The sequence below is a fragment of the Esox lucius genome, chromosome 6 (genome assembly GCF_011004845.1).
Source record: "Esox lucius isolate fEsoLuc1 chromosome 6, fEsoLuc1.pri, whole genome shotgun sequence".
Taxonomy (NCBI): Eukaryota; Metazoa; Chordata; class Actinopteri; order Esociformes; family Esocidae; genus Esox; species Esox lucius.
Window position 1 is genome coordinate 14,057,421 of NC_047574.1, and position 122,228 is coordinate 14,179,648.

The 122,228-nt window shown below is 42.6% G+C and overlaps 2 protein-coding genes across 6 annotated transcripts; both read left to right on the top strand.

Moving 5' to 3' along the window:
- Nucleotides 1-22,611: 22,611 nt before the first annotated feature.
- Nucleotides 22,612-44,276, top strand: LOC105010441 (acylphosphatase-2). Of its 4 annotated transcripts, none has more exons than XM_010869768.5 (4): nt 22,612-22,756; nt 23,380-23,396; nt 23,620-23,729; nt 43,662-44,276. In XM_010869768.5, exons 1-4 carry the CDS (start codon nt 22,690-22,692, stop codon nt 43,774-43,776), a joined length of 309 nt encoding a protein of 102 aa, XP_010868070.3. In that variant the 5' UTR covers nt 22,612-22,689; the 3' UTR covers nt 43,777-44,276. The 4 variants fall into 4 exon arrangements, with proteins under 4 accessions (XP_010868070.3, XP_028976395.1, XP_028976394.1 ...); XM_029120562.2 differs by lacking the exon at nt 22,612-22,756 and adding an exon at nt 22,849-22,922; XM_029120561.2 differs by lacking the exon at nt 22,612-22,756 and adding an exon at nt 23,097-23,135.
- A 6,140-nt stretch (nt 44,277-50,416) lies between these two features.
- LOC105010452 (spectrin beta chain, non-erythrocytic 1) lies at nt 50,417-120,421 on the top strand. Of its 2 annotated transcripts, XM_010869783.4 has the most exons (35): nt 50,417-50,550; nt 73,067-73,275; nt 92,353-92,504; nt 94,911-95,084; nt 95,459-95,550; nt 96,128-96,324; nt 97,848-97,960; nt 98,120-98,307; nt 99,135-99,252; nt 100,231-100,389; nt 100,678-100,980; nt 101,677-101,830; nt 102,135-103,005; nt 103,716-103,853; nt 103,953-104,709; nt 105,196-105,398; nt 105,624-105,714; nt 106,004-106,150; nt 107,300-107,563; nt 107,922-108,146; nt 109,154-109,243; nt 109,392-109,676; nt 109,868-109,998; nt 110,304-110,508; nt 110,610-110,984; nt 111,148-111,392; nt 112,477-112,615; nt 112,789-112,873; nt 113,014-113,210; nt 113,424-113,518; nt 113,864-113,918; nt 118,226-118,428; nt 118,562-118,735; nt 118,856-118,898; nt 119,054-120,421. In XM_010869783.4, the coding sequence occupies exons 2-35, from the start codon at nt 73,119-73,121 to the stop codon at nt 119,255-119,257; spliced, it is 7,029 nt and encodes a 2,342-aa protein (XP_010868085.2). In that variant the 5' UTR covers nt 50,417-50,550; nt 73,067-73,118; the 3' UTR covers nt 119,258-120,421. The 2 variants fall into 2 exon arrangements, with proteins under 2 accessions (XP_010868085.2, XP_010868079.2); XM_010869777.4 differs by lacking the exons at nt 50,417-50,550; nt 73,067-73,275 and adding an exon at nt 79,159-79,715.
- Nucleotides 120,422-122,228: the final 1,807 nt, after the last annotated feature.

A 122,228-nucleotide genomic window follows, 5' to 3' on the forward strand; every position in this document is an offset into this window, starting at 1 on the left:
TCAAAGAAAACCTTTAGTAACACACTACGCCGTCATAGATTAAAATCCTGCAGCGCACGCAAGGTCCCCCTGCTCAAGCCAGCGCATGTCCAGGCACGTCTGAAGTTTGCCAATGACCATCTGGATGATCCAGAGGAGGAATGGGAGAAGGTCATGTGGTCTGATGAAACAAAAATAGAGCTTTTTAGTCTAAACTCCACTCGCCGTGTTTGGAGGAAGAAGAAGGATGAGTACAACCCCAAGATCACCATCCCAACCATGAAGCTTGGAGGTGGAAACATAATTCTTTAGGGATGCTTTTCTGCAAAGGGGACAGGATGACTGCACCGTATTGAGGAGAGAATGGATGGGGCCATGTATTGCGATGTCTTGGCCAACAACCTCCTTCCCTCAGTAGGAGCATTGAAGATGGGTCGTGGCTGGGTCTTCCAGCATGACAACGACCCAAAACGCGCAGCCAGGGCAACTAAGGAGTGGCTCCGTAAGAAGCATCTCAAGGTCCTGGAGTGGCCTAGCCAGTCTCCAGACCTGAACCCAAAAGAAAATCTTAGGAGGGAGCTGAAAGTCTGTATTGCCCAGCGACAGCCCCGAAACCTGAAAGATCTGGAGAAGGTCTGTATGGACAAGTGGGCCAACATCACTGCTGCAGTGTGTGCAAACATATGATCTCTGTAATTGCAAACAAAGGTTTCTGTACCGAATATTAAGTTCTGCCTTGTAAAAGCACTTTTTATTGCGATCACAACTTCAAGTATTCTGGGGTATCACTCTGCCAGCTTTGCATACCATGATTTGGACCGTTTCTCCAATTCTTTTTTGCGTATCTTTTCCCTCATACTCTCAGAGCCCTTCTGGCAGCATATCATATGCCTTTTAGTTAGGAGTGGCTTCCATCTAACCACTTTACTGGTTGTCCCCAGTCTCTGCAGAGGACCTCTAAAGCTTTGTTAGAGTGTCCAATGGGTCCTTGTGCACCTCCTTCACCAAAGCCCTTGTTGCCCAGTAACTTTGTTTCTTTGGACAGCCAGCTCTAGTACAGTTGTAAGTTTGTGTAACTTGGCAAAAAATATCACATTTTGGCATTTAATTTGAATATGACTGATCATTCCAAACTGTCTTTTATTTAAGGATAGTGATCATGTACTGTATTATCACATAGTTGTTTTGCTCCTTTTTAAATCATAATGATAACAGAAATCACCAAAATGGCCCTGATCAAAAGTGTATGCCACAAACAATCCCAGTTACAATATGCCTGCCAACACCTTGACACGGCTCACAGCTTCTGACACACTGTAATTTGGTGTGACAAGACCAAAATAGGGCTTTATGAACACAACCATAAGCGCTATGTTTGGAGAGGGGTCAACAAGGCCTATTGTGAACAGAATACCATCCTCACTGTGAAGCATGGTGGTGGCTCACTGATGTTTTGGGATGTGTGAGCTCTAAAGGCATGGGGAAACTTGCGAAAATGTATGGCAAGAGGAATGCAGCATGTTATCAGAAAATACTGGTCGACAATTTGCATTCTTCTGCACAAAAGCTGCATTTTGTCAAGTTGAATGGGCAGCTATACCACCTGCAAGAATTTGGGGCCTCATAGACAACTATTACAGAAGACTGCACACTGTCATTGATGCTGCTTGGAGGCAATACACAGTATTAAGAACTAAGGGTATGCAGACTTTTGAACAGGGTTCAGTTAATTTTATTCTTTGTTGCCATGTTTTGTTTTATGATTGTGCCATCCTGTTATGACCTTCAGTTGAATGTGAATCCCGTAAGAAATAAAAGATGTGTTTTACCTGCTCAATCATGTTTTCTTTACAAATGGTACGTATATTGTCAACTCTCCAAGGTAATGCAAACTTTTGAGCAGAACTGTAAATGTCTTGGTGGTTCCAAACTTCTTACATTTCACAATGATGGATCCCAATCTGCCCCGGGAAATATTCAATGGTTTAGTAATTTTTATAAGCTTTCCCAGATCTATACCTTGACCCAATTCTGTTTGGGTCTATACAGAGAGTTCCTTGGATTTCATGGCTTGGCTTTTGTTTTGACATGCATTATGAAGTGTGGGACCTTATATAGACATAACACAACAACATGTAGATTAAGTGAAGATGTCTGAATGCTTTCCCACTGCACTCTATATATACAGCCAGGGAGGGAAACATTTTGCAGTAATTCATTTAGCAATTTGGCGGTAGCTTGGTATTGTGAATGTAGTGTTATTCAACGACTGTATGAGAAAGTGAACTCTTGAGGCGGAAGTATTTTTTGTTCATGATGGACCTGTACTGCTGTGTGCATTTCATCTGCAAAACAGTGGGGGGCATGGGTGGGAGTGATCAGCGATGATCTTACCTTCGCTCTTCATGTCGGAATTTGATGGAGGCTGGGTAGCCACTGACCAGCTTTGTGGAACATACACATTTGCTTGTAATTAGCAATGTATCTGGCACATTGAAACTGACTAACAAGGCCCAGCTCTGCATAGCTTTCTTTTGAAAAGAAGGATACTTTAAAACAGGCACTGTCAAGCCGACAGAAAATGTTGGTTTTAATCTGTAAAAAGGCAAAAATCCCCCTTTTGAACATTGAGCCTCTCTGAGTAACCTGCCTGAGAACCCGTTTGGATTTAGATATCATTTCAGTATAATGGAGGCTTTAAGTGAGAGCTTCAAGGCTTTAATAGTCAAGTGTTTTTACCCTGCATAGTCATGTTATTTATATGAATAAGCCTTTTTAACTTTATGTGGTTTACCATTTCAGACTAAGTGACATTTCCTATATATCCTCTGCCAATTGGTACTTTTTTACACCTCAGTCCATAATAAAGTACACACATCATAAATGGGTTTTTATTCCAGAAACCTGAAAAATTATCTAAGTCACTGATAAGGCACCTCAAGGTTAAAGAATTATGACTCAATATAATTTTTGATCATCAGTGTACAATGATACCGTTTTTTCTAAACCATGTTTTTTTCTCCCTTAAAGAATGTCATTAGAACTTTTTGCAGCACTGAAAATTTTATCCAGTCCTGTTTGGTTTGCTCCACTTTGATTTTCACTCCTTTTCTAAGACTGTGGGTGGGTTTTTGTCTGGAAAATTGAATTGGCATCCATGCTGAGTATGTTTCAGTACGCATTCAGAAGTTGCAAGCAAAATTTCACTGGCTTTCAGAACCCGTTTTTATAACCCTAACTCTTTTACTTTTCATTGTTAAAGTTACTTCAAAGTTACTTGTTAGTAACCATTTTGTTCAAGTGAAGGCATTTTGGGTTGTTCAATAGAGAAATTTTGCCCTTTTTTTGCCCGTTAACATATGGAATACTACTTGTCTACCTTGGGAACCTCATTGCTGCTATCCCTACATTTCAGTTGCACATGCCACCTTGCACCTTCAGTTTGCCTGTACTGCACATTTAGAATGCCATTGTTCATGCTTTTCTTTTTTGTGGATGTTATATGCACGTCTACCTCAGAACCTAATTGCTGCTATCCCTGCATTTCAGTTGTACAGACTACCTTACACCTCCAACTTGCTCGACTGCACAGTCAGAACTGCCTTGCATTTGCCTCCTTGTACATCATTCATTCCCACTTTTCTGGTTAGATGCTAATTGTAGTGTACACATACTGTTCAATGACAATGAAGTTGAATCTAATGTAATCCAATCGAATTGATTTCAAATGAGGATTAAAAAATCTTTTGAAATTCCAATAATTTGAAATCAAAATATGCTAAACATTTGCAAACATATTGTACGTTTGTTTTGCAGTTCATATCAAATAAATATATGGGTGTCATAAAGAGTTTTAAGCTCCAAAATGTATCATGTGTTCGTTTTGTTAAACATAGTGAACATTGAATGCAATCCAATGCATCAATACCTTATTTTAGTAGTATCACAAGTGTCCAACAAAAAAAACATGTTTCTATGGCAAAGAAATATTGATAAATGATGTAATGATGAAAATGTAAAAATGTAATGATGTAAAAATATAATGATGTTATGACCATTAGCTCCTGAATCGGTCATCTTGAAGGAGTTTACATTCAAAGAAAACATTATTTAACATACGCGTATATTGACATGTTTCAACACGTTTCAAAATAAGAGACTGAATAAGAGACTGGATAAGTTGTGTAATACAAAAAAAACTGGTAGAACATCTCACAGTTAATTAGGTAAATAGGAAACAGGTCAGTAACATGATCGGGTATAAAAAGAGCTTCCCAGAGAGGATGAGTCTTTCAGAAGTAAAGATGGGGAGGGTTTCAACACTCTGAAAGACTGCCCAGGCAAATAGTGCAACAATTTAAGGATAATGTTTCTCAATGTAAAATTGCAAAGAATTGGGGATCTCATCATCTACGGTACATAATATCATTAAAAGAATCAGAGAACCAGGAGAAATCTCTGTACGCAAGGGACAAGGCCGATAACTAATATTGGATGGCTGTGACTTTGGGCCCTCAGGCGGCACTACATTAAAAACAGACACGATTGTGTAGTGGAAATTATTGCATGGGCTCAGGAACACTTCCGAAAACTACTGTCTGTGAATACAGTATATCGCTGCATCCACAAATGTGAATTAAAACTCTACCATGCAAAGAAGAAACCAGGTGTAAACAAGATCCAGAAATGCTGCTGCCTTTTCTGGGCCCAAGCTCATTTAAGATGGATTGAGGTAAAATGGAAAACTGTCCTGTGGTCCGACAAATCAAAATTAGAAATTATTTTTGGGAATCACAGATGCCTCGTCCTCCAGACAAAAGAGAAGAGGAACTATCTGGTTTATCAGCGCACAGTTCAGCCAGCATCCGTTATGTTATGGGGGTGTGTTAGTGCACATGGCATGGATGACTTGCACATCTGTGAAAGCGTCATTAATGCTGAACAATATAACCAGGTTTTGGAGCAACATATGCTGCCATCAAAATGACGTCTTTTTCAGGGAAGGCCTTGCTTAGACAATGACAATACACATTCTGCAGATATTATAACAGTATGGCTCTGCAGTAAAAGAGTCCGGGTGCTAAACTGGCCTGCCTGCAGTCCAGACCTGTCAACCACTGAATATATTTAGTGCATTATGAAATGAAAAGTACAATAAAGGAGACCCAGAACTGTTGAGTAGCTGCAATCCTATATCAAGCAAGACTGGGAGTTTTTTTTAAAAGAAGAGGTGATGCATCACAGTGGTAAACATACCACAGTCCCAACTTTTTTGAAACATGTTGCTGGCATCAAATTCAAAATGGGCGTGTATTTTTCCAAAACAATAACATTTCTCACTTTTAACATTTGATATGTTGTCTTTGTATTATTTTCTATTAAATACAGGGACAGATGTTTTGCACGTCATTGCATTCTGTTTTTGTGTGCATTTTCCGCAGCATCCCAAACTTTTTCAAACAGCGTTGTACTTGCTTTGCAGACCTAAGGAATAATAGCTGCCATATAGTCAACTAGGTAAAATTTTTACATAACTTAGGGCCTTGAGCTAGCTAATGATTTTCTTTGCCGAGGTTACACGACAAACATTGGATCTTTTAGACACATATAGAGCCCTACTGGAATAATCCCCAAAATGAACTGATAAAACTGAATATTTCACCTTGGATAACAAGATGTAAACCTAATTTTGTGTAGGTCTTTTGACATTCTTACATGAAATAAAAATATAAAAATGTCTACCAAGTGGCAGTAACATAAGCCTGTGCCCACATTGATCTTTGTGTATGTACAGTAATTGACAATCCCTGTTATGAATACTACTTCCATGATGATCAATACATTTTAATTATTTTAGGGGAGATTATTTAAAGCAAAGTTTATGCAATGAGTGTTTGTACATAGTTAACATTTCTTAAATTAATTTAAAGGAATCCAGAGGTTGACGATTTTACATTCAGTTCCCATAAAGTAATGTTTTTTTACATATTTTGTCAAATGTTTGGTGTCTCTCATAAATATGGTTTAGGTAAACTGACATATCTGATCGAAATCTCTACAAAAGTATATCTGTGTTAATTAGGAATGTCTATACTTAGCTTTTTGTGGACCTACTAGGCACATTGACAATGCTCTGTTGCTGAGGATTATATTGCAATTAGGAATGGAGATATGTAGTAATAATCTGTCTTTAGTTAGTGAAGACTTAGTACTGTATGACAGCTCAGGAAACCCTCTGTTTAAAAAATCGCGAACACAGGCCCAACAAATCTAATCTAAAGTGACGAGAATCTGAAAGGAGCCCTTGTGAAGGCCTGTCAGTCATCAGCAGCTGTGGTGTGGCTCCATATGCCTGGCATGTAGAAGGACTGTTATCAAACAGAAATACGGAAGGTAGTAATACATACACATTCACTCCATGTTAGTCATTAAGGTACTGTTTTACTGTGCTCTTTTTTCACATGTCGGCTATGAATAATTCCCTGTTGAGCACACTTATTCCCAGTTGAGCATTTGTTCTGGTTTTTTATGTTTGCTTTATTCATTAATGAAAAAGGATTATGGTATTGCTTTTCTAGTATTGCAGTGTTTCCCTCCAACTCATTTCCATTAAGCAGTTCATTTCAACTGGCAGATTGAAGCACTGAGGGAAAGCGATGGAAAATCTGGTCCTTGTCCTGCCTTTCCTAAAATGGTCTACACATGCAAGTTATGGACACCAATGTCAGACTTCCACTCCAAGGCCTGGGTGGGAAGGAGGAGGGGTAATTCGAATCTATTTGCCCAGGAACTAGCACTGGTGATTTCTTTACAGTGGTTTTAATGAGAATAAAGGTTATTTTAGAAATGTTTAATTTTACGACTTTTACCTCAGTCTCAGTCAATGTATAACATTGCCGTTACTCCACAGTAGGGAAACAACATGTTTAACTGCAATATCTCTACTATTCACTTTACATCAGTGTGTTACCAGAGACTGTTGACAGATGTTCGCTTTTTTGCTCTAAAACCAGCCCTAGATAATAGTATATTTTCATTTCCCCCAGCAATCCATTGTTGCTGCACAGCTGTAGCACAGCTTAAAGAGGAACTATTTAAGACCAAGTTTCAAGTGCAAGATTATGATTGTTTTGTGTCATTAAACATGAACTTGGTTGACACCCCTCTCCACTTGAAATCATGTGTTCACATGGGATGGAGTAAAGACTTTGGAATATAGTCATATAAAACAGTCATTTAAGAGATGTTTTCTTTTCTTCCAGCTTAATGTTTCATACTCCAATAGCCTAGATTATAGTTTGTTCTGGCCAGTGTCCCCTTTTCAAATCCTGGGAGGTCTTCCTTCTGTGTAGAAGAACAATTCTGGTAACAGGGTTTTACTGCATTTTGATTGTTTTGAGTGAATAAAAAGTACGGCATTCTCTTCTAACTTTGAACTAATAATGGCAATGTCCGATAAAAAAAAGTTGCGTTCACTACCTAGAAAAAGATTCTGACGGTATCTGTGGAAAAGGTCAAAGTTCAAATGTAACTTCACTAAGGTAGAATAATATTCTTAATGGATGATAAACTGTCAGAACATTAGTGTGGCCCATAAAACAGGCCATCAGAGTGCCAGATCCTGTTAGTATTCTAACAGGATCTACTATACACTTACTCATAAATACTCTTAAAGCCAAACCTTACACACCACCAGCAAACTAAATCAGACAGAATCACCAGCAGCATCTGGGTCATTCCAATATACTGTTATTTATAGAGTGGAGGTAGGGAGCCCCTTTGAGGTCTACAATGGTAACGCCCCCACACAATGTCCATGGACACAGACTGATTACTTCAGCTCCATCAAGGCTTGAAGAAGCAGTCCACAACAAACCTGGATGTTCCCACAGGGAAATTATAGCTACCCTACACAAAACATCCTGCTGTGGGCTTTCGAATGCTCTAAATCTGGTCTGCATGGTCAGATTTAATATAACATTTAAGTATTTTACCAGATGCTCTTACCTAGGAAACTTACAGGAGCGGGTGCATGCATTTTTTAACTGCTCCCTTTGGGAATCAAACCCACATCCTTGGTATTACAAGCTCCACGTTCTTAGTCGGATGCGTTAAATCCAATCATATGTAATTTGTCACAAACAGTTGTAGACTAACAGTGATATGCTTAGAAAACAAAAGAATGTAACTCAGGAATAGTATTAATGGAATTGACCATCCGGACACACTAAGTTAACTGCAGCACACCATCAATCAGGCCTTTATGGTAGTGGCTAGATGGAAAGATACTTCTGAGTGAAAGACATTTGACATGCTGCCTGAAGGACTCTGACAGCATGAGGAAAATCATTTTCTGGTGTGACCAAAATCTAAATATTAGGCATGAATACCAGTGGATATATGTCTAACAAAAACAATGTACTCTTAATGACCTGGCTAATTCAGTGCCTACAGTGAAGCATGGTGGTGTGAGCATCATGCAGTGGGGATGCTTTTCATTTTCAGGTACTGGGAGACTGGTCAGGAGTGATGGAAAGATGAACAAAACAAAATACAGAGAGGTCCTTTAAGAAAACCTGATACAATGCAAAGAGGACCTCGGACTGGGGCAAAGATTCATCTTTCAGCACGACAATGACCCGAAGCACACAGCCAAAACAACACTGGAGTGGCTTCAGGACAAGTCTGAGAACACCCTAGAGTGGCCCAGCAAAAGGCTAGACTTGAACCATATTAAACATCTGTGAAATGCTAGACAAGGCCTACCCAAGAAGACTTGGACATGTGATCCCTGCCCAAGGTGCTTCTGCATTTGGCTGTACTCAATAAAGGGTCTAAATACTTAAAATATTTCTCTTTGCCACCACTAAGTAAAGTAACAGTAAATTGCCAGAACTACCTAAAAACCTGTTCTTTCTTTGTCATTGTGCAATTCTGTGTGTAGATTAATGCAAAGCAAATCCATATGTCATGATCTGAGGAGGTGGTAAGACACAGGGGCAGAGGTGGTGGAACAAACAGGTCCTTAGTTGCAAAAACTGGACATGAAATGACGACCGTAACTTGCGACAATGACTGACAAAACACACTAGGGCAGGATAAACCAATTACAATGATGGGACTAAACTGGAATATAAAACAAATAGAACATGTAAATGTAATGACCAGCACAGGCCGTGACAATTATCAGTTCAGTTAATAACACAACAAAATGTGGAGAAAGTGAAGGGGTTTGGATACTTTCCAAAGACACTCTATAAAATTACATAATTAGTAATAACAAGGAATAAATAGAAATATATGAATAAAGTATTAATGACCATTGTGTACTTTGATTTAGATAGTTACAGTATGAATGTGCATTTGTGTTGTGTTTGTGGAGACATTTTATTCTCAGTAACACCTAAAAAATATATGTGCATAATATATGTGTTCATACATTTACTGTATATGCACATGACCCGTACACACTCACACACACATATACACACACACGCACACACACCCACACACATTTACAAACACAGAACACTTCCAATGGAGCATACGATTATCTGCCAAGTTAGGTTGAAAATAATATTTTTTTAACTACTGGAAGTCGGTTTTAGGGTTGCCATTGCACTAGGTAATTTATCCATTTTAATTTAAGATGTGCGGTGCAGCTGAGTAGATAAAAATAAGCAATAAATAAATGCTTATATAAAAAATACTTTACCAGCACCAAGAAGGATGTTTACAAGGTAATTTAGGTTTTGGTAAATATAGGTAGGGGTAGCAAATGTTACATAATAAATCGTAGAACTAACAAATTTTTGTGTCTGTGTGTATGCGCGTGTCTGTTTGTGTGTGCGGAATCAGTGTACATGTTCATATTATCTATGAATGTGTGAGTTTGTTTGTGCTTGTGTGTGTTAAAATGTACAGTAAGTATGTATGAGTCTGTGTGTGGCTAGTCTAGTGTGTGCAGTCAAAACCAATAATAATGATAGTTTGGAATTGTTGTTTAACAGTCTTATGTATTCAGGGTAGAAGCTGTGCAGGGTCCTGTTGGTTACATACTTGTAGGTTTTAAGGGGCTACTAAGTATAACAACTAGTCTTTATAAATAATTTAACATTACATTTCATATGTTCCTCCCTTTACAGCATAAAGCAACATATTTCTATTTTTATTACAACACTGAAATATAATTGGGAGGTGTAATACATTTTACATATTTTGTAAATTTCATTAATACATTTGATACACACAATCTATTTGATATAAATGTAATGTTTACAGCGGTTCAGAGAGAAAATACCACGTTTTAATTTAACAATTTATTGGAGAACGTATGTCCAGCAATGTACATGCAATGTCTTGGCATTGGGTTCTGCTCCTCTGGATTAACTTATTGCCATCACATGATTGTGTACATGATACTAATACAATAACATCACCGTAATATTATTAATAGCAAACCCCACAGGCAATGTGCAAGCTACGCAGTATCTATTCCCCCCACAAAGGAAACCCAGAAGCAAACAGATGGAGGCAGGGGTGGTGGGTGGATTTGACTGGCATCCTAGTACGACCATCAGCATATCAGACAGTGTAACCTCATGCCTAAATAGACAGGTATGAATCAGACATTGTGATAGGAGCACTCTGACATCTCCTGATGCGTCGCTGACCAATTACCACTCAACTTTCCTGGTCGAACTGGCTAGGCTGATTTTATGTACCAACCAGAAAAGGAACCAGACAAGCCTAGTTTAGCAGGCCTGCAATTAAAAGTGATACATATTGTTGCCCTCACTGGGTTTGTACCCAGGTCTCCCATGTGAGGGGCTGTGTTTTTAACCACTACGCCACTATACTATACTGTAGGCTGGTGTCGGTTAACATCAGATTAACATAACATCATTACCATCATGCCGTTCAAATATTTTGCTAGACACCATTAAGCACTGTGAGACTGAATATAAACTTTACACAGCCAAAGCTGTGTATTTCATGGCACAAAACGTTAGTTTTTCTTTCAAGTGTGAATGACATTGATACATTAACTATCAATATAGCTGATGATATAGGTGACTTTTTCTTCAAGTGAAAAGACGATAGAATTTTGGAAACCCCTACTCTTTTACTGACCAAGGGGTTTTGATCTTGCCTACATTACCCCAAAAATCATGCACGGATGCGTACTTCGAAAATCCACCAGACATAATCGCAATATAAACAGTTTTATTTTAGGCTTACTATAACGTAGTTACTGAAGGTTATAGCCAGCAAAGTTTTTGTCTATCCTGACCCAAAAAGCATGCACGGACGCATACTTCGAAAATCGTCCAGAAGTAGTCGCAATCTCATACTGCACAACTTGCATGGACTGCGAGGTGATTCAAACACAGGACCTAAAGGTTGCCGGGCCACATCTCTTACTACTACGTTACTTAACAACAGGCATCCTGTCAGTCACTCACCCACACAGTCAGTAAGATACATTTGCTCTTCTTGGCTGGCTCTGCTTATGTGGTCTGGCAAAAATATAAACAATTTATAAATTATGTGACATGCAATTTTTGCGCCTGAAGTTATTATATACTGTATATATTTTTTTATCCAAATATTCCTCCCACACTTTTATAAAATATTGAAAATATTGCTTAAATACTTTTTAGGAATAAATAATTTATTTGTAAAATGTTTGTCCCCACACTGAAGATGAGCACTATTATAATCATATGCAACCGAAATGAAAATGAAATGTTTTACTACGTCACAGTTTTTTCTCTATCTGTCCTGAGATGACATCAAAGCCTACAGTCTTTTGGACCATTCAACCCACACATCTTTGTCAATGTCATTTGGGACAACCACTACAAAATCTATTCATTTCAAAAGTGTATATTTTATTTACCTTTATTTATACAGAGAAATCCCCTGAGACCAAGGTCTCTTTTACTGCTATGCCCTGTATTACAACAACAACAAAAACACATACCAAATGGAAACAAAACATATAATATGAAAATCAATTACAAATGACAATAAAAAGGTAATTTCTAAGAAATTAAAAATGTCTTATTGGCATTCAAAAATGTAACTTAAGATCACTCTGAATGGCATTCAATGAGCGTGAGGCTAAATATTAAAAAGCTGTTATGCGCTGTTCTGAATATCCAGCACTATCCTGTCTTGAGAGCATATTTGTCTTGAGAGCTGTTCTTCCATCTATTTATTTTGTTGGGTGTTTTTGCATGACTGCCTTGTCAAAACTTTAACCAATGTCTGGCCCTTCTAGAGGTCAGTGACTCCCATCCAACTGAAGTATATTACAGACAGTGATGAGTGTGAAAGTCTGGACCAGTGATAAAACACAAGGCCAAATGATTGACAGCATCCAGAAATTTGAGTACAGATGCTGATGCATGCATATGTAGTACAACCCTGTTTCCAAAAAAGCTGGGACGCTGTGTAAAATGCAAAAAAAAAACTGAATGCAATGATGTGCAAATCATGTATCCCTTTATTTAATTTAAAATAGTACAAAGACAACATATAAAATTTTGAAATTGAGAAATGTTATTGTTTTTGAAAAAATACATTTCCATTTTGAATTTGATGCCAGCAACACGTTTCAAAAAAGTTGGGAGAGGGGCATGTTTACCACTGTGTGATAACAATCCTCTGTATGTGTTTGGGAACTGAGAAACCCAACTGCTGTACTTTTGAAATTGAAATGTTTTCTTGATATAGGATTGTAGCTGCTCAACAGTACAGCGTCTTCTTTGCTATATGTTTCATTTCACAATGCGCCAAATGTCTGGACAGCAGGCAGGTCAGGTTAGCACCCAGACTCTTTTACTATGGAGCCATGCTGTTATGTGCAACATAATACATGTAGAATGTGGTTTGGCATTGTCTTGCTGAAATAAGCAAGGCCTTCCCTGAAAAGGACATAATCTGGATATGTTGCCCCAAATTCTGTATATATTGATCAAAATTAATGGTGCCTTCACAGATGCGCAAGTTACTCAGCTCCTGTGGTTTTCGTAGTGTTTATAATTGAAAATCATGGAAATTAATATCATCAGCAATTGCATGTTGATCATTTATCAGTACAGAGTCCAACACTATCTCTTGTAACACTGTTCTTCAGGGTTTTTACTGTATTTGGAAGGACAACCATAAGAGGTATACAGCATATTTACATAGTAGTCTGCTTTTAGTATTCTTAATCATTTTATACATAGCTTTTTCAATGTCTAAAATTTGCCAGTCCAAGCTAGTAGATGTTTTTCTTGCATTTGCCCATGAATAGCATCAAATATTTCAGAATTAAACCAGGGATTGGATCTGTTCTTGACTCTAATCCTCAAATAAGCAGCATGTTTATTTACTATAGAGGTAAAAACACGGGCAATCGTCGTTGAAACATAGCGGAAATACATTGCTTGCCATATAGTTTCCTGGAACATTAGTCAATATATATTCTATCTAAATGTAGACTTTATAGTGTCCTTTATATTTGGCCTAGTTGGCTTGGTGATTAGCTGGGTTAAGTTTATGTGTACATAGAACTCCTTTTACTATCTACTTTCGTGTGATTCCCAGTTTAGGTTAAAGTCACCAATGATAATCACTTAATTTGATAATAATGTGGCCAACTGGTCCATTTCATGATTTAGCATACCTTTCCTGGCAGATGGTGGACTCCAAGGATCCAAGAATATAATACACTCCAAGAATTGTAATATTACCATTGTTGCCTAATTTAATACTTATGCCTGGTCAAAGACTAAGGTGCTTTTTAAGGAAAAAACTAAAACTTAGCTTGAGGACATCCTTTGAAAGTAGAGTTAAAAGTCATTGTGTCAATTCTGCCTGGTAAATTCTGTTTTTTGTCACTAAACTGATGATGTCATCTCATTTCCATAGCCAGGTAAACAGAAGAGGGGACAAAATAACTTGCTGTGACAGCCTTACTGAGGCTGTTTAGTAGAATTTAGACAACAATTTATCCATTTTGATTGCTGGGTCTATTAGCTATAAAATTACATGGTTTTATTATTATTATTTATTTCCTTGCTATTGTTATAAAAAAAGTTTGCTATAGCTAGTTGTGTCATCTGCTGAGTAGAGTTGTTGTTGGTGGTCAGATATGTCAAGTATTCAACAGTCTGTTTGCTTGAAAATACAGTCTCAATGCTTTGGTACTGTCCCCAGCTGACCCACAGCAGTGCTGTAGTACAATTCATGGGCAATCAGATGCTGTTTGTTGACACTCCACGCTGCTAGATTCCATATGCTAGTCACTAGTGTAATGTAATTAATTCTAATGCTAATATGGAATGTGGGTTTGTCTTTAAATATCTGCTTCATGACATCAATATAACTTTCAAAGACTACCCTCTGGTATTAAATGGGCATTCTGTAATTGTTACAATATTTTTTTCATTTTGATCTAATGAATGATCAGTCATTTCATTCATAGCTTGGTCTATGAATTTGAGTGGTTAAACTTCTGCATAGCTGTTGACCAGAAAAGGTGCTGCTTTGCTTAAAAAAAAAATATATATAATCCCTGTAGTATTACTGACCAAACTGTATAAATAATTTGTATTCCCAAATGCTTCTAGTTACATAAATCTAGTCCAGGATTGAGAAATGTAGACACAAAATGCATAAATCTTGTTAAAACATATAATTACATTAAAAGTACCAATGTACCCTCACTAACATTTTTTATTCTTGACAACCATATTTGTCGTTAACTCTTATAAATCATATTTTTTTATTCATAAAGCTTACGATACATAACGTGTAACAATTCACATATGACCTCTTTTAACCTATATACTTCATGTTTACATACAAATCTAGCTTATCTAATTGTGCCTGTTCTGTTTGTTGATGGAAAGTTAGCTTAGATGTATTACCAGACAAAATGTTCCTCTTGTCATATTGATTATGCAGACACATTTAGCTGGGACTGGTGTGGCTAGGAAAAGTGCCTCTGTAGCCAGCCGTATACTCTCACGCAGCCTGGGGGACTATGGGAGCAGGGACAGCTTCCAACTCAATTGTCTGCCATGCAGTCAGCAAATGGCTACATGAAGTCCTTACGCATTTTGTAAAACAGTAAAATAAAAATGATTATGATTAATTGTGCAACTACATTAGGCCAAAAGCACATTTACATAATTATTGTGAAGGATTTAAGTTAATGTCTTTTCACTAATATTTTTTAATATTGAGAAATTTGACCCAACATGTTGAACCTGTGTTTCTCTTTACAGTTATGTCTGAATTTGTTCAGTCCAAATGCATTACTCTTAAGTGCATCAACAGTTATTGTTTTAACCCAGACTTATTGTTTGGATTTAGGGTATCAGATAAAATAATTTGTATTTTATCAGTGAGGAAATACAAACTATCCTCAATTTTCAGATTTCAGGTTTGGATTCAATTGGATACACACACATACATACATACATACATACATATATATACCTATCTCTTCTAGGCTTTATGTAGTCTCTTAGTAGAGGTCCATTACATCACATTACACCAGACTTTCTTTCCTTCATTACGGAGAGAATCAAAAGACAAATTATAATATGGATGGGTGACTTTGCAACGTGTGAGTGTGTTTGAAACGTTGTCACGTTTTACTGGTGCTCTGAACATACACAGTATGACAAAATCTATCATAACATATTACTGTACAATTTATATTTCATCATGTTTGATTTCATCATTTGGCCCTGAGCCATGCACAATGGATTTTGGGTGTGCGGTAGATTCTGCCTAATATTTCATCATGTGGAAACGTAGACGTGGCAGAAAAAGCAGACATGCAGTGGAATTCAATCAGTATGATTTAAATTATGAAGTGTTCATAGAAAAACCTGGGAGTATTGAGAGTTGCATGAATAATATATTATCTTTATATTTAGTTCCTATCTTAGTGGTTTTATCTTTGAACATTTTAATAATAAAGTGGTTTACTAATCAACAGTGTCTATGATTTGAGCCCTCATAATCCACCCACAAATCCATCCAGCCCAAACCCTGCAAAACTGTGAAAACAAACAGGCTTTTTGAAAACTGACGCACGCTGACACTTAGCCTTTGTCCCTTCTAGCATTAACACTGCTGACAGCGACTTGATTAAGGAAACATTTACTGTGAAAGTTAAATGACTGTCCCACCTACAGTATCTTAAGATGAAATCTGAGTCGCTCTGGATTACAGTGTCTGCTAGATGACTAAAATGTAAATCTAGCGCCGCATAACGTCCTAGTCTGAACAGTCAGTACCATTGAAAGACTGTGAACTGCTGCCGGTGTCTTTTAACAAAATCTGCGTTGCTATTCATGGATGTGCCCTAATTCTTCTCTCCCCTTTGGGTTTGTGTACACCCGCGCCTAGTGTTCCTGTGTCTTTTACAAAGGTCAGTTTGGCTGCTTTGGTTGGCTACACAACGCCTCTCTAACCAGCCTCAACCCCAGCCTGAGCCCTACACTCATCATGACATACGGCAGGGAGCAGGCGCCAGGCCAGGGCCAACAGCCTATACTGGATTTAATGGAGCGCTACTTGCTGCCATTTTGTTTAGTAAAGTCATTGATGTGTGTGTGGGTGTGTGTGTGTGTGCGTGCGTGTGTGCATTCGTGCATGCGTGCATTTAAGCGTCGGTGTGAATTTTTTTGTTTGTGTATTTGTGTGCGTCTGTGTTTTGAGGGTGCAAAAGGAGGGGAAAAAAAAATCTCTGGCCATGGGTGCATTCTGCTGGATGATATTACTAAAAAGAGCCGACATGTTACACAGCAGACATGGCGTAGCTTTGCCTTTCAGCTCAGCTCTCTGCCCCGGTGCCTGACAAGGCCTAAGGGATCACCCCAGTCCACAGCGAGGCGCAGAATAGCACTCAACATCTTTCACAGACGCTGCAAAGAACACTGCGACCTAAAAACTCGGCTCACAGAAGACCCTGCATTCCAAACAGAAGAGTCACCCATGTGTGAACACACAGGGAAATTAGATTATATCACCACTCTCCAATAATTCCCAATTTAACGAGTTTGTAAAAATTGTTCACTGTCGCCCTCCAATGAGATTAGGTGGAGGGCCGAGGGCAATGGGGGGAGGGATGCTTGTTATGGTACAGTAGAACAAATATTTCCATAGGAGTGATCATTGTTGTTTTATGTGATGAACCCTGGCTGTCAGCTCTGCTCCTCTTCTCTGTCTCATTCGCTCTCTTTGTCTGTGGGTGTTTGGGATGTCTGTGTCTGTATGCATGTGCAGTGGTGTGTGTGTGTTTGTGTGTGTCTCCCTGTTTATGCGCGTGTGCGTGCGTGTGTGCGTGCGTGGGTGCGGGTGTGTGTATGGCTGTGTTTACACAGGCAGCCCAATGCTGATTTCATTTCACTCATTGTTCTTTTGACCAATCAGATCAACAGTGGAAAACGATGTGAGGTGAGAAAATCCGATGCGATTGTTCTCCCTGTCTAAAAACAAGTGCACATGCACACATGCAATTTAAAATGTGTGTGTCAATGTTCGCCTGCCGATGTGCATGTTCAGGCCTGTTTGTGATCAGGCCTTTTTACAGGCTAATTAGATGAATGTCGCATCCCATTCAAACTTCAACCGTGAAGTTGTTTTCATGCAGACCTGCAGCTACTGTAAATCTAGCAATTGTCTGTGACTACCTGACATTGCTGCTACCCATCTGAGCTACCTATGGGAACTATAGTTGTGTTGACATGGGGGTTGAGTGCGCTGCTCGCGCTCACGGCCAACCTGGGGCTCCTCGGCAATGACCTGCAGCTACCTGCTGACTAAGAAACATGAGCTGCATGGGACCCCTGACTGAACTCTGCCTGCAGCATCAACACCACACTGACTTTGAGGGCAAAAGTATAAATAGCACAAATGTGCCATTCTAACCCTTGGAATGACTTTCCACTCCAGATCCCAGCAAAGAAATACTCTCCAGCCACATTTCCTCAGCTATCCAAACCCAGGCAACACTCATGTTACTTATTAAAGGGAATATGTATTTACATGCGTTGAAATACTCTATATTCATAATTGCTACTGCTGTTAAATTAAAATGCAGCCTATAAAACTGTACCTCAGAAAAAATAGTTTGCATGAATATTAACTACATTTGTATTTTTACTAGAATTGGTATTTTCCAGTTTAGAAAAGTGTGCCTTTACACTCAAACACAGAACATCCATTTGCTTTTCCCTACAGCGAATCTCATCCTTAGGTTCACAGCCCACAATGGTCTATTTTATTTAGTACTGCATTTGCTAACGGCTACAGTAGCCTACTTGCTCTTACTGTAGTCTGCGTTAATGTGTTTACATTTCTCCAGTCACTTTGTATCACACAGGCACTGCGCCAAACATGTGCTGGACAAAAGGACAAAAAACTGGGGCACTTTATCTGAGGATTTGATAAAGCCCTCTATCTAAATTACGTTATTTTTTCTCCCACATAAAAAATATACCATGATTCTGGGAAGAAAATACAATAGGAATCGTTATTGTATCACTGGAATAGGACATGCTGACAGATCCAGAATGTGTCTGGCTAATTGCCACCATTCTGGGCTGAGTGTGAGTGTGTGTATGTGTGTGTGTGTGTGTGTGTGTGCGTGCATGTGTGTGGGTGTGTGTGCTGGGGGGTAGGTCTGGTGACCTGCCAGCTGTGTGTGTGTATGTGTGTGTGCACGTGTGTGTGTTGATAGAATGAGCTCTCTGTGGATTACTGTGTTCTGGCCTGGCATTAGAAGCTTAGGGGACATCATCTACTGATCGCCTGGTATTTTCCTAAATTGTCTGTACACATTGGCTCACTGAAACACATCTTGGACCCTGTCACTCTGAATTCACTAAAGTCTGCCCTGTCGAAATCCCACGGCTTAACATTTTCTGTGGACCAAATGATGCAAAAGTAAACAAGCTTGGATGCAGAGTAGCTGGGCGACTGATGGAGCTGTCTGGGTTTAAGTGATTCCATCTTATTGATGACACAACGGGTGTATTCCTCCAGCATGTACAGAAGTGCTTATTAGAACATTTGGTCGTATACTCTTCAATGCTGTTTTAAATGGAACTGTGTTAAATGAACACAAAAAAAGTGTTGTAAAATCTTTGCGATTTTTTTACAGTAATAAATCAACAATATTATTAAAAATGCAAATGATCCACCTATTGCCATCCCAATTTGTGGCGACCATGAGGGAAAAACATACACTCATGTACAGTCTCTGTCAGTCGACCCTCCTGTCCGAAGAAGTGCTCAGGTTGCAACTTTTCACTGTTCTCTGATCGTATCCTTTTCTTTCTCCCTTTTGGACAACCTGGGGAGCTATGGCAGGAATAGCGGCTTGTGCAGTTCCCGTGGACTACAGACATTTCTGGTACCCAAAGATCTTGGGAGAGGGACAGGTAACAATGGCTTGACCGTGGCCTGACCAGACTTCCCATGAAAAAAGCTTGTGCAGTTTAAAGAGCCAACCGGAGTGGGCGAAGTCCAATACCTCAACAGTACCATTAAATTGGAAAGCAAGGGGCTCCATGCACTACTAGGGCATGCCCAAACTGTGCCGGACCTTTGGCCCTGTGGCCATCTGGCCGCAGCCTCTACAGCCATCAAATGCTAAATCCGCAAATGGGACGCTCCCACCTCAGACTGTATGTCCACGTGACCATGCGCTCCCGTGCGGGGAAGGGGGCCACTTCTTTTGAACCTGTCAGTTCTGTTACGCCGGCAGGGCAAGGGTAAACATAACCCCACCAACCCCCCGACAGACAACGACAAAAACCCAGACCGAGGACAAAACCCAAAACCAGCCCCAGAACCCCCCACAGGCAACACCCAAGCCACCACCCAAGACGCCCCAGAAATGACCCCAACCCCCACCCAACCCCGCAACCCACAATCACCCATGACGCCCAAGAAATGGCCCCCACCCTTTCCCCTATCCAAGACAAACCCAACCCCCACCATCCTCAAAGATATCCCAAAGACGACAATAGCCCCTACTGGTCCTTCTACCTGCACTCCCTTCCTGGCCACCTCTTTAGACGTGGTCCTGTAGGAATGCTGGTCACCAAGCCCACCCATCCACAAAAATAACATCTTCCCTCATCTTGCAATTCTTGTATCCCTCAGACATTCAAAACTCAAGAACCGCACCGGGTAAAGTACACAGAACAATAAACAAAGAAGAGGAACAGAAATGGAAAACAGAACAATAAACCAGCAAGAGGGAAACAACAAACCAGCATCTGAGAATGAAAACCTCAAAGCCAATATGCAGAACCGCCAAAGTCTCCTGCCGTAAAACCCCAAAAGTGACTCCTCCCCCAAAATCCTTCCCGATGCCAACTCACCCCCCACCCACCCCCTGGACCTTACCAGCCCTAATCCCCGCCTCAACCTTGTTGACCTTCCAAACCTAGACCCCCCCCAAATACTCCACCACTAACTGCCTCTAAAGCCCCACTACTACCATCTATGGCCCCTAAACCCCCACAACAATCAGTCCAGACCCCCAGACCCTCCAAACATCCAACCCCTAATTCCACCACTCATTTCAACACCCAATCACTACGGGGGGCCACCAGACTGTCAATGGGGAGGCAGGCCAAGGCCAGTGAACAGCCACCAGCCAACCAATGGCCCGCTGGAGGCCTTCGTCAAACTTTGCAATGAAATGCCCCTCACCAGAACACACTAATAACCCCACCATGACCTGGACAGTACAATCAGAACAGGGAAACAACATCCAGATGGCTGTTCACGGGTGGCTTCCCACTAGGGAATCTATCAATAGACGGCACAAGGTACCTATTTAGAACCGCCCCCACTGGAGCATTAACAAACTCTACCAACTGTCTTTGAGTGCCCCGTGGCCAGTTGAGTCAATGCACTGCTCTCCTCTGTCCTCCAACCACCAACATCCAGCCTGGCCGCCACATCGCTAACCCACCAAAATTCAGACCACCTGGAGAATTCAAACCACAGGGAGGTCATCCTTGTGTGTCTTTCCTTACCTCTAAAGACCATGTTCCTGATGAGGCATCTATCTGGGAAGAAAACAAACAAATAAATTGACATGCCTGTTGACCATCTTAAGGTTTTGGATCATTTTAACCCTGTATGTTATCATAATGTACAAATGTTTCATGATTACTAAAATCAAATTCCCATGTTTTCTATTCAAAATGTCAATACATAAGCCCAAAACACAGACTGTTGCAGCTTACTTTTGCCATTCAAGTCAATATGCAACAGATCAATGAAATCAGGCTGGTTTAGACACAAATTAAATAGCTTGCTAGTTAGTAGGCTAATGGTAAATCTCATAAGCTTTACAAGCTTACAATAAAACATATAGGACAGTTATGAACACAAGTGTGTAAATGTACAGACCGTAGCTGATGTTAGTGTTATGTTATCCATAATAACATTTCCACAAATTCTTTGCCACAAATTTCTAATTTTGATTGAAGAGGTTTTAATAAGGGCACAATAAAATAAATAAATTGTGCATATTGAGGTAAAAAAGGGAAAGACTTGTTTATTGATGATCATCATAATTCAAATTAATTAATTAATTAAATACATTTTTGGGAATAGTATCTCTATTTTTACATAAATAAAATAAAACTTTAAAAGTCCATAACATATAAAAAATACATGTTTATATATAGAAATGTATTATATTTTACATATATATTATATTTATATCACAGCAATACACTATTTGAAAAGTCAAAATGTCACCTTGTGAAGTGTTTCTCTTGCCATCACACATATTGTTTAACATTCAAGTTATATATACCCAAATGTGCCTGTCCAGTTAAACATTCTTACAAATGTATATTCATCAGGTAGAAAGTCCCCACTTCCATATCAAAGATTGTAAAACAATAAACACTTGTAAATATTATAGCAATATCCAGAGAAACACAACAATAATTAGAAAAGACTTGGTATTTATACTTTATAGTGAACTTACTATATGTATGCTACAACATGTCCTCACAAATATTTTCACACTACAAATAATTCACCATTAATATTACAATGAATAAGATATTATTATAATACTACATACATTACTAAAACTACTATGCTGTACATCATGCACAAATACAACAGGCAAAAATAATTAATTGGATTCTATATAAATGTAGTAATACGCCAGTATTTAGTGCATGGTATACATTCATTTTTTTTCATGTGCATGTGTGCGTGAATCTGATATACACACATATTTGTTTGTGTGTATATATCCGCTTTGCACTGTGTTTAACAGGTTAAGTAGGTTATGTTTGTTTGTATGCCATTTCAAACCCTGGGGAGATCTAGCAAATCAACTCCCGTTTCCATCTGATGGAGCCAGTCATTTGCTGAACTTTAACCTGAATGCTATTTTTCAACACTAAATCATTCACCAACAGAGACTACGCTAATATTTTGTTTTGCCTGTGTGCTTTCTTCCGATGGCTGACATTTAGTACTTATATTCCAGATTGTTTTTAGGAAATACGTATAAAAACAGCTTTAGGGCTATAGGCGCAGTTAGACAGGATGGCCTGTCTGACATCTAGTGGACAGAGGACCACATGACCAAAGCTTTTCTGTTGTCAGTTCTTGCTTACGTTATTCTGGAAAACTGTTTAGTACAACATGTCCAAGGACACAGCTGGTGCCAAACTGTGCTCTGTAGACTTTGAGATATTTGGACACGTCCAAGGTTGGTGTCTTCCCGTTGCTTGTAGTTCTTATCTGCACAGTATTCCCGTTGTGAGTGACCATATTGTAAAATGATCTGAGTTTCTTAATTTAGGTTCTTGTGCTGTGGCTCTGTTTGTTTTGGAGCATTGCTCTTCACTTAAAAATCAAAGTTCCACCAGCTTGCTGTGAGTCTCTGATTTTCACTTGACTTTAATGTCACATAGCCTACAGGTTCGAACAACAGCCGAGTTTCCTGCTGCATAATTACACCCACCTCCTGCCCCGCAGGTGGGGTCTTGTTTATATGCCTGCAACTCGATCATTGGTTACATAGACACAAATCCAAGTGCAGTCAATGGAACCGATCATCACCATGCTAAGTTAACACTAAGTCAATGGTATGAGCTTATTGGAATAGCATAGATGGTTATACGTTACTGTAGATGGGCCTTGTTTAATTGGAAGAGAAGGGTACTTAAAATGCCAGGTTTGTAGGTTTGATTCGAAAGGGGTTCCGGTAGGAAAATATATACACTCACTATTATAAGTTGCTCTGGATAAAAGCATTTACTAAATGTTGATACGGCATATGTATATCCAATTACATTTGTGATTAATCATGTTATTTTGTTTTTCCTGTAGGGGTGTGTTTCAGAATGGTAAGTATATTCGACAAAACCCTACTACTCAGTCAAATCAAACAAGAAAATAAGAAAGAGGGGTGCAGCAAGTCAAATTAATAAATAAAAATCTCCATTTAAAACATGTTCCCACAACACCTCTTTCATTAAGGAGATGCCAATGAAATATGAAGTGCCTAGTGAAATTATTGATGTGTGTATGCTTCAGGGTAATTTGTGTCTTTCTCCATCTTCCCCCCAGTACACAGAGAAGGAGGGTTTGAGGCTGGGTCTCTGTGGCTGGGTGAAAAACACTAACAAGGGCACTGTGGTTGGCCAGGTTCAGGGGCCTGTAGACATGATCCGAGAAATGTAAGTCTTACGCCACGAATCATAATTAGCACGTGATATTTGCCGTATATTTTATGTGTACAGGACCTAAGCCTGGCTACATGGTCTGTAACCTGATTTGATGTGTGAATAAATGTTTGCAGCCAGGTGTTAAACGTATGTTCTCAGGAGACACCAGGAGGTATATAGGAATGAAGTTCCGCCGCATTAGTTGCACACCACTGTAACAAAGTGTCTGCCGGTTTCTGTTGCGCACGTTGCGCACGTTGCATTTTCACACGATCCCAGCTGTGTCAGCTGGCACACGCTCTGAATGACGAAGTAACAACAGGAGCTAGAGTCCAGAAAGCACAGGTGTGGTGATACACATGCTTCTATGGCACAGGTTACCAGCACAGTACGATCAGTGATTTAGTAACTTAGTAGTAGTCACAATCTGATTACCAATCATTCCAAAAATAGAATGTGCTTTTGGATTTTGAAAACTGTATTTTCTTTGGAACTGTCCAGAATGCCCAATTGTCAATTGTCATAAAGAGGGTCGGCTCTGTTATCAAGTTCTAGTATGTTAGTAAATCAGCTAACATACTAGAACAGGCACCCCAATGCCTTTTGCTGCCTCAAGATTGTTGCCTCTGGGGGCCACTCAAGTTCCCTCATTTGATTTGTCTATGGATCACTATATCAACAGACTCTGAAGCTCTATCTAGTAGAAAGTGCTAATGTTAGATAACACAATTAAAGAGTATTTAGCTAGCTGTAGATACTCTACATCCAAAAAGCATTGCCCTCTCAGCTCATTTAAACAGTTTGACCTTCTCTGACGAGAATGGTCTTCAATATTGCAGGATAAAATAACAATAAATCGACCATGCTGTACCATAATAAGCACAACATATTCTGAATAAGCCATTTTTGTGTGGATATGAATGCTTTGCATAATTGTTTTTTTGGTGGATTTTGCTGTACAGTCTACTTAACATAATGCCATGTATTCCACTAAGGTTCCCAGGCATTTAGGAGCAAAACAGCTAACTCCACTATGTGTGTTTGGTCTGCGTTTGGGCATGCACATGTGCATTTGATATTCATGTGTCTGTTTTCAATTGTTTGTATGCTGGTATATCAATCAAAATTCAATCAATCAAATGTATTTATAAAGCCCTTTTTACATCATCAGATGTCACAAAGTGCTTTTACAAAACACCTGGCCTTAAACCCCAAGGATCAAACAACAGTAGTGTTGAATTTCAGTGGCTAGGAAAAACACCTTATGCCAAAATTTAGGAGGAAACCTAGAGAGGACCCAGGCTCAGAGGGGTGGCCAGTCCTCTTCTGGCAGTGCCAGGTGAACATATTAAGATTACAATTGTAATAATTAATAAATGCGTGTGGGCTTAGTCTAGAGTCTATTTAAACTTAGTCCAGGTCAGAAGCATGACCTGATTGAAAAGGACAGGGACAACATGGGGGAGGTTGAGGTGTCAGCACACTGGCAGCTGAAATGGTCAGGTATCATCTTGATCTGAAACACAACCAGGAAGACTCTGGACAGGGACAGAGTCAGGTACTCTGCAGATGTGGGCCAGGACCTCAAGCCCTCCTAAGTTCAAAATGGGAGGAGACTGGGAAAATTCAGAAAATGCATTCCACATATCAACAAGGATTTATAGTGAATAAGGAGAAGTTAGTGGAGAAGGAGAACTGACCCTATTCCGCTCTGCACTGTGTTTAACAGTGTTTGTTTGTGTTCCATTAAAACACTGGGAAGATCTACAGCAAAGCCTCTAGAGTCAATTATTTGAATTTCTATCTAAATGTTTTTTTTAGCACTTTCACTAATAGCCAATTGACTGTGTGTAGCCTGTGTGCTTTCTTTTGATGGATATATGGTATTTATTAAAGCTATCCATTATATAATTACTTTAGGAAATACATTCCATATGTAAACATACTTCTGCTGAACTGCAGAATAACTGCAGTTATTTTTTGCAGTGTACTTTCAGCAACACTGCACTTATTCTGAAAAACGCCACAGGACACTACAGTTATGAGAGCAGGTTTCTTTATAACATAGAGCATCTGACCAGTAACCAAATGTTTCCAGATCAAATCGCAGAACCAGCAAACTAATAGTTTTAATGGAGTTTAAATATCCAGTAAGGGGGTACACAACCTGCAATGGGCAAAATCTGACAGGATAGTTTGTCTGACATCTAGTGGACAAAGTGGTGAATGACCAAAGCTTTTCTGTGGGTTCCTGACAAAGGAAAAGGGATTATACCAGATGTGCTTCTCAGGTGAAATAGTTTTCAGTAAAAATCCCTTCATTAAAAGTGTTACTATTTATAATTTTCTTTATTACTCAATGTATTATATTATAATTATGATAGTTACTGTTTTTCATTTTACAAATTTATTATAGCTTTGTTAAAGAAACCCTCCATATAACATAGGCTAGGTCTTAGCTCACTGAAAGTCACCGTCCTCGGATATCAGATATAAAGTGGTTGGAGGAGATCTAAACTGCGTATTGGACCTGCTCCTACCTTGAAGAGATTCTCTAACCCCACTCACCAAAAATACTCCTTCCACTCTCCTCATAATGTTTATACACAAATGTACTACAACAGTATGTCTATAGTTACAGTCAATCCAATAAAATATCACTTTCATTTTTGTGAGACTTGGAGGCTCAAACCTCTGCTCCTCATGGATCCAGTGTTTTGTGAATAATAATTATTATATTTATAATAATAATAATAATTAACAATCAAGGCTTATCTGAAAGTCCCTCCCTGAACCAAGATGACTGTGACTTGTTTGAGGCAGAGCTGTCTCTGGTGGACATAAAAGAGACCATTCAGTCCAAATGGAATGGAAAGACCTCAGTTCAGATATATTCTACTGGGAATCTTAATAGATATTTGGAGAATTTCTCATTCTTATGATGTTAATACAGAAATCATAATAAGGGGAGGGACCCAGAGAAGGTTTGGTCTTACAAGCCAATCTTGCCCCACACAGCTCCGATCAGTGACAACACAGAGCAGAAAATCCTTGCTAAAGCGCTAGCCGACGGCCTCGGTTCTTTGATGCCAAACTGATACCATCTTAGACGTCTCTTCAATATAATGTAGTCCCCAAGACTGTGGACATTGCTGTTACATCTTTAGATGTGGAAAGGATTTTTGATCAAGGGGAATGCCTATTGGTGGACATGCAGGAATTCAACTCGGAAGATCTTTTTAGAATGTATTTGCTAGAATCAGGGCCGTTGCCAGGAATCCTGCCCCCCTGAGTATATATAAATGGGCTCTGTCACTTCTAGACATTGATAATATTACGATCAGTGGGCCCTGCCAAGCCAGGGCCCTGTGAATTATACCCCGCCTTACCCCGCGTGGGCTACGCCCTTGGCTCGAATACTCACGAATCAATCCCTCTCACCACAATTAAACGTCTACAGAGGGTCATAGAGTTCTCCACTGCTTTTCACTCTGGCATCAAATCCCAGCTCAAACCGCACGGTCTCATGCAGCAATACCTGGCATCACGCGGGTGAGCCTGCCAAGTTGTCAGTGTTGCGCCCCAGTCTCAGAAGATCAGGCCGAAGAGGGATGGTCAGGATAGCGAGCCTTGGGCAGCGCCAGCCAGGAGAAAGGCACTGCAGAATGCAGTCCAGGTTGTCAACACCACACAGCTGCAAGCGATTAGGCCCGGATAGGCCTGGGTAAAATGAGCGCCAGAAGTAAGGAAGAATGCCACCAACACTGATCTCCTGTGTCTCTTGCCCCCAGACAATGACTCCTAAGCAACGCCACCACCCAACGGAGAGCCACCTGCTCCAGACATGGAGAATAGAGAGGGAAGAAAGTCGTAACAGCCAGCCAGGTTGATTCGTTTTTTTCTTCGGTGCAATAAAGCCTTTGGGCACCTCTCTCAGCACCGTGTCTGTGCCCTGTGTCCTTCCCAGCCGTTACAATGGCAACAACATTAAGGATACTCTAATTAGAGTGTATCTGAATGCTAATGACATTCTCATCTATGTAACACAACCCCAGGTCAATTATCCCAACCCTATTTTATTTAAGCAACATGTTTAGGGACTTTGTCTGGATATAGAATTAAACATGAATGAGAGTGAACAGAGGTTGGAAGATCTCCCATTTAAGATCTCCCAAGAGATGTTTATCTACAGAAACATTACTTCTACATTTTTCTAGACAAACTCAGGGTAAAAATACAGTTCTGGATAACAATATCCTTCATTGGACTTCAAGGACTAATGCCTTCAAAATGATTTTCCTCCCACAACTACATTCCCTTTTCCAGGATATTCTTTTGTCCAGATATCTACAGATTAGAGACAATGTTAGAAAACATCTGACCAAGTATTACTTTGTCATTCACTACATGAACATCTTCCAAAATCATTGGCATCAGTATACATTTTGATGCTATAGCAGCCTCTACCTTTCTACAAAGGCTTTCTGTTGGAACATTGTGGCTAGGATTTCCTTACATTCAGCCACAAGAGCATTAGGGAGGTCCGGCACAGATTTTAGGCGATTAGGGTTGGCTTCAGTCGACGTTCCAACCCATCCCAAAGGTGTTTGAAGGCGTTAATGACTCCCCTCACTGGAACTCAGGGGCTTTGGCCAAACCATGAAAAACAGCCCCAAACTTGTAGTCCTCCTCCACTAAACATAACAGCTGACAACATGCATTCTGACCATTATTCCTCCTCCACCAAACTTTACACTTGGCACTATGCATTCAGACAGGTAGCGCTTCCTGGCATCCACCAATCCCTTATTTGTATGTTGGCCTATCAGCTGGTAAAGCTAGATTCATCACTTCACATTTCCACAGCTCTAGAGTGAGGTGGTGTGCAACCTTAACACTAATCCAGCCAATGCTTAGCACAGTGCAGATCTTTGGCTTGTGAGCGGTGGCTCAACCATGGAAAACCATTCCATGAAGCTCCAGACCAACAGTTGCTTCCAGAGGCAGTTTAGAAATCGGCAGTGAGTGTTTAAAGGACAGAAGAGTTTAAAGCGCTACGCCCATTCATTGAGCCTTTGTGTGGCCTACCACTTAATGGCTGAGCTGTTTCTAGACATTTCTGCTTCATAATAACAGCACTTAAAGTTGACTGGGACGGCTCTAGTAGGGCAGACATTTTATGAACTGACTTCCTGCAAGTATTCTTCTACTTCCACTGCCAATTTTTGCCTATTGAGGTTGCATGGCTGTATGCTTGATTATATTCACCTATCAGCAATGGGTGTGGCTGAAATAACCAAATCCATTAGTTTCCACATTCTTTAGGCCATTTAGTTTTCATTATGTTAATATGACAAAATACCTTTGGTATACAAAATACTGAGTCTATGTACAGTACACATGAGCTGTAATTTCTATTTGGTTAATCCATGAAATACCAAACATTTTAAATTGCACTTTAACCCATAGTGATTGGATTATATTATTCCAATGGGTTGGAATACAGAGAATGTGTCACTGTCCAAATTCCTTCGCTATTCATTGTATTTCATTAGCAATAACTATAATGAAAACAATAAATAAATAAACTCATGGGACCAAGCAGGCAGTAGTAATAGTGTAGTAGTTGTAGCAGCAGGAATCAAACAGGCAGTAGTAATAGTGTAGTAGTTGTAGCAGCAGGGACCAAGCAGGCAGTAGTAATAGTGTAGTAGTTGTAGCAACAGGAACCAAGCAGGCAGTAGTAATAGTGTAGTAGTTGTAGCAGCAGGGACCAAGCAGGCAGTAGTAATAGTGCAGTAGTTGTAGCAGCAGGAATCAAACAGGCAGTAGTAATAGTGTAGTAGTTGTAGCAGCAGGAATCAAACAGGCAGTAGTAATAGTGTAGTAGTTGTAGCAGCAGGAATCAAACAGGCAGTAGTAATAGTGTAGTAGTTGTAGCAGCAGGAATCAAACAGGCAGTAGTAATAGTGTAGTAGTTGTAGCAGCAGGAATCAAGCAGGCAGTAGTAATAGTGTAGTAGTTGTAGCAACAGGAATCAAACAGGCAGTAGTAATAGTGTAGTAGTTGTAGCAACAGGAACCAAGCAGGCAGTAGTAATAGTGTAGTAGTTGTAGCAGCAGGAATCAAACAGGCAGTAGTAATAGTGTAGTAGTTGTAGCAACAGGAATCAAGCAGGCAGTAGTAATAGTGTAGTAGTTGTAGCAGCAGCAGGAATCAAACAGGCAGTAGTAATAGTGTAGTAGTTGTAGCAACAGGAACCAAGCAGGCAGTAGTAATAGTGTAGTAGTTGTAGCAACAGGAATCAAACAGGCAGTAGTAATAGTGTAGTAGTTGTAGCAGTAGGAAACAAACAGGCAGTAGTAATAGTGTAGTAGTTGTAGCAGCAGGAATCAAACAGGCAGTAGTAATAGTGTAGTAGTTGTAGCAACAGGAACCAAGCAGGCAGTAGTAATAGTGTAGTAGTTGTAGCAGCAGGAATCAAACAGGCAGTAGTAATAGTGTAGTAGTTGTAGCAGCAGGAATCAAACAGGCAGTAGTAATAGTGTAGTAGTTGTAGCAACAGGAATCAAACAGGCAGTAGTAATAGTGTAGTAGTTGTAGCAGCAGCAGGAATCAAACAGGCAGTAGTAATAGTGTAGTAGTTGTAGCAACAGGAACCAAGCAGGCAGTAGTAATAGTGTAGTAGTTGTAGCAGCAGCAGGAATCAAACAGGCAGTAGTAATAGTGTAGTAGTTGTAGCAACAGGAACCAAGCAGGCAGTAGTAATAGTGTAGTAGTTGTAGCAACAGGAATCAAGCAGGCAGTAGTAATAGTGTAGTAGTTGTAGCAACAGGAATCAAGCAGGCAGTAGTAATAGTTTAGTAGGTGTAGCAACAGGAACCAAGCAGGCAGTAGTAATAGTGTAGTAGTTGTAGCAACAGGAACCAAGCAGGCAGTAGTAATAGTGTAGTAGTTATGGCAGCAGGGACCAAGCAGGCAGTAGTAATAGTGTAGTAGTTGTAGCAGTAGGAATCAAGCAGGCAGTAGTAATAGTGTAGTAGTTGTAGCAGCAGGGACCAAGCAGGTAGTAGTAATAGTGTAGTAGTTGTAGCAGCAGGGACCAAGCAGGCAGTAGTAATAGTGTAGTAGTTGTAGCAGTAGAAATCAAGCAGGCAGTAGTAATAGTGTAGTAGTTGTAGCAGCAGGGACCAAGCAGGCAGTAGTAATAGTGTAGTAGTTGTAGCAGTAGGAATCAAGCAGGCAGTAGTAATAGTGTAGTAGTTATAGCAGCAGGAACCAAGCAGGCAGTAGTAATAGTGTAGTAGTTGTAGCAGCAAGGACCACGTCCTGTGTCCTTCTAATCAACCTCCCCTGCACCTACTATAAATGGTACTGGGTAGCTGCAGGCACAACACACTCAAAAAAAGGTTAAGTGGACACACATTTCAATACAAACTTCATAAGTATAATCAAATCACATGCTCCAGGTAAAGTCCAGTTACATAAAAAAAAAAATGTCAAAAAATGCTGTCTTAACTTCTTAATGCTCTCCTTGCGACAGCAGATGGCACTCTGTACCTATATTGACATGTTCCAGAATTCCACAGTTCTCAGCTGGTTCATCATTCAAATGTTGTGTGGATATACAACCCCGTTTCCAATATAGTTGGGACGCTGTGTAAACTGTAAAGAAAAACAGTGTGCAAATAATTTAAACCCTACATTCAATAGAAACTGTACAAAGACAACATATCAAATGTTGAAACTGAGAAATGTTATTGTTGCTTGAAAAATATATGCCCACTTGCCAGGAACACGTTTCAAAAAAGCAGGGACTGGGGCAACAAGTGACTGGAACAACTGGTAATGCTCACAGAAACCTTGTTGGAACATCTCCCAACTAATTAGGTTAATTGGCAACAGGTCAGTAACTTGATAGGGTATGAAAAGAGAGGATGATCTTTCAGAAGTAAATATGTGCAGGGTTTTACCACTCTGTGAAAGACTGCAAAAAAAGTAAGAATAACGTTTCTCAACGTAAAATTGCATAGAGTTTGGGGATAAACTGGCCTGCCTGCAGTCCAGACCCGTCACCCATTGAAAACATTTGGCCCATTATGAAATGAAAATTACAACAAAGGAGACCCCGAACTGTTGAGCAGCTGAAATCCTGTATCAGGCAAGAATGGGAATACATTTCACTTTCAAAACTACAGCAATTTGTCTCCTCAGTTCCCTAATGCTTACAGATTATTGTTAAAAGAAGAATTGATTCAACACAGTGGTAAACTTTCCCCTGTCCCAACTTTTTTGAAATGTGTTGCACTACCAGTTCATTAGTTTGGACACACCCTTTCACTTGAGTCAGTGTCCACATGTATGTGTGTGCGACTGTATATAGTGTATCCTTACACACACACACGCACACACACACACAGGGTTAAATTGGTATTTGGGAAGTAGGGGAGCCCTACTTTCCACTTTCCAGTTGTTTTCTAAATTGTTATACTTCTGGCCAGTGGAAGTACACAAGCTCATGTCCCCATTGGTGCCATTTCAACCAGGAGCTCTGCTCACCTTATATATTAGGGTCTTGAATATTGCATCCATGTACTTTTTCAACAATAAATTATTGTCTATTCAAATGCTCAGAGACGAACGCCAGATCAATGACAAATCTGATTAAATAAAATAATGTGATCGGTGTGAGCAAAACTAACTCTATTAGTCATGCATAAATTATTACAAATGTTTTAAATAAACAAGGGCTTTTCTATCTTGTGTGGTAATCATCTAAGGATTTACAACTTTGTGTACACCAGACATAACTGTGAAATTAAAAATATAGGTCAAAGACACAGCAATAACTGAGTCAGAGTCTTGAAGTAAGAAAGGCTCAAAGCTGTTATATGTTCATTTGTTCACGATTTCGATTCTTTCTCATTATCAGAGTTTGTGAGAAATTCTCCCTGTGCAGAATGAACAGAATCCCTTCCACCCTGTCTCTTTCTTATCGCTCACTCCCCACCTTTCTCTCTCTTAGAGATCATCTCCCTTCTACTTGCTCCTCTACTGTTCATACAGAATGGCAGGGAGTGAGTGTCTTTTGGGATGATCTCACCAGCAGGGCTAAGGTCCAGAGTCGGGTCTCTCATCCAGATGTTATTCTGATGTCACCAGGGTGGAGGCGGCTCATAAAACTGACATCACAGTCTCAAGGGTGTTCTACAGAGAACTAGGACAGGCTGCCTCGCACACCCAATCTGATTGTTACAGCATCTTAATGCTATTCACAGACATACTTTTTAATTTGAAACGTGTGATGTTGTGAAGCGAGCGTAAACTTCGACAATCGCTCATGCCAATTAATGCTGTCCGTTTTTTCACATAATAAGTAGAGCACTTGTGACTGTAAATAAAGGGGGAAAGTGAAAAATGAGGTAGATTTATGAAAACCAACCAAAGACAAGAATGTCCACTCCTCATAGCAGCAATGGAACAGCCCCTCATTCACCCCACACAACCATCCGGTCTGTCCACACCCCCAGCCTCCTGTCACCCCTCCTCCTTTCCCCCGAGCATCCCTGCTTGCCCCCGCCCAGTCCTCCCAAAGTATCTAGTCCCCCATGCCATTTTTACTCCTGTCCCTCTCTTATTACTCCTCTACTCACCACACCTTCACTCCCCCAGCTGCCCTCACTTCCCCAATCCCTCTAGTCCCTGACTGCTCAAGTGATGAAACTAAAGATGGGAAACACATGTATTCTATTTAATTTGGCATCTAGTCTTAGAGTAGTCTGGCTGAAACCTTAGAATTTCACAAAGTCTGGAGTTTACTGAGCAGGTATGGGTGTATTCCAAGGTATCCTTCCAATCTGCTACATGTATATTGCTGTCCAGTTCTCCCTCCTATTAGACGTTGATTATGTCTGTGGAAGGTGGATTGGAATGTGTCATTCATATGGCGATTTGGAAGCAGTGAGTTGTTTTCGTTCATATTCCCTAGGAATGTTCTACTTAACCCTCAGTTCGAAGGAGGCAAAGGGCATTAGACCTATAGCTCTCCTATAATGTGGATTCCCACTTCTCCTAAGTGATCATCGAATCATGTACACATTCATTTGTACAGTATAAATATACAAGCATACAAACATACATTATGGTATCCATGGCCCTTGTTTTCAAGTACATAAAAAAATATGTTATATTTGAGAAAGAAGAGACATTATGTGAATGTTGAAAACTAAAATACATAGGCATTCTAACCCTACGTACTCAGAGATTCACGTAAACAGACCAAATAAAACCATCCCAGTTTGCGCTGATGTCTGGTCGGCGCATGGAAAATATTTTGGCAATGATCAGTCCGTTGTTATTTTCTTTGACAGGATGTGATATCCATCCTAAGCGTTATTTTAGGACACAGCCATTCTTGGTAGATGGATGACCCTTTCCTGTTATTAGGGCCTGATTATATCTGCAAAGTTGCCGCATCCATCCATGCTGAGATAATTAAATCAACAATACGGCTACAATGATTCAATTCTGGTCAATAACGAGGTTATTGTTTAAGCAAATAGGTTGACAAATAATAGTGTCTAAACATTATGAGGCTGAGCTGTACACAGCAAAGCCACCACAAAAATCAAGTTATAGGTCCCACACTTCAATCAGTTTCCAGCCTGATTGGTTGAAGCTAATAAGTTATATCACACAGGGAGTGGTAGATTTCACACAATATGTGTTGTCATCCCGAAAATCTATGGAGATCTTCACAAAACGTGTTCCTGGGTGTTTGTAAAAGGAAGGAAAGTAGTGTCCTAATGTAGAAAAATAGTGGAGTAATGTTGAAAGTAATGTACTAATGTAGAACGTAGTGTACTGATGTAGAGCGTGTGGTAGTAATATTGAATGTGGAGTACTAATGTAGAACGTGGTGTATTAATGTAGAACGTGGTGTATTAATGTAGAACTTGGTGTACTAATGTAGAACGAGGTGTGGTAATGTAGATCATGATGTAGTAGTGTAGAATGTGGTGTACTAAGTTAGAAAGTTGTGTAGTAATGTAGAATGTGTTGTAGTAATTTCAAACATGGTGTAGTAATGTAGAACATTACGTACAGAGATGTAAAAGTACTTGGTTGTGTTCACCGGTTTTGGAACGTTTCTAATTAAGACCAGGTAAAAATAATTTAGATTGTGGTGTAGTAATGTAGAACGAGGTGTGGTAATGTAAAACGTGGTATAGTAATGTAGAATGGGGTGTAGTAACATGTATGCAGCACTTGTATGCAGAATGAACTGCTCCCTGCCTTAACTAGTCATGTGACCCAAATCAGAACCATTCCTGTCTAGGAAGAGACCTACAAACCACCACCAGGAAGGGGGGGAGGGAGACAGCAACAGAGAGACCATCAAATCGATCAAACCAGAGGGAGGGAGGACAGAGGAAGAGGGAATTGGAGAAAGCAAAAGGGATTTTAGGACAAATTCATTATATTCCAATTCAATGTCCAATGGGTCCTCACACTGACAGTAGTCCATAGGCCAAGATGAACCCTCATCCACGATTCAGGTTTCTTCAACCCTTTACACTGATGGAAATTAGCCTATATGGACCGCGCTTGAACTAAATATTTCTTACAGAAGAAATATAAAAAATGTACTGTATGCCTTGTTTACAGTTTATTCTAGATGGAACTGACTCAGAACATTACACTGTTGATTTTATTTTGCATTTCACATTTACTATAATTTGAAGAATAATCACCAATTTGAATACCTTAGATGTATTCAGTAACATGATCAGAGTAGTCCTGGGGAATGTGGATTAGGTCCAATATTGGATGAAAAAACGAAAGGTTTGAGTGAGAGTAGTAACTTGTTTTTCCAGAGGGCCCTTAACATTTCCAAAGTGGCTAAAGTAATTTCACTGCACTTTTCCTCTCTCGACCTGGACTACCTCACAACAACATGTAGACTCTATTACACCCGCTGGGAATTTTCATCAAATGTTCTTTCAGCCGTGTATACATCTCTCTAAGCTAATACCAAACAGGTACTGGAGGAATTACACATAACTCTGAACAAACCAGAAACCATTCCCTGAAGCCACTTTTGTTGTGGCTGGAAATTATAACGAAAGGTAATTTGAGAAAGGTTATTAACATTTCCACTGTACTAAAAAGAGAGTGAATACACCTCACCGCTGTCATACTCCCTTTCAAAACTGCTACATAGCCCTCCCCAGCCCCCCGTTCTACAAGTCAGACCCAACAACCCAAACGAGAACCGTAAGGACCAGTGTTAAGGACTTTCCAGCACAAGTCTGAGAAAATCTGAATCCAGGCTACAGGACTGACCAGGCTGATTGGTGAACCTTCAATCTATTGGGGAGAACATCTATGATATATCAGAACCTGTCACTGGGTTCATCAAGGCATGTATTGACAATGTTGTCCCTACAATGACAATTAAAACATCCAAATTAGGAACTGCGGACTAAAGCTTTCATGCCATCTTATACATTTAATTTAACAAAAAAATAATTAATCATTCTATAGCTGTTATGAAGGAATCAAAGAAAGGTCGGAACAGGGACAGATCACAACTCAATGGGTCTGGCATGACAAGAATGTGGCAGGGACTTCAGACGATCATAAATCCTGAGTGGAAAACCAGCTACGTGACACAGATTCTCATTCCCAGTTGTCCCACCTGCTTGAAAATGTCCACCATTATCCCAAAACTTTCCAAGGGGACCAAGCTCATAAATATGAACAGCCATTTAAGCAATTGTTTAATAAATTCAAACAAGCAGATTGAAAAATGTAAGTTACATTTACACACCGGCTAGATTCCTTTGTCTTCTTAAAGTCATCCGAATCACAGTTGATTAAGCCACGACAAACTCTCACAGACACCCATTATGTGGATACATTTGAACTAACGGTGGATAAAGTTAGGTGATGTTATAATCTCGGGTTAAAAAAAGAAACAGCGTGAGCTTGGTGGTCCGGCATTTTACGCCTCTGCCTTCAGTCGACATGTACTGCTACAACATGTTTTCTAATCTGGCCTACAGCTTTTTCACAAAGTCTCTTTCCTACACCAATGTTTTATTACATGTAAATATATATATTATTCTCAGGTGAGTAACAATCTTAATGTTCTTTTGTGTTTTCTCATTTAAGGGAGAGAGAGAGGGTTTTTATGTTGTTTTCTTATTATATCGTCTATTAGCATTTGGAAATGCAGCAGCTGCTCTCCCTGGGAGCCAGACCGAACATGAAACACGACATAATACGGAAGATTAGTAAAGTGTGAGTGATTAGGGAGCATAATAAAGTAGCTACTGCACACGAATAAACAAGGTAGTGGAGGCCTATGGTTTTAATATCCACCAGTCTCCCAGATCTCTGTCAATTTCCGCCAAGACCACTAGTCAGTGAGTGGCGCGGCGGGGAGACAGATTGTCTGGAGTCTGGCCCTTGTAATCCCTCTTAGCTCGTTTCTGATGGAGTCCAAACTAAAGCCATGGTCCTCTAGAGCCCACACGATAGAAATGCTACAACATCCATCATCTCTTTACTGCAGCTCTGTCTAATGCACTGAATGCAGCTGTCGGGCTGAGCTGAATTACGTTTGGAGACAGGTTTTTTTTAACCTATTATGAAGCTCAGAATGTCCCAGAGATTTAATTTTGACTCGCTTCTGATCAACTGGTGAGATTTCCTCTGGAAGGGTCTTGTATAACACTGCTGTTTGGAAATGGTTTATCTCTAATTTGGACAAACACCTCCCATCAGTTAGGAGGCAAAGTTGGTACCGTCCTAGAAGTGGCTCTGCTCATCGCATACCGCCTTCACATACCTCATTCAGACAACACCACCTCCCTCAGAAAACACATTCACATAAATTCACACATGCACCCACACACCAACCCACTCACACACATACACATACAGGCAGAAACACACACACACACACACACTTCTTACTATCATAATCCCCACTAAAAGTCCCATTTTCCATAAACCGAATTAGGGTTGACTCTAACCATATCCCAAAATGCGTGTCTTAAACCTAAACCTAATCTAAACTTCTAAACCTAACCCTAATTTTACACTTCATTTGAGGGGCTTCAGTGTTGGGGCTTCAGAGTTGGTCCCCCTATTAAGTCAACCAATCACATGTATTTATTTTGGTGCTCCCAGTCGGTCTCCAATATGTGTTAGTGTATGTAAAATACTCAACTCGCAACAAATGGGTCAATCCCTGGTGACTGAGGCCCCTCAGATCACTCATGTCACTGCACGGGCGATTATTATGGGATGTGTTATTTTCTACTCTGTGTAGATTAGTAGAGAGAGATTGTAGCGGATCAGTCCTCTACATGTGGTTATCCTAAGTCACGGCACGATGCCATTGCAGTTCAGTATGATCTTGGGAGACAATGCCGTAGGGGCTTGCCACAGCGTGCCAGAGGGTTGATGGACAGCTGCCACAGAGAAAAATTTAGAGGAAACGAGAGGTAGGAAGCTACATCACTATCTAATGCCTCCTCTGCTTTACTGTTGCCTACAACCTACAGACTGCAGATTCAACAGCAAGGGCTTAGATGTTTGCTTTAAGTCACTCACAGCTTCAGGGATGTGCTAATCCCCTGCAAAAAATAATGTTGAGTACTGAACCCAAAAGAGTGAGAGCAAGGAGATTCATCACTCCACTGTTGTGTGATGTGTCGGGGTCTTTTTTCTGTGTTCAGAGCATGTGTTGCCCTTGTAATCGAGGGACTTTTATGTGTTTCACTCTTATTAGGTTGATCCTCTCAAGCCCCCATACCCAACCTTTACAAAGCAAATTACCCCAATTTAGAAAACCATGACTGTGTGAAATAACCTAATAAGGACAAAAGAAAAAACGTCTGGTATGTGTCAGAGCGATTCTAGAGAAAGACAGAGGAAGTATGACAAGAGAGCAAGACCTGACGTCAAACATGGGGGTACAGATAGATACAGTTTCAACATGGACCAACAACATCAAAAGCAGCTGATGTTTAGTTGATAATATTGGTCTGGTTTATGAGACCACCACCCTGCAGTTTTACAGACTAACTAGGCCTGTATAACAATAATATTTCAAATATGTATTTTCCCCCACACAGCCGAGAAAATGGGATGAACCAGTGCAGATACATGTAGAGGAACTGTATGTGCTCTTCTGTAGAAACAACAATGGCTCAAACTAATGATCCTGGAGAAAAATCTAACCAGGGCCTGGCCTTCTATTGACTACTGGCTAAAACATTTTCTATTTTAAAAATTCTGTGGAAATTTAGTAAAAAGAAAAACATGGGGTTGTTTTAATATACAGCAAAACTAAGAGACCACAGCAACTTTTTTCCAAAAAAGTTGCAAAGGAAAGTTTTGAGTGAGGAACAGAAGCGTTCAATTTGCAGTAGTCTCTTCATTTCTCTTAATTAATGGTGGATAAAGTTAGCTGATGTTATAATCTCGGATTAAAAAAATAAACCATGTGAGCTTGGTGGTCCGGCCGTTTACACCTCTGCCTTCAGTCTACAAGTACTGCTACAACATGTTTTCTAATCTGGCCTACAGCTTTTTCACAAAGTATCTTTCCTACACCAATAACTGTTTTATTATATGTATACAGTGGGGCAAAAAAGTATTTAGTCAGGCACCAATTGTGCAAGTTCTCCCACTTAAAAAGATGAGAGAAGCCTGTAATTTTCATCATAGGTACACTTCAATTATGAGAGAATTTATTTTCCAGAAAATCACATTGTAGGATTTCTTATGAATTTATTGGTAAATTATTGTTCATCTCATAATTAAGTTCATCTCAATACTTTGTTATACACCCTTTGTTGGCAATGACAGGTCAAACGTTTTCTGTAAGTCTTCACAAGGTTTTCACACACTGTTGCTGGTATTTTGGCCCATTCCTCCATGCAGATCTCCTCTAGAGCAGTGATGTTTTGGGGCTGTCACTGGGCAACACGGACTTTCAACTCCCTCCAAAGATTTTCTTTGGGGTTGAGATCTGGTGTCTGGCTAGGCCACTCCAGGACCTTGAAATGCTTCTTATGAAGCCACTCTTTCGTTGCCCGGGGCGGTGTGTTTGGGATCATTGTCATGCTGAAAGACCCAGTCATGTTTCATTTTCAATGCCCTTGCTGATGGAAGGAGGTTTTCACTCAAAATCTCACAATACATGGCCCCATTCATTCTTTCCTTTACATGGATCGGTCGTCCTGGTCCCTTTTCAGAAAAACAGCCCCAAAGCAGGATGTTTCCACCCCATGCTTCACAGTAGGTATGGTGTTCTTTGGATGCAACTCAGCATTCTTTCTCCTCCAAACACGACAAGTTGAGTTTTTACCAAAAAGTTATATTTTGGTTTCATCTGACCATGTGACATTCTCCAAATCCTCTACTGGACCATCCAAATGCTCTCTAGCAAACCTCAGACGGGCCTATACATGGGTTAAGCAGGGGGACACGTCTTGCACTGCAGGATTTGAATCCCTGGCGGCGTAGTGTGTTACTGATGGTAGACTTTGTTATTTTGGTCCCAGCTCTCTGCAGGTCATTCACTAGGTCCCCCTGTGTGGTTCTGTGATTTTTGCTCACCGCTCTTGTGATCATTTTGACCCCACGGGGTGAGATCTTTCATGGAGCCCTGGATCGAGGGAGATTGTCAGTGCTCCCACAGTTGATTTCTTCACACCAAGCTGCTTACCTATTGTAGATTCAGTCTTCCCAGCCTGGTGCAGGTCTACAATTTTGTTTCTGGTGTCCTTTGACAGCTCTTTGGTCTTGGCCATGGAGTGTGACTGTTTGAGGTTGTGGACAGGTGTCTTTTAAACTGAACAAGTTCAAACAGGTGCCATTAATACAGGTAACGAGTAGAGGACAGAGGAACCTCTTAAAGAAGAAGTTACAGGTTTGTGAGAGCCAGAAATCTTGCTTGTTTGTAGGTGACCAAATACTTATTTTACAGAGGAATTTACCAATAAATTCATTACAAATCCTACAATGTGATTTTCAGGATTTTTTTTCTCTTAATTTTGTCTCTCATAGTTGAAGTGTACATATATATTTGGCCTCTCTCATCTTTTTAAGTGGGAGAACTTGCACAATTGGTGGTTGACCCACTGTATATTATTTTCAGGTGAGTAACAATCTTAATGTTTCATTATTATGGAAGAGGCTAAATATCTCCACATGGATAGTTCAGCCAGGGACATCTGATCTTGTGACAACATTTCGCCAACCGCACGATAAAAAAGTTCAGTTCAATTCGATTTATGTTTTTGTTATGCTTTTCCCAAAGTCATTTTTCATAGTGACGGTGCCAAGGAAAACTGCGTCCTAGGCGTTGTTAGCAGCCTGGCTCAGACTTGGACTCAGGTTATAGCTGAATCATTTGTCTTAGCTGACAGAGGTTAGGATCGTGTTGCTGAACCATTTACTTTACAAAAGTCATTGTTAAGGGCTGTGGGAATTTAATGTAGTGGAGACAGTTTTCTAGTGTCACCCCCATAGATTTGACACCTGTCTTAGAAAGTCTGCCTTCACTTCACTTCCCCTTCTGACATATTATAAGCCTCAAATTAAACCATTAGAAACATCCCAAACTCCACATTTTTAAAGTAGAGGTACAAAAGGATGATGCAAGTACCCTAACCTCAACAACAATTTCAGTACTTTAAATTTTATTTTTACTTGCTGTAACTGCTGCATGTGCTTATTTTCACAAACAGTATGTCACGATGGATACTAAATGGCCAAAATTCCAACGTAAATTTAAATAAATGCAAGGATGCTAAACATTATTACTTTTGGAAAGAATTTAAAAAATACAAACTACATCATTCTAAAGTACATTCATACAAATACGTTGGATTGAAACGTATGAAGTCCAATTCACTGTTGTGGAGGTATTTTTAGATTAAATTGTATGGTTCCAAAAGTATTTAGAAAATTGTCAGGGAAGCTATGCGAGCTACAAGGGAAAACTGGTTCCTAGGTTAGGGTGCCAGGATGAAGAAGAGCTTTAAACGGGCTGAGTGGGAGCTGTTCTTCTGTAAGGGTGGGATGGCCAAGAGACTAAAGGTAGTAGAGAAAAGAGCTTGGGTGGAAATGTAAGGTTTTAGCATAGCCTGGAAGGAACCGTTCAGGTTGCCGTTCTGTAGAAAATTATTTTGTTCTTCAGATTGGGGAATTGTCTATGCCAGTCTAGAACTTTTCACTTTTTTGCCATGAAGAACTCATTGGTATCTACGGCAATGTGTTTAGGTTCCTGTTGTGTGATGAAATACTGTCCAATGAGTTTATAGACATGTGGTTGTCTCAGTATCAGAGCAGATATAATGTTTTTGTGGACCACGTAATTCATCCTGCTGCTGCCATCAGCAGTTACATACATCAATTCAAACAGATTTCTCCAGACTTTCCTATTTCCATTAGTCTGTTACATGTTAATCTTTGTCTTATCTGTCCCCGTGCCTTTTTCCAGATGTCTGCAGGCTCTTTTAGGTAGTTTTCGGGCCATCCTGTTATTGAGGCTAGAGAACTAGTGTTTTTGCATGTTGCAGTGTGACCTCTCTAGTTTGTCAGGTGATACTTTCTGGGGTTGGTAGTGGATGATACATGATACATTTCTGGAGACAAAAGGCTGAAATTTGACAAATTGCTCCATGATGTCTGGAGAGTGTTCCTGGTCTGTCAGTTTTTTTTATTACTGTTGTGACCATTGATCATCCACTGCAGATAGGGGCAGCACTAGGGGGTGGCTTGCGATTGCTCAAGCAAAGCAACACCAGTAAAGCAACCCCATAGCAACCCCAGAAAAATATAACAATTATTTTGGTTTCTTTTTTTTTATTGGCCATGCACCTGCATGGTTTTGTTAAGCAACCCCATAGCAGGCGCCGCCCTTGACTATAGAGGTCTTCCTGTCACACCGTAATTCCATTCAGCTGTGTGGTCTTGTGTCCCACCCCACCAGGTGTTTCCCATCTCCCCATCATCCCTGGTGAATTTAACCTGCATTCTATGTTTGCTCTGATGCCCTTTCCACTTTCACAAGGTGTACCTTCATTTTTTGTTTCACTGATCTCAGTTGGTGTTTTAGATTTCCAGTGTACTGAATCCCTACCTTTAGATTATTTATATGAACTTTGGCTGAGCTTGTTGAGTCTGCTTCTGGGTGTTTGTCTGAGCCTTGACACTGCCTTGGTTTACCAGGTTGTTCAACTTACCAGTGCTTCCTTTCTTCTTCTAAATCTACCGAACCATTGATTTTGGCTTTCCAAATTGTTTGGACTATATTTCTGATTGATGTATTTAGATTTATCTGCATCAATGACCAGCTTGACTCAGACACCAGCAACAGACTCCAAATACAAATGCAAAACCTGGAATGAAGGCTAGACATTGACAGCTGTCTTGTGTATGCACTAACAATGCAAACAAACAGTTCTGTAGAGTAAGAAACAGTGGTAAATCCAATTGTAGAAATACTTTTGGCGCCCTAAAATTCTGTGATAATGTCAGTGTGAAGTAAAATGACATGTCCTTTATTATTTGGATTGAGTAGGCAGAGGGAAGCAGAGACCAATTCTAATTGAAATTCATTTATTTAATAAGGCATGGTCCCGAGCCCACATGAACAACAAAATACTCTACATCTTCTTTCAATCGTTAAAACTACAAGCTGGTACATGTAGCACTCTTTTACATCGATCATGCAAATTAAAGCCCACACATATACAAACCAAAAGAAACCCAAAAGGAAGCGACTCAGTCCAAGAGACAGGCATCACACCTGAGACAATATGGGAAATAAAAGTTACTAAAAAGTTTCAAAACGTACATAAGGCTAATAATGTCTTGCTTTTTCATCTCCCTTTTTCTCTCTGCCTTTCTTCACAGGAAAGTTTGGCTGAGTAAGGAGGGGAGTCCCACCTCTCGTATCACCCGAGCCTCATTCTCCAATGAGAGATCCATCGACAAGGTGGAGTTCAGTGGCTTCAAGACACGCTTCTGAGGAATTCTTTCACAACACTACTCAAAACACATCCTCTCCAGCACTGCCACCACAGAACTGTTTACCTACTGTGTCTATCGGGACTGTCCATCCCCATGCCACCTGTAGCGTTATGTTTCTGCATTGACTGCTTCCCTCCCAACAGTTCTGAAAGATTAATAGAGAAATACAGAGCTTTAAAACGATTGGATTTTTCATACTTTACCAATCTCCACATTTTCTATGAAATATTTAGGCTGTGATTTTTCAGCATTTGCCTCATTCGGTGCATTCAGTTCTTTTTAGAATTAAACCATTTAAGTTTTCTGTTATTATTGTTATAAATTCAAACAGACTTTTGAAAATGTTGTTGTGTCTTGTGGAGTGCTTCTGAATGTGTTTCTTCACTCTTGGCCTTCTCTAGGCTTGAATAATGATAATTACGGTCATGTTGCTTTGTAACTAATTTCCCTTGATCCAATTAAACAAAGAAAACTAGCTATAAGCAGATTGCACCGTCATGCTGAGTCACCAAGTCATTTTGTGTGGGTTTTTTCCTCATTTTACTATACTTGTTCCAAAAGTCCCTAGTAAAACTATATACCCTGTCCCCATGAGGAAACAGGCTTTTTCACGGTTAGGTTTAGGGTAGTCTGACAAGGCCATACCTCCATATCTAATCATGTCTGGTTCTTTACATCCTCTAAAGCTAGTGTGATGATCTGTGAAACAACATTTGCATCAACATATTTAATTCTGGTTATAATCTGGGATTTCCCAGCCATCCTCACGCTAATTAAGACAATAATCCAGTGAACACCTTTTCAAGCTCTGCTGAAGCAAAGCATGTTATTGGGTTCAAGTTACCCTTTCAGTCATTTTAGCTTATGCCCATATCCAGAGTGACTTACATTAGTGAGTATATACATTTTTGTGTTGAAGCATCTCACTGATTATCACTGGCGTCAACCAAGTGTGTGATTACTGGGGAATGCTTTTGTGTGTGTCCACAATGGTGATGAGATTCCTAAGAAGACATCTGTCTGTCTGTCTTTGCATTCAGTTCAATATTAAAGCTGTTGGGTTTCATATACCCAGACAATTGTGATCCATGCTCACATTTCCTATGATAGTTTGTCAGGATTCAGTTGTCTTTTCAAGAGTCTGTGAGCAACAAACAGTAATAAGCCCATTGCTTTTGGAAACCTGCAACCCTTGCTTGTAGGAAAATGAATTATTAACACCTTAACATAAAGGCACGTCCCAAAATAATGGGATTGTTTCTGCAGTACATGGCTTTTTTTTAATCCATCCAATTCTGGCAGTGTGCTTATTTTGCCAGACCAACTCAGCTCCTCAAATGAACCGTTGAAACCTACTTGCCAATCTGATCTGTTAGGCTGTGGAGTGTGTTTATCGCCATCCTTCTCCCCAGTAACCACTCCTCTCTTGCTCTCTTTCTCGCCTTCTGCCTCCCTGTCTTGGTCCTGACCCCTCTGTGACAGTCTACTCGGGTGGTGTTTTTACTCTGCCTTGACCCGCTCTCATCACCACCCAGTGACAGCTACCTGAGTTTACCCAGCATGCAGTCGGGTGTTAATCCCCCAATGTGAGCAGGAGCAGGGTAGAATCCTCTTATCGCTGACAGAGAAACCCGTTTAAACCCAAAGACGTATGCTCCAATATTGAGCCCAGAGTCCCCAACTGCTCTACGTGAGAACACAGCCTTAGAAAGAGAGAGGTGTACCTGAGCTTCTAAACTAAACACAGTAGGAGGCGGTAGCATTAAAGCATACCGGTAATCACACATCTCAGATGATTGGATAAAAGTCCTTAGTCGCCCTTTCGGACAGGATCTCCTCATGGAAAGATCAGTGGTACACTTAAAGTGACCGGCTCGTGTAAGTAATCCCATTTTCTCTCATTAATGCACTTGGGTGGGTGTGGAGAGGGTGTAAGGGGCGGTCATTGTTATAATCCGGGTATCAGTATCAAGCCACTTAACCAAGAGGATGGAAGGGAGAGACCGACCGCAGAAACGTCTTAATGCAGTAGTACGATATCCACACACTGACTTACGCCTACTACGACACCCACACGTTGCGTACAGGTCTCACTTGTGCGCTTCAATATTCAGTCACAAGAAACCATCCTCCCACACACGCTTTCTAAAACAGGACATTATATAACTCCTCCGTCTAAAGATTTGGCTGTCTGGTTGCTTTTTTTCCCCCCTGGAGTGTTTGCCACTGATATGTTTCAGGGCTGGGTATGTCTTTCCTCACTGTGTCCTGGACACGTCGCGACCCTTTCAGCGCCCCCGCTTCCAGTGTGGGCAGAAGTGGTGTGCTGTGCAGTGTGTTGATGAGTGTGTTACCATGCCTCCCGGGCCCAACCCCTGGGCCATCCCCACTGGAGCCTCTCCGCTGGGACAATGGAGGAGGCCCTCTGATTGGAGACAGCCAAAAGTAGCGGATTTATGTCCCCTTGGGAATAGGACATACACCAATAGATACCCGCTCATTCAGGCCTCAATCCGTTACAGTTACATAACCTTGTGCCGTCCCATTGATCATGGCCATCAGCCTTTGTCTGCCTGGTATGCTGTTTATCCCAGTGCTGGCGTTTCCATGACAATGAGTCAGTGGCATATCATTGCTTCACAGGCCTGTGTGTATTGCAACTGTATGTTGTTGTGCTGTAATATTCAATACTGTGCTGTTAAGGAATAATAGTCACTAGTGGTGCTTCCACAAAGAAAGTGGCGGCTCTTCTTGCTGGACAAAGATATTCATCAGTATTAGGGAGAAAAAGGCACATTGCTGCTTGGTGTCTTGGCTACAGTAGGCCTACGGGAGTACACACTCATTCACAAACGCACGAGCACACACCCTTATACACACACACACACACACACACACAATACGAGTCACACACACAGACTCAACACAACACACCAAAACTCAAACTTTGATCCTAGCCGCAATCTAACCCTAATCCAATTTGTAACTTTTACCCTACAACTAACCCCTGAGCCTAAAAAGCCTGTTTCCTAATGGAGATCAACTAAAATCCCTCTGTTAGAATATTAAAATGTTTGGTCCTCACAAGTATAGTAAGAAAAGGACACACACAGACACTAAATGGAGATACTGCAGACATACCAGTTCTCACTTGCATACATGCATCAAAATATGCCCACACATCCTCCCACTCACAAAGTACTGCATCGGTGACAAAATACTATTCAAAAGAAAAGCTATCTGTGGGGCTAGCAGTCTGTTTTCAATGTATCACCACTTGTAGCAGATGTTAGTAGCAACAAGTCTATATCCCCTCACCACTGACAAGCCTTCTGGAGCTCAACAGTCTCTGAAAGTGTGTATTGTTCAGTGTCTGGCTTTCATGCTTATTAGTCTCCCACAGTCTGTGCCATCACTGACACAAAGCCATGCCGCCGGTCGAAGTCTTGCGTTTCATTGCCAGTCTTCTGTTAAAGGTCATTACTGAAAGCCCCCATCTGATTGCATCAACTCTAAACCAGCTCCAAAACAGACAGAATATAGAGAAGAGGCCCCTGTCCATTGCTTGGCAGGGGAAATAAATGAGAGAATAACGTGTTTAACATCAGATTGGAGAGCTTACTTACTTAGAGAACACAGACCCATAAGGTGTATTCTTAACCTCGGAATAGTTAACTAAGTTATATTCAACAATATACTGTAGATAAGGCATGTTGTTAGTGTTGCAAATGTATGGACAATCTTCATGTTTTATTTTTGAGTACTGCAGTGATATTTCCTCTCTCCTGCCGTCAGATGCCCTCTGGCTTGATCCCAAGTGCAGGCGGATTGAGATAGAAAGAGAGAGAGAAAGAGCGAGAAAGATTGTAGCCAGGAAATAAGTAAATGGAGGGATAAAAGAGGAGAGTGAGTGATCGGAGTACAGCAGCACCCAGCCCACTCACTCTCCTCACTCTGAAATCCGCCATAGAATCTCTGCCCCCTCAACCTCTTCCCTCTACGCTTCTCTCCTCCTCTTCTTCCTCCTCCTCAAACACAGGCCACTTCCACGGCAACCATGTGGCCATGGTAACCACACTACGGGGAAGGATTTGACTCGTTCAGTATGTCTCAATCTCCAAATACCTCATACAGACAAGTGTTTCAGTCAGCTGCTATGTAAGGAGCTTGGATCTCCTTAAAATCACTCAAATTACTGTATTGATCCTATTTGCACTCAATGTCAATGGCAGACTCTTCATTGCTGTAGGCAGGGAGTCAAAGGGATCACTACATGAAAAATACAAATGTTTCCCCCTCACTGTACTTTTTGCTAATTGATTGATTCATTTAATACGCATTTCCCTGCTCTGGCCGACAGATTATCAAAATGACCACATTAACCCAGTTATGTCCTGTGTATGAATCATTCAATGAATCCAGTAACTAACATTCTCCTGTGTCTTCAGCTGAAAATGACATAAATTGTTATCTGTCCATGGCCCGTGTCTGTGTTAACCTTTCTCTAGACATTAGCATACAGTGGGGGCGGATAATGCCAGTGCATCACTTCACCTGTTGAGTGTGTGATGGGAGGACATGATTGCTAGGCAACCAGTACTAGATGCCAACTAAGGCCAACTTTCTTGTAACAACAGTTGAAATGCACAGTGATTTCATTGTGAGAGCAGTAATAATATAACTGAGAGCACTGTATATATTGTGTCACCTTGCTTGAGCTAGCATTTTGATATATGTTGTTTAATCCACATCCATTGTGTGCAAAAACCAAGCTGGTAGCAATTACTGCACATTTCCTGTGCTGGAAAATATGTGAAATATTGACAAGGCCATTGTTCTCTCTCACGTTTGTGCTAAGGCGAAAACATGTTTTAGTAATGTGGTACATAACCAGCCCTTTGTTCTCTAGGTTTGATGAAAGTGCTTTAACAGGGGTTAAGTTTAATTCTTATTCAAAACTATTTGCGGTTGGACAGAAGGACTGACCTCTGTCATTTTCACAGCCTCACATTTCATAACAAACATGGCTGCGCCTGTTCACTATGTTATCCAGTGTCTGAATGGAAATACCCTATGTCATCATGAACCTGCTGCATCCTTAAGCTGACCAGATCCAATTCTGCCGGAGAGAATCCTGGGGCCCCTCAAGGTCGTCGATATATTTGAACTTGAGAAGCAGATTTACATAGTAAAAACAGTGGTGATCTCTTCAAATAAAATGTCTGTACAACAAACTGTCCAAATGTTGAGAACACATCTAATGATCACTATTCTTTTTGGGTTGTGTAAAGGTAACATAGAAACAACAGGGTTCCTTACAGACTGACCACAGACAACCATTTAACCACCATTCACAAAATCCACCCGAACAACTATCACTGATCACTGATCACTGTCATGAAAATCCTACCTCAATCCAGCACAGTGGCGACTAACAAACATTCTCTTTCACTCTTTTCAACTATTGTTGAAAGTGTATTTGGCATTGCTACTGCAATTTAGTGGAAAATGCTAACACATGAATAATCAGCAATATATCTGATAAAGTCATTGTAGTGAATGGAAACCACTTTTACAGACTCAATATAATTCCCTCCTTGTAAAGAGGTTGGCCTTTTCCATTTATTTGGATGTTTAGCACACACACACACACACACACACACACACACCTAAAACTAGCATGTCTCACTTTTTCAAATCCAGATTTTGGATCCTTTTTTTCCAGAAAACATAAGAAAATGTGTGTAGAAGCACATTTCTGTGGTTTTGAAACTTGGTACAAAGCTATGCCCCATAGGGAGCAAAACAAACATGCCATCCCTGCTACAAGAATGCTATCTGCCTCCAGCTGACACCAAAATGACCTTGTGTGACACAGCACCAAATGGTCTGCAGCAGCTGACACAGAGTAGACATCTCCTCCACTGGACTCCTTTGTTGTTATAATGTTGTTTAAATGTAATGTAAGAGTTTGGTTTTATATGTATGCTGTAAATTTTAGCCTTGTGGCATGTTGTGTTCTGTTATAAAACAGACTGAGACAATATTTAAATTAATTTGCTAAGTTAAGGATTTTAGTGTTCCCTTGATGACCATTCCCTAAAACTACAGGTAAACATGCTCTAACGTTTTCAATTTCTATTTGATCGAAAAACAATCAATTACGATACTATATATTTGTATTTGTGGAAATCTTTATTATTTGCTTGCCTCCATTGCTTAGTCATTTTGTTAATAGTATGCCTACATATTATAACATACATCTGTAAAACATTGCCTACTTTTTATCTGAATTCAAGCGGAAACCCTGGCATCATCCAAGAATCCAAAGCATTTCCAATGCGTATATGCCTACTATTTCAGCACTTAATCAATTTAGAGGTTAACCTGCTACCATTCCGGTATTAATTCTCAGCTGGTTTAAGTAGACTATACCTAACATACTACGATTACTTAAATATCTATTCTGCTACAGAAATACAGGACGTAATAATATCCACATTTAAATTTCCACTAGGCATGGTGGTAATACGCTAAATCACGCTTGAAGTAGCCTTGCGCAGAACACACATGGTGCGTGAGTGAGACCTTGCAGGCCAAGTCTCCGCCCCTTGTCGAGATTGTGCTGCATTTGGCGGTGCTGTTGCAGCAAGGGAGGAGGAGACTGGAGAGGACTTCTCCAGCAGGATTCTGCGTTTTTCTCGTCCAGTCTTTGGCTACGTGCTGGTTGCAGGCTTCTCCGCGGTGAAGTTCATTTCGAATTTGTTGATTGGTAAGTTTTATCATTTTGTCCTTGGTGCTCTTTTCGCAATCGAGACTACGTGCGCAACCAGTGAAAACAGATTCGCCTATCATAATAATTGCTCAATTGTAGCAGCATCAGTTGTTTGCAAATAGGATGTTGTGGAAACGGGACTGATTTGTTTCTATCGACGTTGCTATGATCCAAACAGAATTGGTTCCTGTTGTGTTTCACCCTGTATAAATGGGGTTTGCTTCGAAGATTAAGGCCTGTTGTGTGTGTTATTGTTTTTTGCACCGGCTAACAGAGAGCTTCTATGGATCGGTTCGCCCGCACATTGCGCCATGTTAATATGGAGGTTGGAAAAGGAGGCAGCCTATTATATAGGGTAACGGTCCATGCATTGGAGCTACTGTTTTATGAAGAGATGCAGGCGTAGTCGCCCTGTTTGTAGAACACAACGCGGATTTCAAAACAAACACCAATTGCGACATTGAAAGCAAAATCTTTAAATGTATGTGGTTGTAAGTATTGACTGGGAGTAATGATATTGAATTGACTTTTACAGAAGAAATTATGTTGAGTTCTATTTATATCACTTAAAACCCATTAGGCTTTGTAATAAGATATTATAATTGGCAATGTCCTTCACTGTAGGTAGGCCTGTGTCACATCACTTGTCTTTGCTCCCCGCTACATGTGGCTCGAGGCTACCCTTTGATGTCGAGTTGAAAACAGTGATGTCACGTCATTGGGACAATTTAAATCACGCTCGAACAGTTGAAACGACCCTGTTGAAATTGCCCGTTTGCCTCACAGATTCACAACTTTGTGCCAAACTGCTATTTTGAGCGAGGTGGGTTTTTGGCCTTTATGGCGCCTTGTGATTATATCCATGGGCTTTGCTTAAAGACGCTTTGCTGACCCGATTTTCAATGACTGTCGTGATGCAGTTGGATTGTAAATAATTGATCTGCTACAGAATCTGTTAGGAATTTGAATCCTCTTCTGCGATGTAATAGGAATCTGAATATTTACCAAACCATTTCACAAAACCCTATACCATTTTCAACTATGGCCATACACATAATTCTTGCATTTGGCCGTGGAAGTGGAAACCGTGACATCCATACAAAGACTATACTGAAGTTATTTGCTCCATTGTTAGGAAAGTTGGTAGGGTCCACTGTACAAGCTAGTATGAGATAATGGAGTTGTGGCAACAAAGTGGGTAGACTGGAGTTCCAAATACCTGGAACCACTTTCAGTTGATACTTGTAAAAATGTAAATAATATGAACTTTCTCTAGGTTAAGTCAGGACATTCTTTGTAATAATCCATACTTAAAAAATAATAATAATACAGACAGTCCAGGATCCAAGACATCCCACTTTATCCAAACAATATTTGTACTGGGGACAGAATTTTTGTCTGGGAGGATCAAATTGAAAGTTGATTATATTTCTATGCTTTCAAAATTAGTCCACTTTCAATTGTTCAAGGAATTTTCAGTGCTGCCTGTCTGGCTTTCATTTCAATAATTTTTTGAGAACTGGACAATCAAAAAACTGAATGAAGGTCCATAATAATTTGTTACATAAATTTTTTTTCTAGTAATTTGTAAGATGTAATGAGTTATATAATCCTGCTGTATCTCTCCTATAAACCTGCTATAATAATCTTTACATTCACACAAGTTACCATTTTACAACAGAAACAAGCAAGTTGGTTGTTGGATTTGATTAATATTTATTTCAAAGGTTTGGCCTAACACAATGAACATAGGTACAAGGTAAGGGGTCTGATACTTCATATTTTTGGACTGAATGCGACTCAAGGTTGTTGGCTCTCCAATCCACCCTCACTCAACAATTCTCCATGTCGTGCTAGCTAGTGCAATGTCCTGGGATTTGAGTCCCTTGTAGTTTCCCTTGCCACTGGCCTGCAAGGGATCTCTTGGTGATAGTTTGTTGGTTTTGTTTTGCTCTAGTAGCCTATGAGTAACTGTTATTAGAATAATTAGTGTATCACCCTGTCTTTCTCACTTTCTCTTTTTTTTTTCTTCTGGAATAAGGTCGGTATCTGTGTTGCCACGGTAATTAGTACAGTGTTCACACACTTTCCCTTGGGGGAATCCTGTTAACCTCTCAGAGGCTTCTTGTCTTGTGAAGTGATGAGGGTTTATGTACTGAAGTCGGAAACACTTGTTTTCCAGCTCTCTAGAAGGAATGAAATTCATTGAGGAGAGTGGTGGCAGGCAGGTGAGCTCTATTTTGGGGAATGAGGACATCTTGCCCTGCAGTGGAAACCAATTCTCTCTGTCCTATTCCTTTTCTCGCTCCCTATCTGCAATCCGGAGAATGAGATTCTGCTTATGGTTGCATTGATTCTGTTCCTCTCCAGATCATTGCTCTTATTAAATATGGTTTCCCTTTGTTGCTTTTTGAAATGCATCAAAATGAGATGATGGCCTAAAGAACAATATGCCATATATTGGCATGGAATTAAGTTTTCTGTTTTGTTACAGATTTCTACAGTGTCAGTGTTTCTTCCAAGTCAGTTCGACACAGAATATTCCAGTAAGTGGATTTAGGAGAAATAGATTGGCCTGACTTGTATTTCCTGGATGTAGATTCTCCATCTATTGGAGCCCTGGTCGGCTTTGCTGTGCATCTCTTTGCTGAGTGCTTTGTTCTGGGTGAGAGTGGCTGTTGAGCTGGGGTCACTTTGCCTGTTAGGAACCTCTGGCTCATCCTTCATGCTGCGGTAAGTGGGTTTGAGTCCCATCAGAGAGACGAAAGGAAGCTGGGAGGGAGAAATGCTGGAATGCTGCCAGCAGGTAGGAAATGGAACAGTGCGACAGAGGACTGGTTGGTTTGCCCAGTGGCACAGCCCTGGCTAAAAATACACCCCTCTGTTTTCAGCTCTCTCTCTTGCTCAATTTACTTAATGAGACTGATACCACTTTTCTCTACCTGTCTGTATTTGGGAACATCAGAGTTCACGGTTTAACTTTGTCTTATCAGTTTTCATATCCTCTGTACCTCTGGTCCATTCTCCAGTCCTTTACCTTATGGTATCTGACATGTATTATTCTCCCCCAAATAGTTAGGCCCAGCAATTAATTCTTGGATCATGCTGTTTGTCTACTGAGTTCAGAAAATAAGTTTGACCTTAACGTTTTGTTATACACAGCCTGCATAAGGCATGTTAAAACTGTCTGGTGCAGTTCCTGGTTTTCTTTATGCTCTCCATCCATTGAGGTATTGAGGCCCAGGGATGGCCTTAGCTGGGGTTACACTCTGAACTACTGCTGGTTCCTGATTTGTCTGTACTTAGTCCTGTACTTATACACTATACTACAGAGACATTGGCTAATGTGGTTTCTTGCCACTCCTTCCTCCGTAACTGTTGCCTAAAAGTGATAATTCACCCTTCAAACAGCTGGTGCTTTTATTTTTTATAGCTTTGGGATCCTGTGGATGTCAACACAACACAGACTTGCCCTAAATGCTAATGAAAATGTATTTCACTGTTCCTGCTGTTTGTTTTATTCACTGTGGGTTATTTCATGGGTATTTTCTGGATTTTTAGAATAAAAGTGGCCACATGACAGTTGTTCTAATACCTGAGCAGACTTTTCAAATGGCATTGGTCTATCCTAAGAAACCTGTGAGAGTGTAGATTATACAGGACAATTTTTGTTGAACTGGTACATTTCTGTGAGATTTATGGGTTGGCTGCAGTCAGAGTGGAGTGAAACTGAAACTTTTGATGATTTAGTAAACACTGTTGATTCCTGTCTTTTGGAGTGTTTTATAATGCCTTTCACGAACTGAGGTACTCAAAATTCTTTGCATAGTATGGGGTAAACTCCCCTTATCAACCAACTATGTGTAGCATCACCACCTGATTGTAAACCGTTGGTTTTAGACGGCCGCAGGAGTGTGTAGAGAGGCTGGGTCTGTGGAATGTGTGACGATGGACAGGGCACAGGAGTTTATCCAGAGGTGGACCATAGTGGATTGGACCTACGCCAAATGTGTCTATTGCTGAACTCATGATTGCTATGGGTCCGTATACTCACTTTTGACTGGGTGCAATTTTTGTGAAATCCTAGTAGTGGGTGTGGCCCTTGGCCTAGCATCTAGGTGGGTGTGGCCCTTGGCCTAGCATCTAGGTGGGTGTGGCCCTTGGCCTAGCATCTAGGTGGGTGTGGCCCTTGGCCTAGCATCTAGGTGGGTGTGGCCCTTGGCCTAGCATCTAGGTGGGTGTGGCCCTTGGCCTAGCATCTAGGTGGGTGTGGCCATTGGCCTAGCATCTAGGTCGGTGTGGCCCTTGGCCTAGCATCTAGGTGTGTGTGATCTCAGGACTCTGGCAATAAGGTTGTCCTTGAGAATGTAATTAGTTGTGAATGTTTTTATTGTATCACGTTCTGCCATTTTATGATGGTAAACCATTTTACACTGAGAGGGTGGGGAAAGAGCTCCTACGCAACTGTCGCCGAGATTTCTTTGGTTTGATTTGTGTGTCTGTTTCAGACGTCTTTAGTCGTGACCCTACATGGGCTGTGTGCATGTTAATTCAATGCAGAGGAAGCAGTAAACACTTGCAATTCCAAATAAACTGAGACTTGGGTTAGGAAACTCCCAAATGTGGCAGCTCTGGAATAATGGTATCTAGGAGTACAATAAAACACTTACCATGGACACAGTGTTTATTTATTGGTTCTGTCTCAGAAGAATGGTTCGGCAGTGCCCACCCCCTCATAATGTCAACATAAGGAAAATGTAAACACCAATATACATTTGTATAATTTAATGTTAAACAGTTACATTTCGACATCCTGGGGACCCTACGGCATCAAAGTCAGGGGCTATGGAAGAGGGTGACGTGAAGAGTTAATGTGGAGTCTGTGTGAAACCCAGTGTTTGCTCAGGTCCTCAACTTGATGGAGGAGCCCCACGAGGTTGTTGAACTGTAAAGGCGGAGCCCCAGAGTGAATCTGCGGAAATGAGCCATTAGATTTCCTCTGGGACAAGGCGAGGGTCTGCTACATCTGGACTGACATTGTTACTTTCTCTTTTTTCACACTGTGTGTGTGTGTTGTCTGGGGCTTTGCCAGGCCAGTCTCAAACTCTGGATAACTAGCTCAGCCGAGTACCTGTTGGGTCTCGTCAATGTCGTTAATCTAATGATTATAATGAGAGAGCAGCTGATGGCTTCAACACGCATGCTGCTGTGATCATGTAAAGCCCTGTCTTCTGTCCACTGTTGGGGCTAAAGGTCTCTGGCATAACTGGCTATGTTGACCAGCGTCATGGCAGCTTTTCTGAAGTAATTTTATACAGTTCTTCCTGTCTACAGGACTGGAACGCTCCTTCATATGAAATCGGTTTGTTTGGACATCTGTTGTTGTTTTTTTGGGTGTGGGAGTGTGTGGGGGTGTGTGTGTGTTCTAGGTCTAACTATACTCATGTGGACCAACTGTACGAATTAGTATAGTTAAACCAGACATTTTTTGACTCATGGGGACCTTTTGCCGGTCCCCATGAGTCAAAAATAAATTTCCGGCTCAAACTTACAATTTATTTTAGAGTTAGAATTTGGGTTTCTTTAAGGTCTAGGCATTGTTGGTTAAGTTTAGGGTTAAGGTTAGGCATTACATCGAGGTAAAGTTTAGGCATAAATGTTACTTTATTGAGGTTAGGTTTAGATTAGGGTTAGGGTTAAAATTAGGGCAAGGGAGAATGCGATTTCTATGAGGATAGCCATACAAATGTGTGTGTGCGTGTGTGTGTGCGAGTTCTCGCGCGCCTTGTCAGTAAGCATTTTTATCTCTGCTTAAAATACACTGCTGTGGGAGTTTTGATCAAGGCTGCAGCTCTGAGGGAGGGGATTGGGGGTTGAGCCGGGGGGGGGGGGGGTATTAAGGAGATTTGCCCCACGCGTATTATTTTCCCAAAAATACTCTCTGTCCCACACATGGCATGCTGGGAAAGGAGTGGAGGCCCTGGGAGAGTGTCCTTGGTCATTCAACTCCTTGGCTCAAAGACGAACACCCCCAGAATTCTATCCTGGGAAGGTGGATGTGTAATTGGCTGACCTGTTAGTAATGTCACCTAAAAGCAGTTGGTTATGTGAGGCAGCAGAGCAGATCGCAACAAGAACTGGGGATTTACAATGACTAGTCTACCTTTCCCTTGCATGGTCACTTACTAACACCTAGCCTTTTTGATGCTCAGTATCTTTGTGATGGCCTTGATCTTCATATATTTAAAGTGAGATTTGATCTCAAGTTAACAGTGGCGTCTTATACCGCAGAAGCTAGCGTGTCCTGCTGTAACCCTTGCCGAACAAGTCAGACTGCATGACCCAGCTGAACTCCTATGCAGCTTTGCTCTATAACCATGTGAACAAGCAGAGAGGCTTGTGTGTGTATATATAGTCTAAATAGATTAATATGACATCCCACAATGCATTGCAGGGAAGCAATATGGTAAGAGATGCCCTGGCGGTCATCCAAGGTGAAATATGATGGATTTTAGAGAGGTTGTCCATTCTGGGCAGATCATTACGCACCACAAGTTGATCTGATAGGGCTAACAGCACACACAGATGATCCATGACTACGGCTGGGAGGAGAAACCTAAAATAATTGTCACAGACCAAACCGAACCACAACCAACCTTTTGTCACCGCCCTTTTCCTTATATTATTAATTCAATTGGGCCTCAGAAATGAATTGTATTTTCTTATAAGGTTGTTAATAGAAATTAATATGGATCAAGCTATGTGATCAATTCAGACAATATATGGGCGAAAGGTTTGTCCATATGGTCCAGTTCTTTACCAAAGTATGTGTGCATTGGTGCTCCTCTGAGTTGAGAGGAGTTACAGCCCTGTAGGGAGGCAGGGTGGAGGGGAGTTCTTTCTGTGGAGCAGATCTACGTCTCGGAATTGGACTTCTAGAATATGTGGGTTCCAACTGGCACTGAAAAAAGTTAGGCACTAATATAACAAGCATTTTTCATAATTCCTGTTTTCTATTGAACATTGAATTTGTTGTTTTTAGCCAATGTCTCACCTGATTTAATACAATCATCGAAAAACAAATGACTGTATAAAGAGTCCCATGTTGTATACCTCACCAGTAATACAGCCCAGATGTTAACACAACCTAAATACTTGACAAATGCATGTCATCAAATAGACTTAAAATGCTGCCGATGGGAGTTCCAAGAGTGAATCATATCTATGTGTTAGCAGCATAGAAGAAGGAAACGGTAAGTGGCGTGAGTTCGTCTTTGCGCTCGTTGCTGGTACAGATGTTTTGGGAACCACACTGCTAAGCAACCAATCATTCATGGGATGTTGTTCCTCCTCCTCTTCTTGGCTCAGCACCAGTACTGTCCCACCCTGGTCTGAGATCAGAACAACCTGTGCTGTCTGCAGTGCACATGTCTCAGATGAACGTAAAAGGACCAAGAAGATTGAATCAAGCCAGAGAACTGGTTTAAAAACCAGTCAAATCATGGCGTCAAATCATGGCCACCCAGTGGCTGGTCAAATTCGAAAGAAGTCGAGCACTGTTTCTCATTGCTAGTGTGAGTTGAAAATTGTGTTTAGTTATGTTATCTTAATGTTATTTAAATGAAATTGTGTTCACGACAACTGACTTAGGCTCTCCGATTGCTTTGGATGAAAAAAAATCTGGAATAAAATAAACACGGGTCATGAGTGATATTGTTGTAGAATATATTGTACCTCATTAATTAGTCAAGGGAATCCACCAAAATGAAACAGTTCTCAAATTAACTGCACTGAGTCTTTTCCTATGATTTTTTTAAAATGGGATTGAAAAACACATTACAAGGGATCGTAGAAAATCCCTCCATACAGATCCCTCCAGATCCCTGAGATTTATGCTTATGAACTAATCTCTGCAATTCAAACCTCAGGATTTAAATGTGATTCAAATCTGTAGACCGTGATGGCCATATCATTTTAGTTATTTTTTTGTGGATAATTAACCATTTCGTCATTTTGATGTGCACTTGAGATAATTTGCTCGTCTACCAGTGAACAAATGTCAGTCTCCTGGCTGTGGCAACCATGTTTCTAGCCAAATGTTCACTAGTGGTTTGCTAAACAGCGTTGGCACTTAGATTGGTACTTGTGCTTTTGGTTTAAATTACATTAAAACACAGCTCTTGCTTTTTGGGTTGAGTTGAAGATCCAAACATCCAGTAACACCCCTCTGAGCCATTGAACTATGCTCTAAGCATTGCAGTTCTTGTTTAACCAAATGCTACCTGCACTGTTCTCCCATTTCCACTTTTCTGTCAACCAACAGTATCTACAGTCCTGTCACACGGCTTATCCAACCAGGAAGTAATGTGGATCGCTGTTAGCCTGCCGTGGAGGACATGTTTAGCCTATAAAATTTAAGGCCTACTCCAAGTGTATATGGAATATTTTCATTTATTTGTGGACAGCAGTAACCCAGGAATGGTTCTATAACTACAGCAAGGAGATTTCCATTCATCAGGACTGGAGCTACTCCCCAACCATTCTATAAAGAAATAATGTGTTACACTAGAGAATTGCAGCTTTAGAGAGTGGGAGTGGGTTCATGTGAATCTCATCTATTTCTTTGAGAAATACAGGCATGCACTCCTCTCTTACACAACAGCAAGAGCTGGTATTCGTTGGTCTCAAGGTTATAATGCAAACCATGCGGTCCATCCTAAATAGCAACCTGAATCAGACACCATAGGTATTAATACTCCATATTTTTCCTTTCAGATGAATGAAAAATCTAACCATTATATTACATTTTCATCCCAAATTGTTTGTTGTAAAAACTGCCAGAGCCAGGAAAAGAAGAGAAAATTAACCCTTTTTTCAGTACAAGAATTGTTAGATTTTCAAAGTGTAATATGATTTGCTTGAATTATTTAAGTGTAATGTATTTTAGTAAATGTTGCTTAAATTTTTGAAAAGTTTGTAGCCTGTGCTTGCTGGTTAGGATACTACAGTCTTCTATCCATGGTCAGTCTGAACTGTGAACAAAAAAAATGCCAGCCACAGCAAAAAGCAAGTCAAGGATGTAATAATATCAAACGTTTTTATGTATGTAATCATAAATTTTGTCCGGACATTTCACAAATGGGAAAGGTTAATGTAGTTTAAGTAACTGGAATATACATCTATTCAATTGTTATGGGTATAATTACTGACAGTTAGTGGTTTACAGAGGGTTTGGACAGATGGTAGCTTGTTTCTTTTCTCAGAAGTAGCTCCCAGGAGAATTTTCCCTTCCTCCTGTCCCAAGAGACCAGCTCTTTCCACCAAGTTCCTGTTCTCTGGGGTGCCCTGACTGGTTACGACTCTATTAAGCCAGCTGAAGCAGGATCCCAAACACAATTGAAATGGTCATTAGGAGCTTCCTGTGAAAGTTTTTCACTTTCCACATGAACATTCGGCAACCCTTTCTGCAATGTGCTGAGCCCTTCCGGTCCATGTGTGGAGACCGGATTTAGGCGTGAGGTGTATTTTACTGATGATGGTTCGCTGCTTATTTACTCTGTGAACGTCCTGTTGCTGTGTGCGTGTGGTTGCTGTGAGCGTACAATGGTAATATGTAGGAAAAATTATAGCGAAAATAACCATCCAGAAATTGTATACTCCACTTTGAGTGCTGTGTATGGCGGGTTTGGCTAGTCCCCAAAGACAGCCAGTGCGCAGCTTGTGAGGTTTCATGGTGACATAGTGGATGTAAAATCCGAGGCGGAGCTCTACTCCACTGGGTCTGTGTGGGAGGAACTGTTAAGATGCTTAAATAATTAGATAATTTATCTTTTTCATTACTGCCGCTCCCTAGGACGGCATCTTGTCAGTTTGCTTTGGCTGCATGTTCATTAGTAAGGCTAGATATCAGTATAGGTTTAGCTGTATAAAAATGTTTTTCCCTACAGATCTGTCCATTTCTTGCTGGACTAAAGGATCACACCCAGGGAGAGTAGTCTTGGGCTAACAGTTTTCCTTCTCTCGGGCCAGCTACAGCAAAAACTCTATCAATCACCACTTTCTGTCCAATAAAGCTTAAAATGCCTGAAAGAATTTCTTTTTTTATATTTAATGTGTTTTTACAGTCCAAGCTTCACGAGAAGTAGATTGTGAGTAAAATCTGGCCTTTGCTGAACAGCTTTGGATGTATTTCTCTAAGTTAGCGTCTGTGCTGTGAATCAGGCCATCTGTTTAGCCAGAACTGTCAACAGTTCTATTCGCATGTAAAAATTATTTTCAGGACAAATTTTCAATCAGATTTGTGCGAATATTTATATCTGGAAACACATCAACTAGATTTGTCTGCATTCCCTTTCTGGTGGGTTAATGGGGTCATCTAGGCAGATCTTTTTAGTTTGGTCCCTGCCTTAATGGCTTTTAGAATGTATATAATTGGACCATTGAGCTGCTCTAGAGTATTACCTCTGTTTGAGCAGACAGAATTTATAGATTCTTGATGTAACTCAGTTTTCACTGGAATTGGGGGAGTACTATGGATCGGTCTGTGTGGTTCCCTCCCTCCATACATCACACTCAATATGCCAGACACCACTGGCTCAACTTGGGATGGATTTTGAGCCTTGCCATAGAGATCAGACATATAAAATGACTCTGATTGGCCCGATGGTGTCAATTTGCTAGTTTGACCTAGTCATGTAATTCAGTATGTACTGTAGCTCCCTCTCCTAACAAGGGAGACTCTTCCCTCAGTACCCCAGAAGGTCCACAGTGGTCCAATGGGATCACTCTTTGCTTCATGCACCTATGCAGCTCCCCTGCCAGAGACCAGATTCAATACTTGTCTCCACACTTAACTCCTTATTACCTTACCTGTCGCCCTCTGATTCCTAATATCAATTAAAATTAATTTAATACAATTAATGTACTTTCCACACTCACACCTTGAAAAAGCTTAAATTATTCCTCTGGCCCAGAATGGGTTTACTGTAAATCAGTGTAGGATAGTCCCATTGTGACAATTAAGTTTACATGTTGCAAACCTAGCTAAACATTTTGACATTGTGGTGCTTAAACAGGCTGTGGTGCCAAGATGTGGCCACCGCTTTTGTGTCTCTTGGTCTGTTTGACTGTAAAGACATCTTTGCTTTCGTAAAATCCTGATGATTGACCCCAGCGGGTGGGGCTTCTTTAAATATGCCTTGCATTATTTGGGACAGGCAAGAGCAACCTCCGATCTGGAATATCCGCGGTGCAGGATTCTCAAACCTGACTCAGCGGTGTGGGAGTTTATCCAGCCATTCATCTTGCTTGATGTGGACCTGAAGCTAACTGGTTTATTTACTTACAAGACGGCCTGTCTGTTAGGGGATTAGCCTCTCATTTATATAGCCTGAGTTAGTGGCCTGACATGAAAGTGGCCAAGATGACAGATGACGGGCAACCAAAGGATTCTCCCTTTCATTTTGTGAGTAACTTTTAGACAGCCAGAAGAGGCTTCTGGATGAAAGGTTTTACCAAGATAGGCTTTGATAGGCCACTATCAGTAGAGTTGTCTTGCCTGTCAAGCAGTTAGCAGGGAGCTAAAGTAAAGCAACATATCTTTAATATGGATATCATACACATCTTTCGTTTCCTTGGAATTCTTTGTCCTCCCAGCCTTTAGGGCAGAACTAAGCTGGAACATTGCACACAAACAGAAAATCTATGGTTTCTCAAAGCGACTTGTTTGTTGATGAACATTGGAGATGATACAGAACATACCTATACATTCATTCGATCAATTATTCACAACATTTCTGATGAGTTGAAGTCTTGACAGGTCAATGGAATGCATTAGTTAATTAGCAAGGACCACAGTCCAAAATGCATCCTTTTAAACTAATTCTTCATGTATTAGCTTGGCCAAAGCCTCGCTCCATCTACTCAGCTTCCACTACTCCCCCCTGCCGATAATGACTTGGTCCTCTAAGCACCGATCAGAACTGTCTGGTTATTTTCCTGTGTTCTGATCCCCCTGTTTCTTAAGCCTGTGGCGCTCCTCTGTCCTCCTACCCTGGGCAATTCTGACCTGCTCTCTTTTCCCCGTACCCCATTTCCCTGTTCTCCCTGTGCATGGAGAGGTGTGGCTGGTTTGGGGACAGAGGGAAAAGGAGAGGTTTTTGGCAGCAGAGCTGGCGGAGTTGCATAAGCGCAGGAAATCTGTGGGAGTGAGGGTTTGAGTGTTTGTATTCTGATAGGAGAGCGGGTGGGAGAGTAATGCTATCCAGGCCGTAGTGTTTCTAGAAATGCCCAGTTTCTGCCTGTTCGCTGACTAGGGGTACAGTTTTCTGCCTGTTCGCTGACTAGGGGTACAGTTTTTTTTGGCTTTCAGATACATCAATATATTGGCAACCTTTCAGTTTGTTGTCTTCTTAAAATGTTGGGTTTACTGATTGCTACTGCTGCACTTACGAAGATTATTAGGCTGTGGGTTTCCTGCCTGTGTGGACTGTCTTTTTTTAGCCCTGGATAGTGGTTGAGCAGTGTTTCTAACAACTAATGGTGGTTAATGGCCCTTGTTGCTTAGAATTCATGGCTGTCTCTCCTACTGCCAGACTAACTTTGCAATTTAGAATGGCAAGTCTGGACTAAAGTGCTGTACAAAATCTACTCTGAAGACACTTTGGACTTCCCTCATTTGTGGTTAGAGAACTGGACAGACAATTGTTTTGAAGGGAAGACAGGAAATCTAGCCGGTTGGAAATAATTATAATCTCATTTCTCCTGTTATTGTTTGGGTAGTTTGAGTAGGATATTCTTTGCAAGGGAATTGGAAAGGCAGGGTTTCTGACCACAATAGAAAAATTATACTACAGAGGGATTATAGGCTGTAACCTGTGTCCTTACATAATAATCATATACGCAAGACTGCCTAGCCTATCATATTGGACTTTTAAAGTGTTCATCTAGATGGATTTGTTTGACTTTCCCCTATAGCTTGTGTGATGTTCTTTTCATGTTGTTTTGCCTCAGTGGCAGCCTGTTGGTCTTTGCGGTTGGTGCTTACATTAATGTGTGTAGTCCAGGTCCTATGGATAATTTCGTTTTTGCAGGTCTTTCTGTGCGTTATGTGATAATGTTCCATGAGAGCTAGATACTGGGCTGTGTTGTCGCTACAGCTGCAGTAGCAGTCAGGTGAAATGGAGGAGCGTTACATAACAGCATCTCAGCCAATCGGAATCCGTACTAGAATTCAGTAGCTCATTCAAGTGGCTTTCATGAATGTGTCCTTCTTTACCTTAATAGTTACTCCTGATTTGTATATTCATTGTATTTATTCGTAGTGAGGGATCAGTGAAGTCCATGTTAATTTTACTTCAGAATCGATGACAAATTAAATGTGAAATATCTGATGTGGCTTGTGTAACAGGCTGGAATTTCTGTCTCCATCAAAAACCTAAATAAAGCAGGAAAGCTAAAATAGAGAGACCAGAGGCGTGTGGAAAGTAAAAAAATATATATATATTTTGAAGGAGTTTCTCACAAAATGAACAAAAAAGGTGCTGCTTTAAAAGGTGAACAGATCTTCCGGTCCTAGAGCGTGTGAAAGTAAACAACGGAAATAAGGAAATAACAACATAATAAACAACTTCTGACTAGTCCGATAAACTGGGGGGAGACAAAGCAGACTGAGAATTTTTTTCATTCCATCTTCCATCAATAGATTTACATCCTTGTGTGTAATTTCCACTCCCCTCATAACCGCTCCAAAGTGAACTCAAAGCTGTTGAGTTCCAGGCCTGAGGATGCTTGAATAGGGCCGAGACAAGACGGCGGTTAATGAAAACAAGTGAATTTAATTGTTCTCTGCCATACTCACCCCTCAGGCCGGTTTCCCCCTGTGTCCGTGAGTCTCAGTGATATTCATTCCTCACAAATGTACTGGTATTGTCAGTGTGAATGGCCTCTATTACTGAATATCTCATGAAAACTATTGGACGCTGAATTTAGTAGTGTATAATGTTTCCTTTTTTCAGTGTCTTTGCCAAAGGTCAGAATGCGTATTTTGGTTGCTGATTTCATGCATATATGCCTATCCACAGCAATCCCGTTGGGACTGTCACCGCATCCGTTGATTATGAGACTACGTTTATTCTTCTGTCACCTTCCCTGTAGATCTCAGGGAGTGTTGACTAGTGGCTGTGGCTGAAACCGAAGTGTAACATCTCCGTTCTTCTTAAAGCCAAATGTGCTACTACTGGGGGAAAGGGTGGCCAGGGAAGGATTTTCCTCAGTGCACGCTTACTGTTGATCGTTGAAGACCCAGTTATAATGAAGCTACACCACAGGTGTGTATTTACACGGAGACCACTGAAATAGCACGGGTGCTGTAGACCACCATGCAAAGGGGAAAGCCGTCTGAACTGAACGTGACAGACTGACACAACTGATCGTCTGCCTGTGCCCTCGTCTGATTCGCATGATCACACTAAGATTGGCGTATTTTATTAATGTTGGCACACTTCATGTGATTGGCTGAGCCATCGTCATGCGAGGAACTCCCGCCTCTTACGTCAGTGCTACAGCTGCCTTGTTGAAAAGCTTCTCTAGGCTGAGAGTTGGGCTGGCCAGATTTAAGCGTCTGGTCACCCGCCACTGAGGTATGTAGAGTGCCCTCCAGAATTATTGGACCTTCGGGTAAAAAATGTGCAACACAATCTACAGTATAAAAAATGCAATTTTTCATCAGTTTCTTATATTTAATCTGAGAGATATATAGCATTTTATTTTGAGGTAAAATGTTTTGAAGGAAAATAATCTTAATAAATATTTGTTTCCCAAAACTTGTAGGATGTCATGGTTATTGGCTCTTCTGAAGCGGACACAATTGACACACAAGGCAAAATTCTTGAAGCGTGCTTTTTGCCGATTAATTTGATTGCATGCTTCCCAATTGCAACAGTTTGTGAATATTTTATGACAACAGCTTGTGGCGAGTGGGTTCATTTTGGTCTTCTTTTCGGGTGATTGTGCACTCAAATTTTTTTTTTGCACACGTTAATAATTCAGCAACATTTGGAAGGTTTGGAGAAGAAAAATGAAATGAGTGAAAAGGTTGTTGCTCTTCATTACGACAGTCAATAATTAAGAAGTTTAAATCAGCAGAAGATTGTTGTTAACCTACCTGGAAGAGTAGCCAAGCGTATTATGGCCCCACTCACAGTAGTTACAGAATTTGGTTGAATGTTGCGGTCACTAAGTCTACAAAATAACAATTAGTCACCACCTCCATCCTAACAAGATATTTGTATGTCTTGCCAAACAAAAGCCTATAGTGTAACGAAGACCTCATCACCTGGAGTTTGCAAATGTAATAGATATTTAGTTTGGAACTGGGTTCAATGGTCAGCTGAGGCAAAGATACAGCTTTTGGCCACAAACACGAGAGTTGGGGTTAATGTTAAACAATGGATGGAGGGAATAACCTAATCCTTACTGTGATGTACAGGGATGGATATGTGGTATTCTAGGGCGGTTTTGGCTTCTAGACACCCAGGGAACCTTCAGTCTTATTAGAATACATGGCATCATGGATTCTGTCAAATACCAGGACATTTTAGACCAAAACATGTCTGCCTCTGCAAGGAGGCTGAAGCTGAGTTGTTGCTGGATATCCCGATCTCCAGAACAAGTGTTGAGTGAGTTTGTGTTTTCCTACTGTACCTCATCAAATGTTGTAGGAGACTGCCATGGCCAGGGCAGGGAGCAAATGACTAAATGCAGGGTTGCCAACAATCATGAGATGTTTTTGAGAAAAATATGTATTTCTTGATTAAGTATTGATTTTATCTTTGAACAACTGTACTTCATTTTTGGTGTAAGATCAAGCTTAAAGGCTTTTCTACTTATTGTTATGAAAAGGTCCTGTATGTGCAGTATGTATGTACGTACCCAGACATTTTAAAACAGACCCACTTGTCGTTTTTGCCTGCAGATACCTCTCTTAAGTAGCTTTATCGTAGCTCTAATACAAATTCCATTCTTCAGTGGATCATAAGACAGCTCTGTAGCCTCCGACCGGCCCTCGAACTCCAGTCTAATGAGGTGGTGACGTGTGTATTCTCAATTCCTTTCCACTGGTCCTACTATGGTCATGGCTGCATTCTTAGTGTCTCACTGTGTCTCACTGTCTCACTGTCAACTGAAGGAGGAAGGGAGTGGAAAAAACTCCATTTTCAGTTTACTAGCATAGGGAATGAATGTTGGCATTTTCTAAGGAATGTTGCGCAATGTGATGTCAATGTGGTCTAAAAGGACTTTTATGTCACTGAATGTGAATACCACTGCAGAGTTTGGTCTGGTCAATGATGTCATTTTCAGACTGACATTGCCGCACAATGCATTCCCAACGGTTGGCCTCTGGAACTATTGAGACGTGTGGACTTTTATTGGCTGGATTTAGGATTACCTTGTGGATTACCACGTAGTTTCCAAAGGTATGGCCCCTCCTCGCTCAGGCCAGGTCAGTTACAGTACTATACTATGTCTGTGTGATTGTCATTCTTTTAAAAGACATGACATTGCAGCGGTGTCTGGAAGTCAATGAATGGCAGACTTTATTCCAGCCAGGCTCTGGTTTGTTTCTTTTTGGCCACAAAGCGTGATTGTTATCAGGGCCCTTGATGACAGCCCCATGGGAACTGTGGAAAGTGAATAAGAGGCCATGGAGAGCCATGCTAGGTCACTGAAGGACTGGGCTGCCTGTTCAAAATTTCCAGTCAATCTTTAGTGTCTGTGAGGATGCTCGTTAAGGATCGTTAGGATTACAGTCCTCTTAGTGTTCTTAGTTGTACGTCAGTGTTTTAACATGATTCACCTTTCATATTCATCTTATTTATGAAATGGTATATTCACACATGCATATTATAGTGTTTGAATGTGATTATAAAGGAGATAATAAAAGAACAACTATTTCCTTTGATTGTCTGGAATATGTAATCTATGCACTATAGTCTGTTCCCACGTGGACCTGCCCTTCCTTTTGTCCCATAAATAATAATCAATGGATGCCTATTATGGTTTGAATAGATTGTATTTCGGCTGGTGGGCTTACATAGTTATTCCTGGAACTTGATAATAACAAGTCATGTCCAGAAGTTTGCCTTAGTCATATGCACACTGACTTAGGCTTCACTTCAAAATAGTATAGGGAGTGGCTAATAGCTTAGATGGGGTACTGTAAAAGAATTTGTCTGAAACAAAACAGTTCTGGCCATACAGGTCTGAATGATATATCCACATCAGTGAATTGAGCAATCCTTTGCTTCTCAGCAGCCAAGGGTAACAAAGTTTTGTTTGTTATACTATGAAGCGAAGAGTTAGCGTGCTGTGCAATGTTGAAACTGTTTCAAAGGCTATGTCACTTCAAAGTGTTATTTGTGTACCTTGGCGGTAGGGACTGTCTTTCTCCAAGCAACCTTGACCGAATCTCAACAGCTGTTCAACCATAGTCCAGATGCTCGCACTGAGTTCCTCTTATGTCAGGACCTGGGGAAGTCTGAAGTTTAACCAAATTGTCAAATAGCTGATGGATGACCGCCAAAATGTTAACATCATAAAAGCAATGACAAAAAAACTAAGTGCTTGTACAGGTACCGACTAAGGGAAAAGATGTTGAAGCCCAGTTGCTAGGAAAAACTCCCTATAAGGCAGGAACCAAGGAAGGTTCCTAGAAACCTAAACCTAGATACCTGATTGTTTCTGAAAAGCATCACTAATTGAAAGGGTCCTAAATGAAAGGATGTCTTGGTCCTAATAGTGAGACGGCCAACATGTTGATACAGACCTGTTGGCCGTGTTTGTATTAACAATTATTCAAGTTATTAAAACTTACTTTGGCAAAAACCTGAACCAGTCACTATTCTTGTAGCTTCCTATAACTTTTTAATCTCATTCTTTCTTACTTTAAGTATTGTGGGACAAAGACTCCTGTAAAAGACGGGTGTTATTTTTTGGAATCCTGGTTACCGGATGTGATTCATGTTGTTGTCCTGACACGGTGTGGCTACTAGCTCTGATGTTATATTTGGTTTGTGACGAATGGATAGCTAGGTTTATCCATTTCCAAATTCTGCTTTATTTGCTATGAAAATGTTGACCCTGATCTTTTTGAGATTTGTTTTTAACAAAATAAAATATTTGCTTACATTTTAAATATCGTACAGCATTTAGGAGCACAAACACCATTTATTTTAAAACCGTCTTACACATTTGTATCAATAGTGCCAATAATCAACAGAATGTAGAGGATGACAATTTCATAGAAAATGTTTCCAAACCTTCTCACTTCTTGATCTATTCCCGTTGCTTCTCCTGATCAAGTGAAGTGGGGATGTTTTGGACTTGCTTTTGTGTTATACTTGGCAGCCTGGTAGTGTAGGCTGAGATGGAACACTGTACCATTTTGTTTTGCACTGAAGGCTCTTGGCTGTTTGGTATCCATGGAGATTTTTAGTTTGGTGTAGATAAAGGCCCATTACAGTCAATGAAATGATTCATTAGGATACTGGAGAGGGAATCTCTTTAATGTGTTCTTGTTCTCTTCCCTGTGTAAAGCAAATAATAATCAAGCACCCTTTCTGTTTCCATTTTGAATAGTTTCTCTATTCTGTGGTTTCTAATGAACATATGAATAATATTCACAATAATTATTCTATGGCTCTTTTCATCATCTCAAATGCATGTAAAAGCTAAACAAAATAAATAACACTGTAGTCCAGATCTAGAAAATGATAGCAGTGTTCTGCCGGAGTGTTTTCAGTTGTCAAAACCTCTAGCAGATGGAACAGCAGTTAAAATGGGACCACATGGCTTGAGCAGAGGGATTTTCTATGTGGTCTTCGAGGGAATTAAGCAGGAGCCGTGTGTAATCCAGACTTTGATACATTTGACAATTGAAAACTTAAAAGAAAAAAACATTTAACCAAGAAAAAAGTACTTAAATTATGAAATATTTACAAAATGTTCTGGGGTTTTCTGCCTAAGCTGCCTCAAGGCACCATGGCAAGCACCAAACTGTTAAATGGTCATGTAATATTGTGAAAGATTTGTGTTTGGCCACATGCAGCTTTTAAAACTGAGATCTGGAATAGGTGCCCCAGGCGTGTTGATCAATTGTGGGATTCATTATACATTTCGGGCTTAAATCTCATTGTTTGAGATGCTGTCCTGTTCTATTGTGAATGATAGGACAGGACAGCGGAAAGTTTATGTTTTGGTTGTTAGCATTTCACTGTGGATTCCTCCTTTTGGAATTTTTTTGGGGTTATTCTGAGGATGCAGTAATGTATCTCCCTTCCCCCCAGGGTTTAAGAGCATCCCATGCCAGTGTTCTGCCGTCCTGGCCTGCAATGACACGAAAGCTGACCTCTGTGTTATTGATATGCCAGCCTGCAGATCTGTCTGTTATTTGACCCCCAATGTGCTAATTTTGAGTTTGTACTCGGAAAGAGTGTGTTGTTTTTCTGTCTACTCTGAAAACTGTACAGGAGATTAGATTTCCCTCAATAAAACAGGCTTCCAAAGTGCAATGAGTTGCTTGTTTTTAAATACAATCAGTTGTTAAATAAAGGGTGCTTGTCTGTTTGTTCGGCTCCCATAGAAGTGTGTAGCTGTAAAATTATCCCAAACCCTCAGAGATTGGGTTCAGATCCAGACATCAACCATTATCGGCAGCCATCCTTAAGCAGTTAGGGTAAGTGCCTTGCTCAAGAGCAGATGAACAGATCACCTCATTTGCCCTGGGTTTGATCCAGCAACCTTTCGTTAACTGATAAGTAGGGTTAGGGTTCACATACGATACCTCAAAGACCGCTGGCCAGATTTTGACTGAACTTAGATGTTGCTCGTTTTAGTTTGTGTACTGTGAACGTGAAGAGGAGTGATGACGGAGTGTCATGTCTCGCTTTCTTCCACCCCCTGAAACACCCAGAACATCCGGTTCTTTGGGATCCCGTCAAGGGATGTCATGTGGCTGTCAGTGCTGTCAGTCTGTGTATATTTTGTGTCTGTGTGCATTGTCATGGATAATGAATGCACCCCCTGTAGACCTGTCAGATGGGTGAGTTCTATAATAGGATGAGCAATGGATGAATACGAGCCGCAGTACAATTTGTTGAAGGTCAGCTTATTACATTCTGCTCTCCCCCCTCTCTGTGAGGTGTTTGTCCCTCTCTATGACACAGGCCTGTTATCCATCTACCGCTTCAGTGTGTACATGCTACATACATAAGCACATGACTACATATCAGCATCTAGTGTATCCCTGCCATGTATATTCTACATTAACGGAAGGCAAATCCTCTCTTGTGTCGATTTCTGTTTTGCCAAACACAGCGGGTGACTGCTGCATCTCTCTGTCTTACCAAACACAGCGGGTGAACACTGCATCTCTGTGTCATCAGAAGAGTGAAAAGATGTCAGTGTGTGGGCGGATGGATGGATGGATGGATGGTGGGAGGATGAATGGATGGATGGTGGGAGGATGAATGGATGGATGGTGGGAGGATGAATGGATGGATGGTGGGAGGATGAATGGATGGATGGTGGGAGGATGGATGGTGGTTGCTGCAAAGAACCTATAGATTATGAGGAGGATGATAAAAGTGGTGGGGGTGGTGGGAGAATGATGATGATGATGATGATGGAGGAAGAATTAGAATTATATTAAATGAAATGTAGTTCAGGAAATGTGCTTTAGCTGTCCAGGTTTACTGCAGGATATACTGTGCACAAGGTTGTAAAGCTAACTAGGTACTGGCCAGTAAATATAACTTTTTTGAATTCACATTCTGTATGTTTGCTATGATTGATGTTTACAATCATCTGCTGTCACCATCAGGATGCTCCCAAATGATTTTGCAGATTTTGACTCCATTCAAATTGGATTCCAATGACTAGCCACAATTCATTTAACCAGGAAATCCAGTAATTCTGAAAGTCCATCACAAAATACCCCAAATCCTACCAATCAGTGTTTCGATTGAGTCTTTATACTGTTCGTAGTTTGTTATAGATGTGAAGGGTTTCTAGTCCATGTGGAATAATGCATTCAACACTAATCAAGGGGGGTGGCGCTTAATAATGGGTCAAAGCTGTTGAGTACAATAGTGCTCACTGTATAGAAGAAAGGCTTTTAAAATCCATACTCATCATTCCACACCAGTTATTCCGGTCATGGTTCAATAACACTCAACCATCGATGGAGGTTGGTTCCCCTGGTGGTCTGTTTGTGTACTGCACTGAAACAAGTGCTGTCGCTGCTCAACAGGGTTTATAAAATACAGCTTTTTGACACCATGCAATCAGTCCATCTCTAACACGCATCCCTATTTTCAGACCTGTGTGTTTTGTTTCTCTTCTACACGGGTGATCAGGCTGGGTTCACCCACTCCAACAGCACCCACATTCCCAGAGTCTACGTCTTTTTTTTTCTTTTTTCTTTTTTTGCCTAGCAACACCAAAGTTCTACTTTGGTGGTCGTCGTTACGGAGGCTGGTGGTAGCGCTCTGCCTGTGTGCCGTGTCTCGATGTGACATGATAACTCGTTCATGATAGATGTTTAAATGTAATAATAAAACCACAACATCCGTAGTGCAAACCTTGATGTCAATGTGGCGCGTGCGCGTGCGTGCCGGTTTCTGTCTGCTGGGGTTTGGCCCTGGGACTGCAGACGCCAGTCAGAGCACTATTGTCCAGTGTTTGCTGACTGTTGGTGTTCAGAGTTCTCCTCCAGAGGGATTTGCTTAGCTCATCAGGCAAACACTGGCCTGTCCTATTGAAATGAGCTGAGCTGATTCATTGATCTAGGTAATGAATGTCTGGCTATTGCAGAACACAGGCCCTGGTGGCAGACCGCTGAAGCTGGGACCAGTCTGATTTTGGATAGAGCAAACGGAAGGTGGTGGTGTGAATTAAAATGGTGATGCTTTTAAATCTGGTGTGTGCGCTGTAAACAATTCATGTAATTTCTATGGTGGATAGAGAGTTCTTGGAGGACCAGAATAGATTGGAAAATGTGTGATGTTATAGGTGATCCTGCAATAGTGGTTTTGCCCTGATTTGTCATTTTTTTTTGCCGTATTTGTTTTATAGGTTAATAGAAAGCCAGCTCAATGAGTTTGAGCCTAATAGGGCCTCAGTTTTTTTTCCCAAATGCGGAGTTCAGCCTTTTTTCAGTCGTAAAGCGGTTATATTTAATCACCAGCAGGTGGTAGCGTAAACACACTTTGCAAATTCAGACAGGCTGTCTGCATTGCCTGTCTAGACTGCTTAGTTCTTTGGGCAGAATTGGTGCGACTCTGTGAAACCAGTTTCATTACATTTCTTTGAACTTAAAATATTTCCCCAGGTTTTGACATTAAAGACTAAGGTTATGATCTAATTTGAAAAGCCCTGTACATGGGGCTATACATTCCTGACCCAACAGTCTCGCCTGATCATTTGCCTAAATGCATAATCTCTCCTCTGTCTACAGGGCTTCATGAGAAGCAGCTGATGTGTGGCAGTGTGACAGTTGAAGGGTCAGGATGACGTCTCTTGCCGCCGATTACGAACACATGGACATCCAGCACCAGCAGCAGTACAGCAGCGACACGGTGAACAACCGCTGGGATGTTGACGAGTGGGACAACGAGAACAGCTCCGCGCGACTGTTTGAGCGCTCCCGGATCAAGGCCTTGGCCGGTAAGACTGACGACATCCGCGTGGCTCAGTTTGATTTGGCTCCATAAGTATGGAATGGAACTCTCCAGCTTCAACCCTACTGTCTTGAGATGGACATACTAAATTCTAGGGGCCCCAAGGAATTCCACAATTCTCTGTAACCTTTTGATACCACGACACAAAATCAATGGTGTGTTTTTTTTTTTTTAACAAAACAATTACCAATTAAGCCTAATTTATTGTTTTTTAAAGAACATTTCATTGAAGACACATTCATGGAACACGTTCATGGAACTCTTTCAATGAGATATGGGTCAGAGCTTAGTCCTCTGACCAAACAGGATTCATAATGAGATTATACATTTTGTACTTGATGTCTCAAGTAGACGATTTCTAATCTCATCATGAATATATTATTATAATATATTATTGTAAGGTAAAGTTTGGTTGTCCCATTGTCCATTCATTTTCACATCAATATAACACTGTCATAAAGCTAGACATTAGGTTAGTTTGGCTGTATATGTGTTGCATTTATGTCAAGTAAATGTACTGATGATGGCAAGAAAATGAACTCAAAAGCCAAAGTTAGAAAGCTGAAATGCGTGTACAGCCTGCAACACCCTTTTTACAAGATGACGCGTTGTAGCTACAATTGCTATTACAAAGCCAGCAACAGTATGATATAGCCTTCTGTTTTTATGTAACTGTTTTGCTTTTCCTTTATGTCCTTTTAACCTGTTAATGGTGGCCAGCATTTGGACCGATCCAGACTAGAAGATAGTCTACCTGCTGTTAACTAATCCATCAATGTCCCTCCTGGGGTGTCCATCTTTCACCCCCAAGCTGTGGTGGTTTTAGTAGTAGGCTTGTTTTTGGGGGTCCATGGCTCACTGATTTCTAGGCTAATATGATAGTATTCCATTTAACTAAATAATTAATCTTCCCCTTAAAATATACAGGAGTGGGTGGGGACTATAGCTCCACCACATGACTTCTCCAACTTTTCTGTTTGCATTGTTGTGACAACTTCTGTTCGTGATGTCTGTCTTGTCATTGGGACATATATTTTCTAAATATTTTTTATGTCCATAATAACCTAAGTCAATTCGTTTTTTGTCGACCCTGAATAGAAATACTTAGCATTATTTGTGTTGTTATGTTTTGGTAACCCTAAACCCGTCAACAGTAATCGTTGTTTGAGGTATTTTGGTGGTACTCGTTCATTTTACTTCGGCTGATTTTATGGATTACTGCTCCATTCTATTTAATCTATGCTGCCCTGATGCTTTTTGCGATATAACGTTTTTCTCCTTGCCCACCACCTCTTGCTTTTTCTCTGTTTCACAGCCGCTTTCACGCTCACTTGTGCCCTTGTAGCATTTGTTGGCCCGTTGTTAGTTTTGTGTTGCGGTGGCCAGGGCATTCTGCTCCTTTGGCATAACTTGACATAGGTGATTCTTCAGTAAGGCAGCTAAGCAGTTCTGGTTCTGCCTAGGTTGGCAGTTAGCGGTTAGCAGTTAATTAAGGAATTTTGACATTGTACAATGACCACCGTAGTGTTTCGCCTTTCTGACATTCATAGTTGTGGAGAGTTATCCCGTTTGGTAAATGCATTTTATAGTAATTATATACATTTTTATTATATAAATTATATAGTAATTGTATACATTTTTAGAATGCTGTTTTGGTGACCGCTTTGATATGACTGTTGACTCAGACCTCCCGTTCAATCAGAACACCAAGATTACTCACTTGGTCCCTGGGTTTTAGGGCCCAAGAATCCAGCTCTTTACCTATACTAGTTCTCTTTTTTTTGTTGTGCTCTATATGTGCTCTATATGTGACAATACTGTATTAAAGAGAACTTAATTTTATTTTACTTTGTTAAATTGCTTATAAAATAAGACATTGTATCCACATCATTATACTATCTACATTGCATGACCAGTTTTCTTTTCTTTTTTAAACAGCCCTTGGCCAAGATAACTCCCAACAAAGACTTATTGTAGCCATCGCTGTGCTTGCTGTTCCTTTCCATAGGAAATGTCCACCAGCTGCTTCCTTTAGCTGTCGCCATACATTTTGAATGAGATTCAGATCTGCTGTCCTAACCGGTCACTCAAACTGTTCAGCATTTCATCTTGAACAACCTGCTCACAGTCAAAGATTGGGGAGGTTTGACAATGTTGTTGTTTTGCTCCCTCTGGAAGTGGGGGGCTTTTATTTGCACAAGACATCATAAAATAAATAAAGCAAGTAAAAATAAGAGACCTAAATAGCAGTCGGAGAGCACTTTTTTAACAATGAGGAATTAAAAGCAGTTTGCTTCTGAAAAGTCATCAGGGAACAGTGCAGCTAACTCTCTGGACACAAGACGTGGATGTCTACAGTTACCTTTGCCCAGGGTTGGCCGTCCTACTACAGACTCGATTGATTTTAGTGGGCGGCAGGGGTGTCCACATTTTATCCCAACTCCACGTAATGTACCCACCACTAATCCACGCTGTTCAAGGATTCAGAATTAGAAGCCGTGTCTAGCGCTTGATCAGCCTTACATGTAAACCAATGATGCAAACTAATGCCCTTTGTTGAGTCCAGGTGTTTTTTGGTTGTTGTCCTGACCAGGTGTGTTTACCAGGTAGGTCTCACCTCCAGTGTTCGTTTGATAGGTACGGAAATCTAAACCTCTCTGGGCCAACAGCACACTGGTCCCCGTGGAAACCGTACTGTATCTCCTTACAGGGACACAGAGACCCTCTCACCACTGTAGACGCTTGCTTGGTGGTGTACCACGTATTTGTGTGTGAAGAAATGAGCGTTTACCACAGGAGATAATGTAATGAATCCTTGCAGCTCGCAGCATGCCCACTGCCTTGCGGATACATTCTTTGCTGTTTTCGGTAAAGTAACCGTATTCACACTTCCCGTTCGTGTGTATTGACCTGTTGGGAACCTTGGCGGCGTTCCAGCTGTTTCTGGTCAGAATGGCTCTGCTTGACCCTGACGCCAAATGTGTTCAGGAATAACCAGCGCTGAAGTCACCAGGGTGGCTGCGGAGATGAGAGTAGAGGTGCTGTTTAAAGCGATCGACCCGTTCTCCAAGGCCGGCCCGGCCGAGTCATTTGAATAATTAAACACAGCCATGGCAGCCTGCCTCTTCCTCACTTCCATCAGAATTAGTCTTTATGCTGCAGAGGACCCCCCCCCCCCCCCCCCCCCAACATTCTCTACATTCCAACATTTACACATTAAAAACAGGATGCCACCGACTCACGCCCCCGGCCTTGAATGTGGATGTTTTCTGGCTTAGGGTCTAAGTTTAGAATTAGTGGTTAAGGCTAGGGGTGAGGGGTAATAGGATTTTGAATAGGAATAACGTTTTGTGTACCCACAAGGAAAGAGGTGTGGGGGTGTGTATGGAGGCTTTGTGTGTGTGTGTGTGTGTGTGTGTGTGTGTCATTTCCCACGTATGAGAGAAAGATGATCATTTGTTTGGAGTGCACTCTGGCTTGCTCTTTCTCTGGCTCCATAAGGGGTTGATCAGTCTCTCTGGCAGTGGCAGGAGGTAAACTCAGAAGAATGTGGTTCTCATTTGACAGGGCTGAAGCGGAGGGCTCTTGTGAAATTCTCCATAGTGGGCAACTCATTGGCCTGGTAGCTTCTCAACCTGTCATAGTTGAGCCATTGCTGTCCCATGCAGTCTCTAATCTACAGTCTGAGACTTGTGCAGCTCCCTGGTGCACCAGCTTAAGGGTAGCGTGTAGTTTTCAGAAGAATCTACAGAAGGCTCTTATCAAACCTTATTCCTTCATTGATTTCAGGTCTAAGGAGCTGATGTCTTGGCTCATCTGCTGTTGTTTCTTCATTGGTCTGTGTGTTTTAAAGAACAATGGCTTCAATTACATTATTAACTTTGGCATGTTCTTAGAAGAAAATCATTTCAATTTCATTTTGGAACATTTTGGTGAGATTTGAATTGCCTGCTTGTTTGAATAATAAAAAAGAGTTTATTAACTCATTTATTGGATGGACTTAAAGGTGAAAGATAAAGGTGAGAGTTTTGCTCCAAGAGTAGTGGACTGAATTAAAACCCATGCTGCAGCAGTACATATGCACTGGTGGCAGTGGTTCGGGCCGCTAGCCACGCTAGGCCACGCTAGGCCACGCTAGGCCACGCTAGGCCACGCTAGGCCACGCTAGGCCACGCTAGGCCACGCTAGACCACGCTAGGCCACGCTGGGCCACGCTAGGCCATGGGTTGTAGTGGGTATAGGGAGGGGGTGGACATGTTAAGCTGTGTAGAGAAGAACAACCTTTACTGAATGAATGGTGTGTTTAAGATTAACCGAGGAGAGCCTAAAGGGTATTCACGAGAACCTCTTGTGATTTGTGCTTAAACCACACCGGGAACTGGGGCGGCTCGTATGGACGACTTGTTCATTTAGTCTATCATGTTTTCCCTTGAGCTTTATTCACATCACTATTTTCCACCATTGAATAACCAAAAATCACTCGTCGTCTTTTCCTTGCTTGTTCAGCTGTCACCATCATGCGTTCACCGTAGGCATTCCTCATGGCACACAGACACCTCATTCAGCCAACTTTAAAAACACGTGTTCATGAATTCTCTCTGGTCCAGGTTGGCCTACATTGTAACACATGCCTGTTAAGAAGGGATTTATAGAGAGAAGGGATGAAACAACCAGTCAATAGGGCTGTGGCTTTATAGCTGTGTTTATACGGTCTGTCAAGGATGTAGAGACCTCATCCCTGTTTCTCTGGGACACACACACACACACACACACACACACACACACACTTAGACTGTCTGATAAGAGGGTTTGTATGTAAAACTTCATCTGGAAGAGCCTTTCCAATCATGCGTTGCCATGTCAGGCTAGCTGGCCCCAACCTGGAACTGTTTCTGGTGTGTGTAATCACGTTAGACTGACTGCCCTGTGAAAATACATAGCACTGTTTATATATCTTACAGTATAAGTGCATAGCCAGGAGTGATGTACCGGTGGGAATTCACATGAGAGAACCTTTATCCCCCCAAAGCCATGCCTTCCGTGTAAACCTAGTAACCATCAAATTCTTGGAATTCTTTTTTTAAACGGGTCTTTACAGACAGGGCTTTTAGAGAAATGGGAATATGGTTTTGATGGGATACTACTGTACATATTTAAGAGTGCTTTCTTATCAGGGGAAAAACCAAGCAAATGGAGAGGCACACTTTTGGTTTTATTCTAATCGATACATTAATTTTTTTTACTCTAATTTAAACACTGACCCCCTAACTTCAAGCATTTGGTCAGGTGGACTACATGGTTAAATAATGAAGAGAAGAAGAAAGGAGAGAGGAGAGTCCCGGAAAGAACTGGCTGCTTTTTAGGTCTAGTTCACGGTCAAGGATATTATTACACGGCTCACTATGAGTGCTCCTTATTCTTCCGGCTTTTTGTCTGGCCGTACGAAAGCCAGTGCATTCTTCTGAAGCCCACACACTCATCTGAAGCTGTGGAGGGGGGGGGTGAGTTTGTAAACGGTGAACTCAGAACAGGACGTGCTGGCCGGACATGGTCAGGAAGTTCGTTTTTTGTGTATGACTATCTGTATGTATGCTTCAGTGAAATATTAGGGGATGTTTTGTCTCTTGATATAAAACATGTGCTTAGAAATGGGGAAGGTTGTGGCCAAGTCTCCCCTTTCCATTTGGTACAGCCCTTTGCTCCCCTCTACTCCTCGGTCCCTCCCACTCCCCTTTATGATAATGAGGCTGTGATGTCACTGCTGAATGCAAGGGCTGTGAGTGGCTGCTGAAGGATTTCCAAGCTACTGGCTCCTCCCCCCTCCCCAAGGTTTGTGAAAGGTGTGCTGTGTTTGAGAAGCCCTCGGCTCATTGCAGGAGTACAGAGTCCAGCGTGATTTCTCAAACTCCCACTCTCTCACTCTGTTACTGTCTTTTCTTCTCTCTGTGACTTGCTGTATTGGAGCACAACACACTCTCTTTCCTATTGTTCGTGTTGGTGTCAGCCGGCTGTTTGTCCTGTGAGAGGATGGGAGGATGGATAAAAGACTTGAAGTGATGCTGCTGTTCTGCTGAGCCAGCTCAGGCTGCAGGATCACCTAGAGCGGAACCTTTACAGCTAACCACTTACATCTTGGGCCACCACTGGACTTTGTTTTCAAAAGGGGGGGGGGCCAGCGAACCCCTCTTTACCCCACTTCCTCCAGCTTCCTTTCTCCTGGACTGATGGAGCTACAGAGGGCGACCAGCATGCCTGGCCCCCTAACCCCAGGGCCTCTCTCCCCAGGGTCCCACTCCCCTGGGCTCCTGTCCCCCTCCTCTGGGCCTGGCCCCTCTCTGGTCTCCAGCCCTGGGCCTGATCTGGGCTATTCTACCAAAGCTGCTTTCAACTACAACCAGCTAGAGGGCCGCTTTAAGCAGCTACAAGGTAAGACAAGCGGGGTGGAAGGCAGAGCCCAGGGCTTTGTTTACCGTTGTTGCTATGCGCGCTCGTACTAGTGGTTGGTGACAGAGGAGAAGCGTCTGAAGGAGCATGCTCAAAAGACGTGATTTTAATGGCGGCAGAGGGAGCAGTTGTACATCTTCGAATCTCTGGGTGCTAGGGGTATCTCCGGTCTTTGTGCTATATTATCTGTCTGATAGGTTTGCAGCGTTCTCTTCTAATTCACAGAGAGGGAGAGCGGTGCACGCGAATATCACAACGGCAACGACAGCCGCGCTCCACCACCTAATGAAATATGGATGAGGTAGTGCGAGGAGGGAGGACAGGCTGACTGGTTAACTGCTACAGGCGCATGTGAACGGGCACATGTTAGGCCGACGACAGGGTGAAGAAGAAAAAACAGGAAGGAAAGAGCCATTTTAAAATGGGCCTTCTTAACCCGACAAGACCATACCCACCTTCTTTTTTCACCAAACAGCAAGGTTTCAGCTGATTGGCTGTTCCAAGACAACAATGGCAGGAGAGGATCCCATGGCAGGGATCGGACTGGGAGAGGCGGTGTTTGTCTGTGTGGCTTTGTAAGCACCAGGGTGGTGCAGGAGAGCCCCGGCACTTTTGTCATGTCATGACAGTGTGTTGTGAAATATCTGAAATGGGAGTAGAGCCCAACTATTGCTGTGTTCGATGGTGTGTTTCAAAGCTGTTAACTAGACAGGGGGAGTCATGTTGCCTTGTTTTGCAGCACATTAGGGCATGAAAGAGGGCTTTGATGCATCACGCTCCACTGAGCATGCTCTGAACAGAGGGAAGAGCATCTGAGGCCCTCTGTCCCGTGCAGTCTGCCTGCATGCCAAAGCCCTGCCTGCTCACTGAAGTGTGTGTGTGTGTGTGTGTGTGTGTGTGTGTGTGTGTGTGTGTGTGTGTGTGCGTTTGTGTGTGTTTGTGTTTGTCTGTGCTGCTCTCATTCCTTTCCCCCTCTGCCAAAGCTTAAGAGGAATCCTCATCACTCATCCACACCGAGATTGAAGTCATGTCTCCGACAAAGACACTTCTAGCCATAGATCGTTATCTCTGAGTGGGCGGAGCTGGGACGCGGCAGATGTGCTGGGCAGAGCGTGACACGCATTAACCGTTTGACCAAGACGCCAGTGGACAGTATGGGCAGACCGTCACACTTCCCAGCAGGCCCCAGTAGAAGAGTTCACCATGCCAGCAAGAAAAGTATGTTTGAGAGGAGATGTTAGTAAATGATGACCCAGGTCCCGGTCAGTCGCGTCTATCTGTGGTTTCATTAGCATCCAAGTGACAGAGAAAAGGCCTCTGGTCCTACTCACACCCCTTATGAAACCCATGACTCCATCACGAGTTAATGTCACTGTGAGACTCAGTGTCCCCTGATTAATAGGAATCCCAGCAGCCCTGACAGCACAGCACTTTCGCTGCACAAAGAGGCATGGGACTGGGGTGGACACCACCCAAGTATGCTTGAGATACAGTTGAATTATCAGTCTGTTGCTTGAGTGTCTTTTACCCAAGTGTTTTCTTGAGTTCATAAGAGGGTGCTGACCCAGTCAACTACCGTTTGTAGCGTTCAACTAAAATTGTCTGCGGAAGGCAACAAGATATTCACGGAGATTTCAAGTCTCGATGGGCTTAGGTCTTGTTTCTTGGGCTCGTCCATTTGTATTTGGCTCTGGGTAAGCTCTAATGGTGTGCTGAAAGGGTTGCTTAGTAGGAACACTCAATGCAGTAATCAGGCTGGTAACACTGATGACAGACTGCCTCCACCACCCCTGTGTGCTGTCAGGGGCATGATGAATGGACACATTACTCTTTTGAACTTGAGGACCGGGTAAAAGAGGAAGTGCGTTGGCATTTTTATTAAGAGTGCCAGTCATTGCTGAATTCCCGGAGCAACGCAAACAATGACACAGTAGAAAACCTTGCTTTATGTCCTGCTTTGATTGCACGTCAAACTAAAGCAGAGGAACTGCCTGGCTGTTCTGGTTGAAGACATGTCTATTTACTTATGTCTTCATACTTCACAGTAGAGCCGAGGTCTCGCATGCATGTCCATCTGGGTGTGTGTGCGCTCATTGCAAGGATGGAATGGCTAGGAGGCCATAATGCCACCCTTCTTTATGCGCCCTGGAGGAGGTTTCAACATTTAATGGAAAGTGTAAATCTTGACTTCCTGAAGCTCTGCTAAAAGCAACGGAAGCTAGAAGAGCAGAGATTCTAGGAAACCCGATGAAATGGGCCGTCTTAGAGTCTGGACTCCCACTGGCCTTAGAATGATTGGTTTGTGGCTGAACAGAAATACTTCTGTGTCTGGCACTGCTGTAACTTATTTTAGGTTTATAGTTTAGTCATTTAGCCGACACTCTTATCCAGAGCGACCTACTGTTAATGCATGTACTTTAACTGTAAGAAGGGCGTTTTAAGAAAGCCCATTACCATGTCTATGAACATGTAGATAATTACAGCAATGATCAGGGCCTGGTTTAAGAAACACAAAGAAATGTACATGGTAAAAAAAAACGAAAACCTATCGTGTTGATTCTTACATTGAAATCGTATCACATACCTTTGTCATGACCCTGTGTTTCAGTTTCAGTATTAGCACTAAGGGAAATTATAGACATTTGGCAACAGTGAAAGTGACTGAGGATACTGGTGATCTTCTGGGTGGGAAGAAAAGCCACAAATGTTTTTAAAAGAGATGTAGACTATATGGATTTCAAATCAAACATGAGGTCGCTGTGTGAGTGTGGTCTGGGCACAGCTTCAGACCGTCAGACCTACTAGGCTGAGCTTGACATATCTACAAGGTGTCGGCCTTTATCTCGGCACGGTTACCAGGTGCAGCTCTTTAGCTTAGCGTATCTACACTATGCAGGCATCGCAGTCCTACAGGGAGTGAGACCATGTCGTTTTTGGTCTATCTAGGGAATGCTGCAGTGTAACATGTCGTTCACAACAGGTGGGATAAGTACCCACATTCCTTTGATACGGTTGGTTAAACCATTAGACAAGTTAGACTGCACATTTCTGGTGATATAATTTTAGAGTGGAGATTTACACAAAAATGGACAGCCATCCCAAATTACATTCTATTGTTTTATTTGGATGTGGTAACATCAAATTTTTCAAATTATTATTAGAAATAAGTTATACCCAAAGTCGCCACCAACCTGTTTGATAACTGCCTACCCAAACACTTGGATAGCAAGCTACAAGAAGACAAAGTCCACATTCATGTTCTCTACTGAGTTCAAGTTGGCTGTGGCCATAGGATGCTCTTTAGCCTTAGGAAGGCCAGGCTTCAGACTGGCCTTAACTTTGACCCAGCAGGCCTAGCAAACGGCTTGACCCACACAGGCCTTGCTAGCAAGCCTCACAAGGACTCCAATCCAAAGAACTGCTTTTGTCCACCAGTAGTGGAAAGCAAAAGCCTGGCTTGAGCCAATCCTCAACCCATCACCTCAATGACCCTCTGTTCTTGTCTTGGCCCCATCTCACAGCTCTGTGTCTGACTGAAGGACGTCCAGTCCACCGGGTTCAGTGCCAGTTGAATGGCATGGGTGCCCTGTCAGAGGCTGAGGCCGTGTAACAGAGTGACTTACCCCCCTTGAGCCACACTGCAGGAAACCCCTAAGCCCCTTCATGGCCTCCGGATCCCCCTGACAAAGGAGGTTGTATCGGCCTATCAACTCCAAGCCAATTCATTGTAGCCCGGACTGTTATCAATGGGAGTGGAGTGACACAGCCTGGGAATGCTGAGATGACAGGCGTTCTCTTTCATTCAGCTGTCCAGAGAGGAAACAACCCAGGCAACAGAAAACTAGCCAAGCTCACTGGCTGCCCCGGATTGAGATAGTATCAGTATTGTCAAATGGAAATTGGTTGTTAAAAGCCGGTTTGGCCCTGAATGTGATTTTGATGGATGGGGATGGACACTAGTGTGTCCCTGCTTCCAGCTGATATTTTCAGACTGTGCACATAAGCACGTACCATGTTTTCCATTTGCTCAAGGTCTTGTACAAAACTTAGTTTATATAGCTATTTACACCAATATTAGATTTACTTTGCCATTGTGAAATGGAAATTTATTTGGAACCATGCAGTGTGTGTTTCATTTTATTGTTGATTCTACTAACAATACGTTTTTCACAGTAAAACAATTAAAGTTGAATGTGGTCAGCGTTTGTTTAGCCTAAGCAGTTCCAGGACAATAATTCTAGATACAAACTGGGCTTGCATGTTCTCTTTTTGGGGAGGTCCAAGAACAAACAGACTCCTTCAAAACAAAGATCTGCTACCACAATCAACATGAGTTTTGCAACACGACTAGGGCACCTCCCTTCAGGTCACAATGGTTGACCAGTCAAGGGTAAACCTCTTTGTCAGAGCGGAGTGGCAGCCTAATCAGCTGAGTAACCTTGGTTAGGAAGGCGGTTTTGTTACACCCACCGAAGAGGTCTATCTCAAAACATGAATTTCTGTATCAAGAGCCTTGGCGTTAAGCGTTGTAAAAGGAATTTACCAATTTAGCAGTGTCAAGACTTTGCCTGTGGGGGCGCGGCGTCCTCACTGTCGGTGTAGGTCATGGTAAGTACCGTCGCCTGAGCCCACATTCCAGACTGGTGAAAGGCATGGAAGCATGGGATTTGGGGCCGGATGCGTTAGGAACTTGTGTTTGGATATGATATACGATCCAGATCAAATGGCCCAAAGCTCTGTTTGTGTTAGCCTACATAACAGCCGTGAGACAGTGAACAGAGTTAGGCTGAAGCAAACCAAGCTGGTGTGTCTCTCCGGCCAACCGCCTCTCTCCATAGTACGCTACAGGGTGTGACTAGAAGGGCGTGTCGATTGCGTTGGACGTCTGGCTTGAGAGGCTCCGAAAGCCCCTTCTTTCAGAAGCACGCCACCACTTCTCCCCTCTCTGTCCCCCCCCCTCCTCCCTCCCCTCTTTTTATTGAAGACAGATGTTTGGTATAATGAACTTTTCTATCTCCAGAGTCGGGGTCTCCACCCCTCCTAGAATATCACCTACATACCACCCCACCCTTGACCTCTCTAAGGGGGACATGAGACGTTACAACATGTACCCCCGTTACGTTGGTTGTCTGCGATACAGACTGAAATGCCTCGGGCCGTTGCGGAGATGTTTATAATTGATTTAGTAGGGATCCGAATCGGTCCCCTTCAAAATGATGTCATACATACAAGGTCTCTGATAATACATATGTTTTAGGTTCAGTATGTTTCTTTGTAAATGAACATTTGTTGCTGATGGAACTCCTGTTTTCTGTGTAGGTTGTGTGAGACTATAAGAACCAGAAGTGCGTGTAGTCATCTGATCTGAACCATATTTGACTGGCCCTCTACCACCCCAATATGAGATAAAGTGGCCCCAATACGTAACATGGAAGCCACTGTCCCAATGCAATAGAAATGCGTGTTAGAACAGTTCATGCTGGTTTGATTGATTGGCTGTGTAAAGCAGGTAATGAAGACCTCTGGATCTTTCCCCAAAAGGTTTACTAATGCTGCTGGTTTTCTAAATCGTAGTGAATATGTGTGCTTTGGAGTTTCTGCGCTGTCCGTGAAGCAACAGAGCGAATGACTAGCATGTGCTCCGAGTCTCTCGTGCGCCTCTCCCACTTCTCCCTCCTGCTCTCCGTATGACTCTGCCTGCCACCTTCACGCCACAACAACGGAAGGCTTATTACACAGAATGGGAGCTGTAATATTTCCTGAACCTCCCTTTCCCCACCTGATTGGAGGATTCCAGATGTGATAGATATGATGAAATCTGAGCAAGATGAAATATTGGGTTCTTTTTAGAATGTTCGCTATTGTGGCCTTTGCGCTTGAAGTTACTAATTCACTGCTGGTAGTAGAGCAGCCTTCTGTGGGGCCGTTTGATCACACCCTCAGCGCTAGATGCAAATCAACAGTCATTTATAGACTAGTAAGGCAAATTATACACTCATTGTAATCGCAGATAGTCATTTCTGTAGCCGTAGGCTTCTTTGAATGTGTGAATAGTCATATCTAAAAACAAGCAGCAGCAATAATGGAAAAACGGTCACACGCAGATGCGGTTATGATTCCACAGAATACATCATACATTCTTTAGTTTTTCAACTGGGATTTCGACTGTATGAATTGAGTAATGAGCTAGTATGAATGATATCTCCCTTGTGAGGCTGCACAGCTGTAGGCCTGCAGTTCCCTTTCTCTTTAACTCTCCTCTTGGCTCTGTACTAATATATTGAAGAGAGACATACTGCTTCAGCAAAAAATGACATTAACCCAATGCTCTCTGTTTTGTTTTTTATTTTATTGGTGCCATTTTTATGTACAGTAAAGAGGGCCATTTTGTGGTGCCTGCATGTCTGTTTGAGAACGTGGGCCAGCTATCGCGTGTGGGCGTATCAGAAAGGGCACTCATACTTTGGCAACCATTTCCCTCCTCGTTCGTCCTTCAACTGCTCTCTCCCTCGCGCTGGTGTTAGGGGTGCACACTGCACTGAGCAGGACGTTGGGGAAATGAAACATTAATAAATGAAACATGGTGGCCTACATTAGAGGGAGGCAGAGCTGAAACATTTGGGAAGGCGCCCGGTGTTGTGTGGGTGTATACTTGGTCTGGGTTCGTGGGACGTCCAGCTGTGTCCAGACTGACAGTGGAAGGGATTTGTAGTACTGCGTTGCTTAACCAAGCCTTATTGTGAAGAAATACAGATGATGATAGGTTTTAACTGGAGTCTTCTGAAACCATCCATTTGTACATCTTCCCTCTGTATGACAGTGCCACAGAAGATTGGGATCAAATACGCCTACTTGCATTTTCCCATCTCACGTAGTCTGTTAGTAGTCCATATCGCCGTCCGCAGGCATCGCGGTCAATACAGGGTGAGGTAACACTGACGCCGAGACCTTGAGACAGAATTTCATTTTGTCGAATGTCTCAGCGTATCGCAATGTTTGTTTTAGTGTACTGTCTTTGTGTATTTTGAATAATTGCCTCCAGGAAAAAGTCCCAATTCCTCCCAACCAGATGTAGATGTAATTTAACGGCAGTTTGCTAACAGCATTCTGGAACATGTGGCGTTGGGGTGCTACTAAACAAACAACCTAAGGTTGTTAGGCTGCTGCTGTTTGACGGTTTCACCATCAGCGCTGCCTCTCTGTATTCCTCTGTTCATCTTTTCCTCTTCCTATTCCCTTTCTCCAGTGTGTTGCCCCTTTGCCACACACTGGAGCGGTGGCATGGCCTGGATAGTTTATTCTAGGATACAGATGCTGATTTTGCCAGCTAAGTATTAAAATCATGATTCAGGGGGTGAGGTCGTAAAGGCATGTAACATCTGGCTGAGACGTCTGAAACAATGCTGTGTTGATTGTTTCTGGATTCTGTTGAGTAAGACCCAATGTGACAGAGTTTTCCTGTAACTGGGTCAGACGGGGGTCACCGGTGGCCCGTCCCCAAACACAGGGCTGCGGAGTGCTGTGCTCGGGCGTCCGTAACGGTGGACAGACAGGCAGGAGGTTGTGCCGTCAGGGAGAAGGAGACATAACTCTCTGGAAAGGGAGTAATGTCTCCTTCTCCCTGAAATGTAATCACTCTGGACTCTGTTTTGAATTCCTCTGTTTCGGCCTCAGGACCTCATGCAATATTTAATTTGCTCGGTGCTCTTTGTCTATGGGCGATTCAGGGTCACATGGTCTGTACCGTACATTCCATTCTCTTATTGCATCAGGTTTCTCAGCTCCACCCACTTCTCTATCCTCTTCTACAATGGGACCAGACAGTGTTGACTGTCCATTGTAGTAAATCCTCATACCAATAACAACTTTGATTAAATATAATGGCGTTCTCCCACGTTGATGTCACATAGCGTGTGTAGTAGGAGTGGGGTGAACTGGCTAGACATCCTGACCTGGCCTCCATCCTGGCTGTGTGGCCAGGTTGTCCTCTAATGTGCCTGTGAGTTTCAGTATTGACCCAAATTAGACCCAGGAGGATGTGAATGTTTATGACTTTCTACTCTGTGTGTCTTCTACACACACACACACACACACACACACACACACACACACACACACTCGCCGTTCCTCTCACACACACACCGACAGACCCAAATCTTGCACAATCTCTCACACACACATTTCTTTTCCTGTCCTTCCGGGTACCTGAAACCTAAACCTAATAATCCAAAACCTCAGTAATCCTATTTTTATCCCTAAAACTAACCCAACCTTAATAACCGTCACCTTTAATACCCAACCTTCCAAGTATTCTGATTCTGATCAATTGTACGTTTTACCCTAAACCTAACAACTAATCTGGCTACCTTTTTTCAGATTTTTAGGACCTCCCAAAAAAAACCTGTGGACCGGTTTTTCAGGTTTTTATATCTTTGGGTCCCCATAAGTACACACAGACCTGGATCACACACACACACACACACACTGTACTACACGCAAACACACTCACACAAAGTACACCAGTACGCAGTCTCTCACACACTTGGAAACACGCACACAGTACTAAAGTCACTCTAGAAATAGCCCTGCTGTTGGTTTAGCATTATTGATAAGCTATTGAGAGTCATTTAAGACGCCTCTCCTGACATTGAGACCTGGTGCTTTTGACAACCTAGCACAACCAAAGCCTTTGTAGCCAGGTAACAGAGCAGGCTAGCTAGCATTTTCTCTTACCTATTACTGTTTCAACAAACATGCTTAGCCAACCATTAGCCTCTTATAATTTCATTGTCTTGGGTAGGCCAGCAATTACATTAGGGTAACGTAGAAATATGTCACCTCGTGTCCAGAGGTTTATAGTACAAATCGAAAAAGATGTAGTCAGGCTTTTAGGATATTTGCCTGTCTCATTTAGCTTACCCATACAAAAATATTCCTCTGTACTTCTATGCAACATTCATTTCTGCCGTAGTCTAATGTGATTTTTTTTTTTATGTCAGCATCCAGTTGAGGAATAATTTCTCAAGCTGGTCATTTAAATGTGTTCGCACAGCCAAAAGCAGGTTTAATACCAACTACTTAATTCAGATGCTGAAACATCCATCCAAGTTCCACATTTCAATTTCTGCTTAATATCTATATGAAATAAAAGTTAACTAGTGAATTAGGCTATAGTGAGTAATGGGTTATTAGAAGGGAAATCTTTCTCGCATTTGTATTGTGTTACTTGTAAAATTAAATCAAGAATTTCTCCATCCACAGTGGATTCTTTGTAAATCACTTGTCATTTTCTGCCTTTTATCAAAAACCTTGCAATTTTCTCCCACTGCAATTTATCTCCTCTTAACTCCCTGTCTTTGCATTGAATCTATTCAGACTCCTTTTGTTCGCTAATGTAACCGCTCCTCATGGCTTTTGTAACATTCTCCATCTGAAATCAGCTTAGTTTTGCTCCATTTAGTTCTGAGAGCGGAAAGTAAGTGTCTTGTCCTCGTATGACAGGGTGCAGCCTGCTTAATGTCACTATGATAAAATAACTGGCACTGATGCCTGTGTTTTTTTTAGCCATCACCGAACCCCCTCCCAAACTTGTCCAGCATCCCCGAAAGACGTGACATCAAACAGAGCTAGAGGTCTCCTGTTCTGCCTGCCTTGTCTCCTTGTCTGACACCTGTTTGGAATTGGGGACTTTGGACTGGGACACCAGTGTCCAGCTGTGTAGTTAATAAACTCAGAGGTTCCATTGACATTCTCCTAATTTCCTCACCTGAGGCCCAGCAGATGCCTCCTCCAAACACTGTCTCTTCCTGACCGGACTTGCTGCCTCACGCATATTCCGGAACCATCTAGTATGAAGTCAGATCCAGGATGTGACCTTATCAATAAGTGGTTTCGTCTTGCCTTATTTATTTTGCTTAGCCACTTAGTTTAAGCCTGATAATATGGACTACGTTGCTGTTGTATAACATTGTAGTGTCACTTTCACACTCACTACTGCATCTTTTTTTATACATTTTTTATTAGTTTTCTAAAAACAAACAAAGTGATAGTCAACAGATTGTGGATTGTTGGGTAAACCTGTGGTTTGTGGGTCTTCGCTTGGGGTCTGTGATTGTGGTCTGGTCAGTCCCAGTCCTGATAGTTGGGTAAACCTGTGGTTTGTGGGTCTTCGTTTGGGGTCTGTGAATTTCCTCCTCAGAATGGTAAAGCATCACATGACTATATGTTTGTAACCCTTACATATATTCAGCATTAAAATCTTAAATGCCAGAATGTGCTCCATTTGCTTACTTTGATACATTTATAGTTCAGTTACGCTTTTAGATACAGATGTCAAGTTTTTGTCAACATCCCCATCTCTGAAGTCAGTTACTAGACAGAAACTGAGTGAAGTCAAAAATTGACGTCTTCCAGGTATCGTGAGGAATCTCACTATTGTTTGTGTGTTTGTGACCTTGTTTTTGTATTTGTGGGTTCCCTTGTCTGTGCTTGTGTGTGTATTTGCACTGTGTATCTGTTGAGCGAGGGTTTCCCCTTCCTGTGCTCTGCTGTGAGGCCATATGCTCTCCCCCTCAGGAAACCCTGTTTACAGACACTCCACCCATATCCTCCATCCGTCCCTTCTTCGTTTTTGTTACAACATACATTGTTTGACACGTGAAGCTTTCAAATTGCTGCCGATTAGCATGTCAAAATGTCAGAGCTGCCATCTTAAACGGCAGGTGGGGTCATATCATAGTTTATGGTTTCATCTGAATGAACTATTTTGCTTTTTGATTTTAAATAATATTTATCAGCGTAGGTTTTCCCTCAATGCAATATGCAGCCATACGTGCATTCATTTGAATTACATTTTATAATGAATTACAAGTTGCCACCTGAGAATTTAACGTGCTGTACGTTTACTACTGCTCCAGCCATGTTTTTCCCAGTGAGACACGTTCATTAAAATCCCTGACACTTAAATGAAGGATCATTCATATAAACGAGCGTGTCTTGCCTGTTTTCCAATACCTTTCATAAATGCTTAGTCATGACTCTCCCAACCCTGAGTTCCCACGCGGCCATGATCTGACCGAGCAGCAGAGTGAAAGACCTGTATGTTAGTTAGTTAGTTAGTCCGGTCAGTGATAAAGTCTGATGCAGTCAGATGCTGCTTTGCATGTCACGGTGTGGGGCAGAGAACACAGCCTCCATTGTCCCTGTCTTTGTGGCTCTACACAGCTCGCTCTGTCTCCCTTCTTCCGTCTGACTCTGCCCTGATTGCTGGGTGTGGTGAAGGCCTAAGTACTGTTGGCCTGGGGCACTATCTCTGGGACCAGACTGTGAGGGCTGGACCAGTCCTGGGGAGATGGAGAGTGTGGTGTTTGGTACCAGGGCTTAACCTACGTGATATCGCAGAGTCATGCTGATGCTTTATTAGCAGTCTGTTCACGCTGCGATGTGGCCGTGTCCTCTGAGCTAACGGCTGGGACGGAGCTGGAGGGGAGGTGTGCATTAGTTCACGTTGTTAACGGGTGTCGTCGCTTACAGTCTGCAAGACAGAAAAAGACCCACCCTCAACAAGGGATTGTGAAATGTACTCTCGTAGCCAGATATCCATGGCAACAGGCTTTGTGATCATATGTGGAATAGTGTTTGGGAGTGTCTGTGTGTGCGTGCGTGTGGTTGTTGTCTGTGACTGGCGTGCGTCTGTGATTTGGTGTGTGTGTGTGTGGTGCATGTCTGTGTTTGTCTGTGTGTGTGACGTGTTCAGCTAATGCAGTATGTAGGAAAGCCCAGCGTGTCTGGTTCTGTTGCCACTGGGCTGCTGCATTATGTCTGTGAGTGGTTTTATGGGCTCTGCAGCAAGGTGAGAAGACTGGACCCAAACAGCTGTCCTGCTGGGGAACTGGGGGGTCTCAACCTAAGGCAGGACAGCAATACCATACTGTATCACTGCAATTCAAAGTATTGGCCTTTTTTTCTGTCAGCTGAACCATTTCTGTTAGGAATATATGCCGCTTGGGTAGCACCTGCTATTTATCAACACATTACAGCAAGGCTGGCTATTTAAACACAACTTATTCAGAAAAGACCAGTTCAGCCAAAAGTTATAATAAACAATGTCTGACATTCAACAATGTTTACTAACAACCACCTGGCCGGTGAAATGTTGATATTTACTGTACGTGTTGTGAAGTCCGCTAGCTAGCTACATTGTACTTCTTAGAGGAAGCTGCACCCCACACAGCCCTTCCAAGAACAATGACGCTCTTGGTGTGTGTTTTCAACAGAAGACCAACATTAACAAAGGCCCACAAATGGTCATAAACAACCCTCCGCCCAGGAACATACGAGGGACACCTGGCATGATCACGGGAAAGATGAGGGGAACGTGCCGTTTTCTGACAAGGGGCCTGAAAAACCTCACGTTCTGCTCTGTTAGCTGAACAGCTGGAACGTTCACTTCTTTCGAGCACTCATAACTCAGTAGTGTGTGTGTGTGTGTGTGTTTTAGAGATATGTTAGAGATATATTAGAGATGTCTACTATGCCCAGGTGATAACGTGTTTCACTCGATAGAATGGTGAAGTGAAACTAACCCCTAATTGCGCTGTCTTTCTGATCTTCTCTGTAGATGAGCGTGAGGCTGTTCAGAAGAAGACCTTCACTAAGTGGGTCAATTCCCACTTGGCCAGAGTTTCCTGCAGGATCACTGACCTCTACATGGACCTGAGGGATGGACGCATGCTCATCAAATTGTTGGAGGTCCTCTCTGGGGAGAGACTGGTATGTTATCAGACTTGTCCTGTGTTCTTCATGGACAGTATTAACTGACCTTTTTGGGACTTATTGGGTGGGAATGCAGTGAAACGGTGCACCCCAAGTGGTGGAAACATGTCTCCATCTTTGAAAATCCAGTTCCTACTCTGGATTTGTTGCATAATGGCAAATTTGGAAATGAGGACATTTGGAAGGTAGAGATGTTGTGTGAAAAAGTGCAAATGGAAAATGAAACAAGAAACAAGGAGAATAATCAAGCTAAATGGACACATGCATGAACATCCTCTCCGTCTCCTCCTAGAAGGTCTGTATTAGACCCATTCTAACCTGCTGTATTACATGTACGCTAGCCTCATGCATCTGCCTTAACCAAGGCACACGTTGACTTAGTTGGAAAAACTAGTCAAAATCGAGTTTTATTGCCAAGTAAGTTTCACAACAAACAAGGAATTTGTTCTGGCTGCTGGTGCAACAATTAATACAAAAGGAATAAGGGAAATCTAAACAAATGAATGGACTGAGCATGAAATAGTATACTGTGCATTCCATGTTTCTGTTGTTAATCTCGTTCCTTCTCCTATCTGATCAAGCCTATGTTTGTGGTTTAGCAATGCCTCAGTCATCTCTCTATCTCAACATTATAAAACACGACACACTCTCCTAACTGCATGGGAATAATCAGTGGAAAGGATCTCTTTTAAAGTCCTGGGCATGGAGTATCTCTAGACACTGTGGAGGGAGTATTAGCAGTTCAGGGATATGAAGGACCAAGTCACGTCCTATTGGTTTACAGCCTCCTACAGTTTCAGACTGGGTCAAGGGGTTGGGTTACACGGGCCGGTTGTCCCTCATGGAGGCGTTATGGAAACACACTACCAGCAGACACTAAGAAATCCACCCGTTTGTCCTACAACTACCACCGAAGCATAAATACCTTGTTAAAATCCACCTAAAGGAGAAATACAGTGTGAGATGCACCTGTTGCACATGACATCCACCTCTCATGGGTCTGAGCTGGTAGTCACACTAGCACACAATTCTGATGGGATGCTAGAGGCCCAGCAAGGTTAGCAGGGCTCATGACAAAGACGGTAAGCCCAGAGCACAACATTACTGTAGTAGTGCTATGTATGTGGCGTCAGACAGTCAGCTTTAAAGGGCGGACTCCCCGAACCTTTCCAGCTTAACAGCTTTGTCGAGGGAAGCGAAGATAATGTCGGGATTTGCAAAAGAAAACAAATGAGGTTTCTTACGTTCTTGCTGGTGAGTTTGATTAACAGTGTCCCATTTTGGCTCATTTTAGCACAGTCCCCTCGTCACCCCTCTCTTCACCAGCGGCTTTTGAAAGGCCGCTCTGTGATGGACTCGTCCGGACAGCTCTGGAATCAAAACGCAATTAAGACAGATTACTCCCCTCCCCCCCTTGTGACTTCCACTTTATAGTGCCAAGATCAGGCCCTTCACTGAGGGGGCGCATGGGGCTGCTGTGAGAAAGATCTGACCACAGCTTCAACTCACTCCCATTGAATTCAGTTTTTATCACGGTCCCTGGAAAACATGAAAATAGCCGCCCTTTCACTCGAAGATTTGAGAGTCTCTTTTTGGCTGCTTTGAGGAACGCAAAGGAAATGTAAACGATAATTTGAAAAGCGGGCTTGCTGTGATAGTGGGAAATCAAAAGGACAAATTATCAATGAGATCTTTGAGAGACACGGTAAGGGAGAGGCCTATATGCCGTACAATGGAGTCCTGCGCAATTATCCCAAAGCAATCCAGACAACTGAATTCAAGCCAGACGCCATTTCTCAACTGTTTCACGATGTGTTGGAATGCTGTGTTAGAGTTCACTACACAAAGCACTTCATTTAAGCGCCAGATGGGGATCTCTCATCTATCTGGCCTGGTGTTATTTGTGTTAGAGGAGATAAGTACTGCTGTTCCCCAGCTGTCTCAATAAAGTCAGGGCCTGGGTACTTCCTGGGTCTTGACCCATGGAGAATGGCCTTTAACCTTTGAAAAAATCTAGATGACCTTTTCCTGGACATGCTTCTGTCCTTCCAGGCATGTAATTTCACTTAAGAGCTCACAATTCATCCTAGGATGATATTACAGTAACTGAGTACAACACAAACATACATCATCCAAACAGTAACAACAACTAGTCCAATAGATATGTCCTCATATACAAAGTATTTTCTTCTTGTTATGTTATGGACACGATCATTCTACAACTGCATACCTAAAGGTTTAACAGGTCAGGTCAGCCTAGGGATTCCTGCCCCCCCCCCCCAGGCAACAAACGGTTTCCATTGTTGGCGACAGAATCTGATTGGCATGAAGAGTGTGAGTGACACTAATACAGTTAGACTTTCTCTAACAGCCCCTCTCCCACTCCGTGTTCCTCCTCGGCAGCCTAAGCCCACCAAGGGCCGCATGCGTATCCACTGTCTGGAGAACGTGGACAAGGCCCTGCAGTTCCTCAAGGAGCAGAGGGTCCACCTGGAGAACATGGGCTCCCATGACATCGTCGATGGCAACCACCGCCTCACCCTGGGCCTCATCTGGACCATCATCCTCCGCTTCCAGGTCAGCTGACCCCCTCCGCGCTTCTGTTTTTTTTTTTTGCTCTCTCTTTCTTGAAACACTCTTTCGTTCTTTCTAGCTCTCTTTTGTGCTCCCACTGTTTTTGTCTCAGTGACCAGTCGCAGGGGTTCATGGGAGAGTGTGAGAGCACCGTTATTAAAGGGATTTTGTTGGGTCCTTTCCTGTGTGTTTGAGCATAGTTTGTTCTGTGTGTGTATGTGACGTGTGTGCATACAAGCTGGTGGCTGCCAAGATGTGTGGCTGCACGTGTGGGTGCGTATGTGTGTGTGAATATAATGTGTAGTGTGAGTTCAGCCTTTTGCGTCCTCCTGATGGCTGGTATAACCATTGTTATACCGGGCTCCTTTGATTGACAGATCCAGGACATCAGCGTGGAGACCGAGGACAACAAGGAGAAGAAGTCTGCGAAAGATGCCCTGCTGCTTTGGTGCCAGATGAAGACCGCAGGGTGAGTGGCCGCACCCCCACCTGGGGCCTGTCGTACTGCACAGCCCTCGGGTAGCAAAATGATCAGCAGGAAAATGATCAACAACATCAAGGGTGTTTGTGAGAAAAATACCAAGCATTGTATGTGCGGGTGATTCCCTGTCGAATCAGACGTCACATGGCCTAGACAGAAGCGACTAGCGTTAAGGAATATTTCCAAAGTGCTGTTTTCTTAGAAAAATGTATTCATTCATTTCATTGAAATGAAAGGGGACCTGTGAAGGAGTACAGGGAGTACAGCAGAACAGTTCACTGAGAGGGTTGTTGACTTGTCAGGCTGCCTCAGGGTACTCACTGAACCAATCAGTTCACTCAACAACAACGCTAAATCCCAGCTTCAGTTGGAGCGTGACACATTAGGGGTCAATCACTTCAGTTAAACAGATGTTTAATAAAGGCCGTTGTGTCAGAAAGGGAACACTTTAAATGTTTCAATGATGATAGAATCCAAAGATGGACATTTTATTTCATCTAGAAGATTCAAAAGCCATAGGCCTGTAGGCTGCTAGCTTTCCCGTAACAAACTATTTCCTGTCTAGATATCCGAACGTGAACATTCACAACTTCAGTACCAGCTGGAGAGATGGCATGGCCTTTAACGCCATCCTCCACAAACACAGACCCGACCTGATAGACTTTGATAAGCTGAAGAAGTCCAACGCGCATCACAACCTGCAGAATGCCTTCAACCTGGCAGAGCAACACCTTGGCCTCCATAAGCTGCTGGACGTTGAGGGTTGGTACACGCTAACGTAAACACTCACACACACGGTCACACACACTTATCTTGAGCATAGTCAGAACATCGTAATCGGCATATGACTAAGCTGTTTTAAGTTGTCATGAGATTCCAGTGTGTAGAAACACTGTTCGGGGGGGCGGAGGTTCTCTGTAGTAATGCAGTACTCTAGCCTGACCTTTCATGCATCTGGTAGTGTTTTATGCCATTATAGTAGTGCATTATTACAGTCGGCCATTACAGTCCATTTCACCGGACACCCAACCATGTTAGGCCTGCTTGAAAACGTCATGACCTCCCGACAACTGTTACCACCCTCGAACTCTGACAGAGACCACGTCATGTGTACGTTCGACAGGCAGTTTGTTCTGGGGCTTACTTTATCACAGCGCTCCGGGTGGCTGACAGCGCCATTATGTGAAGGTGACAAGAACAAACAGGAAGGCGCGTTCACCGCTGGAGCTCGCTCTTTTCCAGCGTGCCAGAGTAATGGCTGTGCTAAATATTTAATAAGGGAGGGTTTTGAGTGCTCGGCAGGCTTTCTCAGCCTGGCGGTTAGAGCCCCTGGTCTGAGAATGCTCCAGAGCATTGTTCGGACGGAAAATGGCAGACCCTCTACTCCGACCGCCTCCTTCTAAACATGGCTCCTAAATCAATTTCCCCTCATATATTCTATTTTTCTCTGCCGAGCAGGGCGGAAGCCAAGCCCTCTGTTTGGTCTGTAGATTAGGGAAACTTTTGAGGGTCAGGAGGATCGTGTGTGTGTGTGTGTGTGTGTGTGTGTGTGTGTGTGTGTGTGTGTGTGTGTGTGTGTGTGTGTGTGTGTGTGTGTGTGTGTGTGTGTGTGTGTGTGTGTGTGTGTGTGTGTGTGTGTGTGTGTGTGTGTGTGTGTGTGTGTGTGTGTGTGTGTGTGTGTGTGTGTGTGTGTGTGTGTGTGTGTGTGTGTGTGTGTGTGTGTGTGTGTGTGTGTGTGTGTGTGTGTGTGTGTGTGTGTGTTGGATTCTGTTGTAAATAGTGGCTGTTCACATAGGCACATAGGAAACTGCCAGACTTAACAACCTTGTCAACCTGGTTACCACTAAGTCAGGTGGTCTAACCTGAACACACATTTACAAACAATATTTTGCTAGAGAAGCCTGTGATGTCTGGCTTAGCAGATACACCAGACACCGTTGTAATTGGGGGAGCGTAGGAGGAAGTGGATCTGACTACACAGAGAACACCTCACTGGCAAGGTCCTAAAACGCCAGCCCCTCATGACAAGCCCGAACAGCCAACAATAGTTCTAGTATTTGGGAGTCTGGCCCGTGGTGACAGTGCTTGGCCTTCTGAGTGCAGGCATTTCTATCACCGAAGGCAACGTAACTGGTAAGATACAGCTATGTCTGAGGTCATGGGCAGCCTGGCATGGAGAGCAGGTACGTTCTGTACCCATGTGTTGAGATCTGTTTTGAAGCCTTTTAGGCTGTAATGTGATTATAAAGTGTACAGTCAATGTGTGCGTGTGTGTACCTGTACAGATATCAGTGTGGACCACCCCGATGAGAAGTCCATCATCACATACGTTGTGACCTACTACCACTACTTCTCCAAGATGAAGGCCCTGAAGGTGGAGGGAAAGCGTATTGGGAAGGTGCGAGAACAGAGCTTTTCGGCCTACTTCTCCCAAGCACCCGCATCCTCTGTACCTTATGACAAGGCCTTCCATTTCCGAAGCCCCGGTTTCCACTGGTTTTGCTGTAGTCAGCCTATCATGTATGTCCTTGCGTACTAAGTCATCACCGTCTTGCAGGTGCTCGACAACGCCATTGAGACGGATAACATGATCCAGAAGTACGAGAGTCTGGCCTCAGACCTCCTCGAGTGGATTGAACAGACCATTATCATCCTCAATAACCGCAAGTTTGCCAACTCCCTGGTGGGGGTCCAACAACAGCTCCAGGCCTTCAACACCTACCGGACCGTGGAGAAACCCCCCAAGTGAGACACACACTTCGATCATTTACATTTTAGTCACAGACGCTCTTATCCAGAGCAACATTCAGGAGCAGTTAGGCTTTTCCTTAAAGCTGCAGTGACATATTTTTCACCTTACTCCATCCCCACATGACCATGGTTTGAGGCCAAAGCTCTCTAACCACCGGATTACACAACACCCTATGTGGCATCCAGATGCATTTTATTTCGTTCTCAGGGATAGTCACATTCAACCTAACTTCTGTTTCTGCCTGAGTGTTCCTTATTGTTTTTACACCTGCTACATTGGGTTACACACACACACACACACACACACACCATGAAACAGAGAAGTTCAAATGTCTTCCAGTATGTTACTTCCCAACCTTTCCAACACATACCAGGACAATGATTTGTAATTTACTGTAACATTGCAGTTACTATTCCCTGAATTGACTCACCTAGGACAAAAGTTAAACTACCAGGTATTCAAAGTGGGTGTGCATTATTGCTCATGTAGTTATACCTGATTCATACTTATGAAATCACTTGATTTATTCTAGTATTTCTAAATAGCTTCAACCTTGTTTAGATTTTTTTTGTTTCTGATTTTTTCAGCCTGACACCATTTTCACAGAGACATCAATGTCTCCCCTGACAAAATGTCTCAAATGTCCTGGTATCATGCATGGAAAATAAACCTTCTCTTTGTGTTGACAGATGGGATCTGCTGGGTCGGCAACAAAAGTAAAAAAGCCACCAGCCATTAGGGAGATTAACCTGATTCTCCTCTTTTATCCCTCGCTCAAGTTTATGCTCAATATAAAAATGAAGTCATCTGTTTCTGTCAGGTTCACAGAGAAGGGCAACCTGGAGGTCCTCCTGTTCACCATCCAAAGCAAGATGAGGGCCAACAATCAGAAGGTCTACATGCCACGGGATGGGAAACTCATTTCAGACATCAACAAGGTGAGACTTAGGGCTTATCTCAATGGATGGGGAATAAACAGCCAGAATTGCATTATGTAGAGTTCTCAGTTATGTTTGAATGGATGAATATGATTGAGAGAGCGTTTAGGGTGTTATGATGATGATTTGTGTTAGTACCGATGTCTGTACTTTCATACCGTCACGGTACCATACGTGGGTATACGTTAGTACCGGCTCGGCGCACAAGGTGCAGCATTTCTTTCTATTTTTATTTGTCAACAAATGCTAAAAGTACTAGTAAAAATTCCCATATAAGACATTTTAATTGCTAAGGATTGCAAGCCAACCTAAACTAAATGCATGGACAGACAGCCTAGTGATTATATAAAAATCTCACAAGGCTACTCACAATATGAAGTACTTGCAAAAACAAGGTTGAGAATATTACTGCCTCGATAACCAAGTTTTTGAGAAAGTGGGAAGTTTGGTTTCTGGAATGTTAGCTATTCGATTTGCTGAAGTTATTTTGATTATATCTGCAGTACATTTTCTTATCTCTCCATCACTTTGTGTCCTGGAAAGTGTCTGTTAATAAAACACATTTGGCGCAGAGCTCAACTGAGATGCAAAGTCCTCTTACACATCTTACCTTTTAACAATTTTCTCTTCCAGAAGCTTGTAATTGCCAAACAGAGACAAATCCATAGTCCTTTCCCCAATTTCTTTGTGGTATATTTTTGTCATTAGATGTTTGTAGATGTTTAGTCGTTTTTGGACAGTATTGAAAATCATACTTCTTGCATTTCAAAATGTCTGTTTAACGCTCAACTACTTTGTGAGAGTTGACACTGCTATGTAGTTGATTTGAGGAACATGTGCTTTAATTTAGGGCATTTTAGCTATGCTTCATAGATTGAATTACTAGTTTAGTTTAGTTGTTTGACAATGTTAAAACAGGTTCAGTAGATTCAGTTGGTCCATCGACGTCCCTGTAAGAGTTATTTGACCATGTGCCAGGCCTGGGAGAGGTTGGAGAAGTCTGAGCATGAGAGGGAGCTGGCCCTGAGGACGGAGCTGATTCGTCAGGAGAAGCTGGAGCAACTGGCCCGCCGCTTTGACCGCAAGGCAGCCATGAGGGAGACCTGGCTGAGTGAAAACCAACGCCTCGTCTCACAGGTAACACACCCACAGAAACACTAATACCTCATATTAAATGATGCACACAGACAAACTGTTGTGGTATAACACCACTCACATCATTTTGAATTGTATTGGTTCATAGCATACTCTTGTGGTCAGATAAAAGAATGCACATTGAAGTAATTTCCTCCTTGACCCATTTAATATCTCCCTGGTAGTTTTAAAACACAAACTGCTGGATGACAGATTGTGCCCCTGCAGTCGGACACAAACTCGTAATTCTTCTCACATTCTCCACCCCGGACACCTCCCTCTCTTCGCCAGGACAACTTTGGCTTCGACCTGCAGGCGGTGGAAGCGGCCACCAAGAAGCACGAGGCCATCGAGACGGACATTGGCGCGTACGAGGAGCGCGTGCAGGCCGTGCTGTCCGTGGCTAAGGAGCTGGAGGCGGAGAACTACCATGACATCAAGCGCGTGGCGGCCAGGAAAGACAACGTGCTTCGCCTGTGGGAGTACCTGCTGGAGCTGCTGAAAGCCCGGCGAGCACGACTGGAGATGAACCTGGGTCTGCAGAGGGTCTTCCAGGAGATGCTCTACATCATGGACTGGATGGACGAGATGAAGGTGTGGCTGATGATGATGATGATCGTGAATGAGACCCTCCAAAAGAACCTGGTCTCATAGCTTAAACACACATTTCCTATTTGAGACTTGGCAACTTTTGGAGTACTGCAAAACAAAACTGAATGCAGATGGGAGTTTGTTTTTGCCTATTGCCATTTGGACATGATAAATACCACATGAATGGGATTATAGTTTGAGTAAACTGTACAGATATAAATAAATTATTAATGGAGCACTAGCAATGCCCAAAAGACGAATCCTGTAGATGGCAGCACCTCGCAATAATGAATAGTGAATTGAATGTTATAACACAGTCATACAGTGGTACTGTTTGACAATAGCAGCCTTTTGTGGACAACATGGACTATCGCAAGTAGTGGAGGGAAGTATTATCCGGTAATGCAACCCCAGGAATGGTCTATTACAAATGCGATCAGATTGATCTTAAATAGCTAATAGCTAAGTACTTGCAGGAATCCTGCAGTGTTTTCAGTGGTGTTGCACCAAGCCTGTTTTTAGTGTGGATCCAAGACTCAGACAATCTGATATGGCTGCTGCTCCTAAACAGTCAGGCACTCGTCACAGCCCAAACTACGTGGGTCTCAATCACACTGTGTCATGTAAGAACTACTACCTTAGGCTTGATTCGATTGATCCCAATGTGGACCTACCTGTTGGTTTGCTGTGTATTTTCAGATGCTGCTGCTGTCCCAGGACTACGGGAAGCACCTGCTGGGAGTAGAGGACCTTCTGCAGAAGCACGCTCTGGTGGAGGCTGACATTGCCATTCAGTCCGACCGCGTCAAAGCCGTTAACAACAACGCTCAGAAGTTTGCCATCGACGCAGAGGGTGAGTCACAGGCTTGGCTGAGATTAGTCAGCTCCGGGTGCTGGGTGATGATTTTTTTGGGTCTCTCTGTGGGTGATGCTTTTGTTTGGTGGGCTGTATTTAGATTCAACGTCAGAGGAGGAGTTGTTGAGGATTAGTTGCGTCCTCAGAGGGTACGGATGAAAGCTGTATCCTATGGTTGTAAAATCCCAGCTAACACGGACACCTGCCAGCGAAATAAGTCATTTGAATTTGTCAAGTAAAATATGGGCCCTGTATATCCTCAGTTCAAATGTTATGTGACGTCTTCCTGTCCCCTCGTTAGGCTACAAGCCATGTGACCCCCAGGTGATCCGGGACCGCGTGGCACACATGGAGTTCTGCTACTCTGAGCTGAGCCAACTGGCCGCTGAGCGCTGTGCCCGTCTGGAAGAGTCTCGCCGCCTTTGGAAGTTCTTCTGGGAGATGGCTGAAGAGGAGGGCTGGATACGTGAGAAGGAGCAAATCCTGTCCTCAGAGGACTGCGGCAAGGACCTGACGGGTGCCATGCGCCTGCGTAGCCAGCACCGCGCCTTTGAGGACGAGCTGAGCGGCCGCGCTGGCCACCTGCAGCAGACCATCAAGCAGGGCGAAGAACTGGTGGCCGCAGACCACTTCGGCGCTGACAAGATCCGCGAGCGTATTCAGGACATCCAGGAGCAGTGGGCGGCCCTGGAGAGACTGTCTGCCGTTAGGAAGGCCCGGCTGGAAGAGGCCTGCAACCTCCATCAGTTCCAGGCTGACGCAGACGACATCGACACCTGGATGCTGGACGTTCTCCGCATTGTGTCTAGTGCTGACGTGGGCCACGATGAGTTCTCCACCCAGGCCCTGGTCAAGAAACACAAGGACGTGGCAGAGGAGATCGCCAGCTACCGGCCAGTCATCGATGCCCTGCATGAGCAGTCCAAAACCCTGCCCAGGGAGCAGGCTGGCTCTGAGGAGGTGCAGGGGCGCCTGGCAGGTATCGAGGAGCGCTACAAGGAGGTGGTTGAACTGACCCGGCTGAGGAAGCAGGCCCTGCAGGATGCCTTGGCGCTCTACAAGATGTTCAGCGAGGCGGATGCCTGCGAGGTGTGGATTGACGAAAAAGAGCAATGGCTCAACAGCATGGAGATTCCAGAGAAACTGGAGGATCTAGAAGTGGTTCAGCACAGGTAAAGAGAACCATGCAGTGACCGGTAATGTGCAAATGAAATCAGTTATCAGAATATTTCCCATATTTGCAACAGCACTGCCTCAAATGAAAGAATGTTCCTGGCAGTTTGATTTTCCACTGGAAGGTAGCACAGTGTTTTGTGGAGGGAAATATTCAAGTTAGTTTGTGCTGGTAGTGCAATGTGTGGAAACTTGACTCTTATAATTCACTTTCCATTTAGCATCAGAGCCCACAATGTTTTAAAGCCTATCAGTCTCCCACACTGAGAAGTACCAGGTGGTGTCCTCAGTTCCGTGTTTTGAACAGGCTTTTTAATGGCTTGTTTACTCCAACCAATGCCACTGGTGGGAAATGATCTCTCCTCCACACTGTTTACTCTCAGTGCACCGCATGGAACAATTCCCAGACTCCTGTTTCACTAGCTTTGCTTCTGTGCTATTCAGCGTCTGGAACATGGCATTACAAACCAAACATGTTAATGTGATTAGCGTAACTGCCCCGGTATGTCCAAGTATTGGCATTTCAACAACATCTTTTGAAATGAGCTAACAGTTAACAGAAGTAAGATTTTTAAGTTACAGAATCAATGGGATGTTAAGGTATCTTTATGTACATTAAACTCATTCCTCCCTAACTCCTCGTTGCAACCCCCCCTGCATCTTCAACCTCACCCACACTCCTGTCCTCCTACTTCCCTTTTCCCTGCAGGTTCGAGAGTCTGGAGCCAGAGATGAACAACCAAGCGTCCCGTGTCGCTGTTGTGAACCAGATTGCTAGGCAGCTAATTCACAGTGGTCATCCCAGTGAGAAGGAGATCAAAGGCCAACAGGACAAACTCAACACCAGGTACAGTAGAGTTCGGCCCTAAATCAAAGTCACCCTAAATTAATCTCAAAAGCTTATCTACGGTTCCCTGACTGTGGATGTGTCTCCGTGTCTCTTTAGATGGAGCCAGTTCCGGGACCTTGTCGACCTGAAGAAAGATGCCTTGAACTCAGCTCTGGGTGTACAGAACTACCACCTTGAGTGCAACGAGACCAAGTCTTGGATCCGCGAGAAGACCAAGGTGATTGAGTCCACCCAGGAGCTGGGCAACGACCTGGCCGGGGTCATGGCCCTGCAGCGCAAACTCACAGGCATGGAGCGGGACCTGGCTGCGATCGAGGACAAGCTAGGGGAACTGGGGAAGGAGGGAGAACGCCTGGCGGCTGAGCACCCTGACCAGGCTCAGGGAATCATGGGTCGTCTAGGTGAGATCACAGGGGTGTGGGATGAGATGAAGGGCACCTTGAAGAACCGCGAGGAATCTCTGGGCGAGGCCAGTAAGCTGCAGCAGTTCCTCCGAGAGCTGGATGACTTCCAGTCGTGGCTGTCCAAGACCCAGACAGCCATCGCCTCTGAGGACATGCCGAACACCCTGGCCGAGGCAGAGAAGCTGCTGGCGCAGCACGAGGGCATCAAGAACGAGATCCGCAACTACGAGGAGGACTACCAGAAGATGAGGGACATGGGTGAGATGGTGACCCAGGGCCAGACCGATGCCCAGTACATGTTCCTCAGACAGCGGCTGCAGGCCCTGGACACGGGCTGGAACGAGCTGCACAAGATGTGGGAGAACCGCCAGAACCTGTTGTCCCAGTCCCACGCCCACCAGCTGTTCCTCAGGGACACCAAGCAGGCCGAGGCCTTCCTCAACAATCAGGTAACATCCCACAACTGGGTTTAAGGTTGGAATTAGGGTAAGGTGTTACTGGTTAGGGCTCGTCATTAGTGCTAGGTAGAATTTGGGCATGAATGTTCGGTTATTGATATTCAGGTTAGGTTGAGGTTAGGGTTGAGATTGCTTAAGGCGTGGCCCCATTTAGATTAGCTAAGTGAAGGTGTGTGTATCCATTACTGTGTGGTTCGGCTGTGGGTTGTTACCCTGCCCTCATTACTAGTGTGACGGCAACAGAGGCAGAAGGCTATATTAGTCAGATCGCCGTCTGGGGCTTAAGACAACTCTGAGTGGACGTCACTGTCCCGTTCAGCCCTGTCACTCACATCTCAGCCAATCAAACGCATGCACTCACACACTTCCTGTGGGTTGTCACCTGCATGTTCGACAGTCAGATGGTGCAGTCAAGTTAACCTCCCCCCTTCCTCATTCGCTCTCCTGCTCTTTCTCTGGCTCCCTCCTCTCTCTCAGGAGTATGTGCTGGCCCATACTGAAATGCCCACGACTCTGGAGGGGGCGGAAGGAGCCATTAAGAAGCAGGAGGACTTCATGACCACCATGGACGCTAACGAGGAGAAGATCAACGCGGTGGTCGACACGGGATGCAGACTGGTCAGTGATGGAAACGTCAACGCTGACCGCATCCAAGAGAAAGTGGACTCTATCGACAAGAGGTATTAAAGGCATTCATGTTCAGCGCTATACAGTTAATTGATCGTGTGTAGAACTGAGGCTGATTTTTGCGGTGTGTTTCTTCCAATGTTGATTGTGTGAGTGATGTTACATGCAAAGAATACATTTAATAAGTATATTCTTAACACTCACATTTAATATATACATATATATTAAGGAAACATTATGTCCATTCTGTGAACCTCTGTCCTACTCTGCCCATTTAGACATAAGAAGAACCGCCTGGCAGCCAATGAGCTTCTCTGTAAGCTGAAGGATAACAGAGACCAGCAGAGGTTCCTCCAGGACTGTCAAGAGGTGAGCTCCCCTCCTGCCCTATGTGGTTGCCCTAAATCATACCGCAGCGCCCCACCGCACCACACCCTGATACAAGACTCCATTCACACCAGTTCACACCCCCCTTGCTACCTCTAAAGAGAGTACATTACTGTGAGTGTGATGAATAAGTTATTGAGGATGGCGGCAAACGGAGTGTACATACGTACACACGCACGTGCGCGCATACTCGTCTGTGTGCATGTCTGTCTTTCTCAGTCTCACTAATTGGCTATTTTGTGTGTGTGTGTGTGTGTGTCTGTGTGCGCAGCTGTCCCTGTGGATCAATGAGAAGATGCTCACGGCTCAAGACATGTCTTATGACGAAGCCAGGAACCTCCACAGCAAATGGCTCAAGCATCAGGCCTTCATGGCTGAGCTGCAGTCCAACAAGGAGTGGCTGGACAAGATCGAGAAGGTCAGTGGACTGGATTATGAATGTCTGGTCTCTACTACAGTGTGTATGTGCCAGGGGAAAACTTCCTGGGGGAGCGAGGAGTACCGTAGGATAAGAAGCAGAATGGCTTGGCGAGGAGTACTGTAGGATAAGAAGCAGAATGGCTTGGCGAGGAGTACCGTAGGATAAGAAGCAGAATGGCTTGGCGAGGAGTACCGTAGGATAAGAAGCAGAATGGCTTGGCGAGGAGTACTGTAGGATAAGAAGCAGAATGGCTTGGCGAGGAGTACTGTAGGATAAGAAGCAGAATGGCTTGGCGAGGAGTACTGTAGGATAAGAAGCAGAATGGCTTGGCGAGGAGTACCGTAGGATAAGAAGCAGAATGGCTTGGCGAGGAGTACCGTAGGATAAGAAGCAGAATGGCTTGGCGAGGAGTACTGTAGGATAAGAAGCAGAATGGCTTGGCGAGGAGTACTGTAGGATAAGCAGAATGGCTTGGTGAGGAGTACTGTAGGATAAGATGCAGAATGGCTTTGGCGAGCTGTGCATCGCAGGACACATACGATCAAATCCAAATGAGTAATTAGCGACCAGACCAACGACTTATTGCAGCAGCGTTGTTGATATCCTTCATTGCAGCATGTAGTTTATACTAGAGAAATGTGTTTAACATTATCTATACTTACTAATATGGGCAATTGTGAATGGGACAAATAATGCCTACAACAATCACACCACTAGTTTTAAGGGTAAAAAATACTTGGTGCTCATTAGTGTTATGAAAAACTCTCCCTCTTAATCAGTGTTGCATCAGTACATTTTTGCCCATATCCTTTAACTCCCAGACATTCATCGCAATGTTCCACTCTATCTAACCTGCTTTGGAGTTAATAAGGCAAGGCCAGAATCACACATTGGATTTTATGAAATTGGAGAAGAAAAAAAATCAAAACAAGCTTTCAGTAGATTCAGTTCTGTAGCTCTGCAGACTAGAATGATATGTTTAGAGGTTTTGTATTCATTGCTGTGATCATAAGTGATCGTATGCCGTGAATCACCTCAAAGGTCCGATGGGAGGATTTCACAGAACCGCCCCTTTTCCAACCCTCCAGTGTTAGTGGAGCCCTAATCATCTCATTAATATCTTAACATTGTTTTCCCCCATCTCAGGACGGGATGCAGCTGATGGCTGAGAAGCCGGAGACTGAGGCCATGGTGAAGGAGAAAATGGCTGACCTCCATAAGATGTGGAACGACCTGGAGTCCACCACTCAGACCAAGGCCAAGTGTCTGTTTGACGCCAACAAGGCTGAGCTGTTCACCCAGAGTTGTGCCGACCTGGACAAGTGGCTGGTGGGACTGGAGGGGCAGATCCAATCGGACGACTATGGCAAAGATCTGACCAGCGTGAACATCCTGCTTAAAAAACAACAGGTACCCCATTGAGCTGGAATAGAAGACTCCTCTGAGTACCTGTGTCATTATGAACACTGGACAGTGATACTAAGGGCGTCTCCATTTTTTAAAGTTTTGTCGTTGTAATCCTGCCGCCCTGTGTACGAATTGGTAGTGAAACTGTTTGTGTTCATACTGCCGTCTGAAGTTTTGCTTCAACCGGTTTGAAGCTGGTTTAGAGACGTAAGCGAGATGCTGTGAGAGTGAATGAGCGTTTTCACTGTTTAATCGATGTGGAAGTGTCGGTTACCTAGAGCACAAACGAGACAGAATTGTTGATCTGAGAGGTGGCTGCGCTCAACATGCTCTGACGGTCATCTCCGTGTGGCGTCCATAGATGCTGGAGAGCCAGGTGGAGGTGCGTCAGAAGGAGGTGGAGGAGCTGCAGAGTCAGGCCCAGGTCCTCAGCCAGGAGGGGAAGGACACCGAGGAGGTGGATGGACAGCGTTGCATCGTAGAGAAGAAGTTCCAGCAACTCCTGGAGCCCCTGAAGAAGAGGAAGGGAAATCTGATGGCCTCACGTGAAATCCACCAGTTCAACAGAGATGTGGAGGATGAAATTGTAAGTACATTAACCCTCTGAATAGCAGAATTAGTACAGCTGCTGAATAAACGTGTTGCTGCGACTTTGCTTGTTACTATTTGCATATTGACGTTCACCGGAGTGCTTCCCTGTTTGTGCTCCTTTGGTTTTGGATGAGTATTTAGCGCTGATCAAAGTTTATGTCAAGTGGATTTGAGCATGTTTATCTTTTCACTAACACTTTAATCAAACGCTGTCCTGGTTTTGTTTGTCTGTGTCTCTGGCTGTCTGTGTCTTTGTGTGTGCGTATGTGTTTTTAGTGAGTGAGTGAGGATGTTTATTACATTTTTATCTGAACGTGTACAGGCTACAGCATGGTAGCAGTAGTACCTGAACAGGCAAACAGTAAACTGAGTCTAAAGTGATATTAGATACAATATCTTTCACTTCAAGTTTTTTTTATCTCCATTTTTGATTAAAAGGCACCACTGACAGCAGCTGGTGCCTGCTTTAATAGTTTTAATGGTCTCTGTCAGTTAAATAAATGTAATAACTCCTCTCACACGGATCAGGCAACATTCTTGGCTGGGTATCTGAACTGAAGTGTCTGCATCTGTCTATGGCGTCATCTGCATTTAAATGGCTCATTTCGGTTGAAAGCCAATGCACTTCGCCCAAGTCCTTTGCTTATTTAAAGTGTATAGTTTAGGTTAAGATGCTCCTATTGCTTTTGCGACATCAAACTATCAATCTTCCAAATTACATTTTGTTATATGACCGGATTTCTTTAGTTATAAATGTATTATTTCTGAGACTTGCGAAGCAAGAGTCTCCGTTTGGAATCTTTATTTTTGTTGTCGTATATATGGTATTATTAAATACCACTAACCCGTTGATGAACTTATTTCAGTAGCAGCCAATGAGAAGGATTACAGCTGCATGCTTTAAAATATCAGAGTACTACCGGAAATAAAGCAGTTAAAACAAGCCCCACAACTTAAAAGTTTTCAGTTTTACTGATCTCTATCTCTGTGTTTTCATTTTAGCTCTGGGTTGAAGAGAGAATGCCTCTGGCAACATCTACCGACCATGGAAATAACCTACAAACAGTCCAGTTACTCATCAAGAAAAACCAGGTAGGAAACAGCATTTCAATTCGTAGAATAAAGCCCTTAGTGTGTACAGTCCCACTTCTATTTCTGTACCCCATGTGCAAATGCACTCAACACTTAAAGAAGCTGACATCATTCTGACTGGTTGCCCTCTGACCCCTCCCCTCGACAGACCCTGCAGAAGGAGATCCAAGGCCACCAGCCGCGCTGTGACGACATCTTTGAGCGGAGCCAGCAGGTCCTGAGGGAGAATGACGACAGCCCCAGTGGCGAGGGGATTCGCCAGAGACTAGCGGACCTGCGTCGCCTTTGGGCCCAGATCCTGGAGGAGACGGGCAAACGCCACGCCCGTCTGGAGGAGGCCCACAAGGCTCAGCAGTACTACTTTGATGCCGCCGAGGCAGAGGCTTGGATGAGTGAGCAGGAGCTCTACATGATGTCAGAGGAGAAGGCTAAGGTGAGGCAGACAATATGGCTTGGAATGTGAAGTAGGATGGGCTTAGAATGTGAAGTAGGATTGGTGATTGGTCCTGCGTGCAGGACTGGAGAGTAGCTTTAAAGACTAATCCACCGTGGACAGCATGGATCATCTTAGCACTCACTATCCGAGTGTTTCAGAAAAACTCACACAACTCTCTCTCGCTGCAGGATGAGCAGAGCTCCGTGGCCATGCTGAAGAAGCACCAGATCCTGGAGCAAGCTGTGGAAGACTATGCTGAGACGGTCCATCAGCTTTCCCAGACCAGCAGGGGCCTGACGGCCGCCGGACACCCGGAAAGGTGAGGGGTTTCCGGGCCTCATCCCCAGGGTTACAGACCCCAATCAAGTGAAAACGTGAAGCTGAACCCATGACCCACCATTTTCAAACAAAAGGACATTATGGGTTTGCTCCCCAGCCCAGAAGGGCCAGAGACCATATGCATAACGTTAGATCGCTGAAAGGTTTTAACCAGTAGGAGCAGTGGGTCGGAAACCATGCAGAGGTTTAAGACGTGACAGTTAAGCATGACGGAAGTGAGTTGGAATAACATGGCTTATGTAGATCCTTCATCCTAAAGTCCTGCCTCTTCCTCCTGCCGTGTAGTGAACGGATTGGCATGCGCCAGTCCCAGGTGGATAAGCTGTACGCGGGGCTCAAGGACCTGTCGGAGGAGAGGAGGGGGAAGCTGGATGAGAGGTTCCGTCTGTTTCAGCTCAACAGGGAGGTGGATGATCTGGAGCAGTGGATCGCGGAGAGGGAGGTGGTGGCCGGGTCCCACGAACTGGGACAGGACTATGAACATGTCACGGTACACAGCGCCCCCCCCCGTTCCGCCCACCTTCCTGTGTTGCCTGAGTGTCTGGTGGAGTAAGTCTGTCGTGACTCCACTTTGATCATGTCCCTCCACAGATGCTGCAGGAGCGTTTCCGGGAGTTTGCTCGCGACACGGGCAACATCGGTCAGGAGCGCGTGGACGCGGTCAACCAGTTGGCGGATGAGCTCATCAACTCGGGCCACGCCGACGCGGCCACCATCGCTGAGTGGAAGGACGGGCTGAATGAGGCGTGGGCCGACCTGCTGGAGCTCATTGACACGCGCACGCAGATCCTGGCAGCGTCCTTTGAACTGCACAAGTTCTACCACGACGCCAAGGAGATCCTTAACCGCATTTTGGACAAACACAAGAAGCTGCCTGAGGAGCTGGGCCGAGACCAGAACACTGTAGAGACCCTGCAGAGGATGCACACAACCTTCGAACACGACATCCAGGCCCTGGGGACGCAGGTAGGACAATGAAGCCACATGGACAGGGCCAGTAGCCAACACTAACTACGAGAGGCAGACTACATAATGTGAAGCTTTTCCGTGACTCTTAAAGATAATTTCGAATGTAAATACTTCTCAGCGTTGTATCTGCCTGGCACTACTTCTCCCATTATTTCTCCAGGTGAGGACGTTGCAGGAGGATGCCGTACGCCTGCAGTCTGCTTATGCCGGAGACAAGGCTGATGACATCCAAAAGAGGGAGGGTGAGGTGCTGGAGGCCTGGAGGACCCTGCTGGAGGCCTGTGAAGGCCGCAGGGTCAAACTGCTCGACACCGGTGACAAGTTTCGTTTCTTCAGCATGGTGCGAGACCTCATGCTCTGGATGGAGGACGTCATCCGCCTCATCGAGGCACAGGAGAAGCCCAGGTAACCTAAACCCGACCGGAAGCCATTTGGCCTCAGGTTCCTCCTTTTAATAGCTTTGCATTATGCCAGTTATTCTGCTACCAACTCATGGCAGACAAGAAGGTTCAAGTTATGTCTGTAGTTTTCTGTAAGCGGCTTTTGGTTGACAGCCTACGGTCACACTTTCTCGGATGCGGATTTACCGTATGTACTAATCTCCAATGACTGCCCTGACTGTTGTGATTTCTAAAGCTCACCCCAAACTGCCCCATGTAATAATGTTGTGGCTTTGGCGTTGTACTGTAATAAGGTTTTCTGTTGCTCAGTGTAGCCCAGGATTTGGCCAGATGGCTCAGCTGAATATATTGCCACCCACGGTTGTTCCTTTTTATAGTCGCTAGAGATGCAGCTGTGGAGTATGGTGGATACTCAGTGGCTCCCTGAATCCCCAGAATGTCCTCAGGGAGACTGCAGCACACGAAGCCCTTATCTGGCCCTGGTTTCCATTTTAATTGTTATCATTAGCTGGATCAACAATGCTAGCCATCCGTCGTTATCTGTGCCCCTCGCATGACTCTTAGCCGGCAGCTCACCATGGAGATGGGAGAGGAGGGAGAGGTGGGCAGGGAGAGAGGAGGAGAGAGGAAGAGGCCACGGTAAAAGAGAGAAATGTAGGGGTGCTAATTATGTTGTCAGGTAAAGGGGAAGTGGAAAAGAGAGGAGAAAGATGGATGGCTGATGGAGAAATAACGAATGGGGGGGAGGAATTGAGAGAGATTTGGTTTGTGACAGTAATTGCATTAGTCTGGTTTGGCTGAGGAAATTACACCCTATCTTGACTAGTGTATAATAGTGGTTAGCGGCATGGTCCCAGTAGGTCAGGGTTATTGGACAGCCTGAAACATCATAAGGCTGTAGTCCAGTGAAATCCCCTGGTAATATCCTGTCATCCTACTGTATGAGCCTGTAGTTTAAGAAAGTGTCCTGGTATTGTAAGCTGGATGATAAGTTGTATTTCATGGGTTGGTAAACCCTTGGTAACCTACCCAAAGGACATTGATCAGTGTGGATGATGCACTGAGAACCGTGATTTTGCTGTCCTTAGGGATGTGTCGTCCGTGGAGCTCCTGATGAACAACCACCAGGGCATCAAGGCTGAGATAGACGCCCGTAATGACAGCTTCACCAACTGCATTGAGCTGGGCAAGTCCCTGTTGGCACGGAAACACTACGCCTTAGAGGAGGTGAGGGTCCAATTCGTTCCGAATCCCTCGCCGGTTCCTGTCCTCCGCTCTCGGTTTCGGCCTTTACCCACGTTCTACTCCTTACCGTCTCCGTTTGGGAAACATGTCTGACCTCGGTATGGAATGGTGTCGTTTTAATTTCAGTTAAAACGTAGGTTTCCTGACCGTTTCAGATCAAAGAGAAGTTATTACAGCTGACGGACAAGAGGAAAGACATGATTGACAAGTGGGAGGACAGATGGGAGTGGCTTAGATTGGGTAAGTCTATGGAAATTGTGTCTGTTGTTCACCATTGGCTTTGTTAGTGTATTGAGGCGTACAGATCATAATCTAGTAACAGGAGAGCACCTTATTACAGTTTGTTATATTGGTGGATGACTTGCCGTGTTTCCGCCCAGTTCTGGAAGTCCACCAGTTTGGTAGGGACGCCGGTGTGGCCGAGTCATGGCTGCTGGGACAGGAGCCGTACCTGTCGAGCAGGGAGATGGGCCAAAGCGTGGACGAGGTGGAGAAACTCATCAAGAGACACGAGGCCTTTGAGAAGTCAGCCGCTACCTGGGAGGAGCGTTTCTCCGCGCTGGAGCGGCTGACTACGGTGAGATGACAGGCTGTGGATGACTCTCTGGGCGCTCGGGGTATCCATTCGATAACTCGACCGGCCCGTTGAAGCCATTAAATTAGACATCCTTACTGTATTCTTTCTTCTCGTTTGTCCGTCTCCCCGAAAATAATGATGAATAATATAAGTCGTTTCCGTCTAACTAATTTGTTTGGTCATTGAGGTTTTGTGTGTCTCTCCACGACCCAGATGGAATTACTGGAAGTGAGAAGACAGCAGGAGGAAGAGGAGAGGAGTAGAAAGCCCCCAGAGACCCAGGCTGATGCTGCATTGCCCCAGCAGCGGTAAAATAATATTCTGGAGCTCTGCTCTGAAACGTTCAGTTTGATCTGCCTGTGTGTCATGACTTGTTTAGTGTCTGCTCGGTGTGTGTGTTTTTAAACCCTGTTAGCATGCTCTGTTACTGTATGGTGTTATGGCTGTCCCAGTGTGTTGACTGTTCCACTGTGTTGATAAATGCCATGAAGTCTTCTAGGGGCTGCCAGTGACCTCTGTGTTTTTTGTAGATACTTTGGTTCAGTTTCAGAGACTGACGACAGTCTGTGTTTATGCTGGTTCTGCCACTGACCGTCCTCTCTGTGTTTATGCTGGTTCTGCCACTGACCGTCATCTCTGTGTTGTTCCTGCAGGGAGGCTGAGCAGGTGTCTCAGAACGGACTGCCATCAGACCAGGACTCTCCTCGGGTTAGTTACCGCTCCCCAGCCTATCAACAGTACACCAGCTTTCAGACCCGCAGGACTGGGGTCGATAAAGGCGGGCGGGTGGGACTGTGACCCCCCCCCTCCAACACTCCCTGCCCTTTGAACTCCCTTTTCCCCAACCCAAGGGAAGCGGACTGTACCCCCCCATGTAGTTTTTGGCCAATGGTTTTCAAAGGTTAAATGGAAGACTGTAATGTAAAAACTGACCGTTTTTTTTTTTTTTTCCAGAAATAGAAAATAGAATAATGATTTCAAATAGCTCTATCTGGTGATAACATGGACAAGGGTAACCTGATCAGTAAACATAGATCAGCAATATTACTGTCAGATGCCTTGTAAACACAGCCCCCTTCATTTTAGGTGTGTGAGCTTGTGCCCTGGACCATATTTTGTCATTTGTCTCTGTAGGCCATTGGATTGCTCTCTTTGCCTGATAAGTCCAAGTGAAGTAATTTTCTTCACTACTGTTCACTACATATTTCAGTCTAAGACTCCTTTCATTGCAGTTGTTTAGAGAACGTCCAAATACGGGGTGTTGTAAAAAAACATAATTGGATCATCTGTATTTAAAGATTTGCCCGCATGGCTTTGGCCCAACTCAGACACAGACTCCTGGTGAAAAATAAACTAATGTCCATAGGCGCGGCAAAGGGTTTGGTCCGTAGTTAGGGTAGCCAGGCAATCTCTCTCTGACCCCTTAAATCTCTTCCTTTCCTCTGCCAATTCCCTCCACATAAACAAAACCACACCGACAGAGGCACATCTATTTCTGACATGACACCCCTTGGGAAATTATTCAGTTAACTAGGGAGCTAGGATGTAATAGTTGGCAATCAGTTTAATTAATCTTAATGTGAAATATAAACAGAAATATCAATATTGCCACTATAAATTAATTAATAGCTGTTAATGTGCAAGGCGCTTAATGTCTTCTCAATCACTTTAGGCATGTCTAAGCGTTTTTTTTTTTTATCGATTATCAAAACTTTTAATTGGAGATGTGAACGCTTATTTTAAATGAACAGAAAGTGTTGCGCATATAGCTAATATTAATTTTCACATTTAACCACACTCAATCAAAATCAAGTGTATTTCTTATTGTATTTCTATTTTTGGAAGAAAAAAACGAGTGAGCCAGTTTTTCATTGTCATAACCATTGGTACTCAGACCCTTATACTATTCTCATACTATTTTCATTGTTGTTTTTATTTGCATAATCCATTTTAGATTTATTTGCTTCACTGATTGTCATTTCAGTTTGAAATACTTTATTGCGTATTTCTTCACCGTGTCTTATCATAATGGATGGGGAGTGATTTTTGGTCAATAGTATAGTTATTTATGCTTTTATTGTAATGCTTAAATATTTCTTCATACTGGTGCATTTATTGTTACTAAACCATATTTAATGGTGGAGGACCAAACATGAGTTAAAAGGTGAGTTTTATAGGCCACCTCACTTGAAAATCCATATAACATTTCCAAAAGAATTCAAAATTTAACAAAGTAAATTAATACATATAATACATTATTACATTACAGGCTCTGCTCTCAAAGAAACTCAAATAAATGCTTAGCTAATTGGATATTGTATGTGTGTACGAGAAAACTAAAAAGATCTCTCCCCTACTTGTTTAGATCTTAATTTGTATAATACGTCTTTATTTCATCTACTGTTAGTCTTTCATTTCCTTGCCCTTTGCCATTCCTTATATTCTCTTCTATCCCTATTTTGTCTTTTTTGTCTTTATCCTTTCAGCTAGACACTCCTCTCCTCCTGTCGCCTTCTCTCATGATATTACTATTCCTGTACGTCGTTATTTACAAACTTATCATGTAGAACCAAAATAACCGACGGAAGAAACACTACGTCAAAATCATTGCTTGAGTAATTCGGTTAAATTATCATGTATTATTTCACGTTTCAAGTCAAAATGATCAGAGAAGTCAAATAAATCAGATATCTCAAACTATATTTGACTTTCATGACTTAACTGAATCCACGCTGTTTGAATTAAATGAAAGAGCATTAGAATAGTAATATGTAGCTGTCTGTCTGAGATTATCATCCAGTGCACATTGTCTTCACCCCATCCATGTTATCATACAGTTCAGAACCATCTCAAATTCCATTTCACTGGATATGATTCCTTTTGCGATGTGGATGAGATATTCTTATCACTTTGTAGTAGGGTTGTGCGCGTGTGTCTGTGTGTGCCCGTATAAGCCCCTTTAAATGATTTGGGTCTTAGTACTATGGTACCTGCCTTCATGTTCTCATATCGTTCTTCATATGAGCTCTGTGCATCAGATCTCCATTTTCTTTCTGGTTATGTTGCATGTAGATCCACAGTCATTTCAGCATCTCCAGCCCACTAACGTACATTCCCCATTAAAACCTTGTTAGTCCATTTATGTCTGGTTTTGTTGTCCTTTTTCTGTCTGCATAATAACCCTGTTTTTGATGTCATGTTTATGTTGTTATATTGTCTGCATGTCATCATTAGCATGGTGGTAATCACCTTTTACGTTCAGTCAATACTGTTTTTGTTGTTGTTTTCTTGTGTATTTCTATGTTTTTATCCTGTGATTGCTAATCAATGTGTAAACATTTTTCATATAATTTGTTCCATAAACAAAACATCATATTGTAGATATAATTTAACCAGCACATTTATGACGATACATCTATATTATCTTTCTGAGATATAAAAGGGACCCGTCATAGACAGCGTTGGCATTTTATTGCTAAGAAAATCAAGGTACAGATGTGGCTCTGACTGAATTGCCGATGAGTGTTAGCATATGTTAGCTTTCATCCTGAACGTTTAACAAAGACATGGTGAGCGATATCAGCAGCGATGCAGTTCTTCGTGTCCAGTATTGGTCCAGCCAGTGGCAGAATTTCTCTATAAGCATCCAGGATTTTTCCATCGCCTGGCAAGCTCTCAGTAAATCTGTCCACGATTGATCCAGCCTTGAGGAACTCAGTAATGGGTAATAAGTGATGAATTGGAATGGGTGTGTTGTGAAAAAATCTTCTAACTGGCCAATTTTGCATTCCCCCTCACTTCACAATAATGAGACCAAACATAAATAACAAGTTCAAGCAATTGTGTAAATTGTTTGGGATTTTGGTTCTGGCTTTACCTCGCTGGCTTACTCTCTCTTTCAATATTTTGTGTGGTGGTGGGGTGCATGTCCTAACATATGATCTCTGCATGTCTTTAAAATGTTCTGTCTCACCTGAACTCTGTTCCCACAAATCAACTCCACATCTACATCAGTAAGGTCCCGGTTTTCTCAGTCTCTATTAAGGGTGACTGACAGATTATTTTTTACTGCATCTACAAAGTCTCTATCCAAGCTTAGATGAGACTGAATCATAGTAATTGAAACAGTGAGTCACAGCGAGTGTCATAAAAAATGATGTTTGTAAAAGGTCTCGAACAGGAAGTGAGTCATCTAAATTTGTGTTTGAAGTCGAGTACTCATCTTTATAAAGTATGTCATGGAGGTTGTTAGTCTTGATCGACACAGACATTCGTGGTTAGTCTATCAGATTGAGTTGTTGGATCAGAAACAAGTTAAAGGTAGTAGTCACACAAAATCAAGTCTCATTTGAGAAGGGCTCTTCTCAAAGAGAAGGTTGGAAAGATCACGTGAGTCTGAAAGAGAATGGTCAAAATGAGACAGGGAGTTTTTACTTTTTCACGTCATACATTGAACCTTAAGAGCTGATGACCTACTGTATGTAGAGGGGTGAAAAAATGGGGTCATTCAACTGGAGGGTGAGGGACTAAAGTTGCTCATAGTCATGACGTTACAGAAATGATGTAAGGACAGCACCGACGCTCTGAGAGGTGACTCTGCTCTAGGTTTCATTGTGACATTACTCTTGAGGCTTGGCTATAATAGTGAGGCAGAGGCACATTTAACAATTTGAGGCTGGTGTAATGGCATTTACATTTACACATACCCACCCAGATGCTGATTTATTAAGTCACTTATTCTAATCAAGGGGGGAAAAAAGAAGACATTGTGATTTAAAGATTTTATTTCGGTGTAATGTGCAGCAAAAAAATGTACAGCAGTGCACCTCAGTCTTTAGTTGTCTTAAAGCCCTGTTGTCATTTATTAATCGAAGGGAAAGCACCTAATGTTTCTACACAGCCTCCGATCCCGCTATGCATGAAGCCTTATCCAACTGTCTGATTTCCAGCTCTGCTGTGTCTGTTCTGCCTGCTGAGTCCCAGCCTTCTCTAACACCTGTTTCCGTCTACCCCAGGACAACGGCGAGGGAAGTGACATTGTCAACGGAGTGGCGGAGCCCAGCCCGGGAGGGTCGCCCAGTGAAGCGCGCAAGAGCAAGCCCAGCCAGGCTGCCACCCTCCCGGCCAAGCCCCAGGACCCAGCCTCGGCCAACCAGATGGAAGGTGTCCTGCACCGCAAACACGAGTGGGAGGGTCACAACAAGAAGGCGTCCAGCAGGTACCCCCAGATAGATGAAAGATATGCGCGTTTCACGGTGGCGCCATTATACACACAGACAAATATTTCCCTAAGATGTCTTCTTGGGGGCAATGCCCTGCAAAATACGTTTTCTTGTTTGTTATGGTTTCAGATCCTGGCACAATGTGTATTGTGTGATTAACAACCAGGAGATGGGCTTCTACAAAGACAACAGGAGTGCTAGCCAAGGCATCCCCTACCATAACGAGATCCCCATCAGCCTAAAGGATGCTGCATGTGAAATCGCCCTGGACTACAAGAAGAAGAAGCATGTGTTCAAACTGAAGTGAGCACCTAATTCTCCTGTCGCCTCTAATTCTCCTGTCATATGAGATCTTGCATTGAGTCGACAGGCGGATGTAGTAGTCAACTGTCATTTCATATATGTTTTTTTTTTTTTTTCCAGAGCTACAGATGGGAATGAGTATCTCTTCCAAGCCAAAGATGACGTAAGTTTTGTTTAGCTATTATTGTGTTTATTGCGTGTGAATATCCCCCTGAATGTTGTGTATCCTCTGAGGGAAGCAAGCTGTGCCAGTGTGTTGATTTATTGGTGTGACCTCCGATGTGTGTCTGTCCTGGTCCGTCCTGGTCTGGGCCACAGGAGGAGATGAACTCGTGGATGCAGGCCATCTCCACCGCTGCGTCCTCCGATAAGAGCGAGATGACCCCGAGCGGCCATAGCACCCCCGCCTCCAGCCGAGCCCAGACCCTACCCGCCTCCGTCGCCCTGGCAACCGAGTCCAGCCCGGGCAAGCGCGAGAAGGACAAAGAAAAGCGATTCAGCCTTTTCAGCAAAAAGAAGTAGAGTTCCTCATTGCTAGCCCCTCCAGTGTCATTCCTTGACCTCTAACAGCGAGACTCCAGCATGCAAGCTCAGAGCCAAAACTCCACACTCTGTGCCTAACAATCCTACAGCCGGGTTCAGAGGTCAACTGCAGTAAGGCGTTTTCTTTTTCCAGATAAGGAGGAACAAAATGAAAATATGAAAATTTCAGTTACAGTAAATATGATGCTTTGGGCAGTTGCCATAACAAACCATTGAGAAGCCGTCGAAAAACAGGATAGGGTTTCCAGTTAAGATTTCTTTCTCTTTTTTCCTGCTTTTTCATCTCTGCTTTCAACTTGTTGCTTTGGTTGTTTTTCCCAGTTGTTTTTGTAATTGTATGTAGTTTCTAGGGTCGGTCCTCAGTTTTGTGAGGCTATCTTTGAAGGATGACTTGCATTGTTCTGCAGTTAAAAAAAGTCAGCGGTGCTTTGAACTGTGTGTATAACTTGTGTATAACAAACTATTAAAAACCTGTTTAATTTCACTTAGTAATAATAAACCCTAAAACCATTAAAAGCTTCAATATAGTCTAATCTTCCCTACTACTAAGTATGATATTAATTTGAATGAAAAGAACATGTAAGGTGTAATCATGTCTGTACTTGAGCTCAAGAAATTACTAAGACCAGGCAGAATGTTTGATATCCATGAAGAACTAGAACACAGATTTAAGATTTATTTCTGTCATTTTTCAAAACATTATTCTGTCCTTAATTATTTCCTATATAATGTATGTTTAAAATTTTATTTAGTACAAAGTATAAAGATTAGATGTACAAAACAAAAACTTTAAGCATTGTTGTTAAGTGGAAAAGTAGATTCAAAAGCATTTACTGGAATAAATAATGTCATGGGAAAATGGTTGCTTGCTTGTTGGCTATAGCACTGCATATTATCATTTTTGCTACATTCTCTGGCTATTTGATAGTGTGCATTTCTCTGTCACTGTAACTATTGTAATGAAATATTTCTTCATATTGCACAATCGACAATGCCACGATGGGATGGGAGAAAGGTTGTTGGCCATAGCGGGGCCTCTGGGTATGCTGTTTAATATGGACCAAGGTCAATTAGATGGGACTGCACCCGTAGACTTACCCTCTGTTAAATATGTGCAAAGCCATTAAAATGCTTTTAAGATTACTTCTGTCTTTGTGTTTTCAGTACAACAGCGGCAACAATTTCTGTCATCATTCAGGTTTTTGTTTTACTGAATTAGTTTAAATCACATTGTACCTTATTTGGCAAAACATTTTCTTATTCTGTTGTCGTAAATGCATAACTTGCTAAAGATTTGCATATCCAAATCTTTCAAGATATCAAATAATCGTTGAGTTAGTTATTGCAGAATCTGAATTCTCTTTCACGTTTCCCTAATTTTAGCAGAATTATCTGGTCACTGTAAATAATCTCTTTATTGCACCTGCACCATCTAGTGGCCTTGTGAAGATTTTTCAGCCAGTGTGTAATATTTCTTCAGAGGTAGTTAGAAAAGATGTCGGTAATATATCTCTGAAAGAATACAACAATAATCCTTTTTATATGTAACAAGAAAACAACCCTGTTTCCAAAAAAGTTGGGATGCTGCATAAAATGCAAAACAAATTGCAATGAAGTGCAAATCATGTATCTCTATATGTAATTGAACATAGTACAAAGACAACATATCAAATGTTGAAAACTGATAAATGTTATTATTTTTGGAAGAGTACATGTCCATTTTGAATTTGATGCCAGCAACACGTTTCAAAAAGGTTGGGACAGGGGCATGTTAACCATTGTGTTGCATCACTTTTTCTTTTAATAACACACTGTAAGCATTTGGGTAACTGAGGAGACCAATTGCTGTAGTTTTGAAAGTGAAATGTATTTCCATTCTTGCCTGATACAGGATTTCAGCTGCTCAACAATTCAGGGTCTCCTTTGTTGTATTTTTCATTTCATAATCCGCCAAATGTTTTCAATGGGTGACGGGTCTGGACTGCAGGCAGGCCATTTAAGTACCCAGACTATTTTACTACAGAGCCATGCTGTTGTAATACGTGCAGAATGTGGTTTGGCATTGTCTTTCTGAAATTAGCAAGATAATAGAAAAATTTGCCTTCCCTGAAAAAGACGTTGTCTAGATGGCAGCATTTGTTGCTCCAAAACCTGTATATATTGTTGAGCATTAATGGTGCCTTCTCAGATGTGCGAGTCACCCAAGCCATGTACAATAATGTGTACACCCCCATACCATCACAGATGCTGGTTTTTGAACTGTACGCTGTTAAGAAGTCGTATGTTCTCTCTCCTCTTTAGTCTGGAGGACGCGGCGTCAATGATTTCCAAAAATAATTTCTAATTATTTATTTGTCTTACCACAATATGGACAGTTTTCCATATTAAATGAGCTTGGGCCGAGAGAAGGAGGCGGCGGTTCTGGATTTTGTTTATATTTTGTTTCTTTTTGCATGGTAGAATTTTTACTTGCATTTGTGGATGCAGCAACATACTGCGTTCACAGACAATGGTTTTCGGAAGTGTATCTGAGCCCATGCAGTGATTTCCACTACACAATCATGTCTGTTTATAATGCAGTGTCGCCTGAGGGCCCAAAGATCGAGGCCATCCAATATTGGTTTTCGGCCTTGTCCCTTGCGTACAGAGATTTCTCTGGATTCTCTGAAATGATTTTATGTACCGTAGATGATGAGATCCCCAAACTCTTTGCAATTTTACGTTAGGCATCATTATTTAAATTGTTGCTCTATTTGCCTGCACAGTCTTTCACATAGTGGTGAACCCTCCCCTTCACTTCTGAAAGCCTCATCCTCTCTAAGATGCTCTTTTAATACTCAATCATGTTACTGACCTCTTGCCAATTTACCTAATTAGTTGTGAGATGTTCCACCAGGTTTATCGTTTAGTTTTTCCTGTCTTGTTGACCCTGTTCCAGCTTTTTTTAAAC

What these genes read in the sequence shown, in the direction of transcription:
- LOC105010441 (XM_010869768.5), top strand. Translation starts at nt 22,690, where the DNA reads ATGTCCAAGGACACAGCTGGTGCCAAACTGTGCTCTGTAGACTTTGAG. An exon ending in GTAGACATGATCCGAGAAAT is followed by an intron (nt 23,730 to 43,661) that starts GTAAGTCTTACG and finishes CTTTCTTCACAG; the next exon opens with GAAAGTTTGGCTGAGTAAGG.
- LOC105010452 (XM_010869777.4), top strand. Translation starts at nt 79,514, where the DNA reads ATGGAGCTACAGAGGGCGACCAGCATGCCTGGCCCCCTAACCCCAGGG. An exon ending in TCCTCTCTGGGGAGAGACTG is followed by an intron (nt 92,505 to 94,910) that starts GTATGTTATCAG and finishes CCTCCTCGGCAG; the next exon opens with CCTAAGCCCACCAAGGGCCG. An exon ending in CAGACCAGGACTCTCCTCGG is followed by an intron (nt 113,919 to 118,225) that starts GTTAGTTACCGC and finishes CGTCTACCCCAG; the next exon opens with GACAACGGCGAGGGAAGTGA.